General features: G+C 42.2%; 3 protein-coding genes, 8 non-coding genes and 4 pseudogenes across 11 annotated transcripts; 8 read left to right on the forward strand and 7 right to left on the reverse strand.

Moving 5' to 3' along the window:
• Positions 1–3,024: 3,024 nt before the first annotated feature.
• On the reverse strand, positions 3,025–3,106 carry trnal-aag (transfer RNA leucine (anticodon AAG)). The gene has a single exon. It is a non-coding gene; the product is annotated as a tRNA-Leu (tRNA).
• Positions 3,107–21,396: 18,290 nt separating this feature from the next.
• LOC148811884 (5S ribosomal RNA) lies at positions 21,397–21,515 on the forward strand (annotated as a pseudogene).
• Positions 21,516–22,052: 537 nt separating this feature from the next.
• On the forward strand, positions 22,053–22,171 carry LOC148811885 (5S ribosomal RNA; annotated as a pseudogene).
• Positions 22,172–22,708: 537 nt separating this feature from the next.
• On the forward strand, positions 22,709–22,827 carry LOC148811886 (5S ribosomal RNA; annotated as a pseudogene).
• A 7,219-nt stretch (positions 22,828–30,046) lies between these two features.
• LOC148811887 (5S ribosomal RNA) lies at positions 30,047–30,165 on the forward strand (annotated as a pseudogene).
• Positions 30,166–53,038: 22,873 nt separating this feature from the next.
• LOC148811888 (uncharacterized) lies at positions 53,039–60,435 on the forward strand. Its single transcript, XM_088908700.1, has 2 exons — positions 53,039–53,426; positions 58,181–60,435. Exons 1-2 carry the CDS (start codon positions 53,039–53,041, stop codon positions 60,433–60,435), a joined length of 2,643 nt encoding a protein of 880 aa, XP_088764826.1.
• Positions 60,436–66,604: 6,169 nt separating this feature from the next.
• Positions 66,605–67,443, reverse strand: LOC148811889 (zona pellucida sperm-binding protein 3-like). The gene is made up of 4 exons (XM_088908697.1): positions 67,330–67,443; positions 67,031–67,131; positions 66,880–66,953; positions 66,605–66,720 (listed from the first exon to the last, which is right to left on the reverse strand). The coding sequence occupies exons 1-4, from the start codon at positions 67,441–67,443 to the stop codon at positions 66,605–66,607; spliced, it is 405 nt and encodes a 134-aa protein (XP_088764823.1).
• Positions 67,444–73,419: 5,976 nt separating this feature from the next.
• On the reverse strand, positions 73,420–73,502 carry trnal-uaa (transfer RNA leucine (anticodon UAA)). The gene has a single exon. It is a non-coding gene; the product is annotated as a tRNA-Leu (tRNA).
• Positions 73,503–78,206: 4,704 nt separating this feature from the next.
• Positions 78,207–78,280, reverse strand: trnat-agu (transfer RNA threonine (anticodon AGU)). Its single transcript has one exon. It is a non-coding gene; the product is annotated as a tRNA-Thr (tRNA).
• Positions 78,281–79,535: 1,255 nt separating this feature from the next.
• Positions 79,536–79,607, reverse strand: trnaw-cca (transfer RNA tryptophan (anticodon CCA)). The gene has a single exon. It is a non-coding gene; the product is annotated as a tRNA-Trp (tRNA).
• Positions 79,608–117,522: 37,915 nt separating this feature from the next.
• On the reverse strand, positions 117,523–117,594 carry trnat-cgu (transfer RNA threonine (anticodon CGU)). The gene has a single exon. It is a non-coding gene; the product is annotated as a tRNA-Thr (tRNA).
• Positions 117,595–118,391: 797 nt separating this feature from the next.
• On the forward strand, positions 118,392–118,485 carry trnai-uau (transfer RNA isoleucine (anticodon UAU)). Its single transcript has 2 exons — positions 118,392–118,429; positions 118,450–118,485. It is a non-coding gene; the product is annotated as a tRNA-Ile (tRNA).
• A 3,456-nt stretch (positions 118,486–121,941) lies between these two features.
• On the reverse strand, positions 121,942–122,619 carry LOC148811895 (uncharacterized). Its single transcript, XM_088908698.1, has one exon. The coding sequence runs from the start codon at positions 122,617–122,619 to the stop codon at positions 121,942–121,944; it is 678 nt and encodes a 225-aa protein (XP_088764824.1).
• Positions 122,620–133,495: 10,876 nt separating this feature from the next.
• On the forward strand, positions 133,496–133,553 carry LOC148811896 (U7 small nuclear RNA). Its single transcript, XR_016086370.1, has one exon. It is a non-coding gene; the product is annotated as a U7 small nuclear RNA (small nuclear RNA).
• A 7,624-nt stretch (positions 133,554–141,177) lies between these two features.
• trnai-uau (transfer RNA isoleucine (anticodon UAU)) lies at positions 141,178–141,271 on the forward strand. The gene is made up of 2 exons: positions 141,178–141,215; positions 141,236–141,271. It is a non-coding gene; the product is annotated as a tRNA-Ile (tRNA).
• Positions 141,272–144,179: the final 2,908 nt, after the last annotated feature.

Consider the following 144,179-nt stretch of genomic DNA (forward strand, 5'->3'; position numbering starts at 1 on the left):
ATAAATTACCTTACACTCAATTTAAACACAAGCTGTCTTTCTGTATGAACCTCTAAGCTGGTTCATACAGAAAATGTAGAAATGCATTAGCCTGATTATGATTAAAAAACACATAATTAAACATGCGTTGGCGATTTAAATCAGAACACGATTTAAATCAATATAAATGTTTATATTGTAACGCATACTGTCCAGCCTCCATTTCTCTATAAAAATTTACTCTGTTGCACACACACACACAATAGAAGCAGGAACCGCTGTCAGAAGGGAAGATATGTTCAAAATATCGCAAATATCGATCATGTTGCGATATTTTGAAATATAAAAGTCAATTGATTGTCCATAATATCGCTATTCTATTTTTTCGAAGAAATGTTTGTTAACAGAAAAGCCCGGCACCAGCTGAATTCAAACACACAACCTGCCAGTTGGTAGTCACGCACCTAGACCAGTCGGCTACAAGACAGCTCACATGAACAGGCAGGCGAAACAGCCCTACACAGCCCTGTCGCAGCACACGAATACCGTTATTAAATTCTTTAGATACGCGATTCCATATTATATTAGCAGAAAAGCTTAAAACTACCACTTTTTCACACGCTATTTCACATGCTAGTTAAATACTTCGATGCTTAAAATCATTAGGGAGAAATGGAATACCGGTGTGTATTTTTCCTTTAAAGTGCCGATTCCTGGAATCTGACTGGCTGACACCCCTCTGAAGTGGTTCCATAAAATCTGGTATACGGAAAAGAAAGCGTTGATAAATACAAGTGTCTTTTAATACACTCTTTGCTGTGCTCTTGAGGATCCTTGTGATATTTTAAGCTCTAGTTGAATGATAGGTGTCGCATTTTAAATCATTTTCGTAGTTAGAAATTATGAAACGCCCTGTTAAAAGCAAGGAAGTTTTTATGCCCGTTGAAGTAAAACAAAATGCCTGACAAAGTATGACTTGGACAGATTCCAAGTGCTTGTACAAATGTGCTAAAGAAATTATACTTTGAGTATACAGCTTGTCCAAAGTCATCCATTATTAATACTATTAGTAATATCTTCAGTAAAGGCTTTGATGCATAAATATTTCTGATAAAGGTAGGTTGTGTACTTTTGTCCAACTGAGCAATCTTGCTTTCATAAACTATACCAACATTTTAATGACTGATGATTAACATGCTGTAATACACAGTTCAAAATTAAAGGCTCAAATGCTGTACATGAGAGGTTAAGCTCCCCCTGGCGGTTTTACAAGGCGACGCCAGATAGTTAACCACGTGACACCACGTAAACTGCGTCATACCGCGTGAAAATGCGACACGCCCACCGGGGTATGCCGCGAAATACCTCACGCATTTTGAATGGCTGCATCTGTAGACGAAGGAAGCTCTCTTATCTTGGGCTGCTGACTCCTGGATTTAAAGCGCTCTGGGTGCCAGCTAAGTCTCTAACAAGCACACTATAAAGACAGGAATTACACTTTGCTCACGTCACGCATGGAATGGCGAGGCTACTTGTTCCAATATTATCTAGTCACACCTCATATGGTGCCGATTCCTGGTTTTCATTTAAGAAAGAGCACGGCAAACACCGTAAACTGTGCAAAACGTGTGATGAAAGAAGTCTTTTCCCCCCTTTGTCTAAAGCAGAACACAGCGGAGTCATGCCGAGGGTTGTGAGATCAAGATTTCAGCGGAGCACTGTCGTCTACATCTTTAGCTACATGAGTTGGACATCCTCTTGTACACGGAAAGCAGATTGAGATCCTCTGACATGAAAAGTGCCAGATAAAAGCCATTTCTCATCCTTTCTCTTAGTGCTGGAGCTATCGCACGTAAATGAGGCAACTTGCAAGGCGAGCAGGCTCGGTGCACCCCGAACGCAGATGTCTCAGAGCAGTTGAGAGGTGTCCAAGTGGCTGTCAAAGGACGGCACTTTGCTGGCGCCGTGGCTTAGTTGGCTAAAGCGCCTGGCTAGTAAACAGGAGATCCTGGGTCCGATTCCCAGCGGTGCCTTTCTTCCTGTCTTACTGTACAGAATTTATCCTTATGGGCAAATCCCATGCCTTTTAATTCAGGTGAATGCAAGTGTTCGTTTCCTTTCTGGAACAACTTGTTTTGAAAGAAATCTATACAGCTTGCGAAAGATGAAACACAAATCTTGCTTATCAGTGAAGAAGAGGTACTCCCAGCAGGCCAGCTAATACCAGCAGTGTTTTTTTTCACCCTAACCCAGAGAATGGAGAAAAGCGAAGCGCCTGTGGCTCTGTAGTGTAATCAGTTCGCGAGTTCGGCGTTTAGCTGAAAGAGTGGTAAATGCAGCTCTCCCCAGCCCGTCCTTATTCTTTTAAAGAGGATAAAAAATTAACTTCGCCGCCATTACTACCAGCTCTAAAAGACTGCCATGGGCACGGAAAAAAACACACTACAGATGACTTTTCTGGAACCGAAGCAGAGATTCCTTTACGAACCAACTGATAAAGCTCAGCCAGTGAATACTGTTAACAGAATGTGAAAGCACGATCAACTTTGTAACTGCAACCACAGGAAAAACAGCAAGAAGCAGGCTCCATTCCCCATTTAAATCTGTCGTGCGAGGCATGCTTCTTGAACGCATGAAGTAAATCCCACGATCGCTTTTGAACTTGGATAAAGTACTTCCAAAGGAGCGCTATGCGCAAAGATTTAACAAGCTCAACCCCCGCCAACGATTCGGTGTGAAGAAGCAGAACATTCAAGTTTCACAGACAGAAGCGGCACGCCAGCACAGCCAACATTAAAACGGAGGGCACACTACGATTTGCATTGACACAAAAGTGATCTGGGCAGACGTCGTTCCCTGCATAACGCAAAAAGTAGCAAAGCGCTTTTGGGTGGAGAGGACGCAAGAAGGTTTTTGTTTTGTGCCTTGATGTCAAGCTGAGAAAGTATCTTTAAACACTTTGCTTAGTTTCTCGAGAGACTGCCAAAAAGCAGTTCCCTCCCTTTCGTCTGAAGTCAGCTGAAAGGAGGTGGCGACAGAAGCACCTGGCAGCGGTGGGATTCGAACCCACGCCCCCGAAGAGACTGGAGCCTTAATCCAGCGCCTTAGACCGCTCGGCCACGCTACCCGCTGTGCGCTGTCTCTTTGTCTCATTACTTGCTCGGAGGAGGTCGGGTGGGTTTTGCTCTTGTCGCCCGACTTAGTGGCGTTATGACCGTGGAACCGACTGCACCTGCTTTTTCTGAGATGCTTCCCCTCTCATGGCGAGATCTCGACTTCTTTAACACCTCTGGATAAAGATCTTCTGTGGAGCAGGTTTCAGACCTCTGCGTAAAGCACCCTTGATGTCATTTTATTTTTACAGCAGCCGCATCCGGAAAGTTGTGTCTTTTACGTTTTATTTGAACAACAAAACTACATACAATACAAACAAGAACACATATAACGTATCAAGAAAATCATCAGGGGCACATGCTATAATACAATTACACTTTATGAAAAACGATTACACAAGGTAAATAAAGATAAGGTCCGCACAGCTTGTTCTTACATTTCGAAAGAGTCCGTAAATACCCCTTTACGTCTATTTTGAACTGTTCAAACGTAGGACTCTTCCCAGACCATTTCACTTTATACCACATTCCTAAACGAGGATGCATCTCCTGTTTTAGAACTATTTTGGCCGTGTGGCTTATACAACACACCCACAGTATTCTAATGGTGGACTGCAGATCTGTGCTATAGTTCAGTCGAATTCGAAGGATCCAGCAATCGTACTGGATTTGACTGCGATTCTGAAATGTCTCTTGCAAAGGTATTCGGGTTTGCTTGAACCTTTAAAAAAATCTGAAACTACCCAGCTTACAATCTCTGAGGTAGTTGTCACTAAACTCGGACGTGATGTGCCACACATGTGCCGTGTGCCTTTACTTTTGTAAAAAACTGGTATAGGGAAAATTAAAGTCGAAACCCAAAACAGTTATATACTTAAGAGTAAATGCCTCCTAATAGCTAGCAAGCGCTCCTAGTTAGTAAAGTTGTTTGTGTCCCTGCCTGTCACGCGGGAAACTGGGGTTTGATTACCGACGGGGAGACAGCTAGTTTTTTATGATCAGATTCCAATCTTTAATGCTGTGTGTGAGAGTTTACGTAACTTTCCTTTTCTCACATTTTCTGACGACTATTCCGAAGGAGCGCCCTGTCAACTCCTAATACTTTTAAAAAATTCTACCTGCATGTTTGATTATTTTTGTTTTATTTAGAAAAAGTTCAATATTGATCATAACTAAAGAAAATAATGATCAGAAACAAAAACAAAATGTTGAAGATGCGACTCAATCTTGAATCAGAGCTGGGTGACACGGGCTTCTGTTCTGATATGGTTGTACGAGAAACAGGAGAAATCTTTTCTCTCCTATGGAGCATGAGCTGAATCGGGAATGAGACATTTCATGTGTTTGTGCATATGTCAACGCATGACCTACATCGTAAAACTAAAACTAAATTAAAAACTAACATTAGATTTCAGAGACATTCATTTATATACAAACAAGAGATAGACAAAGCAATAATTCTACATTAACTTGTCCTGCACTGATCAGACTAATTGAAATGGTCTGATTCAGAGCCTGTGCAGCTCGTGCTAATACAATATTTTCCTTTGATTTCCTTTGAGGGCGGAGTTGTCTTTAAAATCTGGATTAAATAAAAAGGAGTGACGTCAGTGTAAAACAGCTTTCCTTCTTGGGGAACAACGGTTGTGTTCCATATTTCTAATTATTTTGGTTTCAAGATAGCAATTTAGTATGAAACATAAAAGCCAGCTGGATAAAGCTGTTACACGTCATTTACAATGGTCTTTCAACTAATAGCCCGTGCAGGGATCAAACCCCAGCTGTTGGTACGAGTTGCGTAAGGCTCTGCAACATGCAGATGAGAAACTAACCTCTGCTTCTTCATTATATACACAGTGAGCTATATATGCGGGCTTACTGCCCCCTACGGGCACTGTATTTGATTGCGGTACAAGACTGGCCGTGGAGAAATGAAGTGAAGAGGGTGTGTTCATTAAAAGGCTCATTGCATCCCTGGATGGTCTCAAACCACCACCCTTTTGGTTAACAACCGAGCCACAAAGACTCATGTACAGCTTAACACTTCTCGCTCTCGGTGTAAGTGATACACTCCGTAAAATTTCTGGAGAATCATTTGTTTTTAAAGGAAAATCGCCAACAGTGGCCGAGATCTATTGGAGTTTTTTCATTCTATACTGCAATTTCTGAAGGGTACCCTGTGAAAATACGAATTTTGACGAGAAGGGACGGACATATAAGGTCAGTAGGCTTGGGGAATTGGACCTTATGGTGAAGGCTGCGGGCTCGGCATCAGCAGAACCTGATCAATATCGGTTGACTCCGATATACTTTGACAACTTAACTTCTGGATTTAGAGACATTTACCTTAGTGTCGGTATACTAAGATGTTTTGGTAACGAGGAAGGAGGGACAAAGCAAATTGGCAGAATGTGTGCTATTTTGTTGACTACAAGTCCTCACATGCCGGAGGGTCAATATTAAAAAAAAACGTAACAGTATAATCTCTTGTACTTCACAATTTAATAGTGTCTGTTACATTGTGTCTCACACCTCAGTGTCAGAATTGTGAGACGAGTTTGTAATCAGGAGGGAGGGCCATAGCAATTCAGCAGAAATTGCATTCACCTTTTCCCAATGCATTCTCACATGCCATTTTCTCACATGCCATGCTCAGAGGGTCATATTTTTAAAATGGTATCATAAAATGTCCTGAAGTTCAGGATTTTGACAGTCTGTTATATTGTGTCTCACACCTTGATGTCAGAAATATGAGACGATTTTAAAATCAGGAGGGAGGGCCCTAGCAATATAGCAAACATTGCATTTACCATTTGACAATGTATTCTCTCATGCCATGTTCAGAGGGTCGTATTTAAAAAACGGTACAGTACAATGTCCTGAAGTTCAGGATTTTGATAGTCTTTTCCATTGTCTCTCACACATCTGTGTCAGAATTTTTAGACATTTTTATAACCAGGAGGTAGGTTCGATCACCCTCTGCTCATCCTCAGTTAACCATATAGTCTCATATGCCATGTTCTAAATGTCCCATTTAAAACTGCTATATTAAAATTTCTTGTAAAATGCAAGAGTTTGAGACTTTTTATGATCAGAAGGCAAAGTCGTGGAAAATATGCAGAAAGTGCCAGTGAATTTATGTTTTGCCTTTGTCTTATTTACTCGTGGTATAACATGCCAGTTTGTTTTATTGTGAGTTGTGTTTCTGAAATGTGTTTCATACAAAAATGCAATTTGGACAGTCTCTACTTACATATTCCCCTTTACTGAGGAAATGTACAGTAAGACATCCGGATAAGTATTTTTAAAAATGACTGTAGAGAGCCATCTACAGGCGAAAGACGACATAACATCACAGCAGCAGCATTTAAGATGGAACGAAAAACGCAAAGCAGCAGCTGGCGAATAAGAAGCCAACTTCAGCCTCGTTAATGCAATAGCATTAGGTGAGGTGGAAAAATATTTCTTGCTCTGAATCTTAACATTTTTATAGGAGGTGTTCTAGGACTTCTTGCCTCAGAAAAAAAAAACTGCCAGTACATCAGTTATTTCTACTCCATCAATAGCAGCAGTGTTATCAGTACTGAGCCCTAAATGTAGGTCCTATCATCATATAAAAAGTTGAAAGTATCGACTGCATTCAACTGATAAAATGTATCTTCTATGAGAGTTATATCTTTATCCAAAATACATCGGAAACAAATTTGCACGTTTTTTGGGGGGGATCCTGAAGACTGAGACTCAAAACTTTTTTTTCCTTCTTTCCAGGAGGAAGGATTATTCAGATGCAAACATTGTCCCAAAATCAATGTACTCTCCATTGATATTCAAATCCTCAAATTCTTCATCTGAACGTCGATATTGAAATATGATATCGTACAAATTGTGGTTTTCTTTTTAAAGCAAATTTTGTGCTTTAAATTAAATAAATTGTATTTATTATGAATGTGCCGGAAATTTTTCAGTACTTTAGAGGGTTCTGCCATTTTAGATGTTATGCTGTTCCTGTCTGATTTATCAAATGTGTCATTTAAATCACCAGTCATTTCTATATCAGTCTGAAGGCCTTGCAGTAAAGATTGCAATTCATCCAAAAATGCCAAGTTTCCCACTGGTGATACATACAAGGAAATGAATGTATATTTTCCCCCCAACTCAACAAATTTAAGATCAAATACCTCCCTCATCTGCAGGTGGAGATAATAATGTCAGAATAAATACAGGTTTAAAAGTCAGGAGCATTGATAGTCCTATTTTAAAATGACACTAAAATGCTCACAATATATTAAAAAGCTCTGTAAAATGCAAAAATAATAAAAAAAATATTAAAACAAGGTAAAAAGAAATAATACACAGTTATAAAGCTCAGGAATTATCAATGTGAAGTTACAATGGGTTGATTGTGTTTCATGTGATTTAAAAAATAAAATGTTTGCAAAAAATCCACTTACAATATGCTAAAAATGGCAAGAATACTTAACTTTTTACTACCAGTGACATATTTAGCCAATGTCCGCCTGGAATTTCCTTCCCCTTAAACATTTGTTATATCTCTGCAGCAGAACATAGCAGGAGCCTGGTTCAGGTCTTAAATTGAAGCTAACCCCCTTGGCTTTGAGTGTGAAAAGTCAAATTTCTTATATTTCTTAATGTGTCCACTCAGCAGACAAACATATGAAAAAAAACAAAAAAAACAGCTGGCGAACATTTTTTTTTTGATCTTCAGAGGTCAGATTTTTCAACTATATGCATGTCAAGGGCCTGGGAATGATTTGAAAACCTTGTTCTAGGTGGCTACAAGCTTGGATAAAAATTTGGGACAAATTGATCAATTAGAAAAAATTCTACATCATGTTTTGTGAAGACTGGACCTGGAATGAAATTTCACGCCTATAATAAAAAATCATAAAAATATTGAAAATAATAAGAATAAAAACCATTGCAATTGCTATAAAAACCTTAAGACACTGCTAGAGAGCCTTTACCTGCTGTTATGCAATGAAAAAAAACCTCAGAGTTGCCTTCTGGTGTGAAAAAAAGGAGCACAGATAAGAAACTGATAAAAAACTGATTGATTATCTCTTCTGAGTCAATGATTGACAGCTAAAAATGCAGCCTGAAGCTTCTAGAGGAAGTCTCACCCCCTAAGGGTGGCTGAAAATACAAAGAATGACAGCGGTTTTTACCAATCAAATCGCCTTATTTCTGGCGCTCGTTCTTCAAACATTTACTACGTAATCAGTAACGTTTACTAGTCTCTAGCTCTTGAGATAAACTAGTCTGGGTTATTTTGGATATATATCATGCTCCAGAATAAGGTAAAAACATGGGATATATATATATATGCTGGTTTTTGCTTTTGCGGTTTTGTTGGTAAAAATGTATGATATTGACATGCTGGGCTGGCCAGGTGATCTGGTGTTTTTATTGGGATTCTGCTAGTTCATTAATTTATTGGTTTATTGCATAATAGTGTCATGTCTGTGGAAACAAACTTTATGATTTTGTTGTGGTGATATTTGAGAATACGTGCATGTGAGAAAATTTGTGGAGCGGTTTCAAACAAACGTTGTTTATCTCGCGTTTATCTTAAAAATAAAAAGTGTTATCTGGGGAGACAGGAGTGGTCCTCGGTGACCGCGATCCGGACTAAGTTAACAGGTGTGTAATTTAAAAAAAAAACAAGTTAAAAATAATTGCTAAATGGGTTTAACATTCAGGAATGTAATTGGTCAGATGCTTACGATAAGTGATGCTGGTGTTTCGTGTGATTTAGCGAATTCAAAAAAATATTCATTTTAAAAACGGCAAGAGCTCGTATGAAAAAAAAGTTCGTAAGTATCTTTGTTACAACAGCCGCGCCAGAACTATTCAGATACTGTACATCAGAAAAGTACCTGAACTTGACTGGTTTATATTCAGTTATGTGCATTAGGAACGAAAGGGAGACTTAGATGGATTTTATTAGGGGTTTAGTAATCAGAAAATTTATTTTTACACGTTTATGCCTACGAGCAGAAATAACTTCCTGCTTTCAGCGCTTTTTTTGTTTCTGCTTGTAACCTCGAACAGAGAAACCCAGTACTGACTCACAGAAACACCCCGGAGTTTCTGTGTTTCTGGGATTTAAGAGGGATGTATGCAGCGGTGTTACGAGTCTGGAAGGAGGAGACGCGCATTCCGCACGGGGAGCGTAGAGCAATGAGCCGCACCTGCTGCGCGCTGAGTCCTGTCCTACAGTATATAACCGCTGAGCACGGACACACAGAGTCTCCAGCCAGTTTTGGAGATTTATGATTTCAATGTTTTTTTTCCTTTTGAGCAGAAGCTGGGTTTCTTCCTCTAGTTAAAGTTATTGGAGTTGTGGTTACTGTGCTAGACCGTCGGGAATAGCGCTTTTATTTATTTTTTTTTGTCAAGCAGTCTGCTGTATACTGTACGTGAAATAAAGATAAGAGTGCTTTCTTGATACTTCACAAGAGTATATATAATTCACGAGCTGTATTAAAAAAAATGAACTGGAAGAAAAGCAATAGGGCTGGAGTTTATAGACTGTGATGCAAATACGAGAGTAGGAGAGGAGGGGACTAGTTCAGGAGCACAACCGGCCCTCTCCTGCCCATTCTCCCACCAGGGTCTGTTGTAACCCAGTGTGAAATTCAGCTCCTTGCAGTTCAGCTTTTGATCACTCAGCTGCTTTGCCCTGGGAATATGGGGCAAATAAAGGAGATAGCAACCAGACTAGAGGGAGAGTTTTTATTCCCAAGGGATGACTTGTTTTACAACAGCAGGCAACTTAAAGAAAAAGAAAACCTGTGTTCTGCTGCTCCAGGTTGGTTCCACTGGGAACAAGTGTGGCCAGGAGCTCATGAACAGTAATTAGGGGTTGTTTCCACAAGGGGGGCTGGAGTAAGTTAGATGTCAAGGGCAATAAAACTCATTAGACCTAATTGACCAGTTAAAGTGAGTTGTTCTGCTTTCCGCACAGAAACCAGTGCTCTCTTCTCAATGTGTGGGTGAGTCTGTCAGTGATATAACAGCTAGGCAGGACTGCCACTGTGGTCTATTTCATCACCTGTGACCCCATCTTCCAAAGACAACAGTCCAATCTAGCATAGAGTGTCCCGGACTGCTCCGTCAGTGACAGTGAGAGGTTTATCTTGTCTCTTGTTCTGCCAGAATGTAACAAAAAGTGACCCCTTAATGGAGGAAACTTTAGCTTTTGTAGGTAATTATACCACTTGACAATGTTACAGGTGTTGGGGGGGGGGGAACCCCTAGTGATTCCACAGTCTCACATAGACAATGGCCAGTCTACACAAACCTCCAGTCAACACAGCCCTGACCCCTGTTATGTCACCCAGGTCTACACTGTGAGACAATGATTATTTAGGAAAATTGTAAGGAATGCATTCCAAAGCAGTCAATGGAAGTATGGAATTAAAATAGTCAAGTCTTGTAAAATAGAGTATATTATCTATTTATTATACCTTAACATTGTGACAAAAACAAATTTCAAGTCCATTATGAGCACACACAGCATATTAAAGATGGGTCTCTGCACTGTAAAGGAATCTCAGTAACTTTAGCTAATAAACCTGAAATGTCATTTCTTTTACTGCTTGTTCTTTAAGGTACTAACTCATTGACATTATGTAGATTAAAATAAGACTATTCACAAAGAAAAAGCATTTATCACAAATGTATCATGCCAAATAAACTCTAGTAATCAAGAGGAATTAAGAAAAGGAAACAAAACCATCTTTTGAGGATGCCAGATAGAAATGTAAACACACACTCAAACGTGGGGCCAATCTTACCAGAAATCAATTAACACACCAATGATCTTGGACTGATGTCTGAAAACCAGAGCAAACAGTACAATATTAAGGTACTAAAGCTATTAGTAGAACAGATCTAGCTTCTCAACATAATACTTATGTCTGAACTTCATTGAATAGTGACACTTCAATCTTTCATATTCAATATTTTTCACAAAATCAACAGCTGAGAACAGACCGCCATATACAGTGCCTTGCGAAAGTATTCGGCCCCCTTGAACTTTTCAACCTTTTGCCACATTTCAGGCTTCAAACATAAAGATATAAATTTTTTATTTTATGTGAAGAATCACCAACAAGTGGGACACAATTGTGAAGTGGAACGAAATCTATTGGATTTTTGAAACTTTTTTAACTAAAAAAAAATGAAAAGTGGGGCGTGCAAAATTATTCGGCCCCCTTGCGTTAATACTTTGTAGAGCCACCTTTTGCTGCGATTACAGCTGCAAGTCGCTTGGGGTATGTCTCTATCAGTTTTGCACATCGAGAGACTGAAATTCTTGCCCATTCTTCCTTGCAAAACAGCTCGAGCTCAGTGAGGTTGGATGGAGAGCGTTTGTGAACAGCAGTTTTCAGCTCTTTCCACAGATTCTCGATTGGATTCAGGTCTGGACTTTGACTTGGCCATTCAAACACCTGGATACGTTTATTTGTGAACCATTCCTTTGTAGATTTTGCTGTATGTTTGGGATCATTGTCTTGTTGGAAGATAAATCTCCGTCCCAGTTTCAGGTCTTTTGCAGACTCCAACAGGTTTTCATCCAGAATGGTCCTGTATTTGGCTGCATCCATCTTCCCCTCAATTTTAACCATCTTCCCTGTCCCTGCTGAAGAAAAGCAGGCCCAAACCATGATGCTGCCACCACCATGTTTGACAGTGGGGATGGTGTGTTGAGGGTGATGAGCTGTGTTGCTTTTACGCCAAACATATTGTTTTGCATTGTGGCCAAAAAGTTCGATTTTGGTTTCATCTGACCAGAGCACCTTCTTCCACATGTTTGGGGTGTCTCCCAGGTGGCTTGTGGCAAACTTTAGACGAGACTTTTTATGGATATCTTTGAGAAATGGCTTTCTTCTTGCCACTCTTCCATAAAGGCCAGATTTGTGCAGTGTAAGACTGATTGTTGTCCTATGGACAGACTCTCCCACCTCAGCTGTAGTTCTCTGCAGTTCATCCAGAGTGATCATGGGCCTCTTGGCTGCATCTCTGATCAGTCTTCTCCTTGTCTGAGCTGAAAGTTTAGAGGGACGGCCAGGTCTTGGTAGATTTGCAGTGGTCTGATACTCCTTCCATTTCAAGATGATCGCTTGCACAGTGCTCCTTGGGATGTTTGAAGCTTGGGAAATCTTTTTGTATCCAAATCCGGCTTTAAACTTCTCCACAACAGTATTACGGACCTGCCTGGTGTGTTCCTTGGTCTTCATGATGCTCTCTGCGCTTTCAACAGAACCTTGAGACTATCACAGAGCAGGTGCATTTATACAGAGACTTGATTACACACAGGTGGATTCTATTTATCACCATCAGTCATTTAGGACAACATTGGATCATTCAGAGATCCTCGCTGAACTTCTGGAGTGAGTTTGCTGCACTGAAAGTAAAGGGGCCGAATAATTTTGCACGCCCCACTTTTCATTTTTTTATTAGTTAAAAAAGTTTCAAAAATCCAATAGATTTCGTTCCACTTCACAATTGTGTCCCACTTGTTGGTGATTCTTCACATAAAATAAAAAATTTATATCTTTATGTTTGAAGCCTGAAATGTGGCAAAAGGTTGAAAAGTTCAAGGGGGCCGAATACTTTCGCAAGGCACTGTACCTTTATCCAGTGGTTTTCAGAGCAGAGACATCCGTGTGGGCAAGAGTTCTTTCCCTGAGGTCCACTGCACGTCAGATAGCCACGTTCTGGCTGGGTCGTGTGTACTCCTGGGAACGTCGCCTGTAATGAATATTGGGGACTTTGTACAAATTAATAACGTGAGTATATTAATATGATTTGTGTTGAAGCCAAACATAGACAATCACTGTTAAAACTTGAATTCAACCTCCAGTGTCTGCTTTTGAAATGCTGATCATCACCCGTCTTCTGGCTTCTAGATGCACGTGTTAATGGATATTTCTTGTCTTCTTTTTTTTCCCCCCATATGCTCTTCTCTGTATCATTAAGTACTTCTGGGTCATTTCATGTACCTCGTGGCATCTTGGCTGGTGGTGAATGGCAGGCAGCTGCTCTAAAAATAACATGCCTATTAATATGATGTTGAAGACAAAACCAAAACAATACAACTTTGTTTTGCACTTTAAAATTTATCACAAGCTTGTCATATTTACAGTCATCAACTGATTTAGGCTGCTGTTCCTGTGAAAAATGTCCTTTGTTTAAGAAAGATTCAATTTAAAATCTTTAGGTTTTAAATATAAACCACTGGCAATATGGTAATCACTTTTACAACTTTTAAGAAGTTGCAAGATAGCTCTACAACTATGTTGTCCTTAACCTATTCAGAAACTACCACAAATATTGTAAGAAATTGTTCTCTAGACTCTAGATCTTGTGGGCTCTGTTCTCGATGAATTGGAAAGGTGTCGTTCATGAAGTCCAGTACTCTGTTGATCTCTCTCTTACCAAGAGACTACCCATCTAATGCTGCAGGAAACTCCAGTGCCTGGTCTGGGAATGCTGTGCTATTCAGATTCTGTCAATAAATTTCAATAATGGTTCACCTTTTTGTTTACACTGTGGCATTTCTTTGCAGTAACAATTGAGAGGGATAGTTATCTGCCTTCTATACTCTTCTAAAAATCATGTATCTTTTTAGCAGTCCCATATCCCTTCCTTATATCCTTGCTGATGAGAATGAGAAATGCTATTTTCAAGACATTAACACGAATATAATTTTTACATTAATTCCAAGGTACAAGAAAATGAATATCTTCAAAATATGCACTTTAATATACTTACTTAGTTTCTTTTTTGGAAATGGTCAGTGAACCAACCACTCCAGAGCTTGTCCTTCACCTTGAAATTATTTCCTGGAAATGCTGAAATCACAGAGGAGCTCTTCTCCCCTCAACAATGTCCCTTTTTGTCACAGACAGAATTATGACAGACTGTTCGTTGATTATAAATGACTTTCTTACAGCCCTTACATTGTCTTTTCTCTTTGATGGATTTATCCATCTTCCGATTTGCCTCCTTATCCGGGAGGCAGGCTCAGTGTTTTTCACGAGCATCAATGCACAGTTTTTGTGCAGGTTCATCTGAAAAGAAAAGACATCTCATGTCTCCCTCTGTCATCTGTGAGCTTCAGCAGTTGTCTTTGTGGTGACATTGCCATTGTAATCACACACCACCTCTCCCTTCTGGAAACACTTGGAAGTCACAAACTTCTTCCCCTTCACAGTGTAGTGTGCTCTCACGAGGCACCAGTTCTGTAGGGTTTGGGCATTTACGGGGACAATTATTAATTGTAGCCGTAAATCACAAAATTGATTCTTTTGATGGCTTTAGAATCCAACCATGCGATATAACTCAAACAACGCGCACACACACAGGTACTAATACACGAGGATACATTTATTAATACATAGAATATGCATGTAAACCTAACAGATCTTATCGAGAGGGTTATCAGAATACAAAAGGTATATATTCAGTCAGTTACGAAGAGTTACATATATCAAGAGGACATAAGTTCAGTATATCATTCATTTAGACCGTTTCGTAAATGAACTTGGTTATAACTTCTACATTAGATACTCAAAACAAGTACATAACTCTTAGGAATTAAATTGATATCAACTGGTTGGGATAACAATTGAATTCTCAAGCTGTAATGCATTGAAGTTGAATACTCATCCAATCTCTGGGGATTCAGATCTCCTGCGGGCTCTCTGGCTCCGTGCCAGGCTGTGCTGTGCTGCAGATGATCACTGACCGGCTAGTTAGTGTTGGCTTTAACTAGCAGAGTTTGTGCACAGGAGAAAAGATGAATGTGGGTCCCAGCAAGTCATGAAGCGCTAGTTCTGTATAGTGATTCAGCTGTCCACAGTTCCGACCTGTTCACGAGGCTTGCTGCTGATGCTAACCTCGGGTGAATCCTTTGGTTACTCTCTGTCAACCTCCGCTCTCGACTCTTACAACAGAGGAAAGTTCTGGCACTTGGACACACTGGCCGTTCCGTGGTTGTCCAGGCTCAGGATGGTCAGGAGGCGCGCTGCGAGAATGTCCTGCCCTTGGGAGCCTTCTGCTCCTGGGCCGTCCTGCCCTGGAATTCTCCTTTAGAATTCTCCTTAGAAAAGTCTTTAGAATAGTCTTGGAGCTCTGTGTTGCCTGTTTTTACCTGGAGGAACTTCAGCTCATTCATTGGCTGAAAGTTCCATGGGCATCAGAATCCCACGTGGGTTACTCGGCCCTACCAGTCCCTGATTGGTTGATCAAGGTGAGATATGAGTCACTTACTCCTGACACTTAGGAATGTAGTCCAGATGTCCATCTGGCACTCCCTAGACAGATAGGCGCCAATGGATGACCATTGATCATGATAGCCAGGCTTAGCTAAGTGCATCCCCATATGGGAGCTGTCCCTTATCAAAAGAAAACATCTTTAAATCAGCCTGCATGAATAGCTTCTCTGTGGCTGCACCACAGATTTGAAGAGAGAGATGGGGCCTCATTTGGGAAAGCACAGCAACACTTAATTCTGTCTTATTAATAAGCATTGCCGCTACATATCCCCCCTTTTTGAAGGTCACGAGGTCCTGAGGCGTTGTTGCCTTCAAAACAAAAGAGAGTTAAGTGATGTCCCTTGTCATTAGACCATTAACCTTAAATGTCCACATTACTCCTCGAGAATTCATACCGGAACCAGCATTGGGAACAAACAGGATGAATAAAATCTGGAGTATGTATAAACACGGTAGGAGACAACATCTCAGTCTAGGCATTACACATCAGGAAGTTCACTGTCAATATCTGATACCTCTGTAGGCAGATATTTGGGAAGAAGTAACTTCCTTTCTTTTGACATGCTACCTTTGACTCATTCATGCTACCCGGAGTACATCTTGATGTAAGAGTACAGCATTCAGAGTACACTGTCAGTCATGACCCAGCTACCCGGCAGTAGTGTTACAATAACAACAGTTCCTGTTCCCAGCCCCCCTGATAAACCACGACACCTGTGTTGGGCACCTGCCAGGGTGGGTTGGAGGTTTGTTCCATTAAAGCAAACGAACTACCTGTACCTCTTCAGGGCGTAGCGTTTCTTGGATTTCTATCCAATTCAATAGTGTGGCACCTGAAGGCATCCACGACCTCCAGCTTGGTCTTATGTTGTCTGGTTCCAGACCGTACAGTGTTAAGTTACCATGCTGTACTATGGCCTCCTTGGGAACTTGCAGGAAACTGTTGGTTAGGTAGCTGCATTGTGGTAGCTGTATCATGCCTGTCACAAGTCATAGTGACAGTTAAGTGTGGTGTGCTGACCAGCCATTTACTTCCCACCTGCTCTTCATGGGGTTCATTAACCTCCCTCTGCTCGTTAGTAGCTTTACACCCTTCATTGGTGAATAATTTAGACACAGCCAATGGATAGCTTTGGTAGCCATACCCATCTCAAGATTTGGAACCAAATTCAATCTTGGATTGCCTTCTGGGTGAGCTATGAGCGATGGGGTGGTTAATGTCACATACTCCTCTACTGAGAAGAGTGGAATCAAGTGGGTTGGGAATTGTGCCATGGCTAGACTGGCTACAGTGGCACTGAACTCCCTTAACAGGTCTTGTGTCAACATTCTGGCCTGTTGCACACAAGCATAAACCCACTGTATAACACCGGCAATCATGTCCACTGGTTGGGGGATAAGGTTTAACCCTGTTGCATAGGAAATTGCCTGTAGGGTTTTCCCTAGGCTTTCCAACTTTTGCTGCTGTTGATACAGTCTGTCACTACCCTCTGGCATCTCTGACACCTGCCTTCTTGGGGCAGTCAGGGTGAGAGTGCCAGTAGCAAACAAACCTACCAGAAATAGCAAATGCACAACATTGGGTGGCTGATCCCAGTCATCTCCTTCTGAGTGACTGTTGCCTTTCTAAGCTGGCGCAGCGTGTACATGGTGTCTTTCTCATTATGCCATGTGGCATTTTGGGCACCGACATCCTGGAAATCTGGGGAGATCTGACGCAGCTGCTGATGTTGCTCCTCCATTTCCAGGGCATCTAGTTTTTCGATTTGTTCATGCCTGTGCTCTAGGAACCCTGCAGGGGGCGGTGCAGCGGTGGAGCATGCCTGACCCCCGGCTGAGTGGTCATCTGGAGCACCTGAGTGATCTGGAATTGTTACCCCATTCTCTCTGTTCAGGTCCACCCTGCACACTTCCTGATTGAGGAATCCCTCAATCGGCATGTTTACAGTCGTTCGCTAGGGGCCGGTGTAGGACACCTGCTCGCTCCCCCCTTCCCTCGCTAGGGGTTCAGGGAGCTGCCCCAGCACTGGGATAGCCAGTTCACAGTCTTCGAACTCGCTATCACCCACCAGGCCCATGTCAGTGCAGGCGGGGATTCTGACACCCCACTTTTCCGTGTTCTGCACTGGCAGGCGGGTGGCTTGATAATCCAGCTCCAGTCTGGCTGAACCACTGTTGGTCAGACTCAGACTGACAGACTGAGCTGGTGGCTGTAGGAAAACCGGCTTGGCTTTCATTCCCTGTCCCTTCTGGGGGACTGGGTGTGTTGGAAACCCTGCTGTTGAGGCAGGAAAATCAGGTCGGTCTCACTCACTACCTGGTAGTTGTGAGAAATAATGTTACCTGTCTGCAGGTTCCCTGGGTCACAGCAGAGGGAATCGGCATCTGGGATCATGTGTGTCCACAGCGCAGTAGTCTCAGCGTCCAGCTGGACCTCCTGTCTAACCTGTGAATGTTGCACCAGGGGCACCTGGCGGTGGCCCCGTGACAGCTGCTCAAGCAGATCCTCACTAATATAGGACCTCTCAGGGCTAAGGGTGAGGGCTACATAACCTACCTGCTCTCCTGCCATCTGGATCCCTTCCACCACTGCAGGGTGGTGGTCCTGACCCCTCTTGGGTGCCAGGGTGCACAGGGAAAGCTCCTTTTCATCGCCAGGTGGGGAGATCTGCTCCTCTTTAGGGATGTAAAAGGCGTGTGCTTTACCTGGTGGATCAGGCGGCTGCTTGGAGCACCGCTCCTGTGGCATGGAGGCTGTTGTGACCTCAGCCGGGACATGACTTCCCTGTATATCCGGGGAACAAGAAAATATTTTTATTTCTTGTCCAGAGGGAACAGAAGGAATCTCCACATAGGCTTCTGTGTTCGGTGGGCACTGTGTGAGCACAGTCTGCCTCTTGGCCCCCCTTTCCTTCTGTACAGAAGGCTTAGGAGACTTGACCTGTTTCCACACCTTGCCTTTCTGGTGATCCACCAAAGGTTCATCTCTGAGTCGCATGCCCTTTTCTTTTTCTACCCGTTTGAGTTTGCTGTATGACATCAAACACCTTTCAACCTCAGTGTCAATCAGTGTCTCACTGTGTAAGACATCTCCCATGGCAGCCTTGAGGTAAAAGCTTCCTGCTTTTCCTCTCTGTTTTACTGCCTGCTCTGTGACTTCAGGGGTGGAGTCAGCACTCGCTTGGGAGTGGCTGATCTCATCCAGGCAGGAACCCTTCCGCTCAATCAGATAGACTGAGGGAGGGAGAGGGGGCGGGTCTCCGCCTCCTCCAGTGGAGAGTATCAGCTCATTCACACTTCCGGCAGCCTTGGGGAGCTGTTGTCTCTGTCCTAATAAAACTTGTTCAAGCCTGGCCAGGCGGGCGGCTACTGAATACTTTTGTTCAGCTTTATCTAGCTCTTTCCCTTCCCCAGTGTTCTCATGGCACTTAGGACGCTGGGTGCGGTCCTGTGTGCCTGCTTTGGAACGGGGCTTAGCCAGCTCAGGAGCCTGTGCTCCTTCGAGCAGGGGGGAATTAACCCTGCTGGCTCTGACGGCGAACACAGTCGCTTTAACAGCTTTTTGCTCAGAGTGACTTTGGACATCATACTCCCAGGCTTTCTGCACGAATCTCTTAATATCAGTCATTTTCATGGTCTGTGCATCTGTATGCATTAAGATCATCTTTCTGACTGACGGGTGGAGATTCGCAATGAATAAACCCTTGAAATGTGTGTTCTCTTCGCAACCCTCATCATTTCCCCTGCAAAATAAGTTCGTCTAAGTCTCTCGTACTATTCGCGAGGGGACTCTGCTCTCTCATGCTTAATGTTAAGGGCGGCGGCTATCGCGGCAGTCGTGTCAATAAACGCACTGTATTCTCGGATAAGTGCTTGACACAGCTCTTCAAAGTCATCACAGACTTTCTTCATCTGCCTAGCCATCCACTCATGTACAGCTCTGCTGCTAGTTTTCCTGACCAGAAACACTTTCTCCTGTTCTGTGGCGTTTGGCAGGTACTGCAGGGTATACCTGAGGTCTTGAATATAACTCTCGATATTATTCTCTGACACTGCAGAGTCAAATCTCTCCATCTCCTTCACTTGTCACTAGTCCTTCACTCTCAGAGAATGGAGGTTTATTCTCCTAGCTTCTCCGCTGACGGAGATATGACGGAGATCATGGTCAGACCTGTCGCTGCTAGAGAGAGTGCTTAATAGCGACTCGAATTCAGACCTTTTAGCAACCATCGTTAAACTTAAAGAGTATTACTTTTAAGTACGAAATCACAGTTCTACCACAGAAAACCACAAGATCAAGTATGCAATCAACCCAGTAGATCGCAAAAGATCACAAAACAATCAAGCACTGCTTAAAGAGCAAGGGGAACTTTTTTCCTTTCGGCTTTCAGCACACTGTATTGTCGAGTATGAAACCCGTGGTGTTTTATATTGAATTATTCCGCTTGGTTGACTCATTTCAGTCTTACCATAGCCCGTCCAGGGACGCCAATAAATGTAGTGTGCTCTCTGAAGGCACCAGCTCTGTAGGGTTTGGGCATGTACGGGGACATTTATTAATTGTAGCCGTAAATCACAAAATGATTGTTTTGATGGCCTTAGAATCCAACCATGCAATATAACTCAAACAACACACACACACGGGTACTAATACACGAGGATACATTAATTAATACATAAAATATGCATATAAACCTAACAGATCTTAACGAGAGGGTTATCAGAATACAAAAGGTATATATACAATCAGTTACAAAATGTTACATATATCAGGAGAACATACGTTCAGTATATCATTCATTTAGACCGTTTCATAAAGTGAACTTGGTTACAACTTCTACATTAGATTCTGAAAACAAGTACATAACTCTTAGGAATAAAATTGATATCAACTGGTTGGGATAACAATTGAATTCTCAAGCTGTAATGCATTGAAGTTGAATACTCATCCAGTCTCTGGGGATTCAGATCTCCTGCGGGCTCTCTGGCTCCGTGCCAGGCTGTGCTGTGCTGCAGATGCTCACTGACCGGCTAGTTAGTGTTGGCTTTAACTGGCAAAGTTTGTGCACAGGAGAAAAGATGACTGTGGGTCCCAGCAAGTCAGGAAGAGGACCAGTTCATTCCTGATGAAGCGCTAGTTCTGAATAGTGATTCAGCTGTCCACAGTTCCGACCTGTTCACAAGGCTTGCTGCTGGTGCTTACCTCAAGTGGATCCTCTGGTTACTTTCTGGCAAGCTCCGCTCTAGACTCTTAGAACAAAGGAAAGTTCTGGCACTCGGACACAGTGGTTGTCCGGGCTGAGTCTTAGGATGGTCAGGAGGCGCGCTGCGAGAATGTCCTGCCCTTGGGAGCCTTTTGCTCCTGGGCCGTCCTGCCCTGGAATTCTCCTTTGAATTCCCTTTAGTAAAGTCCAGGAAATAGTCTCTCAGGCCCTCTGTGTTGCCTGTTTTTACCTGGAGGAACTTCAGCTCGTTCATTGGCTGAAAGTTCCATGGGCATCAGAGTCCCACGTGGGTTACTCGGCCCTACCAGTCCCTGATTGGTTGATCAAGGTGAGATGTGAGTCACTTACTCCTGACACTTAGGAATGCAGTCCAGATGTCCATCTGGCACACCCTAGACAGATAGGCGCCAATGGATGACCATTGATCATGATAGCTAGGCTTAGCTAAGTGCATCCCCATTTGGGAGCTGCCCCTTATCAAAAGAAAACATCTTTAAATCATCTGCATGAATACTTTCTCTGTGGCTGCACCACAGAGATGAACAGAGAGATGGGGCCTCATTTGAAAAAGCACAGCAACACTTAATTCTGTCTTATTAACAACCATTGCCGCTACAAGTGAAAGGCTGAAGTGAAATAGAGCGGGGACGAAGGCAGTGAAGAGAGAGAACGTGGGAAGAAGAGAAAAACGCAAGGGAAAAAAAGCAGCGTCGTAAAAGAGGTGACGGAGCTGTCCTCTCTATAAGAAGGGTGCCAGCGAACCTTGTTTTTGCTTATGGCCACACCCCCTTGAGCACGCCTGATCTTATCTGATCTCGGAAGCTAAACAGGGATGGGCCTGGTTAGTACTTGGATGGGAGACCGCCTGGGAATACCAGGTGCTGTAAGCTTTTAAGCGCAAGAGGCGCCCTATCCCCGCTCGCTCGCTCATTCCCCTGTTCACACGTGCAGTGCGGCTTTTCCGTCTGTTTATTTGTCAGCTTTGGCGAGACACGGGTGCTTGTGTATTGGCGTGAGCGTTTTTTATTCTGATTATGAACAGTTTTACAAGTCCGCAAAGGATCGAGGAAAGGTTTATCGCCAGCTGAAAAGAGACACAGCGCTTCGGCTGTGGAGACTTGTTCGGCTGGCGTTCGGGGAGTCGCGTTTTTCAGAATTGTATTGAGATCGTTTTCCACAGAGCTCAGATGTCAAAGCACAGCAGCAGCTCTCCACAGCGATCCTCTATAGCGCCCTTTCTCTCGCAGCTCCGTCCTCATTGGAAGGAAGCAAGAGTGAAAGGCCGAAGTGAAACAGAGCGGGGACGAAGGCAGTGAAGAGAGAGAACGTGCGAAGAAGAGAAAAACGCAAGGGAAAAAAAGCAGTGTCGTAAAAGAGGTGACGGAGCTGTCCTCTCTATAAGAAGGGTGCCAGCGATCCTTACTCTCGCTTATGGCCACACCCCCTTGAGCACACCTGATCTCGTCTGATCTCGGAAGCTAAACAGGGATGGGCCTGGTTAGTATTTGGATGGGAGGCTGCCTGGGAATACCAGGTGCTGTAAGCTTTTAAGTGCAGGAGGCGCCCTATCCCCGCTCGCTCGCTCATTCCCCTGTTCACACGTGCAGTGCGGCTTGTCCGTCTGTTTATTTGTCAGCTTTGGCGAGACACGGGTGCTTGTGTATTAGCGTGAGCGTTTTTTATTCTGATCATGAACAGTTTTTCAAGTCCGCAAAGGATCGAGGAAAGGTTTATCGCCAGCTGAAAAGAGACACAGCGCTTCGGCTGTGGAGACTTGTTCGGCTGGCGTTCGGGGAGTCGCGTTTTTCAGAATTGTATTGAGATCGTTTTCCACAGAGCTCAGATGTCAAAGCACAGCAGCAGCTCTCCACAGCGATCCTCTATAGCGCCCTTTCTCCCGCAGCTCTGTCCTCATTGGAAGGAAGCAAGAGTGAAAGGCTAAAGTGAAATAGAGCGGGGACGAAGGCAGTGAAGAGAGAGAACGTGGGAAGAAGAGAAAAACGCAAGGGAAAAAAAGCAGCGTCGTAAAAGAGGTGACGGAGCTGTCCTCTCTATAAGAAGGGTGCCAGCGAGCCTTGCTCTCGCTTATGGCCACACCCCCTTGAGCACGCCTGATCTCATCTGATCTCGGAAGCTAAACAGGTATGGGCCTGGTTAGTACTTGGAGGGGAGACCGCCTGGGAATTTCAGCTGCTGTAAGCTTTTAAGCGCAGGAGGCGCCCTATCCCCGCTCGCTCGCTCATTCCCCTGTTCACACGTGCAGTGCGGCTTGTCCGTCTGTTTATTTGTCAGCTACAGATGCAGCCATTCAAAGTGCGCGTTACAGACACGTACCGCAGGTGGCGTCGCTCAGTGCGACGCAAGATGACGCGTGGCACCGCAGTACGTGATTGGTTGACCAACAGGGGCACTCGTGGTCCGTTGGTCTGTCGTAGAAAGACTTACAGTAAACGTCTTTGCTGTGCCCGTTGTAGATATTGAATTTTACCACTGAAGGGAAATCTTAGTAGCTGAGCATAAAAAGAATAGGAGCATACTGCAACGGGTGTGAAGTCCATAAACGATATTAATTTTGGAACTTAAACATACAGTATATGGCTGGTCTCGGTACTTTAAAGAAAACATACACACCAGTATTCCATTTCTCCCTAAACATTTTAAGCATCGAAGTCTTTAACTAACGCGATACCGTAGTCAACAAGCATACTTTTAGAATTTGATTAAAAGGGAATATAATATGGAATCGCGTATCTCAAGAAATTAATAACGATATAATTATATTCATGTTGCAAAAGAACTGCAACGGACATAAAAACTCCCTTGCTTTTAACAGAGCGTTCCATAATTTCTAACTACGAAAATGCCAGGTGAAAGGATTTGTAAACATATTTTGTTAAAGCGAGTCAGTTTTTTCCGCAACACATAAAAGACATTTTTCCAAGAAAGTTTAGCCTTTGTCACTAATGAAACCACTAAATAAAGACATAAATATAGAAATCTTAAGATTTGTTTTATTTAATGTTGGTAGCAGGATGAACTGTCAGAGTGTATATTTTGTCGCAGAGTTGCTGCAAGATGTTAACAGTGAAAAAGGTATTTAGAAATGAGTTATTTCAAGATGAAAATTTTCAGAATAATTGCAAATCTAGCAGGATAGAGAAAGCACAGAAAACTGGCAGTTAGATTGATCAGATTAGTATGAAAAGTCATTTAGCAAAGGGAATGAGAAGAGTGACAAACTAGTATACTTTAGATTTTTTTAAATCTGATCATGTTTCCCTATAACAATAATAAAAAACTTTATTTGATATATCACCATTAAAGGTGGCATCTCAAAGCAATACAGTAGATGTAAAAACAGATAAAAGGACCACAGATTACAAAGTAAATGCATGTAAGAAAGACAAGCAGTTAGAGGTGCTACCAAAATTAGAAAATGAAGCAGATACAGACACTAAGTCTTCTGAAAAGAAAGGTTCTGAGGTTAGATTTTAACTGGCCCTGGTGTGTGTGTGTTTGTGTCTGTCTGTCCTGTGATGGACTGGCGCTATGTCCAGGGTGTATTCTGCCTTGTGTCCGTCGCTTACTGGGATAGGCTCCAAATCCTCTGTACTGGATAAAGAGATTAGAAATGGATGGAAGTAAAGGCACTGTGTGGATGGAACTATACACAGTGTTAGAAACCCACTATGAAATGGCAGCATCTCACTGAGAATAAAACATTTTATAGTGCTGGCTTAAGGGAACAGCCTTTCCACCTCTCTTGCACATCAGTATCCATACCTAGTTATTTAAACAAATTGCCTCTAATTATAAACATCTTAATATGCTGGCTCTGTGGATCCGCATCAGCTATGTTTGCCCATTCCTTCAATTCATGTGCATCCAACACAGAGTTCAACGCTAGCAACTACACAAAATCTAAAATATGAGCTCTACTTGCCACTTACAATACCAACAGTACCAGCTAACTTTAGTAGTGACATTTTCATGGATCTTTTTAACAATAAAATTTACAACATCAGACTTCAGACACAATTAAACAGGCCTCAAAAAAGTCTGGTACAAACATTTTCAGCATGGAATAAACCTTTACTTTAATGGTATAAACCTTAAATGGATTCATATTCTCAATAAGATTTGGTGCTCAGTAACATGACTTAGAAAATGACAGAAGACATACGTATCATGCTTATCCTTCTATTTTTCATAATCGTAAACTCCTTAAGGCAGTTACATTTTCTCTGTTCTGACCTGGAGTTACAGAGAAATTTAAATTCTAATAAGAGATTTGTAATGAGGAAAGTCATACCAATCACTCATACCAGGATTTGCAATTACAATACAAATACTTTCTTTCTGTATGTGTTTATTTTGCAGTTTGAGTCTATGGCATTCCTTTGGGGGTCTATACTCCAAGGCATGACTTTTTTATGGGAACATGACATTTTTTTAAAGTCTTTTAATGCAAGCTTCATATAAACCCTTAGCAGTGGTTACTGTCTGGAGCAGGTACTTGAATGGCACAGATTAATTGAAATGATTCAATTTCTTTTGAAAATATTTGGGATAATACATATTCCAGAAATCACAGCCGTTGAATTATCCAGAAATTAATTTCTCTCAGGGTGTATTTAACCCCTCATGGATGGCATTGTATGAAATGAGTTTGTAGTTCCCCATTTGCCTCTATTATGAGATGCTGTGGACACTATTTTATACATTTTAGGAGTGTCCATAGGAAGGTATGTTCTAGAAAGAGTGAACTTCTGTTTTGCCATTATTTTTAATAGGGGCATTACATGTTTACACTTGGTGCTCCTACTAGAGGAGAGGATATGATTAATCTAGGCTTATCACAGAAACTGAAACACATCTGGTTGGTGAGTCTACTGTGGGTAAAATGTTACTGGTACCGCATGTTGTAAAGCTCGGTATTTTCTCTCTTGGCCTGACTTTTTTTAATGTCTGAGTGTTAGAATCCATGTTGTTGCTGGTAAGGGAATGGTAGGTGCTGTGATTGACACAGTCAAAGCCTTGTACAGAGATACCATTGTAGCTGTTTGACAGTATTTTAGATGCCCTTAGTTAAAAGCATGGGAGGAAGTACTGCCAAGGGAAGGGGGGGGAGTAAGGATTTTTTCTTTGAGTTTGTGAGGTTATTTTTTGTTATATTGTGTTTCAGAAAGCAAGAAAATAAAATCTACTGTATGATAAAAAGAGAAAGAGCTGGAGTAGATCCTCAGATCAGTTTGCTACCAGCAATCAAACAAAAAAAATGGAAAGAATTGTCTCCTCCTGATTGGAACCTTTCTTACTGTCTTATTATAATTTATCAGGCTACCTTTTAATTTCCACTGAGAGAAGGAAGTCACTTGTCATGCAGCTATTTTATTCTTCATTGCACAATATGCTCTAAGTTAGCAAATGAAACATGAACACTTATTGAAATGAATCAAGAATACGATTAACATGAATGTATAAACATCCAAACTATACTTTATCACATTAAATTATTGGGTTAGCTTTTTATTGAGCCAAAATGTTATAAATGTGTGAACGTCTGTAAAATGGAAATATTTATATTTTTCTCTTTTCTGTTACCTGCCTGACAGCATTTTGTATCCCATTCTGTATATTACTGGAAAATATTAGACCCAACCTAAAGAATTCATGGGGGTAGTGGGACACAGTACTGCAAAGAGTCTCCTAAAGGGACAGAGCTATTAGTACTTATGTGTTTGAGTCTGGAGAATATAGTAAACTCTAAACATTAAGGGAATGCATGGAATCGGAAAATATAAATTGCATAGTACACAAGACTTAACTGGTTTTATTCTAGGAAAGCAGACAAGACTGAGTCATGGGACTCAGAGGATCCAAGGCTAGACTGAGTATAATAGGCTTCGGGCTTCTATTGTGACATCTACTGTAAATTACAGAAATGTTAAAAGTAAACAAAATAAAGTAACTAAAATGTGGTCTGAAATCACCCCTTTAGACACCCCTTTTACTTCACTGGTGTCAGATATGAAAGGCAATAGTCTCCCGTTCTGTCTGCTGTGTGTTGCAGCAGAGGGACTCCCTGCAGCTGAAAGGGGCAGAGTAACTTGCATGCCCTCTAGTACAGTTTACACATGCACGACTTTAAAAGCTAGCAAGACAGGTTTCGATTCATATTAGCTGGCGAGCCTTGTTAAAAAAACCAATGATAATGTAACATGCCACTGTTCATGAACAAAGTTATACTGAGATTTCCTAAGATACGCGATTAAAAAATAAATAAATAAAAATTTGAATCTCCTGCGGAACACATTCCATAAGAATCAGCGGTTTTACAGTATATATCGCCTTTAAAGGTGGCTTCTCAAAACGCTTTACGGGATAAAAACAACCAGAACAGCAGCAACAACAATATTGTATTTCGTTGCACTTTGAAAACCAAGTAATAACTTAACTATACAGTACGTGCAAACGTTTCATATGTTGCTGTCGTGAATGCCTACGTACCCATAAGTATCTTATTTGCCTTGAGTCTGTCTACAGTATCTCTGTCCCACTACCCCCCTCTCTCCCTCAATTCAATTCAATTCAAGGTGTTTTATTTGCATGACAGATGGGTACAATTCTTGTTGGGAATGTATACTTTGATATTTACACCCGGCGCGGCACCGAGGGAGCGTCTGCATTTATAACTTGGTTTTTAAAATTAGTCAAGCAGTATGAAGCATCTCCTTTTACTTTTAAGTCCCTTAAATACATTGAGCACAGCTTTCTCACCATCCTTACACAAAGCAGAAACTGTCCGATGACTCACAGTACAAGTGGAAGGATTACAGATTTTAATCGTCTTTAATTTTGTCTTTAATTTTGCCTGTGGAGTGTATCTTATTAAGCTCTAAATTGCATTTTGAGCGCGGTTTTTGACTTTTTTTTAATTGCATTTTGGGCGCGGACAGCACATACAAGGGTTAATGAACTGCGCCAAGAAATTTAAAATAGTATTCTTTAGGTGTGAGGGTAGGAGTGGACCGCAGCAGGCATAATCAGCAAACCAGGAAAACAAAGAACAGGACAGGTGAGATGTGTATCCAGAAAGCGAGTGATCAGAAAAAGGAAATGGAAAACGCAGAAAAAGGAAATGCTTTACAGGATAAAAACAATAACAACAGTAGTGGCTGGGCAAACGATTTTTTTTATCAAAATACAAATTGAGATACTGTACTGTATAATGATGTGCATGAACAAAGGTATACTGCAATTTTCCTTAGATACGCGATTAATGCTTCGTAGGAGGAGGCGGTCTTTTCCTCTTGTCTAACAGTCTGTCCACAAACAAAACATTCCTGTTAGACAAGAGGAATTGGAAAAAAAACAATTTTGTCAATGAAAACCGGTGTGTGTGTCTCTCCCTGCTGGATGTCCCTCTCACAAACTGCTGAATGAATAAAATAATTTTATTGAAAACGCGTTTGCGATTGTCTGGTATTTAATTTGGTCCCTTTTAACTGTTTTTCGATCTACTGTATTGCTTTGAGATGCCACTTTTAAAGGCGATATGTAAAATAAAGTTTTTTATTATTGTTATAGAGAAACATGATCAGATTTTCCCTGGTTCAGAAAAAAGATCTAAAGTGCTACACATAACTTTCTTAATTCGATGTATTTAAAGCAGTGAACTAATGTAGGTGTCACATAACATTCAGAAATACAATCACGTATTTGACAAATAAAAACGATTATAATCTAATCCTTCCACGTTTGTTCCCAAAATCCCAAGAAATATAAATCTTGATGGGTAGAAAGCTATGCTGAAAGTTTATTAAGATACTTAGAAGACAAAGATACTGTATCAATTTATGTTGCATTAGCCTGATTATGATTAAAATATATAAAACACATATAATTAAACACGCGTTTGCGATTTAAATCAGAACACGATTTAAATCAATATAAATGTTTATATTGTAACGCATACTGTCCAGCCTCCATTTCTCTATAAAAATTTACTCTGTTGCACACACACACACAATAGAAGCAGGAACCGCTGTCAGAAGGGAAGATATGTTCAAAATATCGCAAATATCGATCATGTTGCGATATTTTGAAATATAAAAGTCAATTGATTGTCCATAATATCGCTATTCTATTTTTTCGAAGAAATGTTTGTTAAATGAAAAGTCCAGCACCAGCTGGATTCAAACACACAACCTGCCAGCTGGTAGTCACGCACCTAGACCAGTCGGCTACAAGACAGCTCGCATGGACAGGCAGGCGAAACAGCCCTACACAGCCCTGTCGCAGCACACGAATACCGTTATTAAATTCTTTAGATACGCGATTCCATATTATATTAGCAGAAAAGCTTAAAACTACCACTTTTTCACACGCTATTTCACATGCTAGTTAAATACTTCGATGCTTAAAATCGTTAGGGAGAAATGGAATACCGGTGTGTATTTTTCCTTTAAAGTGCCGATTCCTGGAATCTGACTGGCTGACACCCCTCTGAAGTGGTTCCATAAAATCTGGTATACGGAAAAGAAAGCGTTGATAAATACAAGTGTCTTTTAATACACTCTTTGCTGTGCTCTTGAGGATCCTTGTGATATTTTAAGCTCTAGTTGAATGATAGGTGTCGCATTTTAAATCATTTTCGTAGTTAGAAATTATGAAACGCCCTGTTAAAAGCAAGGAAGTTTTTATGCCCGTTGAAGTAAAACAAAATGCCTGACAAAGTATGGCTTGGACAGATTCCAAGTGCTTGTACAAATGTGCTAAAGAAATTATACTTTGAGTATACAGCTTGTCCAAAGTCATCCATTATTAATACTATTAGTAATATCTTCAGTAAAGGCTTTGATGCATAAATATTTCTGATAAAGGTAGGTTGTGTACTTTTGTCCAACTGAGCAATCTTGCTTTCATAAAATATACCAACATTTTAATGACTGATGATTAACATGCTGTAATACACAGCTCAAATGCTGTACATGAGAGGTTAAGCTCCCCCTGGCGGTTTTACAAGGCGACGCCGGATAGTTAACCACGTGACACCACGTTAACTGCGTCATACCGCGTGATACTGCGACACGCCCACCGGGGTATGCCGCGAAATACCTCACCCATTTTGAATGGCTGCATCTGTATAGCGAGACACGGGAGCTTGTGTATTAGCGTGAGTGTTTTTTATTCTGATCATGAACAGTTTTACAAGTCTGCATAGATCCTCTATAGCGCCCTTTCTCCCGCAGCTCCGTCCTCATTGGAAGGAAGCAAGAGTGAAAGGCTGAAGTGAAAAAGAGCGGGGACGAAGGCAGTGAAGAGAGAGAACGTGGGAAGAAGAGAAAAACGCAAGGGAAAAAAAGCAGCGTCGTAAAAGGTCCTCTCTATAAGAAGGGTGCCAGCGAGCTTTGCTCTCGCTTATGGCCACACCCCCTTGAGCACACCTGATCTCGTCTGATCTCTGAAGCTAAACAGGGATGGGCTTGGTTAGTACTTGGATGGGAGACCGCCTGGGAATACCGGGTGCTGTAAGCTCTTAAGCGCAAGAGGTGCCCTATCCCCGCTCGCTCGCTCATTCCCCTGTTCACACGTGCAGTGCGGCTTTTCCGTCTGTTTATTTGTCAGCTTTGGTGAGACACAGGTGCTTGTGTATTAGCATGAGCGTTTTTTATTCTGATCATGAACAGTTTTACAAGTCCGCAAAGGATCGAGGAAAGGTTTATCGCCAGCCATTTATTCTTATCATGAACCTTATATACTGTATCTCTACATCCCATAACCTTTAACGGCAGGTGCCTGGGTGTGGACATGTTGTGATGTAATATTTATTTTAAAAGTAAACATTTTAGTAAAGTCTGTTATATTGTTAAAATCTATAAGCGTTATAAAGATCAATTTTTGCTCGTGCTTATAAGTTATCGCTGCTAAATGTCTTATTCAATTATTTTAACACTTTTATGACCTATCCACTAAAATATAAAGACCCGCCCTACAATGCTCTTCTCAAAAGATAAAATAAGTTTTACATTTTTTGATTCAATGTAATTTCTTTTCTAGAGAAACACACATCATTTGAGGCTTGGGTTGCATGTTAATATTTTTAAGGTTTAAAGACTTTACGTTCACGGTACGTGGAAAATCATTTCAAACTTTTGAAAAGTTGTTGAGAATTTGTCATTGAAATAAGCTTACATATTTTAATTCAACGTGATTACCTTTCACTCTCGATAAAACACGTGTGATTTTGGGGCGGGGGGATATGGTGGGGAGTTCTAAAACATCACAACCATTTGAAAAATGTCTTGAGCATGGTTACAAATTTGGAGTTTATGCTTAAATTAGCCGACTTGCCAGTTTTGAAGTGTGACACCTGAGCTGTGAGGCCCCGATATTGACTGCTGCGAAGATGGCTTCTTTGAGTAGTGAATCATCGGATTCCTCTGCTATGCAAACTGAAGAAGTAGGTTGCTAAAATATTTTTTCTGATAGTGGAATTGTTGTTTCAATCTGCGTTTAGCGTATTTCGTTTTCAACACTTTGTCTTCTTTTTAGCAAAAGCTGACCCAGTACTCAGTGGTGTGTGACAGTGGCTGTCATGTGAACTCTGATGGTGATTCAGGTGTTGGGGGTCCGTCAACGACTGATGAAGAGTTGCTACAAATGGTAAATATTAAACCACAGCAAGTTCGAAGCAAACAAAGAACTCTAACACAAAAGAGGCATTACAATTTAAATATTTTAGGTAAAAAGCATGCCTATTTATTTTGTTAAGCCTTCCTTTTCTTTTTTCCTTTAATAGAATAACGAAGAGGTCGACGCATCAATCTTCAAACTACCATCAAGCTTGAATGTTTCGTGTCTGTTCATGTGTGTTCGCCAAAATGTGATTAATGATGATGTTCAACCTAGTTTAGCTAACGATGGCTCTAATGAGCCCGATGCTATGGATCAGATTTTAAAGTCGGTGGTATGTTGCACCTTCAACCATTGTTTAAAGGGGGTTGTGGTTGATGAATGTGCGGCCTGTTTGATTAATCATCCAGGTCAACGGGGTCACACATGCCTGGTTGTCGGGTGCGCGGATGGGTACTGTGGTGTCTCCGGGGGAAAGTTTATGTAAATGAAAGTAGTACTCACACCACACTTTTCTTTCCTGAGTTTCGTGGCTTTTCTTCCTCCAACTATCTTCCAAATACAGTCCGTAATCCGTTCCCTTAATCCTGATCCGATCCGAGTTCCAAAAGTCCGTAATAAAGCCAATCCGCGATGTATCCTTATCCAGTGTCCGTAATCCAAAAACCATAAACCTTTTCTCCTTTCAGTAGTCCGTTATTCTTTAGCCCGATCTTTAACATACACCTCTTTCCTCTCTTTTCCTCCAAACCGCATTCACCTTATCGGCTTCCGCCCTGTTCACTGCCTCCGGGGCACTTATATTTCGGTTCCTGATGCGGCTCAGCTGTGTCTCATTGTTTCTCAGGGTAGACCCTTTCCATGTACCGGTCAGCTGATTCTTTTTGGCAGCCATTTTGCTAAGGTCCATATCTAGTATTTTAAGTAGGTCATTCCGAAAATACCTGTTATGAATGACCCTTCCCCTGGTCATGTTACAGTACAAAGATGTGTTGTTTGCCGCATTAGAAATTTTTAAGTGTCTCAGTTTAGCCCGAATTTTATCGGCTGTTCTGTACATCGCCAGTGGCCTGGGTGCCTATACTTTTACAGATGATACTGAGCGGAGTATAAAGCACTTGCTGAGAAAAATAATTGACGACCGCTCGCCATATGAGTATGTACGCTCCTTACTTGTAAAGGTAGATGGAAAAATACTACACGTGACTTTTGGTGCGTTGCAAAACTTGTATTTTATTTTATACTTATTTATACTTATTTATACTTATTTTTACAGAAAAGAAAAAAGATCTCTGTAAAACCAGGGCTGTGAAATACTCGCAATGTGAATAGAGCTTTCACTCTGTTTTACAGACACAGGTGTGCCGTCGTGAGAAGAATGAAAAATTTCGAATGTATATGTAAGAATTCTTACAAAAAGTGCTTTACACTCTTCTTTCTGCAAAGCTTGAAATGAAAATCAATTAACTGAATGCTAATGTCCTTGAATTTGTTAAAGAGATAGATGTGCATGTAAAGAACATGAGTGAAATTACTGCGATTCTGATGTTTTCAGATCAGAAACTGAAGCCTGGCGGATTCAGCGGTGTGTATTCCAAAACTACAACGTATTTTACATAGAACCTGTGGTAACACCGTCCCTCTGATCACTCAGGCTAATTTATTTGCTCTGTTAGGGTCGCCCAGTTCGGTGTTCACGGCTATAGAAATGGCGAGAGAAAGGGCGTTATGAATGCTTTTTCAGATGCTGCTGAGTTTCTGAACAATGTTGGGGCGATAGCTACAACTAATTTTCTGCACCAACATTTAATTGGCGATTGCAAGCAGTAGTCTGTAATGTGTGTGAAAAGTTTAAAAGTGTATACTGGGATGTTTCTGTAATTTAAAACCTACTGATGAAATAAAGTGGTTCACATTTCACATGCTATTTGTCCTGCGAGTTCTTTCTGTGACACTTTACTCAGTCAGTCAGTCAGTCAGTGTGCGTGTGTGCGTGCGTGCATGCGTGCGCTCACATCCCAGAAACTCGCGGCACTCACCAGACTTCCCACACCGCCGATTCCCTAGGGTTATAATAGATTGCATTCAAACCTGCAGCAGACATGATCACCTTCCATCCCTCGTTGCTAATACGCTCTTTCACACACTTATTTATAAATCGAAGGGGATGTGGTGGTGGGCATTTGGACCCTGAGGCCTGGGGCTGCTAGGGGTGGAAGGCGGGACAACAACACTCATTATGACACACCATTGGCTCTCGAGGGGGCGGGACATCCGCCCATAACATTGCACCATTGGCCGATAAGGGGGCAGGACATCTGCCCATGGCGGCCTCCCATTGGCTGAAAAAGGGGGCGTGGTACCTGTCAAAATGTTTGATGAAAGGTGTCGCTTTATTCTACTCCCGGGCCAAAAACAGCCCTCGGATCATCAACTCAATCAGGAACTCCCAGTCTCACAACTGCATTCCCTCGGTGCTTCCCTACCACCCTAACCCAATTTCTATCCCCAGGACCATCATTAACAATGACTACATTTTACAGGACGATCCCTCCATTGGTACTCTTTTTTCCGACCGCCCAATCATCTCTTATCGCTGACCACCACATAAGCTTCTTGTTCACAGCTCCCTCACACTCAGCACCTTCCCCTGCAATAGCACTCGCTGCATCACTGGCAAATACATATCTAACGACATTCAGGGCATCACAGGACAATTCCAGATAACCCTGACAACATCCTGTATCTCATTTACTGTATCTCTTGCAAAAAATGCCCAGCTATCTACATTTGGGAAACCGAAAGGAGACTAGGAGAATGCTTCAGAGAACATATTAGGGCTGGGAAGGTTAAAGATTTCTCCAAGCCCATAGTTTTTCTTTTCACCTCAAATAGCCAGGATCTCTCAATGACTGACTTATTTTAATGTAATCTTCTCTATTCTCTTGCAGGTTTTGACTTCACACCTTTCTTCACCTCTCTCCATTTTGCACTTCCTGTGTGGCCTCTCTGCTGCTCCTGCCTCCTCCCCTCTCCCAGCTTTTGTTCTTCTGTGCTATTTAATCTTTGTAATCTGCCTTGTCTTTCTCACACCTGAAGAAGGCTTCACAGCCGAAACATTGAGTTTTCTCTCTTCTCTTTTCAGTATGGAATAAACCTATTACTTGTTCCTTTGCAGACTACACATGCTGACATAGTTTAGTTCAGGTGGGTAGCTGCTTCAATATACATTTGTAAATGTCAATTTAAAACTGTAAAAATAGTAAGATTGTAACTCCACTTTAAAACGTGGCAAGAAATAGACACATGGGAGGCTACACCCTGGAAAGGACATCAGTCCATCCCAGGGCAAAGATATAAAAAATAAACATATAGGCAGCACATATCAAGCCTTACAAGAAATCATTAACAGCCTCAACACACACCACAGGTCCATTAAACTCAAATACACCAAGCATGGTAGCCTGATAGACTTCCTAGACACCACCACATACAAGGTTTCTTCCTTCAACAACACAGACAAACTGGACATCAAGGTATTTTTCAAAGACACATTCACACGGCTTACTGCACAAGGATAGCTTCCACCCAAAACATACTTTAAAAGGACTGGTAAAATCACAACTCCTACACTTCCACAAAATCTGTACACAACAACAAGACTTTGAGGAAGCCAAATACACACTCTTCCCAGCTTTATGCCAGAGAAGATACACACAAAGTTTCCTCAAAAATGTGGCACAAACATTTCTAAATAGAAAAACTCCAGATGACAGAAAAATACCCCTCAACACATCATATTCTCAACTCAGCATAAAAACCAACCAAAAACCATGATATTAGAAAACACAAACATACTAAGGGAGCACAAAATCATATCTGCACACAGAAAAAAACAAAAACCTTCAGCATTAATTAGTCCAAAGCAAGCTAAAACCTGTACAAAACAGATCATATACACCAAGAGCCAAACATTTCATAACAGAAAACAATGATCCAAAACAAAGAAACTAAAGAAATCTTCCAGTTGCAAAGGGCACTCTCAGAAAACATCAATAACGCCATCTACAGCATCCAGTGCAAAAAGTGCGGGGTGACCTATGTGGGGGGAACGGGTAACTCCATCCGAACCCAGCTGACACAACACAGGTACATCAGGAACCACGGGACTGGAAAGCAACCCCAACTGGACAGAGATAGAAACAAAGAAAAAGGAAAGGGAGTGGATCAAAAGACTTAATACTATCTTTACACAAGACCTGAACATCAGAAAAACCGGGAGGGTTTTAGTCGTTGGAAGGAGAGTGCTCTCCTTGTCCCAGATGGTCCCCTCTCGGATAAAATCTGGGAGAAGGAGCTTTGTTCCCCTCTCCTAACTAGCCAGATCCTACAGGGACTGGAACTCTTCACCATACTAACACGCAACAAACAGAAGAATAACTGAAACCAATCAGCTATGGAAACTCGCACAGCTTGCACAGTCCTACTAGGGAGGAAAACAAAAGACCCTGATTGCCTATTGAGATGTTAATGGTCCATGCATAATCCCCACCAGGGAAAGCAGAAACCCATTCACCAACTGAAACTGCACCTACTCATACAGAAACGTACAGAAGGAACACAGACCATAGGATACAAACTAGCCCCCTAGGAGGAACTACAACACACTGCCCCTTACAAAACAGGATAAAAACAGGCCAGCATGGACACAGTGTTCCAGAACAATGCCTGAAGAAGACCCAGGCAAAAACATAGCGACACACAGAAAGGCAAGATTGTCTTCCTATGGAGCCACAGATTCTACAGAGGTAAAGCTGCCTAACAGTGGAAACCTAACGGTGTCAACGAAGCTTTAGGCATTTAAATGGTAAGTATGGATCAATCCAGAGTTGACAACGCACGCAACCGTACGGTCACCCTCCACACTGCCTACACAACAAACATGTCAAACAGACAGGATACCTTCCAACAAGGAACCAGGATCATCTACAAAATGATCCAAACAGTCCACCATTTACAAAACACAGCAGTTTTATTGGACGGGAGAACCGAGCACCCGCCAGCCTACGACGGAAGACCGAGGAACTCATAAAACCTGCCAAGCCACCCAAACTCACATATTTGAAGCTGGTAAGCAATGCCAAAAATTGGCTTCACACCACACTGCAGATCCTCGAAGAGCAAAATCTGTCATACAACTAGAGGATCTTGAGCTTCCCCACTGGGAGGAAGCTTTCACACTTGCTTCCAACTGATCAAAGAAACATTATGGGAGGAAATTGCAGAACACCACCTTTGGACCCTACAGTACACAAGCTATCAATACTGGGTTAGGGAAGGACACTCGGGCAGACCAAATTATCACAGCAGTTTTTAAATTCTACAACGACTTCTACTGGAAAGACTGCGAACAAGACCAAGTAAGAGTTAAGTTGTTTTATAAAGTCATTAATTTAGAGCAAGGTATAATTCTGATAAAAATACAATAAACAATATGGTGAAGCTATTGGAGAGAAAATTAAGGCTCGGTTAAGAAACTGAAACAGTCTTGACTTGTTCCTTTACACAAAAGTTATTTATTTTCAAAAGAGACCCATGAGGATTCCTCTGGTGTGCAAGACCTGCCTGAAGACATTTGACCAGTTTCCTCTTCACCTAAAGAGGGTGTGTATGAAATGAGCCTCAGCAGAGGAGATCAGCAAGTTCCTTCTCCAGGCCAGGAAGGACTTGTTGAATCACCTGAGGAATGGGCAGGTCGGGGATTGCAAGAGCATAGGGCTCATGTGTGGTGAGAATGTGAGACTGGCGGAATCCATGGACTGTTTTATGTGGAATCCTGAAGACACATCAGCAAGGTAAGATATTTATAATTTATAAGGCTTCTTCTGTTTCATTTCTAACCTTTACCTTTATGTAAGGGTATGTTAAAATGATATACCAGTGGTCCAGATGCCCGGAGCAAGAGGCTGCTGTCCAGGAGGAAGAGATGCCAGAGACTGAAGTGGAAGAGGAAGGGGAAGATGTGAGTTCTGGAGAACTTTCTATTTTTTCCAAATGTATCTTTTGTTTTATACTTGTATTCTAGTTTGTCTTAGAAGTAAAAATGTTTAAATGTGTATTTTGTATTCCTACTGTCCCCCCAGTTCTTAAAAGCCATCAGCAGGCTCTCAGGAAGACGGTGACCCAGGCTGGACTGGACAGAACGCACTCCCTGGATGCTCCTCACCTGGCTGGGTTTAAACAGGACCTTACCAAGGATCTTGGAGTGGCAGATTGCTCTCAGGAGGTATTTATTTTTAAAGGCATTTAAAATTGAGCAGTGATATTTCCATAGCACATGTTTTTACTCCTTAGCTTAAAATTCACCCATGTGAAATCTCAGCCATAAACATAGTGACTCTACATTTGTCAGGTAGAAAATGTTTCCAGATTCCTGTTTTTATGGATCCATCTGCATCTTCCTTAAACTTTGTAAAGGGCCTATCCAAAACAACAATTATTGTAACCAAATGAAGACCACTGGACTGTCTCACCAAATCATTGCTAATTATATTAAGAACATAAACCATTTTCCAGGCTACATCCTAAATGATATCAGTGTGAAAGTAGAGGATCCCAGCCTGGCTAACCTCATCATCAACTTCCAAAGTATCCTAAAGGATATTCAGAAGAAGAACAGTAAGAATGTTGCCAAGAGATTACTAAAAATAGGTCATTTTCATTTTAAAACTTCTTTCAGTTGTACTTTTAATCTGAATACAAAAAAAGTTGATGAGTATTAATTTCTCCCACAGATATAGACAGTTGCAGAGTCCAGAACCAAGTACGAAGGATTGCTGGAAGGTGTTGCAAAGTGTTGCAAAGAGAGATGTGTTGCACAGACTGGGCAAGACATCACCTTGCCTGAGCAGCTTCTTGTACTGTATTACCTGCAGGCCTTTCTCCAGCTGAAGCACCTGTAGCACCCAGGGGTGGTAAAGAACATGACAGTAAGAATACTTTCATACAACAAAAGTAAGAAATTCCATATATGGGATTTTTACAGTTTGGTGTATTCATTTTTATTTTCTCGCTATTACAGGTTGAGGAATGGGTGCAAAGAAAGTGTTGTTTCAACAAGTGGGCACAAAAATGGTCATAATTCCTATTAAAGAGCACAAAACCTCAAACAACAGCTGGCTTGAGTGAAGAAGAGGAACATGCAAGTTGATGGCTACATTGATATACCCATCCACTCAATTCAGGGTTGTGGTAGAACTGGAACCATCCTGGCAAGCAGTGGATGCAAAGTACTGTATCACCCATAATGTGACACCAGTCCATCACAGGACTCACTCACACCATGGCCAATTTTCATAGAAGCCAATTAAAATCCATGTTAATACCGAACAAAAGACCTCCACCTGCATAGCTCCAATCATGTACGGTATTTAAGAAAATCTGGAATGTACCTTAATTGCATTTTATTTGTGTTTTATCAGCCGTTTCATCTTTACTTCACTAAACTGCGCTGTACTGCCCAGGTCAGCAGCTGTGAAAGGAGACGGAGAAGATGGACTGGTCAGCCAATGTATCAACAGTGTCTGAAGTGCTTGAGAAGTGGAAGCCCAACACAGGACTGCCACCAAATGGCATGCAAATTAAAAAGTTGATAAAGTATCAAATCTGGGAAGGCCTGAGCATCACTGACGATCCTGTGAAGGGGAAGAAGTTTGTGACTTCCAGGTGTTTCCAGAAGGGAGAGGTGGTGTGTGATTACAACGGCAAGGTCATCACAAAGACAACTGCTGAAGCTCACAGATGACAGAGGGAGACATGAGATGTCTTTTCTTTTCAGATGAACCTGCACAAAAACTGTGCATTGATGCTCGTGAAAAGCACTGAGCCTGCCTCCCGGATAAGGAGGCAAATCAGAAGATGGATAAATCCATCAAAGAGAAAAGACAATGTAAGGGCTGTAAGAAAGTCATTTATAATCAACGAACAGCCTGTCATAATTCTGTCTGTGACAAAAAGGGACATTGTTGAGGGGAGAAGAGCTCCTCTGTGATTACAGCATTTCCAGGAAATAATTTCAAGGTTGAAGGACAAGCTCTGGAGTGGTTGGTTCACTGACCATTTCCAAAAAAGAAACTAAGTAAGTATATTAAAGTGCATATTTTGAAGATATTCATTTTCTTGTACCTTGGAATTAATGTAAAAATTATATTCGTGTTAATGTCTTGAAAATAGCATTTCTCATTCTCATCAGCAAGGATATAAGGAAGGGATATGGGACTGCTAAAAAGATACATGATTTTCAGAAGAGTATAGAAGGCAGATAACTATCCCACTCAATTGTTACTGCAAAGAAATGCCACAGTGTAAACAAAAAGGTGAACCATTCTTGAAATTTATTGATAGAATCTGAATAGCACGGCATTCCCAAACCAGGCACTGGAGTTTCCAGCAGCGTTAGATGGGTAGTCTCTTGGTAAGAGAGAGATCGACAGAGTACTGGACTTCATGAACGACACCTTTCCAATTCATCGAGAACAGAGCCCACAAGATCTAGAGTCTAGAGAACAATTTCTTACAATATTAGTGGTAGTTTCTGAATAGGTTAAGGACAACATAGTTGTAGAGCTATCTTGCGACTTCTTAAAAGTTGTAAAAGTGATTACCATATTGCCAGTGGTTTATATTTAAAACCTAAAGATTTTAAATTGAATCTTTCTTAAACAAAGGACATTTTTCACAGGAACAGCAGCCTAAATCAGTTGATGACTGTAAATATGACAAGCTTGTGATAAATTGTAAAGTGCAAAACAAAGTTGTATTGTTTTGGTTTTGTCTTCAACATCATATTAATAGGCATGTTATTTTTAGAGCAGCTGCCTGCCATTCACCACCAGCCAAGATGCCACGAGGTACATGAAATGACCCAGAAGTACTTAATGATACAGAGAAGAGCATATGGGGGGGAAAAAAAGAAGACAAGAAATATCCATTAACACGTGCATCTAGAAGCCAGAAGACGGGTGATGATCAGCATTTCAAAAGCAGACACTGGAGGTTGAATTCAAGTTTTAACAGTGATTGTCTATGTTTGGCTTCAACACAAATCATATTAATATGCTCACGTTATTAATTTGCACAAAGTCCCCAATATTCATTACAGGCGACGTTCCCAGGAGTACACACGACCCAGCCAGAACGTGGCTAGCTGACGTGCAGTGGACCTCAGGGAAAGAACTCTTGCCCACACGGATGTCTCTGCTCTGAAAACCACTGGATAAAGTTATAGGGCGGTCTGTTCTCAGCTGTTGATTTTGTGAAAAATATTGAATATGAAAGATTGAAGTGTCACTATTCAATGAAGTTCAGACATAGGTATTATGTTGAGAAGCTAGATCTGTTCTACTAATAGCTTTAGTACCTTAATATTGTACTGTTTGCTCTGGTTTTCAGACATCAGTCCAAGATCATTGGTGTGTTAATTGATTTCTGGTAAGATTGGCCCCACGTTTGAGTGTGTGTTTACATTTCTATCTGGCATCCTCAAAAGATGGTTTTGTTTCCTTTTCTTAATTCCTCTTGATTACTAGAGTTTATTTGGCATGATACATTTGTGATAAATGCTTTTTCTTTGTGAATAGTCTTATTTTAATCTACATAATGTCAATGAGTTAGTACCTTAAAGAACAAGCAGTAAAAGAAATGACATTTCAGGTTTATTAGCTAAAGTTACTGAGATTCCTTTACAGTGCAGAGACCCATCTTTAATATGCTGTGTGTGCTCATAATGGACTTGAAATTTGTTTTTGTCACAATGTACAGATGCAGCCATTCAAAATGCGCGGGCGATACCGCATTATTTTCCGGTATGCTGTACGCAGTCTACCGCAAGTTACCGGTAAATACCGCAAGTTACCGGTAAATACCGCTGGCAAAATAATAGTATCCGGAATTTCCGCAAGGTGGAGCTAATAAAGCTCAACCTCTCATGTTTGAGCTGTAGCCATCAAAGTCTTTAACGAAGATATTACTAATAGTATTAATAATAAATGACCTTGGACAAGCTGTAAACTCAAAGTATTGCCCTGGTCCACATTCTTTTTTTCATTGACCGTCTTTGTAAAAGTAACACCACAGCATTTCGCAATCACGCATTTTTTTCCAATCATGCAAAGTACAGTAATTTTTGAGAATCGATTCACCATGCCTTACACATGCTCATAAAAGAGATTGATTTAGGAACATAAGCATATTACCGTATGCAAACTGTACTGTATACCGTATGTATATGTATATTAAATGTCTTGATTTTGATTCGTGTTTTGATTTAAATCGCAAACCTTACAGCGTACACAGATTTCTAAACTGATCAGGATCGTTATCTTTGTCTTATGCATAATAATGTTCACCGCTCTGTCCAGCAAATTAATAATAAACTTTATTTTATATAGCGTTTTAAACGAATAAGTAATTAGATTGCTCACAAACCTAATCACTTGCTTTTTCTTTTTATTTAGGCTCAGATTTCAACTATAGATCGTATTATTAATAACCATAATAACAACCAACCAACAAAAACAACCATATAAACATAATACCAACCAAAAACATAGATAACGACCACAATACAAAATCAAATATATCAAACCATTATACTCTCGCAAATTCCTCCAATTATCATAATCCCGCCCCTTATGCAAAACCAAACCCTCCTCCCATCCCAGTTTCTCCTCTTTATCATAAACAAAATCCACTTCAATTTTCAACATAAAGCCTTACTGCTTGCTGGGTTTTTGAGGGGGGGTGTCTTTCGCTGGAAATCTCACCTGCTTCTACTTTACGAGTACAACCCCCTCTCTGCAGGAGTGCTGGCTGTGACGAATTAAACCGGTTTCACAAGTATTGTAGGAAGTACAGTGTTAACTGGTAGATGGGCACCTCAATTAAGTCGCTTTAACATGCTAATGCATTGGTGTAACAGTCCGGGAGTGGCAAGCTTCTAATGTCAACTCGACTCGATTGGAAGACAATGAACGTATTTTAGCCCTAAATGAATTAATAGCAAACATGGTTTACATAAAAGACATTTTTCCAAGAAAGTTTATAATAATGCGATCTATAGTTGAAATCTGAGCCTAAATATAAAGGAAAAGCATTTTCAGAGAGCAATCACGCTGTGTTTATGTAGAAAAAGCGATTAGGTTTATGAGCAATCTAATTACCTATTCGCCTAAAACGCTATATAAAATAAAGTTTATTTAGAGATGAGTGATCCGTGTCGCAGTTTAAATAATTTTCGTAGGAGGGCTTGGACAGATTCCAAGTGCATTTTTGCAATTTACGTTGTAATACAGTTTAGAATACAGTTAGTCTAAGCTTTATCAGCTTTATTTATGGGTTGCAATTTAGAAAAAGTCAAAAACCGCACTCAAAATGCAATTTAGAGCTTTCTGGCAAGGGGAGACACCCAAATTATAATGTAACATGCCACTGTTTGTGCATTAACAAAGTTATACTGCAATTTTCCTTAGATACACGATTAAAAAAAATAAATTTTTTGAATCCCCGGCGGAACACACTCCATAAGAATCAGCGCTTTTATACAGTATATCGCCTTTAAACACATATATTTAAACACGAGTTTACGATTTAAATCAAAACGCAATTCAAATCAATATAAATGTTTATTTTGTAACGCATATGTGACTGTTCATTGTTATTAAAAAGACTTAAATTCGATCATGTTGTGATATTTAGAAATATAAATTTGTTTGGTGCGAGTGAGGTTTTATTTAATCTCTGACCAAGGGAAACGTTTCATTTTTTCAAAGAAATGTTTGTTAAAAAATAAAGTGATACACCAATGCATTAGCATGTTAAAGCGACTTAATTGAGGTGCCCATCTACCAGTTAAACATCTACCATGTGTAAACTGTACTAGAGGGCATGCAAGTTACTCTGCCCCTTTCAGCTGCAGGGAGTCCCTCTGCTGCAACACACAGCAGACAGAACGGGAGACTATTGCCTTTCATATCTGACTCCAGTGAAGTAAAAGGGGTGTCTAAAGGGGTGATTTCACACCACATTCTAGTTACTTTATTTTGTTTACTTTTAACATTTTTGTAATTTACAGTAGATGTCACAATAGAAGCCCGAAGCCTATTATACTCAGTCTAGCCTTGGATCCTCTGAGTCCCATGACTCAGTCTTGTCTGCTTTCCTAGAATAAAACCAGTTAAGTCTTGTGTACTATGCAATTTATATTTTCCGATTCCATGCATTCCCTTAATGTTTAGAGTTTACTATATTCTCCAGACTCAAACACATAAGTACTAATAGCTCTGTCCCTTTAGGAGACTCTTTGCAGTACTGTGTCCCACTACCCCCATGAATTCTTTAGGTTGGGTCTAATATTTTCCAGTAATATACAGAATGGATACAAAATGCTGTCAGGCAGGTAACAGAAAAGAGAAAAATATAAATATTTCCATTTTACAGACGTTCACACATTTATAACATTTTGGCTCAATAAAAAGCTAACCCAATAATTAAATGTGATAAAGTATAGTTTGGATGTTTATACATTCATGTTAATCGTATTCTTGATTTATTTCATGTTTCATTTGCTAACTTAGAGCATATTGTGCAATGAAGAATAAAATAGCTGCATGACAAGTGACTTCCTTCTCTCAGTGGAAATTAAAAGGTAGCCTGATAAATTATAATAAGACAGTAAGAAAGGTTCCAATCAGGAGGAGACAATTCTTTCCATTTTTTTGTTTGATTGCTGGTAGCAAACTGATCTGAGGATCTACTCCAGCTCTTTCTCTTTTTATCATACAGTAAATCTTATTTTCTTGCTTTCTGAAACACAATATAACAAAAAATAACCTCACAAACTCAAAGAAAAAATCCTTGCTCCCCCCCCTTCCCTTGGCAGTACTTCCTCCCATGCTTTTAACTAAGGGCATCTAAAATACTGTCAAACAGCTACAATGGTATCTCTGTACAAGGCTTTGACTGTCAATCACAGCACCTACCATTCCCTTACCAGCAACAACATGGATTCTAACACTCAGACATTAAAAAAAGTCAGGCCAAGAGAGAAAATACCGAGCTTTACAACATGCGGTACCAGTAACATTTTACCCACAGTAGACTCACCAACCAGATGTGTTTCAGTTTCTGTGATAAGCCTAGATTAATCATATCCTCTCCTCTAGTAGGAGCACCAAGTGTGAACATGTAACACCCCTATTAAAAATAATGGCAAAACAGAAGTTCACTCTTTCTAGAACATACCTTCCTATGGACACTCCTAAAATGTATAAAATAGTGTCCACAGCATCTCATAATAGAGGCAAATGGGGAACTTCAAACTCATTTCATACAATGCCATCCATGAGGGGTTAAATACACCCTGAGAGAAATTAATTTCTGGATAATTCAACGGCTGTGATTTCTGGAATATGTATTATCCCAAATATTTTCAAAAGAAATTGAATCATTTCAATGAATCTGTGCCATTCAAGTACCTGCTCCAGACAGTAACCACTGCTAAGGGTTTATATGAAGCTTGCATTAAAAGACTTTAAAAAATGTCATGTTCCCATAAAAAAGTCATGCCTTGGAGTATAGACCCCCAAAGGAATGCCATAGACTCAAACTGCAAAATAAACACATACAGAAAGAAAGTATTTGTATTGTGATTGCAAATCCTGGTATGAGTGATTGGTATGACTTTCCTCATTACAAATCTCTTATTAGAATTTAAATTTCTCTGTAACTCCAGGTCAGAACAGAGAAAATGTAACTGCCTTAAGGAGTTTACGATTATGAAAAATAGAAGGATAAGCATGATACGTATGTCTTCTGTCATTTTCTAAGTCATGTTACTGAGCACCAAATCTTATTGAGAATATGAATCCATTTAAGGTTTATACCATTAAAGTAAAGGTTTATTCCATGCTGAAAATGTTTGTACCAGACTTTTTTGAGCCCTGTTTAATTGTGTCTGAGGTCTGATGTTGTAAATTTTATTGTTAAAAAGATCCATGAAAATGTCACTACTAAAGTTAGCTGGTACTGTTGGTATTGTAAGTGGCAAGTAGAGCTCATATTTTAGATTTTGTGTAGTTGCTAGCTTTGAACTGTGTGTTGGATGCACATGAATTGAAGGAATGGGCAAACATAGCTGATGCGGATCCACAGAGCCAGCATATTAAGATGTTTATAATTAGAGGCAATTTGTTTAAATAACTAGGTATGGATACTGATGTGCAAGAGAGGTGGAAAGGCTGTTTCCTTAAGCCAGCCCTATAAAATGTTTTATTCTCAGTGAGATGCTGCCATTTCATAGTGGGTTTCTAACACTGTGTATAGTTCCATCCACACAGTGCCTTTACTTCCATCCATTTCTAATCTCTTTATCCAGTACAGAGGATTTGGAGCCTATCCCAGTAAGCGACGGACACAAGGCAGAATACACCCTGGACATAGCGCCAGTCCATCACAGGACAGACAGACACAAACACACACACACCAGGGCCAGTTTAAATCTAACCTCAGAACCTTTCTTTTCAGAAGACTTAGTGTCTGTATCTGCTTCTTTTTCTAATTTTGGTAGCACCTCTAACTGCTTGTCTTTCTTATATGCATTTACTTTGTAATCTGTGGTCCTTTTATCTGTTTTTACATCTACTGTATTGCTTTGAGATGCCACCTTTAATGGTGATATATCAAATAAAGTTTTTTATTATTGTTATAGGGAAACATGATCAGATTGTCCCTGGTTCAGAAAAAAAGATCTAAAGTATACTAGTTTGTCACTCTTCTCATTCCCTTTGCTAAATGACTTTTCATACTAATCTGATCAATCTAACTGCCAGTTTTCTGTGCTTTCTCTATCCTGCTAGATTTGCAATTATTCTGAAAATTTTCATCTTGAAATAACTCATTTCTAAATACCTTTTTCACTGTTAACATCTTGCAGCAACTCTGCGACAAAATATACACTCTGACAGTTCATCCTGCTACCAACATTAAATAAAACAAATCTTAAGATTTCTATATTTATGTCTTTATTTAGTGGTTTCATTAGTGACAAAGGCTAAACTTTCTTGGAAAAATGTCTTTTATGTGTTGTGGAAAAAACTGACTTGCTTTAACAAAATATGTTTACAAATCCTTTCACCTGGCATTTTCGTAGTTAGAAATTATGGAACGCTCTGTTAAAAGCAAGGGAGTTTTTATGTCCGTTGCAGTTCTTTTGCAACATGAATATAATTATATCGTTATTAATTTCTTGAGATACGCGATTCCATATTATATTCCCTTTTAATCAAATTCTAAAAGTATGCTTGTTGACTCCGGTATCGCGTTAGTTAAAGACTTCGATGCTTAAAATGTTTAGGGAGAAATGGAATACTGGTGTGTATGTTTTCTTTAAAGTACCGAGACCAGCCATATACTGTATGTTTAAGTTCCAAAATTAATATCGTTTATGGACTTCACACGCGTTGCAGTATGCTCCTATTCTTTTTATGCTCAGGCACTAAGATCTCCCTTCTGCTTTGTGTAAGGATGGTATCAAAAGCAATCTTAAGTGGTGAGAAAGCTGTGCTCAATGTATTTAAGGGACTTAAACATAAAAGGAGATGCTTCATATTGCTTGACTAATTTTAAAAACTAAGTTATAAATGCAGACGCTCCCTCGGTGCGCTGCTCTGGTGCTCCGGCTCTTACACAGTGCCTGTCTGCCGTAAGCATTACAATATACATACCCAACACTGCTTGTACCCATCTGTCATGCAAATAAAACACCTTGAATTGAATTGAATTGAGGGGAGAGGGGGGGAATACTAAAGACAATACTGGCTCAATACCAATACGGGCTTTGACGTGCTAATGCATTGGTTTAACAGTCCGGGTGTGGCAGGCTTCCAATGTCAACTCGACTCGATTGGAAGACAATGAACGTATTTTAGCCCTAAATGAATTAATAGCAAACATGGTTTACATAAAATACATTTTTCCAAGAAAGTTTATAATAATACGATCTATAGTTGAAATCTGAGCCTACTTTAAAAATAAAGGAAAAGCATTTTCAGAGAGCAATCACGCTGTGTTTATGTAGAAAAAGCGATTAGGTTTATGAGCAATCTAATTACCTATTCGCTTAAAACGCTATATAAAATAAAGTTTATTTAGAGATGAATGATCAGTGTCGCAGTTTAAATAATGGGAGTCAGGAAACTAACACACAATTAAATTTGCTTGTGGAGTGTATCTTATTAAGCTATAAATTGTATTTTGAGCGCGTTTTTTGACTTTTTTTTAATTGCATTTTCGGCGCGGACAGCACATACAAGGCTTAATGAACTGCGCCAAGAAATTTAAAATAGTATTCTTTAGGTGTGAGGGTAGGAGTGGACCGCAGCAGGCATAATCAGCAAACCAGGAAAACAAAGAACAGGACAGGTGAGATGTGTATCCAGAAAGCGAGTGATCAGAAAAAGGAAATGGAAAACGCAGAAAAAGGAAACGCTTTACAGGATAAAAACAATAACAACAGTAGTGGCTGGGCAAACGATTTTTTTTAATCGAAATACAAATTGAGATACTGTACTGTATAATGATGTGCATGAACAAAGGTCTACTGCAATTTTCCTTAGATACGCGATTAATGCTTCGTAGGAGGAGGCGGTCTTTTCCTCTTGTCTAACAGTCTGTCCACAAACAAAACATTCCTGTTAGACAAGGGGAATTGAAAAAAAACAATTTTGTCAATGAAAACCGGTGTGTGTGTCTCACCCTGCTGGATGTCCCTCCAGCAATTATGTAAATAATTTTATTGAAAACGCGTTTGCGATTGTCTGGTTTTTAATTTGGTCCCTTTTAACTGTTTTTCGATCTACTGTATTGCTTTGAGATGCCACTTTTAAAGGCGATATGTAAAATAAAGTTTTTTATTATTGTTATAGAGAAACATGATCAGATTTTCCCTGGTTCAGAAAAAAGTTCTAAAGTGCTACACATAACTTTCTTAATTCGATGTATTTAAAGCAGTGAACTACTGTAGGTGTCACATAACATTCAGAAATACAATCACGTATTTGACAAATAAAAACGATTATAATCTAATCCTTCCACATTTGATCCCAAAATCCCAAGAAATATAAATCTTGACGGGTAGAAAGCTATGCTGAAAGTTTATTAAGATACTTAGAAGACAAAGATACTGTATCAATTTATGTTGCATTAGCCTGATTATGATTAAAAAACACATATAATTAAACACGCGTTTGCAATTTAAATCAGAACACGATTTAAATCAATATAAATGTTTATATTGTAACGCATACTGTCCAGCCTCCATTTCTCTATAAAAATTTACTCTGTTGCACACACACACACAATAGAAGCAGGAACCACTGTCAGAAGGGAAGATATGTTCAAAATACCGCAAATATCGATCATGTTGCGATATTTTGAAATATAAAAGTCAATTGATTGTCCATAATATCGCTATTCTATTTTTTCGAAGAAATGTTTGTTAAAAGAAAAGTCTAGCACCAGCTGGATTCAAACACACAACCTGCCAGCTGGTAGTCACGCACCTAGACCAGTCGGCTACAAGACAGCTCACATGAACAGGCAGGCGAAACAGCCCTACACAGCCCTGTCGCAGCACACGAATACCGTTATTAAATTCTTTAGATACGCGATTCCATATTATATTAGCAGAAAAGCTTAAAACTACCACTTTTTCACACGCTATTTCACATGCTAGTTAAATACTTCGATGCTTAAAATCGTTAGGGAGAAATGGAATACTGGTGTGTATTTTTTTCTTTAAAGTACCAAGACCAGCTATATACTGTATGTTTATGTTCCAAAATTAATATCGTTTATGGCCTTCACACGCGTTACAGTATGCTCCTATTCTTTTTATGCTCAGCTACTAAGATTTCCCTTCAGTGGTGAAATTCAATATCTACAACGGGCACAGCAAAGACGTTTACTGTACTGTAAGTCTTTCTACGACAGACCAACGGACCACGAGTGCCCCTGTTGGTCAACCAATCACGTACTGCGGTGCTACGCGTCATCTTGCGTCACACTGAGCGACGCCACCTGCGGTACGTGTCTGTAACGCGCACTTTGAATGGCTGCATCTGTACATCTCCACATGGGGGAAAGGGACAGTAAAATAGTAAGGAAAATACAAGAGAAGAAACTGAAATATATGCACTCACAGTAAAGTAGGAAGAAGTGGTCAGACAAGCAAAACAGCTTTGCAGATAATGTGAAGCAGCATTGTTTTGTGTCAATCAGCTCACAGATTTTGCTTCATGTGCCTTAAGCTGTGCAATTTGTATGGTTGTTGAATGAGATTGGTTTCTTCACAAGCCTGGTCAATTGCCATTTGAGAGCTTCACGATGCACACCTTCATGAAGACTCTCTTTAAAATGATTACACCTTTTATTGTCATGTCACCTCCTTTGCATACAATAGTAGCACCAACACTAAGATAAAGGATAAGAAATGACTTTTACCAAGCGATTGCAGTTTTTTTTACTGAGGATCCTTGTGTGCTGAACTGGCCTCTGGAGAAGTGTAGTGCAGTAAAAGAGAAGGTTTGTGTCACTCAAGACTGTAACAGAGCAATACATACAATACTTTTATGAGAGTAAATATTACTGGTGCATCACAGTTCTTATAATGGTGAAAACAAGAGCACCTTCTCTTGTTCTCTACATTTGTGACTGAAGTATTTAAACTGAAAGAAATACTATTACTATGCAACTCATTAATGCATTTGAGCTCCTCTAAATGTTCTACTCTGATGAAACAATGTATAGAATTAGGTGACAACAATTCATTCAAATGCACAAGATAAATTTTCAGCAACAAAAATGCGCTCGAACATATTTTACAAGAATGAAACCTTACATTCACCTAAATCAACATTCACCCTCTACATTAGCAGAGAACAGTAGGACAGAAGGTTAGTGTCACTGAACACTGCATCAGAGAGGCCGAACACTTCTTCCTCATTATGCAGGCTTACCCACTCATGATGAACTGTCCTCCAGCAATAGTTTGCTGCCATCACTGACTCAGACATGATGTTCATGTACATATTATACTTTAATTGTACCTGGCACTGCATTACAATAATTTGATCAAAACAGCTGATGAACAAACAATAATCAAATATTTATTTCCTTCTTTTAGTAGATAAAGACTTTGTCCAAAAAAGAAGCATTTATTCCTTTGAATAAATGAACCTGAACCACCTCCAAGATTGCCTCTGTCAACGTCAGTGTGGTGTCGTTAGCATACTGATAGATCAGTGAGGCAAGGCAACCCCGCGCAACCGCTCCTTCCTGCAAATCACCAGGCCCAAGGGCTCAGCCACCAAGGAGTAGAGCAGGGCAGACAGAGGGCTGCCCTGCCACACTGAACTGGTCATGGGAAAGAAGATAGGGAGGGAACTGTTCACCCTGACACACCTCACGATCCCCCTGTACATGAGCCACATGTCCTCTCCTTTGCCCTTCATGTCCTCCACAGGAAGACAGATGAAGTGAAATCCATGTGCTGATTGACAACAAAAAAGTCGCTTCAAATTATCCACCAATCTGTTTTATGTGTCTGACCACATCTTTCCTTCCTTCTTCACAGTGAGCACATTTCTTTCAGTGTCTTCTCCTGTCTTTTCATTGCTGTATTACTGTCCCCTTCCCTCATGTGAAGATGGATCCACAGCCGAAACACTGCTTGTTTCACCCTGTTTGTGCAGCGTCAGTCTGTGTGAGGAGAGCGACTCGCACTGCTCTGGTGGTGCAATCGGTCAGCGTCCGGTACTTATACAGCAGTCATGCTGAGATTGTGAGTTCCTGGAGCACCATTGCTTCTGGTTTTAGCGACTGAAACTAACTGTTAAGTTTAGGTCTGTTCATGTTTCTCTTTCCATTCAAGAGAACTGTATTAACACAGGTACATATGTTTCCACAGGCCAATACACTGTAGCTACATCTGATACTGATACTGTTGCTGCTTGTGGGCTGCAGGCTTCTATACCATGTTCAATTGGCCCAAGTGCTTGTAGAAAAAAAGTTCAACCAATTTCTTTTTTTTTCTGCCACTTGAAGATTCTGCTTCTGTATTTTTTGCCAGTCTTTTTTGCATTTGATATAAACAGCTAACACGCATATTCTTTGTTGTATATATAAGGTTCAGTTACAGAAATAGGAGAGCATGCCTTCTTCTTCTTATTATTATTGTTTTGTTTTTGTTTCTGAGAGATCTTGGTACAAAGTATATATAAAACAATTTTACGTTGTACTTCAAAATTCTGGATCATAAAAAATTTCACTTTTCCTTGCTGAAAGTCTAACGCACAAGAGAGAATGGTGATATACATAAATAAATTGGTACCAGATGATAATTTATAGCGGCTTCCTGAACATTTGTCCCACAATAGACACTTTTTGGGGAAAAAAACCTTTGATTTGAGGTTATATCATGTGAACTCTTGCTCTTAAGATGGAAAGAGGTTGCATTTGGTATTGCATGTAATTAGATGGTAATTATTTTATTTGCTCTGTCCTCTTGTTAAGATGTGTCATATCAGGAAAATAAAGTATATGCTCAGTAGAGGGGGTATAATATTTTGTCTGTTAATCAAACATACTCAGCAATTATGGACAACCATTTTTTTGCCAAGGTTGTGAATATTGTAATGCCTCTGAAGTCACATTAAAACTTCCTGTAAAAAAAAAAACACAGAAATACAAGTGGGCACTGATTTGTGTCCAGGATACTCTAATGTAACAAATCCTGCCCCGGAAAGTGCCCCTTCTCCCCTTTTGAGCCACTGCCCACAAAAAGGGAGTCTCTGTTTGGGAGATGTCAAGATGCTGAGCCCCTGCTGTGCTTCAGTGGCGGGTGTAGAGGACACGCTGTTGTACACGGAAAGCACATTGAGCTCCTTGGACATGAAAACTGCCAGATGGCTAAAACTTCTCTCAATAAACAGGAGATCTTGTGTCCAAAATCCTGAGGTGCCTTTCTCCCTGTCTTGAATGTATCATTAAGGACAATCACATAGGGCTTGATTTAGTTTAATGCAATTATGTATTTCCTTTCTTGGAACAACTTGTTTTTCAACAACATTCATGCAATTTGCGAAATATGAAATACAAATCTTGCTTATCGGTGCAGAAGAAATACTGCCAGCTGGACAGAAAATGAAGGAATGTTTTTCTTTAACCAAAAACCTGAATAGAGAGATGTAGAACAAAAATCCACTTTTCGTTGGGGAGGAGGGTTGTGGAGGAGCAAAAAAATAAATCAGTTGCGTTTCACAAAATTCACACTTACGAACGGCGCAAGTCGCAGGTGATACACTCCTCTTCACTAGGTGGCGATAGGAGGTACAGTGTTTATATCCGGCTGAAGAAACTCCTCTTTCTCAGCTCCGATTTTCGATTGTCTTGAAGTCGCCGCCACGCTAACGAATGACGTCATCATACTGCGCAACACAGCATACATTTCACCCACGTGTTGGTGATTGAATCATTTTCTTTAGATAAAGAAGGAAGTTGTTTTTTTAATAACTTCAGTTTCTGAAAACGTAGCGTCTTGTCGGTTGTGTTTATGCTTGAACAGATCACAGCCCTGACAACAGGATCTGTTTAGAATAAAAATAAAGTTGTTCTGTTTAAACTTCGCAAGTCAGCCTTTGTTTCTGACGGACTCTGAAGAAGGATGGCGGAGTGCTTGTTAAATCTGCAAACCCAGCTTGACTCTTTCATGCAGGTTTTGCTCAAATCGATCGTGTATGAAGTGTCAGAAGTTTTCAGAAACAGGATCTCTGATTCTGAGGACGAGTTTCAAGAAAAACTTCTCAGCGTCTCCCAGATCCTGGTGAGACGGGCCGTGTTTAAAATCACGCAGTGTGTGGAGGACAGTGTCGGGAGTGAAATGGCGCAGCAGAAGAAGGTAAACGAGAGGCTGAAGGTGAGATTGCAGCTGTGGGAGAAGGAGTCGGGAGCAGGAGGAGATCAGGGACAGACAGATCATGTTGGAGACACGCTTCCCTGTGAAGTCACTGCAGGAATAAAAGAAGAAATGTACACGAAACTGGAGCTTTCAGGTCAGTGTGGTTTCTTATATGAAGTCTGTGTTTAACACCAGTGTCTATAACTTCCTCACTGGTGAGATTTTTTTAAATAAACTTTATTTTAAAGAAAACATCTCACAAAAGTAAACATTCTCATTATCAGTACGCATTCTAACAAACTATCAAACTGTCATCAAATAAAAAAAACTTTTCTCACTGGTGAGAATATAGTGGAGAGATGCAGAGTGAAGTGGGAAAGACTTGTGTGATGTAACAACCGGATTCTTTACTGGAAACTGAACTGTTTTGTCCGGTTACGGTGCTGAAAACACCTCGTTCACATTCAACAATTGTTTCACTGAATCAATTTGTACTCCAACGTCATTAGGAAACAATATTTATAAATATTGTATTTACGTTGTATTGGTCTAGATTGTTATATGTATACTTATGATTGTGTATATAAACATTATTTAATTGGTTTAAGTATTACCACTACCAGGGTCAGTCTGTATTAACTCCTCTGGAATATTAATCCAGTGTGTCTGTATTAAACTCCCTCTCTCTGTGTAGTGTTAATGCACTGTAGTGTCCAGTCAGTGTGTATGTATTAACACACCTCTCTCTGTGCAGTTTTAAAGTACTGTAATGTGCAGTCAGTGTGTCTCTATTAATCCCCCTCTCTCTCAATGCAGTGTTAATGTACTGTAGTGTCCAGTCAACATGTCTGTATTAACCTCTCTTTCGGTGCAGTGTTAATGTACTGTAGTGTCCAGAAAGTGTCTGTATCAATCTCTCACTCGGTGCAGTGTTAATATCCTGTTGTGTCCAGTCAGTATGTATCTATTAACCCCTCTCTCTCAGTGCAGTGTTAATGTACTGTAGTGTGCAGTCAGTGTGTCTGAATCAACCCCCCTCTCAGTGCAGTGTTAATGTGCTGTAGTGTCCAGTCACTATGTTTGTGTTAAGCCTCTCTCAATGCAGTGTTAATGGGAAGAGCGGTGGCTCTGTGGCTAAGGACCTGCGCCTGTGGCTGGAAGGTTGCCGGTTCAAATCTTGCAACCGGCAGTGGAATCCTATTCCATTGGGGTCCTGAGCAAGGCCCTTAACACCAACTGCTCCAGGGGCATATAATGGCAGACCCTGCACTCTGACCCCATGCTCTCTCAGTGCAGTCTTTATGTCCTGTAGTGTCCAGTCAGTGTCTGTATTAACCTGCCTCTCTCTGTGCAGTTTTAAAGTACTGTAATGTGCAGTCATTGTGTCTCTAATAATCCCTCTCTTTCTCAATGCAGTGTTAATGTACTTGAGTGTCCAGTTAGCATGTCTGTATTAACCTCTCAGTCAGTGCAGTGTTAATATCCTGTAGTGTGCAGTCAGTGTGTCTGTATTAACCCCTTTCTCTGATTGCAGTATTAATGTCCTATAGTGTCCAGTCAGTGTGTCTGCATTAACCCCTCTCTCTCAGTGCAGTGTTAATGTGCTGTAGTGTCCAGTCAGTGTGTCTGCATTAACCCCTCTCTCTCAGTGCAGTGGTAATGTGCTGTAGTATCTATTAACCTCTCTCTCTCAGCACAGTGTTAATGCACTGTAGTGTCCAGTCAGTCAGTGTCTCTGTATTAACCCCTTTTTCTGATTGCAGTGTTAATGTACTGTAGTGTCCAGTCATTGTCTGTATTCACCCCTCTCTCTCAGTGCAGTCTTTATGTCCTGTAGTGTCCAGTCAGTGTCTGTATTAACCTCCCTCTCTCAGTGCAGTTTTAAAGTAGATAGATAATACTTTATTGATCCCATAGGGAAATTGATGTGTTACAGCAGTCCAGTCCAAGACAAGCAAAAACAGACATCAGAACAGTTATAAAACAAAAGACAACAAAATAAATAAAAATAAAAAAATAAATACATAGGTGTGTGCAAAATGTGATGATCATAGTCACTGTAAAACAATAAAATATATGCAAAATGTGCATAGGTTTATACAGACTGATTGTCCAAAAAGTACAATGGAGCAAACATGCTGTCCATAGACGAGCAAATGAAGGGCTAACAGTCCTAGCCTAGAGCCGCGTTATACACCCTGACAGCCGCCGGAAGGAAAGACCTGCGGAAACGTTCCCTTGAACACCGTAGCTCAGTCCAGTCATTGTGTCTGTATGAACCCCTCTCTCAATGTTCATTTACTGTTTTGTCCAGTCAGTGTGTCAGTATTAACTCCCCTCTCTCAGTGAAGTGTTAATATGCTGTAAGTTCCAGTTTGTCCATGTCTGTATAAGCCCTCTGTCTCAGTGTAGTGTTAATGTACTGGAGTGTCCAGTCAATTTGTCTGTATTCACCTCTGTCTCTCAGTACAGTGTTAATGCACTGTAGTGTCCAATCAGTGTGTCTGTATTAACCCGTCTCTCTCTGTGCAGTTTTAAAGAACTGTAATGTGCAGTCAGTGTGTCTCTATTAATCCCTATCTTTCTCAATGCAGTGTTAATGTAGTGTAGTGTCCAGTCAGCTTGTCTCTCTTTCAGTGCAATGTTAATGTACTGTAGTGTCCAGAAAGTGTCTGTATTAACCCTCTCTCAGTGCAGTGTTTATGTGCTATAGTGTCCAGTCAGTGTGTCTGTATTCACCCCTCTCTCTCAGTGCAGTGTTGATGTACTGTAGTGTGCAGTGAGTGTGTCTGTATTAGCCCCCCTCTCTTTCAGTGTAGGGCCAGGAGCCTTGCGTGGATTGGTCTTTTTAAAAACTTTACACACATCCGCTCTGGATATGATCAGTGGGTTTCTGTCTTGGTTTTCTGGAATCTTCCTGAGTGGATCTGCGTTACTGACCTCAAACTGAGCATAGAATGAATTTAGCTCATCAGGAAGAGAGGCAGACTGTTGTGCGACATAGCTGGATTGTGTTTTGTAGTCTGTAATGGTGCGTATACCACTCCACATGGTCTGTGTGTTGCAGCCGTGATAATATGACTCTAATTTTACTCTGTAGTTGTATTTAGCTATTTTGATAGCTTTCCTGAGGTTGTATCTGGATTTCTTGTATTTATCCGTATCGCCAGAATTAAAAGCAGCTGTCCTAGCTTTCAGTTTGGCGCGTATCTCGCCATTGACCCACGGTTTCTGATTTGGATATGTGCGAACAGTAATCCTGGGAACCACATCTTCAATAAATTTACTGATGTAGCCAGTAACATAGTCCGTATACAGATTGATATTATTTTCGGCAGGTTCGCGGAAGATCTGCCAGTCAGTGGTAGCAAAACAGTGATTAGTATAAAATCCGAGTCATCCGACCAATGTTGAATGGTTCTTAACACTGGCCTCTCCTGCACTTTCAGTGCAGTGTTAATGTACTGTAGTGTCCAGTCAATATGCATCTATTAACCTCTCTCTCTCAGTGCAGTGTTAATGTACTGTTATGTCCAGTCATTGTATGTATTTACCCCTCTCTGTCAGTGCAGTGTTAATATATTATTTCCAGTTTGTCCGTGTCTGTATAAAGCCCTCTCACTCAGTGTAGTGTTAATGTACTGTAGTGTCCAGTCAATGTGTCTGTATTAACCCCTCTCTCTCTGTGCAGTGTTAATGTAAATGTAATGTAATAGTGATATTATTACAGTAGACTTACTTTTTACACGGTAGTTAGGTTTCTGACAAAGCTAAATCAGAACACCCCCTTATACCCACTTATTCTGCTATGCTATGTCTAAACAACCCAAATTGATTGTGAGTGTACTAGTATGTGTGTGTGTAGTTTAAAGCTTTTAAGATCACATGGCCTCAGCTATCACTACTATGCTGATGATACTCAAATCTACATAAATACCAAACCTGACGCTGATGTGGCTGTCTCTATTCTATTTATTTGCATCTCCGATTATAAAAACTTGGATGACTCAAAATTTCCTTCATTTAACTGTGACAAGACTGAAGTCATGCTTAGTGGCACCACCCATCAATTTTGTAAAACCAATGCTGTAACTCTATCTGTAGATTGTCTTGTACTTGAGCTTCAGTCTATATTGAAAAACTTGGGGGATCATATTTGATGTTCGACCCACATGTGCAGCATGTTGTCAAAACATCTTTCATTCACCTTAGAAATATTGCTCGACTACGGCCTGTGTTATCACTAACTTAGGTTGAAAAGTTTTGTTTTCGACTAGTTTAACGCTCTACTCTCTTGGGTTTCTAAATCCAAAATTTGTCAGGCAGAACCTTGATCAGGTCTAGTACAAGTGTTCACATTACTCCTTTCCTGGAGTCCTTGCACTGGCTTCCTGCCAGGTTTCGTGTCAACTTAACAATCCTCCTGCTCACCTATAAGGCTCTCCATGGCTTGGCACCTCAGTACCTGTCTGGGTTATCGCCCTACTCCCCACCTCCCAACCTTTGCTCTTCTAATTGTGTTCTCCTATCTGTCCCCCAGTCCGTCTACAATCAATGTGTGACAGGGCCTTCTCCTCTTATGCCCCCAAGCTCTGGAACTCTCTCCAAGGATATCAGAGAGTCACCTTCTCTAAAGTCCTTAAAATCCAGACTCAAAACCTTCTTCTTTAGAAGACCCTTCATTGAACTGTTCTTTACCCCCCTGCTCCTACTGTACTTAGTACCACCATCTACTGTCTCCTCTAACTGTGTATTCGCATTCTGCTTATATTGTGTATTTTTTGTTGTTGTCATTCTGTAAAGTGCTTTGTGAAGCCACCTTTAAAGGCACTACTAAAATAAAGTTTATTATTATTATTATTATTATTATTATTATAAAGATCTTGTTTTCTTGTCCTGTGTTTACAGGCTTAGAGGCCAGTGCTCTCTCTGACGCTGGGGAAAGGGCTCTTCTTGAACAGCAGCACAATGAGGATGAGTGGAGCTCCAGTATGATGCAGGAGACAGAGCTCACTGCTGCAGAAGAGAAAGAGAAATTCAGTGAGCAGCACACAGAGAGCAGACAGATTGTCGAGGACATGGACTCTGTGCCTATGATGAAGACAGAGCCTGAGAGTGAGACACCTGGGCTCTTAGTATGTGATGATTTTACAGAGAAGATTAATAATCTGGACACAAACAATATTACACAAGGTTGTAATGAACTGGGCTGGGTCTCTGTACAAGAGCACAAAGAAGAACTGGGTGAGTTTAATCTTATAGAGCAGGACACGGAGCCCCAGTTGATTGACCCTGCAGAGCAGCAGACTGATGTACCTTGTGAAGAGAACAGTACTGAGTCACAGCACCCAGAGGAGAGTCAGGACAGGGATGAGCAACAGCAGCTCCTACAGGGCTTGATAATTAGGCATTGTTCTGTTCAAGTGGAGAGACTGTCATTGCAGAGTCTAAAACAATCATATGATCCCTTAGTATCTGATGACTTTACACACAGGTTTAATAATCTGGTTACTGAGAAAATTGTTGAAAGTTTTAATGAACTGAAGACTATGTCTGTTCTTGGGCAAAGAGAGGAGCAACTGAATGAACTGGAAGGTTTTAGTCTCAGAGAGCTGGAGAAGGAGCCCCAGATGATTCACACTGCTGAGCAGCACACTGAGGGACACAGTGGAGAAAACAAATCTCAGTTTCAGCACACAGAGCAAGACCATTCCATGGAGCATTTGCAGAATAAGAGACCCCAGCACGATCAGAGGATGAGGAAGAATCACTCAAGGCCTTGCTCAGACGGAGTGGACAAACTGCCATTATGGCACAGAGAGGAGCAGCCTTTCTGTCAGTCTAGCATTTCACAACCCTATCAGCACCTTCACACAGGAGAGAGACCATTCACCTGCAGTCAGTGTGGAAAGAGTTTTAGTCTGAAAAGCCACTTAAAATCACACCAGTGCATTCACACAGGAGAGAGACAGTTCACCTGCAGTCAGTGTGGAAAGAGTTTTAATCTGAAAAGCAGTTTACAATCACACCAGCGCATTCACACAGGAGATAGACCATTCAGCTGCAGTCAGTGTGGGAAGAGTTTTAGTCAGTTAGGTAACTTAATAACCCACCAGCGCATTCACACAGGAGAGAGACCATTCACCTGCAGTCAGTGTGGAAAGAGTTTTAGTCTGAAAAGCCACTTACAATCACACCAGCGCATTCACACAGGAGAGAGACCATTCAGCTGCAGTCAGTGTGGGAAGAGTTTTAGTCAGTCACATGCCTTAAAATCCCACCAGCACATTCACACAGGAGAGAGACCATTCTGCTGCAGTCAGTGTGGGAAGAGTTTTAGTCGGTCATGTAACTTAATAACCCACCAGCGCATTCACACAGGAGAGAGACTGTTCACCTGCAGTCAGTGTGGAAAGAGTTTTAGTCTGATAAGCCACTTAAAATCACACCAGCGCATTCACACAGGAGAGAGACAGTTCACCTGCAGTCAATGTGGAAAGAGTTTTAGTCTGAAAAGCCGCTTACAATCACACCAGCGCATTCACACAGGAGATAGACCATTCAGCTGCAGTCAGTGTGGGAAGAGTTTTAGTCGGTTAGGTAACTTAATAACCCACCAGCGCATTCACACAGGAGAGAGACCATTCACCTGCAGTCAGTGTGGAAAGAGTTTTAGTCTGAAAAGCCACTTACAATCGCACCATCGCATTCATACAGGAGAGAGACCATTCAGATGCAGTCAGTGTGGGAAGAGTTTTAGTCAATCACATGCCTTAAAATCCCACCAGCACATTCACACAGGAGAGAGACCATTCTGCTGCAGTCAGTGTGGGAAGAGTTTTAGTCGGTCAAGTAACTTAATTACCCACCAGCGCGTTCACACAGGAGAGAGACCATTCCGCTGCAATCAGTGTGAGAAGAGTTTTAGTCATTCAGGTTCCTTAATAACCCACCAGCGCATTCACACAGGAGAGAGACCATTCAGCTGCAATCAGTGTGAGAAGAGTTTTAGTCATTCAGGTTCCTTAATAAGCCACCAGCGCATTCACACAGGAGAGAGACCATTCAGCTGCAATCAGTGTGAGAAGAGTTTTAGTCATTCAGGTTCCTTAATAAGCCACCAGCGCATTCACACAGGAGAGAGACCATTCAGCTACAGTTAGTGTGTAAAAAAGAGTTTTATCCAGTCAGGTGACTTAAAAACACACCAATTTAGTCACCAGGTCAGTCACCAGTCAAGTCAACTAAAATGTCTTTTAGTTCAAGTAGGTAGATGCGTCAGCATGTGACATCCAAAGAAGGCTCCACAGCCGAAACATTTATTTTCTTCTCTTTTGAGAATGGAACAAACCTTTACTTGTTCCCAAAATGTCTATTGGTCATAGTCACTTTGTAGTCACCCGCTTTTGAGTTTGTCTGGTCAGTTAAAGTTTGACTATACTCTTATTTACAGTTGACTAAAACAGAAATAGTTCTTGTCACGGAGTTTAATTTATGTGGATAAGAGATAATTAGATACTGAATTAGAAAGAATTAGATACTGTGAATCTCTTTTAATAAGAAAATCTATTTTGGCAGCGTTGGTAATAATTCCATATTTTTATTCTTTTTTTTCAATGCAACTATTTTTTAAACAAGACAGGACAAGCAATATTTACAGTGCCTTCAGAAAGTATTCACACCCCATTGTTTATTTCTTGTTCTGCTGTGTTGCAAAGTCAAATTAAATCATATTTAAATGTTTTTTTTTCCACTCCTGTAGAAGCAATTCTCTATAATGTTAAAATGAAATTAAGTATTATAATTCTGAAGACATCTATTAAAAATAAAAATGGAAAATTACTTAATTGATAAGTATTCACTCCCTTTGTTTTAACAATCTAATTTGGGTCAATTATCTTGAGAGATCACATTAAATACGTTAACAAGGTACACCTGTGTTCATTTCAAATTCACCGGTGTTCAATTGCTTGATTGCACAATAAATAGGCCAACATTAAGTCATGCTTTGAGTTTGCTAGAAGCCATGTGACAAAACCAGAAGCCCTTTGGAAAACAAGTTTGTGATCTGATGAGAATTAAAGTTGAGCTTTTTGACCTGAAAGCAAAGTGCTATGTTTGTATCCAGCTGGCGCCATGACTTTTCTTTTAACAAACATTTCTTAAAAAAATAAAACAGCAATATTATGGACAATTAATTGACTTTTTATATTTCTGAATATCACAACATTTTCGAATCTAAGTCATTTTTTAATAACAATGAATAGTCACCTTCTTTCCTTCTGACAATGGTTCCTGCTTCTGCTTCCTGCTTCTATCATGTTGGGATCCCTTTAGATCTCCCTTCAGATTTAAAAGGTTATTAATAATATCTTCGGTGTCGCATCTTCACGGTGTAGCTGATCTTTTGCTGCCCACGCATACTTACACAAGCTCCCTGGGTAGACTATCACAAAGCTTTAGAGAACTTAACATTTCTATTATCAACAAACTGTAAATACGACGTTTACATGGGTGTTATTAATTTTTCACTTGAGTTTATGGAGGATTGTAAGCTGTCACTGAGAGCAGACCCCCCCTCTTAGGCTGTGCAAATGATTTTTAGATTTTTATAAAGAAATGGCGGCTGTATGTGTTACAATATAAACATTTACTGTCAAACTTTAAATCAACAATTGATTTAAAGACGATCTGTCAAAGTGCAATGAAATACAATGTTGTTGTTGTTGTTTTTGTCCCGTAAACCGCTTTGAGAAGCCACCTTTAAAGGCACTATATAAAGGCGCCTTTTTTTCAGCATGGAATAAACCTATTACTTGATTCTTATGTAAGCACAGTTCCGCCAGGGATTAAAAAAAAAAACATGGAATTGCGTATCTAAGGAAATAACAGTATAACTATATTAATGCACAAACAGTAGCATGTTACATTATTAATTTGGGTGTCTCCTCTTGCCAGAAGCGCTAAATTGCATTTTGAGTGCGGTTTTTGACTTTTTTTAAATTACAACCCATAAATAAAGCTGATACTTTTTAGACTTTTAATTATTTTAAACTGTATTACAGCAGCACAATACAACGTAAATCACTACCTTTGTCTTCTGCATAATAATGTTTACCTCTCTGTCCAGCAAATTAACAACAGTAATAATAATTAACTTTATTGGACGAATTATTTTCCAGTTGCACAAAGCAAGTGTTGAGAATCTCCGATTCACCATGCTACCAATGGTTTCCCGGAGATTGCAAGGCAAGGCACTTTTGCCTCTGGACCCATCGAAATTTACTGATGTGGTCCACCCCCAGTAAATTTCAAAAGTCACCAGATTTCGAAACACGAGGGTGGCATAGCGGTCGGCTCTCGCTTTCCCATCTATACCGATGTACTGCAAGTACAACCCCCCCTCCTTCTCTTGAGTGATGGGCAACAGTTGGATATCTGTGTAAACGGTGCTTCCTGAGGGGGATAAATAGTTAAGTCTAGCCAAAAGAGAAAACATCTACTTTATTTAAACTCTAGCGAAAGTATTAATGGTTTTTAATTACCATACTTTTATGGTACATGACTTTGCTAAAATGTATTTAAAAATAAAAACGATTACAAACGCCAGCAGAGAGAGAGAGACACACAGTTTTTCATTGTCAAAAAGTAATTGTTTTTTACTTTGTCAGCACCCAGACAAACGCAAACGCATTTTTAATAAAATGCTTTTATTCATTCTTAATCTGACTCACTGTAACTCACATTCCCGAATTCCCCCCGCACCGCTCAACAATCCTAGGAAGAACACGAAACAGCCTGTTAATAAAATTGTTGCAATTTTGTTCGGTCACTTCTTCCTCCCAAAACTTGTAGATCGCAGTGATAAGTTCTTGCTTTGTGCTGGGTTTAGCAGTTTTCCGAACATAGTCTTTCAGCAAATGCCATACCATCTCTATCGGATTTAAATCTGGGGATTCGGCTGGATTTTTCACCCAGTTCACTCCTTCTGCTATAAGCCTCGCCCTTGCTGCTGTGTGTTTTGGATCGTTATCTTGAAAGAGACGCTGCCTTGATCCAAAGTGCTCCCTGATATATAGAGCAGCATGTTGTGTGACCACGACTTTCTCGAAGAATTCATGATCCATAACTCCTTCGAAAATAAGAAGTGGTCCTGGGCCTCTTCTAGATATACCCCCCCAGACTTGAACCTTCAGTGGACGTTTGGGCTTTGGCTAGTCCACATATCTCCCCTTTTTACAAAATTACATGGTTGAAAACTGTTCTAGAGCCACTGTTGTTTCATCAGTGAAAAGTACATCATGAAATGCCTCTCCCTGTTCAATCCATTGGAGCACTTGTTTGAGTCTTTCCTCTTTGTTTTTTACCCTTATCATGGGGCATTTTTTGTTTTTTTTTGTATCTCCATCCAAGCCTTCTGCGCACTCTTGTTATTGATGTCGGACTCACGCTCGCACCGAGGTCAGCCCATAGCCGTCTTTGAACTTGCAACGCCGATAGCTCATCATTTTCATCCGTCAGTCTGTCGATGGCTCGCACAATAGGACTTGAAAAAAAAGAGATCAACAGTTAGTTATAAAAATAATGTGCGTAGTTGTATTTACATGCAAGAAAAGTATTTTTAGAAAGTTATTTACCTCGGTTTAGAGGTTTAGATTCTCTTTGCCTCCTCTCCCCTTTATAATGTCGTCTCACTGTGCTTTCACAAACGAAGATGTCCATCGAAGCCAAATACTGTACAATGTCCTGTGTTGACTTCCCGTTTCTTTTCATCTTCATTATTTGGTGTGAGAGAGTCTTCGTGATTTTGGCCATTGTCCGTCTCCTTACCAAAGCGATACAGTGGTGCAGCTTGAATTCTGTACCTATATACTGTATGGTATGGTACAGATAAAACTTACACCATACCGATGAGCTAATACCAGGGAAAGACACTCCTATTTTATTTAAAACACAATACGCCAGGAAATGTGTCTGATGCATTAGCAAGTTAAAACAACTGCGTCGAAAACCTGGGCGTAACAGCTGTTCCTTTTTCTGATCACTCGCTCTCTGGATACACGTCTCACCTGTCCTGTTCTTTGTTTTCCTAATTTGCTTATTATGCCTGCTGCGATCCACTCCTACCCTCACACCTAAAGAAGACTATTTTAAATTTCTTGGCGGGGTTCATTGTGCAATTAACCCTTGTATGCGCTGTCTTTAAGATGATATCACATAAAGGTGATATGTAAAATAATGTTTTTTTATTATTGTTATAGAGAAACATGATCAGATTTTCCCCGGTTCAGAAAAAAAGATCTAAAGTATACTAGTTTGTCACTAGTCAACTTTTAATACAGTCTTTGCTGTGCTCTTGAGGATCCTTGTGATATTTCGAGCTCTGGTTGGATGATAAGTGTCGCAGTTTAAATAATTTTCGTAGTTGGAAATTATGAAACGCTCTGTTAAAAGCAAGGGAGTTTTTGTGTCCTTTACAGTAAAAGAAAATGCCTGACAGAGTAGGGCTTGGACAGATTCCAAGTGCATTTTTGCAATTTACGTTGCATTGTGCTGCTGTAATACAGTTTAAAATAATTAAAAGTCTAAACAGTATCAGCTTTATTTATGGGTTGTAATTTTAAAAAAGTCAAAAACTGCACTCAAAATGCAATTTAGAGGTTTCTGGCAAGAGGAGACACCCAAATTAATGTAACATGCCACCGTTTGTGCATGAATAAGGTTATACTGCTATTTCCTTAGATACGCGATTCCATCTTTTTTTTTTTTTAAATCCCCGGCGGAACCGGGCATCCGTAAGAATCAAGTAATAGGTTTATTCCATGCTAAAAAAAAAGAAGAAAGAAAACACATTCCATAAGAATTAGTGCTTTTATATAGCGCCTTTAAAGGTGGCTTCTCAAAACGCTTTACAGGATAAAAACAACAATAACAACAACAACAATATTGTATTTCATTGCACTTTGACAGATCGTCCTTAAATCAATTATTGATTTAAAGTTTGACAGTAACCCTAACACTAACCCTATTTTATTTTTTCAAAGAAATGTTTCTTAAAGAGAAAGTCACAGTTCTAGCTGGATTCGAACACCCTATGTGAGATGTATAAGTCAGGAACCTAGCCCACAGCGCCACTGGCAAGATCACATAAGAAGTGTTGAAAAAGCCCTAGAGAAACAGTATCGGCAGACATTGTACAGCGTATACTATTCTTGTGTTGTAGTACATGAATATAATTATATCGTTATTAATTTATTTATATACGCGATTCAATATTATATTCCCTTTTAATCAAATTTTAATAGTATGCTTGTTGACTCCGGTAGCACGTTAGTTAAAGACTTCGATGCTTAAAATGTTTAGGGAGAAATGGAATACTGGTGTGTATTTTTTCTTTAAAGTACCGAGACCAGCTATATACTGTATGTTTATATTCCAAAATTAATATAGTTTATGGCCTTCACACGCGTTACAGTATGCTCCTATTCTTTTTATGCTCAGCTATTAAGATTTCCCTTTATTGGTAAAATTCCATATAAATATTCAATACTTAAACGGGCACAGTAAAAACATTAAATATACATATACATACTGTATACAGTACAGTTTGCATACAGTAATATGTTTATGTTCCTAAATCAATCTCTTTTCTGAGCATGTGAAAGGTATGGTGAATCGGAGATTCTCAAAGATTACTGTACTTTGCATGATTGGAAACAAATGTGTGATTGCGAAATGCTGTGGTGTTACTTTTACAAAGATGGTCAATGAAAAAAAGAATGTGGACCAGGGCAATACTTTGAGTTTACAGCTTGTCCAAGGTCATTCATTATTAATACTATTAGTAATATCTTCGTTAAAGACTTTGATGGCGAAAGCTCAAACATGAGAGGTTGAGCTTTATTAGCTCCACCTTGCGGAAATTCCGGATACTATTATTTTGCTTAAGGTACCACGTGGTATTATGAGGTACTATACGAGAATTTATGGTAACTCGCGGTAGGCTGCGTCAAGTTAATCTGTCTGTTAATCAGTTTTATTTTGTTCTCTAGACCACTGGTCCCTCAGGTTAGCTGGAGGAGGTGCCTGCTCTGGGAGTGTTGAGGTATATCACAATGGCTCTTGGGGTACAGTCTGTGATTACTCCTGTGACCTGCAGGATGCCCAGGTAGGCTCCAGACTCCCACTACCCTCTGAATAAGGAAGTGGCTCCTGTCAATTGAGAAAGCATTTAATCTCAAAAACACCTTAAATATGAGACCAACAGCAAAAGCTTTGTTTTTAACATGCTGTTGTATTGTTCCTGAAGCCCAAATAATTGCAGCAAGTCAGTCATGTTCCCCTCTGAGGGTCTCCCTCCTCATCCTCAGTCCAGTCAGCTTCCACACCCAGAGGACCCTCTACTGCTGCCACAGCCACCCGACTGCTGGTCACCAGGCTCCTGGTACCTGTGGACAAGCAGCACCCAGCAGTGAGGGATCTGCTTCAGCTGGAGACCCACAGTGATGCTGCTCATCTAAACAGCCACTTTGCCCAGGAAGGGATCATTTCTCATAGTTCTCTGTTGGGCAGAGATGTATCAACAAGGGATAGAGAAACAGACCCACCTTCATTCCGTCTGCCAGCACACCTGGACTCACAGCAGACACAGACCTCATGGTCACCATACAGCTCCTCCCACCTGGAGGGGAAGAGGACAGGTGAGGCTTCCACCTGGCATTTCCCAGAGCATCCTCAGCAGGCTCTTTGCAGAAGTACCTCTTAGCCTCCCTGTTGTAGGTGCAGGACTTAGTCCCTGGTGTTGCTTTAGCAGGAGCCACAGCCATGACACAGTGCATGTACAGCTCAGTCACTTCATGCTGCAAGAGGGAAGGTCACAGCATAAAGGGATCAAGGCCAATAGAGGGACAGAGAAGGACCTTCTGCCATCAGTGAAGTCAAGCTGGCAGCTCTAGGCACTACAGCTGCCACAGTCTGGTTCACATCTAGATCATGGATGTGAAAGCAGACCATGGATCAGCAGAGCAAGAAGGCTGAGCAGCCTTTGAGAGCAGTACCTTCCTGGACAGCTTCTTCTGGAAGAGGAAGGCATCAATTGTGAAGCGGAGCACATCCTTCTGCTTGGAGGGGACAAACCTGGACAGGCAGCCATCTGCCTTGCTGTCCACCATGCACCTGGGGACAAGGACAAGGATGAACCCCTGCAGGCTCTTGGGGCTCCTGCCCACCTCCCCTCCCAGAAGGGGCCGTACCCCAAGTTGTCGATTACAGGGAAACGGGGCTGGGAGTGCCGGTCTGGTTTCTCTGTCGCGTAACACGAGTGGATGTACAGCCTCTGCTCTGCTGTGGCAAAGTAGGCAGTGGCCTGGAAGTACATGGGCTGACCCAGGAAGTACTCATCCTTAGGAGAGAGCCAGACCCAGCGGGCTGGAGAGAGCGGCAGCATTACACCTGCACACAGCGCCCCCTGCAGGCAGGAGGAGCCACTCGCTCAAGGAGCTTACAGTTGGTGGTGAGCAGGACAAAGCTGTGCTTGTTCTTCAGGTCCTTGAAGAAGGTCCTTCTCCTAGCCCACGTGGGGACATAGCCAACCTTGTAGGAGTAGTGGAACCTGCAGGACAGAGGGGATGAGGGGCTTCTGGAGACTTTCCCAGCGGCTTCTCAGCAGCAGAGCCCTGCCTACCTGTTGTAGGAGCACTTGACCGGCACAGAGAAGGGAATGAAACGATGCACAGGCGCACTGGAGGAGGGCGGGGCATAGCGGAGAGTGTTGGAGTACACCAGGCGGCCCTGGACAACCTGCAGGGTCACAGAGGAAGGGATATTCCCAGGAAAGGCAACCCCGACACTAGCCCTACAGCTCACATCGCTACACTGGCTGTAGACGAAGACCTGCTTACCGATCGCTTGGTGCCGCACTCGTGAAGCCCGTAGATGAAGTAGAAGTAACGGCGTGTGGTTCGGCTGACACTGCAGTTGCCCATGGTCACCTCCAATGGCCGACAGCTGAAGCCGAACAGGAGCCGACTGACCCTCACGTACATCCTGCTGGAGTCGCACCACACGGCCACTCCTCGGGTGCCCCTGATGGCCGGGCGAGCCGGCTTCTGCCCTCGCTGGGGAGGAAACAGGACGCTCTTGATATAGGCGGGTAAGGGCCGGCTGCGGGCTTCATCTTCTATTTGTCGAAGTAGGGCGAGTACGGGTCTCTGGACACGGGAAGGCGGCGGAAGACGGGAGCCAAGGAATGCGAGTCATTCTCGCTTGCAGACAGGTCTTCGGAGGGCGCATCTGCCAGGCTCAAGTCCTCCGACTGGGCTGCGTCTTCGAGAGCCGGGAAGTCGGCCTGGAGCGCTAATTCCCGAGAGTCCCAGCCAGCTGGCCCGGCGGAGATCAGTGCGGGGAGCCTGGCTCCTGCGCACAGGCACAACACAAAAAGAAACGAGCACATCGCCAAATTGATGTCCCGCTAAACTGCTACAGGAGTAAGACAAGTAAACCACCAAACTGTGTTGAAGCAAGAGAGCATAAAGTGTGAACGCGGTGACTAGGTTTTTATACTAGCAGGACTATGCTACCACACACATGGTCATACTACCGCTCAATCAACACAATCAATTACACACAGAGACCCGGATTGTTCTCAGCGTCTAATTAGAACCAGTTCCAGTCTGAGGCGGGACTCCGTGAAGCCTCCTGAACACTTTCCCGTGTGTATCTGACCTCAGCGGAGGAGTTCCACGCAATTTAGACAGAATTAAATCACCCACACGTGTAAAATTTGCTCAGATTAATTTATTGTTCAGTTAGTTTCTAATTTCCGAGGACAGTGTGTTAAACTCGCTGTCAGACAGAGTACGGAACATGCGACACGTCCGTCCACACTTTCCTTTATCGAGGGGGCTGTTCTATCAACATGTACCGCAATGAAAATAATTTTACTATTTTTCATGTGTAATTGCATGTCATATTAAAATGTGTAATACAAGCATTTCTTTGCTTCCCAGTAAAGAAATACTGATCAGCTTTTGACATGATCTGATAATAATTTGTCTGATTTTCCAGAGATTGCTTTTGCTTCGCAGCACTGAGAACCAATGGAAGCCCGTTTCCGTCTGGGAGTCATAAAAAATGCACTATGGTATCTCAGAATTGTGACTTAGAATCTCAGAATTGCGACCTAAAAACTCAGAATTTTGACTTTATATCTCACATTTGCGACTTCGAAATAGCCCATATTTCATTGTCTGTCCTTTTGTTATTGTAACGGATTCTTGTGCCCTCGCCACTCCCACCATACTTCGTGCCTCACTGTATTGGCTCGAACCCAGGCCTTGCTAGCTGAGCTAAAGAAGTGTTTTTTTTTAAGTAAAAAAGGACATACAATGGAAATATGTAAAAAGTATAAGTTTCAGATTTTATAATTGTGAATTCCTCTGGATGTGAAGTGTCTATTTCTGTATCTTATTTCATATTCTGTCTCCGTTTTTGTATTTCTGGTGTTTCAATATTTTTTTTAAAAAAAGCCCACCGTCCACTATTCCATCCTGGTACTATGGAAGCCTCACTGGCGGAAATGGGATTCTATAAAAATTAGTGTAATTAATTTGATTTTTATCAGGGCACTGTACAAGACAAGTCTTCAGGCTTATAGATCCTATGATCTTGTACGATTCATCAATATAGTGTAATGGAACAGCCGACATACAATTTGTAGTTCAGGTGGGTAGCTGCGTCAGCATACGTAGGCTGCAAAGGAACAAGTAAAGGACTATTCCATGGTGAAAAGAGAAGAAAAGAATCACAACGTTTTGGCTGTGGAGCCTTCTTCAGGTGTGAGAAAGATAGGGCAGTAAGCAAAGATAATTGTCTTTTTATCTTTGCTTACTGCAGTTTATCTTTGATGACAACATCAAAGACGTTAAGGAATTCTTACGGCTAACAGCTCCACGTCAACTTCCTTTTGTAACTAACCTCATCAGATCCCTCAACTCCCAACTCTTCCAGTTTCTAACTTCAGAGAAGGATAAAAAACTCAATCATCCTCTACAGAGAAAACCATCAACACCCTTATCACCTCCACCAATCCTAACCTTGTTGTTACTGTACCCTCTGACCTTTCCCTTTCACCCCTTTGCATCCTCAGCTAACATATTTTAATATTACAACAAAATTACAATAGATTGTACAGTACTTATGTTTACATTAAGGTAAATATGTCAAAATATCAAAATCCAACTGCACAGTGCAACGTAATAATGCTTGTCAAGTTCTCAAACAAATCTGCATTGTATTTTAAAAATATTTCAGCAGAGGATGTGACGGGAGTACAAATGACGATTCGACGATCATTTTTCTTGGGTGAATATGATTTTCTGGGGAGTTGCGATATTGGGCATTATTGGACATTTCCCGGTGATTCGCATTTTCTGCAAATATAAAAATGGTTAAGGTTTCGCTGACTAATCCAATCGACTTTTGCGGAGACAATAGAAATCCATCACTGCATGGGCTTCAACCACCAACCTTTCTGTTAACAGCCAAACAAGCTATCCAAATTCGCTACAGAGACTGATGGGAGTTTTTTCTCCAATCACAAGAAAAAAAATTGCTTGCGTTTTTCTTGCCAGCCGGCAATATTTCTTCTGCACTGATAACCAAGAATTGAATTTCATTTTTTGCAAGCTGTGTGAATTTCTTGAAAACCAAGTTTTCCAGAAAGGAAATGAACACATGCATTAAACGACATTAAGCCCTTTGTGATTGCCCGAAACGGTATGTTCTGTACTACAAGTTTAGTAGACAGGCGCTTTAACCAACTAAGCCATGGTGGCAGTAAAACACTCCCCATTACAGCCACTTAGACACACCACTCTGAGACATCTGCATTCAGTAAGGGCTGAGAGCTCTCAGAGCAAATTGCCTCCTTTACATAGCAGCCCCGACTCTGAGAAACGAAGAGAAATGGCTTTTATCTGGCATTTTTCATGTCCAATGTGTTTGACATATCCCAAGGGTGACAGTCTTTTGCGACACTATTTCTTTGTTTTTCTTCTTTCTGTACACTTTGATAAAAAAACGAGAAATCGTGCAAGGTAAAAATGTTTTTGTTTTTTAATGTAGAAAACGTGCACCATAAAATGTTGTGTTGAGAAGAAATGATTTAACATGATACGTGACCTAATATACTGGAGCAAATGCTCACCCAGCAAGGTCTGGAGAAGTTGGAGAGTCTGGTGGATGTGATAATTTCACGGTGTTTTTGAAGAAAACAGTATTTCTTTGAATTCTAAATCAATCAAAACTTCAGTGCAACACATAAACCCTTTGTCTGATTTAAAGAGATTATATTTTAAAACTCATAAAAATTTAGAAAACACGTTTCTTACTTTGAAATTTTAGACGGGGCGGTGTATTAATAGTAGCAACGCCGAGCTCGCTATGGTGAAATTCAGGTTATTTGACATACCAGCGGTTTAATAACGCGTCTGATTTCGGATCATAAGATTGTAGGTTCGACTTCTACCTGGTTTGGGTAAATTTTATTCAAGCTCATCAGTAATAGATGTCTATTATGTAATGAACTGCACCTGAAAGCAAACGTTGGGTCTGTTTCCTTTTCTTTCCAGCATGAAACAGCAGATCATTACAAAAAGCACCAGCTAATGTCCAATAGCGTTAACCATTTCAAATTATATTTACAGGCTTTGGACACTTCGGACTTTTTTAATAAAACACAAATGTCCTGAAACTCCATAACTTTCAGGTTTGTTTGAACCTGTAATACAAATTGAGATCTGAAACTTCCAGGATTTCATTCTCTGGTGTAGCTGTCTCTAAAGTCGGACGTGATGTTTAGCAGATGTGAACTGTGCCTTTTCTCTTGTGTTCAAGGGTATTCGCTGTGGGAGCTCCTCATTGCGTGTCCTGTACTGCTCTATTTTGTTTAGATTATCTATGTGGTGTACAGATAGAACTCAACTACATGGTGTGAATTTCGTGTTCAGGACCAGCAGAACCTGAAAAACTAATAACTGACCCCGACGTGATTTGAACACGCATCCTTCCAATCGGGAGGCGGACACGCTACCGTTGCGCCACATGGTCATAGTTATTACCTAATTTGAATTCCCTAAAGGAGAAAAATCAGCGTCTCAAACACACAAAAAAAATTATCCTGTGAGGAGCGCCGCTCTTCTGACGAGAGCATTTTATTCCCAGACCACATTTTATTCTTCCTGCTCAGCTCTTGTGCAGGTTTTCTTCTCGAAAACAGATCCAGGAACACTGTTTTTTTTTTTAATTAAGTACCCCATGGTGCAACGGTAGCACGTCTGACTCTAAATCCCGAAGTTAATTTTCAAAGTATATCGGAGTCAACTGATACTGATCAGGTTCTGCTGCTGAACCTGCAGCCTTCACCATTCAGTCCAATTCCCCAAGCCTGCTGACCTTCCCGTCAAAAGTCGCATTTTCACAGGGTACCCTTCAGAAATCGCAGTATAGAATGAAAAAACTCCAGTAGATCTCGGCCGCTGTTGGTGATTTTCCTTTAAAAACAAAAGAATCTCTGGAAATTTTACCACTTTCACCGAGACCGAGACGTGTACATGAGTCCACATGGGAGGGGCAGCAAGCTCGCATATATAGCTCACTGTGTATATAATGAAGAAGTGGAGGTTAGTTTCTCATCTGCACGTTGCAGAGCCTTACGCAACTCGTCCGGTACTGAACCGGGAGGACTGACTGAATTGAAGAAATTCAGAAGCAGACTAAGCAGAACACTGGATCAAATTAGAATATTACCCTTTATAGTGGGAATAAAACTGTCACGACATAATGAATTTACGCATCAGTTGCTTCGAATATCATTGTAATATTTAATTTGCTTTCCTGTCACACCACTTTTATTAATTATGAAGTTTATCAATACACGTTTATTTAAAACAATTTCATTTATTATTAATACAGTTTCATTCCGTCTTTATTAGAAGCTGTATCACAGATAATGCATGTAAAGCCTTCAGTATGCGATTGTGAGTTCAGTTATCCCAGGGAGTGAAGAGAACTGAAATTAAGTAAAATGACATTTAAATAGAGTGTAAATCTTCAAAGTTATCTCTCACTTCAAAATATTTACAAGGCTCTACCAGGAGTGGGGTTTGAACACACGTGGACATTTGTCCATTGGATCTTAAGTCCAACACCTTAACCACTCGGCCATCCTAGTCAACAGCACCTTTACCTCCGTTGTTTAACATTTCAATATGATTCAACTATTTTAAAAAGTAAACCAGGGCCCTGTCACAGAAACGTACCCCGTTCTGCCGTGCAACAAACAGGGGTACTTAGCACTGTACTAAAGAGGAGCTGTGTTTACTGTCAGCAGACATTTCCTCATTTCGAAAGACGTTTTCGCCTTCTCTCAGCTTTTTAAAGACGGTCATAAACAATCAAGAAGTAATTAATTTCAGTTTGAAGTCTGTTTCTTTTGTCTCCGCTTTTGATGAAGAAAAGCCGTGCGTGGGAGATCCCCTCTCTGAAGAAGTTTGCCGTCACCCTGCAAGAGAGAAGATCCATCATTCACCGAGGCAACCACTGAGACAATTAACATTAAACACGTGAAATGCGAGATGCTTTCTACTTAGGGATTTTATCCCAGTGGGCATTGATTCGTCGAATATACGTATATTTACGGCGAAAATACGGCTATACGTATATATACGTCGCCTCGACGTATAATCAACGTCGAATTGCAACCGTAAAATCGACGACATGAATAAACACATATATAACGTCGAAAACACATCTAACACAGTGCCTGAGGCTTTTTACTGTATGTATCGTGTGTGCCGCAACTAGGAGTATACGGCACTCTGCACAGTGTACGAAGTAAATTATTTTCGCAGTAATTAATTTACACGTGTATAATAAATATAGTAAATATAATAAATTAATTACTGCGAAAAAAAGCCTCAGGCACTGTGTTAGATGTGTTTTCGACGTTATATATGCTTTTATTCATGTCGTCGATTTTACGGTTGCAAGTCGACGTTGATTATACGTCGAGGCGACGTATATATACGTATAGCCGTATTTTCGCCGTAAATATACGTATATTCGACGAATCAATGCCCACAGCTTGGCATACAAGGGTTTTGCTGAGGGGGTCTTGCCACCTGCCCGAAAAAAAACAGTAAAATGTTTGAGTGCCTATAGAGTTTCTATTTTTATTTTCTTGACAAAAGTTGATACCATTTCCTGGACACCCCATCCCCCATCAGTGCGCGGTGCCCGGGGAAAAATCTGTAGGGGGGCGTCTGAAATTCTGAGGGGGGGTGATATTTTGGTTGAAACGGAGCTGTACGGTGCAGCTACCCAAATGAAATCTCGCAACTATGCCATTGATTAGTGCTTCATGATAGAAGATAACGACTAGCAATCTGGTATTTGCGATGAAGTTCAGTTTCACATTTTTCGTCACTCTCACGGTTTGTATTGCCTGGAGCGAAAAGTACCATAAGCGTTCATTTTTGCAGCTACATCGATGTTCTGAATCGTTAAGAAAAAAATGTTGTAAAACCAACAGAAAGCACAGACTGCTATAACTAGTCCTAGTTATATAACGATTTTAAGTATAATGATAAACTACTGCAAGGAATCGGTTCACCTGAGCAAACAGGATCGTAATGTTGACACTCAATAACGACACTGATATGTGCAGTTCCTGGACGGATAGCCCTCCTGCCCATCAAACAGACTGAGTGACTGTTCGTGTCATTTAGTGTTGTCTGACCATTGACAAAGTACAACTATTTTTTTAGGGCGCAAATTAAGTTAGGTAAATCTTTTTGCCCAAAACTGAAAGGGCGACATTCCCCCCTCCCCCCGTGATGCCAGGCCTGTCCCCATCCTATTCCATAATGTCATTATATATAATACCATACAACAGTGACTGATCCTTACTAACTGCATGCGTTAAAATTGCACATCAGCTCATAGCAGGGGGCACATAGCCGCGATGTATTATCAATGTTAAATTTCAACCATAATATCGACAACATTAATAAACGCATACGTTGAGAAAATATCGAACCCAGCATATTTTCCGGTTATATACCACAATGCATTGCTAGTATTCGTTGGTCACCATTTTGGACACGTTTTTCAAACGTAGAAGTATATCCGCAAATATCTCAGCAATCCTCTTTTGACGAGTAAGTATGAACAATAATGATACTATCTGAATACATACCGATCTTTCTTAATATTATTTTGATTAAAATAGTACGTGAATAAGCAAAAAAAATGGCACATAAAATAGTGTGAATGGGGAAGATGACACAAAATCGTTTTGCCGTTTCTCTTATTCTTATTCTATGTTGTACTTTCAAACTTTGGGTACTCTTTAATTAGGACAGACTTTATTGCTCAACTGCTATGATGCAAGCCAAATTTTATACATTTATTTCAGCTTTGAGCTTAGTAAACCGTTCATTTTTTAGATTATACTAAAGAAGATATTAATCATCATTTATTTGGGAAGTAATATTATATAATTTTCTCCTAGCTGCGGTGCTGAAGTCCCACCCTACATCAACAGAAAAAGAAATAAAGGAGCACGCAATGTGTTACTTGAAGAATGCATATGCAAGGAAGGGGGGAAGGAGATCTGGACACTGAAAATAATAGGTTTTTGGTTCTAACTGTTAGGACAATTAGACAGGGTTTGCAAATAGTGGACAAAAATCGTCTTAACTTCCATTGTAATATTTTTTTTTCTTGGAAATATAGAAGTTGTACATTTTAAAATGTATATTTGAATCAAAATGTGGTTTTGAGTTAGTGTGTTAATGTAATTAGTTTTGTGTTTGTCATTACTATACTGTATATTGCCATGTTACCAGAATTAGCTGAAGTTTAAGACTAGTTGTGTTTTTTATGATTATTGCCCATATGTTGATTGTTGATTGATTGTATACAATGTATAATTTGAAATACATATGTTTCAGGTGTGAATGTGTATTTTCAGAATAAATTTCTAAACCTAATCATTGGCTTGGTTTACTTGTTTCTACACCTATAAAATCTATCTTTGATGTATAATAGACCTCTACCCATTTACGTATAATAGACCTCTACCCATATACGTATAATAGACCTCTAACCATATACGTATAATATACCTCTAAAGTTATACGTATAATAGACCTCTAACCATATACGTATAATAGACCTCTAAAGTTATACGTATAATAGACCTCTAACCATATACGTATAATAGTCCTCTAAAGTTATCCGTATAATAGACCTCTAAAGTTATCCGGAACTCCAACCATATATGTATAATAGTCCTCTAAATTTATCCGTATAATAGAACTCCAACCATTTATGTATAATGAACGTCTAAACATAGACGTATAATTGACGTATAACTTTAAACGTATATTAGAATTTCATTCTAGACGAATTGTAGACCACATTTAGACGTCTAAGGTATGCGTTTAATAGACGTATATTATACGTCTTTTGCCCACTGGGATAGTTTCTACTTTGTCAGAAGTGGGATTTAAATAAAGGTCTCCAGGAAAAGCTGCAACCTAAACGCAACGCCTTAGACCACCAACCATCCAACCTGTGTCTCTTATATGGAATTATATTTTATTTCTTTCTACTTGTTGAAAAGAAAAAAAGTGAAATCATGTAAAGAGGGAAATGTGTTTTTTTCATGGGGAAAAACTAGTACGAGCAAATGTAAAGTTTAGAGCAGCGTTCAATAAAAACGATCAGAAACCGAAAGCGCTTCTTATGCGTATCAGTATATTCCGATACCGGTGGTTCTGCAGAAGAAATAAGAATAGCTGGACTTCAAGCACTGTGTTGCCATTACGGCTACTCTGGCTGCAGCTGTTTTAAGATCTACTCAGCGGGCACAGAAAGTTGTAGGAGGTCCACCACCACCGTTATTGTAGGATAACAGCCACAGACACGAGAAGATATACTATTCCGAACAAATGTCTTAAAAAATCACGTTGAAAATGGTGACAATACGTTTTTTGTTTCTTTCAGGTAACCTTACTTTTGCCTGTAAAGTTCACATTATTTTCTGTAGCCGCAAATCCCCAATATTTCTGCTGTCTCCCGAGAAACACAAGCGTGGAGTCAAATCATATTAAATAACAAAACACATCTATTAATTTAACACCCAGATGTGACAGAACACATGTAAGACTTACACACAGCCTTTAATATGCGATAGTGAATTTGCAGGTATCCTGGGGAGGGAAGAGAACTGATATTAAGGAAATACATATTTAAAGGGGATGTAAGTCTTAAATGTGTTTTGTCACATCTGGGTGTTAACTGAATAGTTTTTTAGCATTATTTATTGTGTTTTAACTCTATACTTGTGTTTCTCAGGAGACAGCAGAAATATTGATGTTTACATTTATATTCACATTCCCGGTGATATTGACTTAGGTACTCAACTATTTACTTGTAGTTTGACTCATGTCAAAAGTTGAAAATCTCTGCAAACATCAAGATGGCTAAGGATGTGGAAAGAAACTCAATCACATTTAGAGAAGGTAATGTTTAGATCGGATTAAGTCGAAGTGTGTCTCTGGGTGCGTTTGATCTACCAACGTTGTGTTTAACTGAAGGACACCCTGACTGAGTGTGCCATAGAAACTGACACACGTCGTATTTTTTCTACATTCACAGATTTTTGGCTAAAGTAAAAAAATCGTTGTCATTTTCTTACCAGCTGGCAGTAATTCTTTTGCACTGATAAGAAAGATGAGCATTTTATCTTCCGCAATGTGTGGATTTCTTGAAAAACAAGTCGTGCCAAAAACGAAATGAACATTTCATTTAAACATAATGCAGAAGAATATTGTCTGTAACAATAAACGGTGCGCGAAAACAGGAAGAAAGGCACCGCTGGGATTTGAACCCAGGATCTCCTGTTTACTAGACAGGCGCTTTAACCAACTAAGCCACAACGCCGGCAGAATTCGCCTCTTTTACTTCCACTTGGACACACCGCTCTGAGACACCTGCGTTCAGTAAGTGCTGAGTCGGCTGGCTGAGCACGTTGCCTCCTTTACATTCAATAGGATCCCCGACACTAAGAGAAAGGTACAGAAATGGCTTTTATCGGGCACTTTTCATGTCCAATGCGCTTGACATCTCCCACGGGCGACAGAGTTCATTTACGACACTTTTCCTTTCTTTCTTCTTTCTGTACTCTTTGGTGAAAAAAAACGAGCAATCATGTAAGGGACAATGTATTTTTTCATAGAGAAAACGTGCACCAGGAAATGTTGTGTTTAGAAGACGTGAGTTAACATGAAAAGTGACCTAATTTACCGGAGCAAATGCTCGCCTAGCAAGATCTGCTTTACTACAAGAGAGATGTAGAGTGAAAGACACGATCATTTCACGCCGTTGTGGAACAAAACGCTTTTTTCTTGGAATTCTAAATCAATTAGAAATTCAGAGCGACACATAAAGGCTTTGTCTGCATAAAAGTGTTGATTTTTAAAAACTGACAAAAATGTAGAAAACACGTTTCTCACGTAGAAATTTAAGATGGGGGTGGGGTATTACTAGTAGCGACGCTGAACTCACCATGGTGCAATTCATTTACATGACGGGCTAGTGGTTTAATGGATAACGCGTCTGATTTCGGTTTATAAGATTGTCGATTCGACTTCTACCGGGGTTGTGTGATTTAAATCAGGCTCCTCAGAAGTAGATGTCCGTTATGTAAATGAACCGCACCTGAAAGCAAATGTTGGGTCTGGGTTCCTTTCTTTCCTGCATGAAATAGCAAATCGTTACAAAAAAAAACACCAACTAATGTCCAATAGTCCAATAGTTAGTCATTTAAGTAAACATGAATATACTGTAAGGTCTTGGTACATGGCAAATTATAATTACAGGCTTCAGACACTTTTTCATACAAAAGTGACCAAACACTCCCTAACTTTCAGGTTTGCTTGAACCTGTAACAAAGAGGAGGTCTGAAACTTCCATTCTCTGACGTTACTGTCTCTAAAGCCGGACGTGATGTTTCGCGGATGTGCAGTGTGCCTTTTCTCTTGCCGTGTTCAAGATGATTCGCTGTATAAGCTCCTGACGGGGTGTTCTGTACTGCGCTGTTACTTCGTTCACATTACCTATGCGCTGTACAGATGAAACCCGACTGCGTGGTGTAATTTCCGGGTTCGGCACCAGCAGCACCTGCAAACTCATCAGCTGACCTCGACGTGATTTGAACACGCAACCTTCTGATCTGGAGTCAGACGCGCTACCGTTGCGTCACGAGGTCACGCGCCTCAAGTGCTTTTAATTCCCCCAAAGAGAACAATCAGCGTCCCTGCAAAAGTTTTTTTTCATTCTCTCCTGTGAGGAGCGCCGCTCTTCCAACGAGGGTCTCTTCTTCCCAGACCACAGATTATTCTTTCCGCCCGGCTCTCTCACAGAGAGCAGACACACCGTCTCCACTGATGTGTTTACTACATCTATAGGTCTGACCCCCTACAGCCCCGATATTCCTGGACAGGATATTTACCACCAGCCTCGTGAACTTCTCATCTTGACCTCTCCCAGGAGGAGCACAATTAACACAGAATCCTCTCTCCATTTAGCAAATAACACAAAACACTGTTTACCTGTCAAGACAGAAAACCAGGCTGCTCCAGGTGAGGCTTGAACTCACAACCTCGGTATGATTCCACTGCTCATGTCATTTGACATGGCCTGAACCAGGAAAGAGATTGGAAATCGAGAAGTTATGGCGTTGTTTTAAAACTTGCCTACTCTTTCAATTTTTCGGTCAAATCTTTTATCTGGGAGTACTTTCAATTGATGTTAATCCTTGTCCCGATGCACGATTCTGGGCCATGGTGCATCTTGAATAATGTTCTTATAGGCTTCAGTTTGGAAAAGTGCGCTCTTCAGAAGCTACCGAAACCGCTAATGGTTACATAACACTTAATGCAAAAGGAACGTTCGGGTTTGAAAAAGAATATTACTTGCTATGAATACAAACACTGTTACAGGAGGCGTGTTAGGGCTATTTTAGCTTAGATCATCAATTCATCTGACATTTCTTCTCCATCTATATCAACAGCGTAATCGCTACTGAGCGCTAAAGGCAGGTCCTGGCAATACAATCTTCTTTAGAAAACATTTTTAAAACTATTTCCACTACCATACGTAAAGTAAAAGATACCGATTGCACGCAACTAATAAAATCTTATTTCCAGGGACGTTGTAGCTAGATGCAAATTACAATCGAAACTGTATCAGCTTTAAAATTTTCTTTTGGATCCACAGGACGATCAGCACGAGACTCAAAATATGCCTGTGTTTGAGTGTACAGCATAGATTGTACAGCATTTATGTTTATATTTAGGTTAAAATGAAGGTAAATATATCAAAATATCAACATCCAACTTCACAGTGCTAACGTAACAATGCTTGTCAAGTTCTCAAACAAATCCGCGTTGTATTTCTAAACTATTTTAGCAGAGGACGCAACAGGAGTATAAATGATATCTCCCGCCAGCCCTTCAAAGATACTTTTCCATGGGTGAATATGGTTGTCTGGGGAGTTGCGGTGTTGATCACTATTGGACTTCCCCGGTCTCAAGTGTTGTTGTTGGACACGGGCAAAAGACTCGCATTTTCGGCAATTATAAAGAGGGTTAAGGTTTCGGCTTTAGCGGAGCCAGTGTTTACATTGACAATACTAGGAAGACCGTCTCTGGGTGGGCTCGAACCACCAACTTTTCAGTTAACAGCCGAACGCGCTCGTCGATTGCGCCACAGAGACTGACGAGAGAAGCTTTTCTCCATTCGCACCTTTCCGGTCAAAAAATAAACATTGCTTGCATTTTCTTGCCAGTCGGCAATATTCCTTCTGCTCTGATAGCCAAGAATTAAATTTCATTTTTCACAAGCTGTATGAATTTCTTGAAAAACAAGTTGTTGCAGAAAGGAAATGCATTCATGCATTAAACTAAATCAAGCCCTATGCGGTTGTCCAAAATGGTACTTTATGCACAAAAAGACAGGAAGAAAGGCACAGCTGGGATGTGGAGCCAGGATCTCCAGTTAACGAGACAGGTACTTAAAACAACTAAGCTACGGCGCCAGCAGAATTCTCCTCTTTTACAGCCGCTTGGACACACCGCTCTGAGCCATCTGCGTTCAGTAAGCACTGAGTCTGCTGGCTGAGCAAGCTGCCTCCTTTACACGCAACAGGAGCCCCGACTGTAAGAGAAACGAAGAGAAATGGCTTTTATTGGGCACTTTTCATGTCCAATGCGCTTGACATCTCCCAAGGGCGGCAGAGTTCATTTACGACACTTTTCCTTTCTTTCTTCTTTCTGCACTCTTTGATGAAACAAAACGAGAAATCATGTAAGGGAAAATGACTTTTTTTCATGGAGAAAACATGCACCAGGAAATGTTGTGTTTAGAAGACGTGAGTTAACATGAAAAGTGACCTAATTTACCGGAGCAAATGCTCACCTAGCAAGATCTGCTTTACTACAAGAGAGAAGTAGAGTGAAAGACGTGATCATTTCACGCCGTTGTGGAACAAAACGCTTTTTTCTTGGAATTCTAAATCAATTAGAAATTCAGAGCGACACATAAAGGCTTGTCTATGTAGTGTGCTCTCTGAAGGCACCAGTTCTGTAGGGTTTGAGCATTTACTGGGACAATTATTAATTGTAGCAGTAAATCACAAAATTGATTCTTTTGATGGCTTTAGAATCCAATATAACTCAAACAACGCACACACACAGGTACTAATACACGAGGATACATTTATTAATACATAGAATATGGATATAAACCTAACAGATCTTATCGAGAGGGTTATCAGAATACAAAAGGTATATATTCAGTCAGTTACGAAGAGTTACATATATCAAGAGGACATACGTTCAGTATATCATTCATTTAGACCGTTTCGTAAATGAACTTGGTTATAACTTCTACATTAGATACTCAAAACAAGTACATAACTCTTAGGAATTAAATTGATATCAACTGGTTGGGATAGCAATTGAATTCTCGAGCTGTAATGCATTGAAGTTGAATACTCATCCAATCTCTGGGGATTCAGATCTCCTGCGGGCACAAAGAAACAGTTGCAGGTTGTTGCTGTCCAATCCGCGCTCTCTGGCTCCATGCCAGGCTGTGCTGTGCGGCTTGCGACGGTGCGCTGCTGATGCTCACTGACCGGCTAGTTAGTGTTGGCTTTAACTAGCAGAGTTTGTGCACAGGAGAAAAGATGACTGTGGGTCCCAGCAAGTCAGGAAGAGGACCGGTTCATTCCTGATGAAGCGCTAGTTCTGAATAGTGATTCAGCTGTCCACAGTTCCGACCTGTTCACGAGGCTTGCTGCTGATGCTAACCTCGGGTGGATCCTCTGGTTACTCTCTGGCAACCTCCGCTCTAGACTCTTAGAACAAAGCAAAGTTCTGGCACTCGGACACACTGGCCATTCCATGGTTGTCCGGGCTGAGTCTCAGGATGGTCAGGAGGCGCGCTGCGAGAATGTCCTGCCCTTGAGAGCCTTCTGCTCCTGGGCTGTCCTGCCCTGGAATTCTCCTTTGAATTCCCTTTAGAAAAGTCCACAGAATTCTCTCAGGCCCTCTGTGTTGCCTGTTTTTACCTGGAGGAACTTCAGCTCGTTCATTGGCTGAAAGTTCCATGGGCATCAGAGTCCCACGTGGGTTACTCGGCCCTACCAGTCCCTGATTGGTTGATCAAGGTGAGATATGAGTCATTTACTCCTGACACCTAGGAATGCAGTCCAGATGTCCATCTGGCACTCCCTAGACAGATAGGTGCCAATGGATGACCATTGATCATGATAGCCAGGCTTACCTAAGTGCATCCCCCTTTGGGAGCTGTCCCTTATCAAAAGAAAACATCTTTAAATCAGCCTGCATGAATAGTTTCTCTGTGGCTGCACCACAGAGATGAACAGAGAGTTGGGGCCTCATTTGGGAAAGACCCGCAACACTTTATTCTGTCTTATTAAGAAGCATTGCCGCTACATCTGCTTAAAAGTGATGATTTTTTAAAACTGACAAAAATGTAGAAAACACGTTTCTCACTCAGAAATTTAAGATGGGGGTGGGGTATTACTAGTAGCGGCGCTGAACTCTCCATGGTGCAATTCATTTACGTGACCGGCTAGTGGTTTAATGGATAACGTGTCTGATTTCGGTTTATAAGATTGTCGATTCGACTTCTACCGGGGTTGTGTGATTTAAATCAGGCTCCTCAGAAATAGATGTCTGTTATGTAAATGAACCGCACCTGAAAGCAAACGTTGGGTCTGGGTTCCTTTCTTTCCTGCATGAAATAGCAAATCGTTACAAAAAAAAACACCAACTAATGTCCAATAGCGTTAGTCATTTAAGTAAACATGAATATACTGTAAGGTCTTGGTACATGGGAGTGGATTTCAACCACAATTAAAAAAGGGCAAATTATAATTAAAGGCTTCAGACACTTTTTCATTCAAAAGTGACCAAACATTCCCTAACTTTCAGGTTTGCTTGAACTTGTAATAAAAGAGAGGTCTGAAACTTCCATTCTCTGATGTTACTGTCTCTAAAGTCGGACGTGATGTTTCGCGGATGTGCAGTGTGCCTTTTCTCTTGTGGTGTTCAAGATGATTCGCAGCATAAGCTCCTGACTACGTGTTCTGTACTGCTCTTTTATTTCGTTCAGATTACCTATGTGGTGTACAGATAAAACTTCACCACATGGTGTAATTTCTGGGTTCGGCACCAGCAGAACCTGCAATCACATCAGCTGACCTTGACGTGATTTGAACACACAGCCTTCTAATCTGGCGTCAGACACACCACCGTTGCACCACGAGGTCACCCGTGATGAATGATCACCCGTGATGAATGATTTCTCTTTTTCTCCAAAGAGAAAAATCAGCATCCCTGAAAAAGATTTTGTTTTAATTTTCTCCTGTGAGGAGCGCTGCTCTTCCGAAGAGGGGTCTCTTCTTCCCAGACCACGGATTATTCTTCCTGTCCAGCTCTCCCACAGAGATAAGACACACCATCTCCACTAATGTCTTCACTACATCTATAGATCTGATCGCCTACAACCCCGATATTCCTGAACAGGATATTTACCACCAGCCTCATGAACTTCTCATCTTTACCTCTCCCAGGAGGAGCACAATTAATCCAGAATCCTCTTTAGCAAATAACACAAACCACTATTTACCTTTTAAGACAGAAAACCAGGCTGTTCCAGGCGAGGCTTAAACTCACAACCTCGGCATGACTCCAATGATTATGTCATTTTACATGGCCTGAACCAGGAAGAAGATTGGAAGTCAAGACGTTATGGTGTTGTTTTATTACTTTCCTACTCTTTTAATATTCAGGTTAAATCTTTTATTTGGGAGTACTTTCAATTGATATAAATCCTAGTCCCAATGAACGATTCTGGGCCATGGTGCATCTTGAATAATGTTCTTATAGGTTTCAGTTTGGAAAACAACTCAGTAGCAGACTATGCAGAACAAGCAAACACATTAGAACTGTTGTGAATGCAGTGGAAATAATTTAGTCTCTAAATAACGAGCTTATGCACCACTTGCCTGAAAATTGTTATATTTAACTAAAATTGCTTTCCAGACACCACAATTATTCACAATAATTTTATCAATACATGCCTTCATGAAAAGTGTAATTTATTAATAATTAACTTTAATGTCCATCTTTATTAGGAGATGTATTACATGTACAGCCTTTAATATGCGATAGTGAATTTTCAGGTATCCTGGGGAGGGAAGAAAACTGAAATGAAGGAAATACATATTTAAAGGGGGTGTTTGTCTTAAATGTGTTCTGTCATATCTGGGTGTTTGAATAGATTTGTTGTATTATTTATTGTGATTTCACTTTATACTTGTGTTTCTCAGGAGAAAGTAGTTACATTGGGGATTTGAGGGTATAGAAAATACATTGTGCTGTATGGGTAAATATAAGGATATGTTAAAAAAAAAGTATTGGTACCTTTGTGAACGTCATTTTTAGATATCTGTTGATCATTCAGCGACCTAGGCTTCCCTCTGGACTCTGCACTGAGTTGAAAGCTACGGGAGCTCCTCACTGCTTGTCCTGTAATGTTACCTGTGCTCTCGTCTACATTATCTACATGCAGCACAGCGCCAAGAACACCATAAACTTTGTAATGGAAAGTGCTTAAGAGCATGAAAAATATTGAACATTTTAAACATTCATAGAACAACTTGAAAAACGGAGGGAAAAAAGACCATCTATTTCATAGGTTCACAGTAGTTGCAAGAAAATCAGTCACCTGACTAGGGACCCAGAGATGAAAAGTTCGATATTCTACTGACTGGGCTATTCCCGTCTACACAGTTTCTCTCTGAAACAACGTTTTTCAAGAAATTTGCAAAATTTGAAATACAATACTTGCTTAAAAGTGCAGATTATTTTTTACCCAAAACTGCAAATGGAGAAAACCGACTCATTGGAGTCTCTGTGGTACAATTGCTTAGTGCGGTCAGGTCGGGACACAAATGATAGTAAGGTGATGGTTCAAGCGCATCCAGGCTCGCCTTTCTCACTGTTCCAATGTGAACATCATCTATGAAAAAAATGGCATAAAATGTTTAACAGATTATTGACCTTATTGATACCGACGTCTTACCACTTGGCCACCACACCTGCAGTGCCGCTTACTTTCCCATCAAGGCTAGCACGTTTTTTAAAATACAAAAAAGTTAAATCTTTGAGCACAAATTGCCATGGTAGGAGGAATAAAACAAATATGACTGTTCAAATTAATTCTATTGAAACTGATTTAATCACGCAGAATCTACAACAACAAAACCATGATTCTTAACAAGGAGATACTGGGCAGCAGTGGGATTCCAGCTCACGCCCTCGAAGAGACGGAGCTTTAATCCAGCTCCTTAGAGCGCTCGGCCGGGTTACCCTTGATAGCAGCTTTTCAGCACTTGTAGTCTGACTTTGTGGTGTTATTCTGCATGGAAGAGACTGCACCTCCTGAGATGCTTTCTCTCATTTGGTGAAATATTCACTTCTTTGGCCCTCTGAATATAGTTCTTCTGTTAAGCAGGCTTCAGACTCTGCTTATAGCGCCCGTGTAGAGATTTTATTTTTACAGGAAGACGCATTCCGAAACGTATCTCTGTAGTTTTAGAAAAGCTTTGAACAGTGGATTTTATACAACGCACAAACAGTATTCTAATTTCACACGGCAGATCTGTGCAGCAATCCTACTCGATTTGGCTGTGATTCTGAAATACTTCTAGCAAACATATTCAGGTTTCCTTGAACCTTTAATAAAAAAAAATACTTTGCGATGTTCCGCAGATGTGCAGTGTGCCTTTTCTCTTGTCGTATTCAAGAGTACTCACTGCGGGAGCTCCTCACTGCGTGTCCTTTACTCGACTATGATTTCTTTTAATTTATCTACGTGGAGTGTGGTGAGAAGATCACCTTGAACATTTTCGGTTTGTGAAAGGAAACACTAAAGAAAATGCAGGTGATGAACATTTAAAATAACCACAGTACAGCTAGAAGAGGGAAAGATAAACGACGATTTAGAAGGACATTCACAATAGATTGAAGAAAAGCACAACCGCCCAAACAAGGACTTGAACCCTGGACCCTCAGATTAAAAGTCTGATGCGCTACTAACTGAGCTATCCGGGCTCTAGAAGAAAGAAAACACTGCCGGGATACTCGCAAGTCCCATGTTTCTTCTTGTGCCGAAGCGCAGTCATACCTGACCCGTCTGGAATGACCACTGACAGACTTTATCCAGAAGTGACGGCACCACTCCCAGTAGAATGAGAGAGAAATACAGAACGACACGAGGAGGCAAGGGGCTCCCACAATTCATCTTTCCTCACATTACTGAATTTTTCACTAAGAATTTGACCTTTTCACATTCAGATTTTTTCACATTTAATAAGATCTTTTAATCAACAACATTTAAGAAAGAAAACAAATGGAACATTTTTTGGAACAATAATAAAAAAAAACTTTCAATGTCTTGGTTCTATAAGTGTGCACACCCTTTATAAAGGGGGTAGCAACTGTGCTGAAATTTAACCAGTCACATTCCAGATCATGTACAAAGGTTATTTGCCTTTGCCAGACATCAATTGTATTGGTTCTTATTAGTCCTATTTAATATCAGCTGATCACATATAACTTACCAATCTCGGAGAATGTACGTTCAAACTGCAGAGCTGAACCTGAAGAGAAATCCGACCGCTGATTGTCACCAAAGAATGTTGTTACAAATTATCTGCGGAGTTGTTTTACGTATCCGGCCACCTCTTTCCTTCCTACTTTGCAGTGAGCGCAATTCTTTTAGTTTCTTCTCTAGTATTTTCCTTGCTATTTTACTGTCCCTTTCCCCCATGTGGAGATGGATCCACAACCGAAACCCTGTTTGCAGCCTGTGTTTCTGCAGCGTCAGTCTGTATGAGGAGAGGGTGTTAAACAGCTCCAGTGGCGCAGTCGGTCAGTGCGCGGTGCTTATACAGCAATGCACAGCAGAGTCATGCTGAGGTTGTGAGTTTGAGCCTCAACTGGAGCAGTGTGACCTGTGCATTTAGCTACTTGTTAAGGATTCGGCCAGTAAAACCGAAACCAAGTAATGAACCCACTTGCAGGAGCCGATAGAGACAAGTCGTGCTCCAAATACCGTAGACGAAGGAGAGAGCCGAGAGTCCAGGGGAAGCCAGAGATCCAAACTGAGAGAGAGCAACTGAAGCCGAGCCGTAATCCAAAAAACGTAGTAAGAGGGGAGAAACCAAAGTCGGAACCTGAACAGTACGAAGAGGTAGAAGGCGTAGCGCAACTAAGTAGCTCGAAAGGAAAACCAATACTGAGCGAGGAGGTAGGGAAAGACTAGTGCTTAAATACAAGAAGAGACGGAGGTGTTACCAGGTGATTATTTCTTCACATAACCCTTGCAGAAAAAGAAAAATTAGGACCTCATCCTCCCAGTGAGTCTCTGCTGCTGCTACTCTAAAGTCTATGGCATAATCCTGTGCAGACCTGCGGCCCTGGCGGATAGATGAGAGGCGGTAGGTGGAGTCTTGTCCAGCTGAGGAACGACAAAAAACCCCCTTAAATTTCTCTAAAAAGAGATCATAGTCCTTTACCTCAGGAGCCCTGCGATCTAGTAGGGCAGTTGCCCAATCCAGAGCACAGCCAGTTAACAGAGAAACTACGAAGGCAATCTTGTCTTGAGGAGAAAAAAAAGTTTCCGGATGGAGCCTGAAAACCAGCGCACACTGTGCTAATAAGCCCCGACATCTCGTAGGGTTGCCGTCAAACCTGTCAGGTGGTGTAAGTGGAAAAGGTCAAGGAGCGGGTGTAGAAGCTGGCGGGGGCGGAGCCGAAGCGGCAGCTCCAGCATTACTTTCACTATTACTGGTAGGCGGCATTGCCGACAGGTGCTGAAGTCTGTTGGACGGAAGCCTGTAACTGGAGTAAAGCTTGCCAGTGCTGATCCAAAACTGAGCAAAATTCCTCTTGCTCCGCTGGGTCCATGTTAAGTGGCTCAGTATTCTGTTAAGGATTCGGCCAGTGAAACCGAAACCAACTAATGAACCCACTTGCAGGAGCCGATAGAGACAAGTCGTGATCCAAATGGAAGTCGAGAAACCAAAGTCGGAACCAGAACAGTACGAAGAGGTAGAAGGCGTGGCGCAACTAAGTAGCTCGAAAGGAAAACCAATACTGAGCGAGGAGGTAGGGAAAGACTAGTGCTTAAATACAAGATGAGACATAGGTGTGGTGGTGAAAGCGTACACCGATAGGTAGACTAATGAACTAAGACTACGCCTTCTTCTGCCTCTTTCGTTGCCGGGAGGCAGGGATCATAAGACAGGGCTGCACAGCTGTGACGCTGGCTGTGATCTGCTCCTGCTGCACCTACTGCCTCTCCCACCGACCAGGTCAGAGCACCTCTCGATCAGACCGGAGTACTGTGCCCACGTTCTGAAATAGATATTGTTCTTCATTCTTAAGGGAAAGAACTATACAGTACTGCCAGGCTGGAGGAACTGAGTCTCTTTAGTCTGAAGGGAGTGTCCCACACTCCTGTCCCTGTAGGACACTCCCCAGAGCTCAGTCAGTGCACTGAAAGCAGGCTTCTCATCATGATGCTTCTTCATTTCTGTCCCTCCATCTGTCCTTGTGGCCGCCACCGAAGAGCCGCGGGAAACAGGCGGAGCAAAAGGGACGGGAACAGTCTCAACGATGACCCGGTAACCACACGCAAATAAAACAACCGCCGATATTTGGCCTGGCCAGGCCAGCAGTGAAATCCGAGACATACTGTAGGAGTCTGTAAGACAGTTTCACTCAAGATACACTTCCTTATGTAGAGTAAACTCACAGTATACAGACACACTAAAGACCACACACACACACAGACACACACACTGAGACTCAGCTGGAGTCAGATGAGCTGTTGACAAACAAACTTTCTCTCAGACACCCCTCCAGCTTCCTGTATACCAGCACCCACAGTCGTCTTGCAGTTTACAGACAGAGCCAAGCAAAATGAGACTCCGCACAGACACAGCAAGACTCAGCTTGAGTGAGGCTGGAGTCAGATGAGCTGTTAATAAACTTGCTTTCATTTCAAAACACCTTCTTATGGACCAGCACACATACTAAACTCACATTATGCACACCTGGTAATCTAACAGTTTGCACACGGAACTAAGACCCGAGATTACACACAGACACACACACACACATACAGAGGATAGCACACTGTTATTCTACGCAGAGCTTGTCTTCTTTGTCAGTATGCAGACAGAGCAAAGACCACAGACTCCACACACACACACAGATACAAAGGATAACTAACTGTTATTCTACGCAGAGCTTGTCTTCTTTGTCAGTATGCAGACAGAACAAGACAGCAGATTCCACTCACACACACTGACCCACAACTTCAGCTCCGACCAGAGCACAAGCTCAGACACGTGGGAGGAAACCGCGACTCATTCTGGCTCAGCAAAGACAAGCTCTGCGTAGAATAAGCCTGGGCGTGTTATCCTCTGTGAGTGTTTGAGTGTGTGTGTGTGTAATCTTGTGTCCTTGCTCCGCGTGCAAACTGTTAGATTACTATGTGTGCTGGTCCATAAGTAAGTGTATCTGCTGTGTCTGTACACAGTGAGATTCCTGTGGGTGCTGGTATACAGGAAGGTGGAGGGTTATCTGAGAAAAAGTATGTTTCTCAACAGCTCATCTGACTCCAGCCTCACTCAAGCTGAGTCTCTCTGTGTGTGTGTGTTGAATCTCTGGTCTTTAGTGTGCCTTTACACTGAGAGTTTACTCTATGTGCTGCTACATCAGAAGGTGTTTTGAAATTAAAGCAAGTTTATTAACAGCTCGTCTGACTCCAGCCTCACTCAAGCTGAGTCTCGCTGTGTCTGTGTGGAGTCTCATTTTGCTTGGCTCTGTCTGTACACTGCAAGACGACTGTGGGTGCTGGTATACAGGAAGCTGGAGGGGTATCTGAGTGAAAATGAGTTTGTTGACAGCTCATCTGATTCCAGCATCACTCAAGCTGAGTCTCAGTGTGTGTGTGTGTAATCTCGGGTCTTTGCTCCGCGTGCAAACTGTTAGATTACTATGTGTGCTGGTCCATAAGTAAGTGTATCTGAGAGAAAATGAGTTTGTCAACAGCTCATCTGACTCCAGCCTCACTCAAGCTGAAGTGTGTTGAATCTCTGGTCTTTAGTGTGTCTGTACACTGAGAGTTTACTCTATGTGCTGGTCCATAAGTGTGTTTTTAAATGAAAGTTGATTAACAGCTCATCTGACTCCAGCTGAGTCTCAGTGTGTCTGTGTGTGGAACCTCAGCTGTCCTTGCTCTGTGTGCGTACTGTGAGTTTCCTGGAGGCATGTACAAGAATAGACAAGATCAAGAGCTCTTGAGCTGAGCTCAGCACACCTCTGTGTGTGTGTGTGTCTGTCTCTCTGCGAGCAGTGCTCTACTCCTCCATTTACCTCAGCTCCCACCCCCAGCAGAGACTGCCCAGCAGCAGAGCAGAGGCCACCACCTATCCCCCGACAGCGCACCTTTGCTGACGGCGACAGACCCAGGGATCTGCGCTTGGCTTGCCTGCCCCGGGGGTAAGAGGTGAGCCGCAGACCGGGTGACCCACAACCTCTCAAAATAAAAAAAAATACAGCAGCAGCAGCTGCACGAAAACAAATAAAGTTATCTGATCTACATGGGAAAGTAACTCACAAAAAACAGCTAGTAAAGCATCACTAGCTCCTTCTGAAGTGCTGTCTCATTGAAAACCAATAAAGTCATGCGCTGGTTCAGGGTAGACGTTTCATGCTTTATAAAGTCAGAGATAGTGCAGAGTGGTAAAAACTCAACTTTATTTCAGGATTTATAAACTAAGTTCACGTGTCACAGGACAACTGTCGACAGGAAGGGGAGTTTTGCATGTCAGATTATGCTCTTAATTTTTTTTCCCATTTCTGGAGCAAAATAATCCTGCAGGCACCTATGTGTCTGGCTTCTGGTGCCTGGAAAAGTAAGCGTGGACATAAGCGTGGGGACGTTTTCCGGGAGTGCGAAGCCACGTGTGGACAGCCAATGTGAAAATGTAGTCCTGAGGGGCGTTTCCCCAATTGGCAGGAACTACAACTCCAATAGTGCACTGCCCCCCACACTGTCCTGATTCAGGGTGTAGTTCCATTGCAAGTGCTGAGCTGCATTGCAAGAGCTGCAGATACACATCGCTCAGCCATTGGAGAGGGTTCAGGCCAGGCACAAGCTACACTCCACATTTTCCAGCCTCATTCTGTAAAAAGCTCTCGGATACCAGAATTCATTCTCCTCCCACAGTGACAATCAGAGTGCTGATGGTGTTTCCCTGAAGGTTCCTCACTGTGTAGCTCCCCTGATCAGCTGGAGTGAGGGAGTGCAGTGTCAGAGAGCTGTTCTGCACTGACACTGTCTCTGTATTGGGGGACACAGCTGGCTGTGCTGTTCTGGACAGAACACACTGAGTTCCAGTATCCACCTCCTGCAGGATCAAACAGCACCTCCACTGGCTCTCCAGTGCAGTGAGCAGTGGGACAGACAGAGAGGCTCCAGGCTTCAGGGTGAGAATAACTCTGTGAGCTGAAAGTCAATCAGGACAGATGATATAAGAACACACTCGGTCGAGAATATAGAGCCCTCTAGTGACCCTACTGTAGACCTGCTCACCTCCCACAGTGATGATCACAGTGCTGATAGTGTATCCCTGAAGGTCCCTCACTGTGTAGTTGCCCTGATCAGCTGGAGTGAGGGAGAGCACTGTCAGAGAGCCGTCCCGCACTGACACTCTGTCTCTGTACTGGGGGACACAGCTGGCTGTGCTGTTCTGGACAGAACACACTGAGGTCCAGCTTCCACCTCCTGCAGGATCAAACAGCACCTCCACTGGCTCTCCAGTGAACAGAGGGGGAGACAGAGAGGCTCCAGGCTGCAGGGTGACAGTGTCTCTGTGAGCTGAAAGACAATCAGGACAGAGGATGATATAAGAACACACTCTGTCAAGAATATAGAGCCCTCTAGTGACCCTACTGTAGACCTGCTCACCACCCACAGTGACGATCACAGTGCTGATACTGCTTCCCTTAAGGCCCCTCACTGTGTAGTTGCCCTGATCAGCTGGAGTGAGGGAGCGGAGTATCAGAGAGCTGTTCTGCACTGACACTCACTGTTCGTACCTGGGGCCAGGGAGCCCTGCGCTGCTCAGTAAGACTATGTGAGACTGGACAGATCCTGCAGGATCAAACAGCACCTCCACTGGACCAGAGAGGCACCAGGCTGCAGGCTGTGGACTTCTGAGTGAGCTGAAAAGGGACAGGTAGAAACATGTTGAATATTTAGTTTTACAACAATACCTTGAGTTTGGACTGCGATCAGCTTCATTTTGTATTTCAGCTGTGAAAATGCAATTTCAAAAATGCACGCCCCAGTCATGTTAGGTTCAAGTTACAGTTGCATCACAACTCAATACATTTGCAATTCACTTCAAATGTTGTTTTTGTTTGATCCAGTCTGTCCTCACCTAAAGGCGATACTTACTTTTAACACCTTTTATTTCTTCTGGGAGGTTAACTGGCTTCTGAGATAATTGTTCCTGGTGTTTGTGTTGTGTATGCCTTGCAATGGAGTGGACAATGGACTTATTACATTATAATTAATAATAATTGCTTACACTTATATAGTGCTTTTCTGGACACTCCACTCAAAGCGCTTTGCAGGACATGGGGACTCCCCTCCACCACCACCAATGTGCAGCATCCACCTGGATGATGCGACGGCAGCCATAGTGCACCAGAACGCTCCCCACACACCAGCTATCAGTGGGGAGGAGAGCAGAGTGAAGCCAATTCATAAATGGGGGTTATTAGGAGGCCATGATTGGTAAGGGCAATGGGAAATTTGGCCAGGACACTGGGGTAAAACCCCTACTCTTTTCGAGAAACACCTTGGGATTTTTAATGACCACAGAGAGTCAGGACCTCGGTTTTACATCTCATCCGAAGGACGGCACCTGTTTACAGTCCAGTGTACCCATCACTATACTGGGGCATTAGGACCCACACAGACCGCAGGGTGAGCACCCCCTGCTGGCCCCACTAACACCTCTTCCAGCAGCCACCTTAGTTCTTATTGTCAAGAAGGAAAGAATATTAGGAACATGAAAAGGCTGAATGTCTTAAATGCATTTTTTATACTGAAACGCACATTCGCATAGAGACGTCCTCAAGCGCCTTGTTCACAATTATGGGCTCCAACAGGAACAAAAAACGCCAGCCTGACAACTCGAGCATTCAAACCAAGAACCCAACACGTACTCATGTTGGCAGCCTGTGCAGAAAAGCATAAAGAACCACAAGCCTTCTCTACTGGGAGGAAAAACACACACTCCCTCTCTCACACTCCTGATTTCCTTAAATAGCTCATTCTTCATCTCTGGCTCCTACATACAGTATAGCAGCGCTCAGTCTGCTTTGAATAAGCCATAAATACAAGATTTGTTTAATCTGTTCCTCTTGTCTAGGCCTAGAGTTGCTTTTCATAAAAGAGCTGTTTGTATAAATAGCTAGGGTTACAGCTGAAGACACCAGCTTCATCCCCCAGTGTGTAACGCGCATTATACCTCGGGAGCAAGAGAAGAGGGCCAGGCCGTGCCTTTTCATAGATTTTTCTTCTGAAAAGTCGGGTTCTCGGAGGCAGATTTAGCCCCTCATGCATTGTAGAGAGATAGACAGGCCCGCGCGCACACAGTTAGAGCTGCACCCTCACACAGAGTCAGACCCGCACAGAGACGTCCTCTTGTTTAAACAAATACACAAACCTGACGGTGCTCACAATGATCCAGACACACACACACACACACACACACACACACACACACACACACACACACACACGACATCAGCAGTCACTCTCGCACACTGGACCCCAGCTCATTCCTCACCTCCAGCTCCTGCAAACCGCTTCGAACAAACTGCATTAAGAAAATTAGGTTGCGTTCCGGTAGCAGGCCATCCTGGGCACCAGTGTGAGTTACACACTCATTTGTAAAAGCCCTTCCGCATCGTTGGGCATGCTTCACAGTGCTGGACCTGGGGTGTGGGTGCTGTCTGTGTGGAGTTTGCATGTTCTCTCCCTGGTCTATGGGGGTTTCCTCCAGGTGCTCCAGTTTCCACCCACAGTCCAGGGACAGGCTGCCACTTTCACTGGGCAGTGCACCGTCACCGTGGCAGCATGGTGGGTCGGATCTGATTTCAGTCTTTATTTCCTTTTTTAGAGATCCTGTAACCAGTACCTCTTCACTGCCACGACGGACAGGGAAGCACGTCATCACTGGACATCCTCTTACCTCCTGTGGCAAAGGGCAGCTGATGAAGCTTTGTGCTCGCTGGATCATGGCAATCGCCACTCCACCCTGATCCTGGCTCAGCACAGGGCACCTGGGTTCACTCCCTTCAGACTAAAGAGACTCAGTTTCTTCAATCTGTCAGTGTGAGACACTCCCTTCAGACTAAAGAGACTCAGTTCCTCCGGCCTGTCAGTGTGAGACACTCCCTTCAGACTAAAGAGACTCAGTTCCTCCAGCCTGTCAGTGTGGGACACCCCCTTCAGACTAAAGAGACTCAGTTCCTCCAGCCTGTCAGCGTGGTACACTCCCTTCAGACTAAAGAGACTCAGTTCCTTCAGACTAAAGAGTTCTTTCAGCCTGTCAGTGTACCTTTGGTGGACGGGGTGCCAGGCCGTCAAAGGGTACTAACCACTGTACCAGAACCGTGCCACCGTCTGACTTCTAAACAGTGTAAACTAATTTTCTGAAATAATCGGCTGAAGCTTTGTTGCGCCACCTTCTTTGTTGACAGTGTTTTGTCTTTGTCGTATTGGTTTTGCTGGACCCTAACCGTAAGAAAACACATTTACCCCCCCCAGTGGATAGAAATCGAAACCTCGGCCAGCAGATGAAATTGATTTGCCAGGGACTTAAATTAAAATGATCCCAAAGTAAAGCAGGGAGACTGATTTGCCTAGGCACCTGGCACAGGGTGGGGGGAGTCCGATTTGAATATTGTCCTTGCAGAGAACCAATTAGATTGGGCCTAGCTAAGCCTGAATGGTTTCCATGGGGACCGCAGCTAGGTGATCCGAGGAGAGACCGAGGGCTGTACAGGCCTGGAAACAGTCCGTGTCTACCCAGCGTCCCGGGCGGGTCGGAGACATCCCCCGCTTCCAGAGGGGAGAAGAACGGTGAGTGGTGACTAAACTAGAGGGGAAAAAAAATGTCGGGGAGCAACGCAAATCGACAAAGAATTATTGAAGTGCAAAGTTTCAGAAACACTGTGTAAGAATGAGTGACCTGTTAGGAAATCCCGATGTTATTGTTTCAGGGTGTGGAGGGAGCTTTTAACGGTTATAGGGAAATTTCAGGACATTTTAAAGATTGTAAATGTCCAAACCTGCGAGAAATGTAAGCCTTGTTCATTTGAGAGTCTGGGAACGTTTTAGTGGGTAGGGTACCCAGCGTACCGACAGGGCTCAAAAAGAGTGTTTATTTCACTGTAGCCCGCAGTGCGACCTGTTTTGAAGAGGGAGTGGTCAGTTGCTTTATTTGAGTAATTGGCGACTCCAAAGCCAGGCTCTGCCTTAAGTGAAAGTGTACCGGTCAAGCGATGTTGACCCAGGGAGAACCTGATGAGAAAGATGAGAAATGATCAGCTTCTCCTTTATTTACATGACAACACCTTGCTTTAAGTCACTGCTTATCCAGTGAAAACAAAATCAGTGTCTCTGTGGCTCAGGCTCTGCGCCTGGGGCTGGAAGGGTTTGTCTGTTCAAGTCCCGCAGCCGGCAGAGGTATCCTACTCATTTGGGCCCCTGAGCAAGGCCCTGAACCCCAGCTGCTCCAGGGGTGCCTTATAAATGGCCGACCCTGCTCTCTGACCCCCAGCTTCTCTCTCCCTGTCTGTGTGTTTCATGGAGAGCAAACTGGGGTCTGCGAAAAGAAAAATTCCTAATGCAAAAAACTGAAGATGGCCAATAAAAGTGATCTGATCTTATCATTTCAGGGCCACAGGACCGATTCTGGCAAGCAAAGGGCACTAGGCAGGCTACATCCTGGACAGGACTCTATCACAGGTCTTGGTAAATTGATCACGTATTATGTCTTTATTATGTCTGTCCAGCAAAGCCAAGTTCCAATCTGGGCCACTAAGGCCCGGAAGCTGATTGGAAACTACATCTAAATGAAAATCGGAGAAATCTGAAAGGAGCTCTTAAGTGTTTCTCTGATTGCAGCTCGCCGACCCGCAGTGATGGCTAAGAAGGCATGCCTCACCTTGATCGTCTCAGTTAGTGTGTCCTTTTTTCATTTGTGTTTACTAACCCCGAACCTCTGTTTGGATGGATGATGTTGCATTACTGCACAGTATTCAAGTTCAAGTTCATTGTCATTATACTCATATACAGGTATATGGTATAACAAAAAGTTATTAAGCTAGCTCTCAGATGATAAGTAATACAAAAAAACAACAATACAATTGTATAATAAAAGAAAGACAGAGACAACAGGCAGTGTGCAAAAACAATAACAGGCAATGTGCAAAACAACAAAAGGTAACAGGTAATGTGCAAAACAACATCAGATGTGCAAAAACATGCATCAACAGAATGAAATAAAAGGATAGAAATGATGGGGAGTGAGCTTTTTGACATGTAAGGTAGAGGTAGATTTCAATGTGTGTTTGAGTTTTTGGTAAGAAAGAAGGCACTGTGAGGTTCAGATCATAGGTGAGAGGTGAGGTGAGAGTGAGAGAGGCTGGGAGTTTAATAGTTTGATAGTGCGGAGGTAAAAACTGTCTCTGAGTCTGGTAGCCCGGGCCCGAATGCTCCGGTACCGTTTTCCAGATGGTAGAGGGTCATACAGTTTGTAGCTGGGGTGTGTGGGGTCTTTGATGATGCTTAGAGCATTCTTCAAGCACCGTCTGTCATAAATGTCCTGGATAGATGGGAGGGCAACCCCAGTATGTGAACAGAACTGTGTCACCAGCTCTCTGTAACTATCTGAAACACAACGACGGTTACTTATTGACAGATACTTTATTGATCCCCTGAGGGGAAATTGCAGTACGACAGCAGCACTGTCAACACAGCGACAGTGTAACGAAATGATACAACAATACAACAACACAATCCAATCAGTACAGTCAGTGAGAAGTGCACTAAGAAGAGTCGCTCACAGTCCAAAATATACAAAGAGCAAGCCAGAACAGTACACAAAAAAGTTGTATTGCACAATGTAAATATATTGCAAAAGTCCCTGGCATGTATTGCACAAAAAACAATTGTAAATGGGGAAAAAACCTGATGGAAGCAGAGAGTTTACTGTTTAGTCCAAAACCAGGTCAGAGTCAGTGCTGCCCCATCCCAGACACACAGTGGATGAGTGGTACAGTCTGGTGGCAGAAGGCACGAATGACCTCCTGTAGCGCCCCCTGTCGCACTGTGGTTGGATCAGCCTGTTGCTGAACGTGCTCTTCATTCTCACAAGTGTGTCATAGAGGGGAGATGGGAGATGTCCATGATGGCCTGTAATTATTTTCCTGGAGCACCTTTTTGGAGTTCTCCAGTAAAGAGGCAAAGAAATATGTGTGCAGCTTCATTCAAATACACCGTTTGCTCCTGGCTACTTGTTTATTTTATTTAGAATTGGAAAATGTAAATTAACTAGGTAAGGCGTTTAAACATCTTTGAACCTCGGTGTTATCTAAACCATCTTCTTCGTTTCTGTTTTGAGTTTGCGTTTCTTTGTTGCCTTTTCTTCACCCAAGGGCGGGGTGGATAATCCATTTTTGGGGGGGCTGAGCTCGTGTGTAGCTTAATAAAAGTGTGAAGATGCCCAGGCCAAAGGCGAGGAGAGCTTGGGAACCCCCCGAAACCCAGCGCTGGAAAAGTTGTCCGTCTCCACTAGGTATAGAACGACACGCTCTTCACACGTCATTCACAGGCGTCACGTTACTCGGGCAACGGAGGTACGCTTATCCTCAGTGGGCAAGTTGATGTACATGCTTTCAGTAAAGCTGGAAAAGATACTCAGACAAGTTTATTTATCAGCTGCATATATTAACAAAGTTATTTTAGATGGACTTGCAGAACTATATCTCTAAGCATTTAAGTGCCAATGTTAGATTCAAGGCGTTTGATATCATGTTATACTGTGCAAGTTGTAATATGGAAGTTGAATATTTACATTTGATCTGTTAGTAAAACTTTCGCATTCACAAACCAAAATGGTCCATTGATACCCCCTCCCTTAACGCTTATAAGGTGGAAATGCAATATTACTTAAACTGCATTATGAAAATTAAAAATAACAAGGTTAAAAAAAAACAATAGGTGTATGTAAAACTGATTAATAATAACCTCCAGCTGCGTATTGCTTCGTGTGCGTGTTTTTTTTTCGTTCACATATTTTTTTGATACCTTTCCTCCCTTTGTTTGTATTTGATGTTGAACTAAATTTTGAAAAGAAAAACTCGCTGCCTCATTTTTCCGGGTTTTCATGGGTTTATGACAGAACGCCTGAGCGTCTCATGGGTCGCTTGGAGGTGTTGTGTTACAATGCGTAAAAAAAGCTTGGAGACACCCAGATGTGCCTGAACGCATCTAACAGTCACGTCTCATTTACTTATATCTGCATGTGCCTTAGTTTCAGTTCCCTTCCTCTCTACAAAATGCTTACCTTAATACAGGTCTCAGAAGGGGGGCGCAGGTGTCAGTACTGGGAGTCTGGGTTTAATTCCATACTAGGGGTGCTTGCTGTCTGTGGGGAGTTTGTATGTGATGGACTGGCATCCTGTCCAGGGTGTGTGAGTGTGTGTGTGTGCCCTGTGATGGACTAGTGTCCTGTCCAGGGTGTGTGAGTGTGTGTGTGTCCTGTGATGAACTGGTGTCCTGTCCAGGGTGTGTGAGTGTGTGTGTGTCCTGTGATGGTGTACCCCGCCCTGTGCCCGTTGCATGCCGGGAGAGGCTCTGGCTCCCCCGCGAGACGATTTGTTTTTCCCCAGAATGGAAATATTCCTATTAGTTCATGTTTAGTCAAAGGCGGTGACCGGGGGAGGAAAACCACCACAAAAAGGCGCTGTCCACCGCTGTTTGTCGTAGGGAGAGCGAGCTGTGTGAACGTACAATCTTTGAGTTATTTAGCGCTGTGCTGCAGTCAGATTTAAAGGACGTGAACGAATGTCTCTCGTGTGTTGGTTATTGAACTCTGGAGTATGAGAAATCGAATTATTTTCTGCTCAAGCAGTGATCATACGCGTTTTTAGCACGACAGGCGTGTGTCGGCTGTTACCCTCAAGCCCTTGGGAATTCGTGTAAAGTCAGGGACTTTACGTAAACGAAAATGAAAACCCTAGTTTTAAGGAAAACTGACAACTAGGTAAAACGTTTCAATGATACGTTTCTCGTAATTAGGCGATACCACATGAAATATTTTTCCCCTATTGGCCGTAATGAGCGTCTGTAATTTCCAATTATACTAATTATACTAAGTAATAAAGATAAATTAGGAAGGGACAGCCCCTTTTTTGAGGAGTCAGAAATTTCCACGTGCATAGAGACTCCACAGGATCGAAATCACACTTTCATAACCCCAACAGTGCCTGAACACTTCTTGGAACAGGCTTCTTTCTCCCGTACAAAGTGTCGTGGTATCATACAAAAAGGCGACACAATCGTCAGAACGTATAGTGACGTCTCGGCGTCACACGGTTTCAAGCATGCGAATCTGTCGACCCGACAGCAAGAAAACGTCGCTCGGTTCTGATTCTGAAAACATCCCGGTCGGTTTGTTCGCGACCGTGTTGTGAGAGCCACGTAACGTTAGTTCCCGAATTGATAACTTCTGTCAGGATCTGTTAAAAAACAACAACAAGGTATTCTGCCTTTAAAATAAAACACACACGGGTCTGACTACCATTGAATTCCTCGCCATTCAGGTTAGCGGCGAAGAGACGTCAGTTGTTTATTCCGCCGTTTGTCGTAGAAGGCGTTTGTGCGTTTTTTAAATGAATCTTGTTGTTAATTATTCCTAAAAAAAGATGGAAACACTCTGGTAAGACAGGTGATTTGATACCACAGTAACACACAGTCACTTTCGTGTGCTGTTTCCAGGCGTATATTATATTAAAAGCCATCTCGGAACCCAGAGAAGTTGTTTTGTTTTGTTTTTTGACAAATTTTATTTTTTAAGCTTTTTAAGCAAGCGAATGCAGGCGAATGCAGGAATGCAGGGCACCCACGACAGTGCGAGCATAAATTCCAAATCATTGAATAATTGTTGTTTCGGCGTGACCGCAAGGCAGTTGACAAGGTCTGGAGAATTAACACAACAATTACAGTACAAACATAACATTGGATATTTGCAGATATTACGTCAAACATTGTGAGACAGGTTCACAATCCGATCAGGTACTGGACTGCATCTCTCCCAGTAAGATTGGCAGCTGTTGTGATTCTGGCAGGAATGGGAATTATGGGATTAGATTTGTTATTTTGGGGAAGAATGTTGGTCCGATCCCAGAGTATTTCTGTCAGTGCATCAGAAGGTGTATCTCTGTCTCTGCTTTTCCCCGCTGGCAGTGGGAGCACAGCCTCTACTCTCTTGACAGCCAGGTCTGCCTGTGTCCAGCTTGTCTGTCCAGGCTGTGGTCACTGAGCCTGACCTCTCTGGACAGCCGGGTCTGCCTGTGTCCAGGCTGTGGGCACTGAGCCTGTCCTCTCTGGACAGCCAGGTCTGCCTGTGTCCAGTTTCTATGTCCAGACTATGATCCAGATCCAAACAGACTTAGAAACTGAACAGAAATACAGTGTGTGATCTCCAGTCACAGATCTGGTTGTCTTTTCCTGGTCAAATGCTCAGCTAGTGTGTATTGTCCGTTTAGCGTGTCCTGTGCTGTAATTTGGTTGTAGTGCTGTAATCTGCCTGTCAGGACGGCAGCGTGTTCGATTTAGGTGTCATCACCCGAAGACGGACCCGCAGCCAAAACGTTGTGTTTCTTTTCTCGTCCGCGTGAAATAAACTTTTACTCGTTATTGTGGTTTTTGTACACAGCAGCCACTGGGTAGATGAACTGAGGTAGAGTAACAAATGCGTCTCTTTCTACTGTTTCCTCACTACGAACGTCGGTGCCCGTTCAGGCAGTGCCTGAGTATAGTGCCGTGCTCAAGCTGTGTTACGCCCTGGGGCTATGAACCGGCAACCCCCCAGACATCTAGACACCCCCACACTCGGCGCAGCTGCCGCTGTGAGTGAAACACACCACCCAGTGCCTCCCCGGCTATGATCGCATCTGTCCCCTTATTGAAGAGCGGAGTCCCAGACTTCTGCTTGCGGGGTCGGGCCGCAAGGTGGTGCTGTGATCAGCCTAACTGCTGCTGGGGTGCCTGGCCTGGCCGGGGTGGGGTGGGGTTCCGCTCCTGGGGAAGGGGGGTGTTTGCTGTCTGTGTGGAGTTTGCATGTTCTCCCAGACAGACAAGATGCGGCTCTCGGATGAATTCTCACTCGTTTTCCTCCTTCGTTTATCCAGTACGGGGTCGCAGGGGTAGCGGGGGAACCCCACATATAGCGCGGCACCCAGGTAATTCACCTCTAACCCTGCGCCCGTGTCCCGGAGTACGGTATCCTGAACACAGCCGTTTTGAGGAGAACCCAAGATGCTGGTATCCTTCTACACCCCGTGAATTTGTGTTGTTTTGTGCCGTTTTGCATTCACGCTGTAAAGCTACAGGCGCACGGATGGGAGTAGATATATATAAAAAAACTCTGGTCGGCGCGCAAAGCGAGGAGACGCGGAAGCCGTGAGCGAGCGAAGCCTGTGCCGGGGTGCCGGTGGATCTGACGCCCCCCCGCAGGTTGAAGAGTTGAGTTACAGGAACTAGGAGAGGGGGGGTGATTAAATACGGAAGCGCATTGTTGCCATCAAGGAAGACGAGTTACCAGCTAAGGGCGAGAGAGCAGTGATCACTTGAGTGTGTGAACAACCTGTTGCACTGCGCACTGAGAAGCTACCGAGAGCTCATCTGGAACTGAGGGCTCAGGGCTGCAGAATGAGGCCAGGCCCACTCTCCACTGTGTGTGTGTGCTCAAACCGCGGCGTGACAGTCTGTATGGGGTGCGAACAGCCTTTTCACCCCCGGGGAGCCCCCAGCCGTCTCCGTTTACAAGAAAGAGTGGGACCAGGAGCCGCCCTCCAGAGCTGAAAGCTGGAGAGCCCGGGAATGTGAGTATTGTGCGACAGCACAGGGCTCTCGTGTGGTGGTGGTGGTCACTTAGGTACGGCGAGAACGTCTGGTCGTTACGAGAAATACATACTAGTCATCTGCGATCTCTTTATGAGAAAGTGCACACTAGGCATCTGCGATCTCTTTATTTATGAGAAAGTGCACACTAGTGTAGCGGCAATGCTTGTAATAAGACAGAGTTAAGCGTTGGTATGCTCCTAAAGGAGGCCCCATCTCACCCTCCATCTCTGTGGTGCAACCACAGAGAAAGAATTCATGCAAGTTGATTTAAGATGTTTTTCTTTTGATAAGAAGCAAGCTCCCAGACGGGGATGCCATTAGCTAAGCCTGGCTATCATGATCAATGGTCATCCACTGGCGCCTATCAGTCTAGGGAGTGCCGAATGGACATCTGGACTGCATTTCTAAGTGTCAAGAGTAAGTGACTTATATCTCACCTTGACCAACCAATCAGGGACTGGTAATACCACGTGGGTCTCCAATGCCCGCCAAACTCTCAACCAATCAGCACACATCTGGGTCTTGATCAAAAAGGGAGCGCAAGCTCAGTTCTGGGCTCTCCTTGGCCATTTTCGCGCATCCTCAGAGACAATCACGTGACAACTGCTGTTGTCTGCAAAAGGACTTGGACTTTGTTCTAAGCGCGAGGCCGAGGATCCCGTACGTACTCAGAATTCTACCAACGTGAATGCTCCGCTTGATCAACGGCAGCCTACAGTTGGACCCTCGTCGACAACCTGAATAGCTTATTCAGAAGCAGCGCTGGACCGGGAACGAACCAGTTTCTTCCCAGGCAAAAGAGTGACTTGTGAGGACTCGCGGTCACACTCTGTGCATAGAGACTTTCTATTAGCCAGCCGGACTGCTGGTAGATCCCCTCGGAGCAACGACTGCCCTGCGCGCCGCAGTCAGATTCCTCCGCCCGTCCTACTCCGAGCTGCACCTCGACTGGTTGGCCGGTAGCCAGAGGACGCCGACACAACGCCCATTGGACAACCGCTGCAACAGAGGCTGCAACAGAGCCTGTCAGCTGGTTTGGTGTTCGTGCCGGGAAATTCCAAATCCAAACACAGTGGATAAGTAAACCCCATGTTCTACATTGCGTCTCGAGAATTTAATTGTACCTCAACACAAGTTGTTATCAATTTAATTCATGAGTAATGTATTTACTTCCGAGTTTAGAGTAACAGTGGGTAATAACACTGATTAGCGATTTGGTAACCGAACTATATATATTGACATATATTCTCTGTTGTGTATCTCTTTGTGTTTGCATCTCTTCGAGATTATATACCTTGTATATTGATAACCCTCACAGTAAGGTCTGCCGCTCGTATCCAGGCAGACTAGTATATGTTTGGTGCACAGTTTATATTAATAAATGTATCTCGTGTATTGAACCCGTGTGTGTGCGTTGTTAGTTGTTCTGACGATTGATTTTCTAAAAGCCCCAACGAACAACCTCGTGGTTACTGCTACAATTGATAATTGTCTCAGTAAACCCATCAAACCACTACACTAGGCATCTGCGATCTCTTTATGAGAAAGTGCACACTAGGCATCTGCGATCTCTTTATTTATGAGAAAGTGCACACAAGGCATCTGCGATCTCTTTATGAGAAAGTGCACACTAGTCATCTGCAATCTCTTAATATAACACATGGATTGTTTTTCCCTCCTTATCAGAGCAATGCGCTTGTGCAACCACGGGAAAAGGAAATTTGCCCTCTTATCTTGTCATTAGGCGATAGGAATTCTCCCGTATTTTGTGTGATCAGGCGATCGCGCCCTCTGTCACACCATACCTGTGATGTCGCTACGGGCGGGCTTGTAGCTCGAAGCCGTGGGGTTGATTGCACGTATAACTGTTCATCACGGAACACCACCATCACTTGCCTTGATCTCTAAATCCGGTCCTCCTGCTGGTAACGCTTCTGTTCACGTTGACTAAAATAAATAAATAAATCGCAAGGTGTCATTATGGCTAAACCCCGAGTGAAAGCCAATCCGGACACATTCTGCAGCGCTGGACACGGTCATGAAACCGGAGGGCACCTCCCCAAGCCCAAGCTCTCGGCCGCTTCTCGACGCGTTCAGCGCGCACAACAGAGCAGGACCGACGCTGACGTCAGCATTGCTACCTCGTCATTAAGAAATAACGGAGGGGAGCAATTTCTTTTTCTTTTCTTCTTGGGTGGCAGCAATGCGCTGCCGTCATGGCGCGGCGGGAGGGACTGAACAGCGGGACGAGAAGGATATTGGAGACAAACTCGGGGAGGGGAATCGCCGGCGTGAAACTGGGGGAAGACCGTTCAGGAGGGGGGCACCCTGATCGGCGGAAGGGAGACGGAGCTGGAGAGCGGCGCGTAGAAGTACCAGGATCTGGGACTCGGGGCGGAGCGGTGGCTCTGTGGCTCAGGATCTGCGCCTGTGGCTGGTTTCCGGTTCGTATGCCGCAGCCGGCAGAGGAATCATACTCCGTTGGGCCCCTGAGCAAGGCCCTGAACCCCAACTGCTCCGGGGGCGCTGTATACATGGCTGACCCTGCGCTCTGACCCCCATCTCCTCTCTCCCTGTCTGTGTGTCTCATGGAGAGCAAGCTGGGGTCTGCGAAAAGACGAATTCCTACTACAAGGAATTGTATAGGGCTAATAAAGTGAACTGATCTTATCTGCGCCAGATGACACGGGGAATAGCACTGGGATCTCCCGCTCCACAGCCATGAGGAGCGTGTGAGAGCGCAGTGTCTGCTCGGCGGTGTGCAGCTGATCGGGAGGGGCCGGCGGGCTCGCAGCGGGGAGCAGCAGCGTGGGGGGTGTAGTCACGTTTTCGTCAGCTGTGAAATGTGGGCAGGGGCGGCTGCTCTTCTCTGGGAACAGCTGAAAGAGCAGGCAGCCTGGTTGGTCCCGTGTGGTCCCATCTGGCCCGTTTGGTAGCGGGTAGCGAGTAGTGAGTAGTGAGTAGCGGGTGGGGGGTGGGGGGTCTCAAGAGGAGCCGGGGTATCAGCTTCTACGGCTTGGCTGGGCAACTTGTTCCCCACTCCCACATCTCTTTGTGTAAAGAGGTGCAATTTCCCCCCCACCCCCCACCCCGTGTCCTGACTGGGGGAGCTCATCGGCTGTGTCTTTTACTCCCTTCTGACTAAAGAGACTCAGTTCCTCGAGCCTGTCACTGTGGGACACCCCCTTCAGACTAAAGAGACTCAGTTCCTCCAGCCTGTCAGTGTGGGACACCCCCTTCAGACTAAAGAGACTCAGTTCCTCCAGCCTGTCAGTGTGGGACAGCCTCTTCAGCTCTGGCAGTAATATATATATATAGTATAAGTATATACAGTATAATCCATACAGTATAAAGACATCTCATTGCCAGCAACTACTGCTGCATTGTTGTGCATTTGATAAAAATCAACTTTGATTTGATACTGTAGTGTGATTCCACTGTCCTCTACATCACAAAGGGGAAACCCACAGTTTTTCGATCCCGAGGATCAAATGCCAACATTCAGAAAAGATGAAAAAACATTAATCCTTTACAGATGCGCCGGAACCTCAGCCTCCCATAACTGTGGGGTGACCAGCTCCCTATCATCATGTTGACATGGGTCCCCCGAGATCCTGGTCCCTTCTTAACCAGACAGCTACACCCTATGGTACACCCCCCTCACCTGCTCTGTCCTCTCATCTCCTCTCTGTCTGTCTTCCCCCCCGTCCCACGCCTGATGAAGACTCCCCAGCCGAAACGTTGCGTTGTCTTCTTCCTTCCTTCGCTCGCTCCTAGGCTCCCCGAGACGCCTGCCAGGGATCTTTGCTGGCGGCACCCCAAAATCACAGGGGAGGTGGTGGTCAGGGGGTTGCTAGACAGCAGGGGGGCAGCCAGCTGATCAAACCCCCGTTTTGATCCCCTGTGTTCGGGGGGAGTCCTGGACAGGACACAAGTCCATCACAGGACACACACACACACACCCAGGACAGGACAACAGTCCATCACAGGACACACACACTCACACACCCTGGACAGGACACCAGTCCATCACAAGACACACACACTCACATTCACACACCCTGAACAGGACACCAGTCCATCACAGGACACACACACTCACATTCACACTCCCTGAACAGGACACCAGTCCATCACAGGACACACACACACACCCTGGACAGGACACCAGTCCATCACAGGACACACACACCAGTCCCAGTTTTTCTGGTAGCCAGTTCACCCACCAGCATGTCTTTGAACTGGGGAAGGAAACCAGAGCTCCTGGAGGAAACTCCCGCAGTATAATACACACTGATCTGCTCCAGTCTCACCCCAGTGTGTGATACAGTAAAATACACACTGATCTGCTCCAGACTCTTACCCCAGTGTGTGATAAAGTATAATACACACTGATCTGCTCCAGACTCACCCCAGTGTGTGATACAGTATAATACACACTGATCTGCTCCAGACTCTTACCCCAGTGTGTGATACAGTATAATACACACTGATCTGCTCCAGACTCACCCCAGTGTGTGATACAGTATAATACACACCGATCTGCTCCAGTCTCACCCCAGCGTGTGATACTGTATAATACACACCGATCTGCTCCAGACTCACCCCAGCGTGTGATACAGTATAATACACACCGATCTGCTCCAGACTCACCCCAGCGTGTGATACAGTATAATACACACTGATCTGCTCCAGACTCACCCCAGTGTGTGATACAGTATAATACACACCGATCTGCTCCAGTCTCACCCCAGCGTGTGATACAGTATAATACACACCGATCTGCTCCAGACTCACCCCAGCGTGTGATACAGTATAATACACACCGATCTGCTCCAGACTCACCCCAGCGTGTGATACAGTATAATACACACTGATCTGCTCCAGTCTCACCCCAGTGTGTGATACAGTATAATACACACTGATCTGCTCCAGACTCACCCCAGTGTGTGATTCAGTATAATACACACTGATCTGCTCCAGACTCTTACCCCAGGTCAGTGTGACGCTGTAGTTGGAGCTGTGATGAGTGACAGTACACTTGTATAACTCGATCTCACTCTCTCTGATCTCCACACTCTTCCTCAGCTGATAGGTGGCGTCTCCGTTGGGTCTGAGCCCACTGGACCACACGTCCTCTCCCTCGGTCTCTCCAGCCCTGGACAGACTGACCTCTATGACTCCAGGACTGAAGCCAGTGACCAGACAGGACAGAGAACAGCTCTGTGTGTCTCCCCGACGCTTGGAAGAGACAAACACTTGAGGAGAGACTGAGAGGGAGACCGGAAGCAATGTTAACACATTGAGGATTAGTGTGGACACTGTGCAAGGTGAGGCGACATTGCTCCACAGACAACATCTTGTGTGGCTCCTTTCTGTAAACCTTTACAACCACAACATGTCATTATTAGACAATTATACAAACCAAACACATTTTCTCTTTGTCTGTTCCTCAGGCTGGGACAGGAGGTCACACACTGTATTATTATTATTATTATTATTATTATTATTATTATTATTATTATTATTATTACTGAGAGACAGGCTCACTGTTCCTCAGGCTGGGACAGGAGATCACACACTGGATTATTATTATTGAGAGACAGGCTCACTGTCTGTTCCTCAGGGTGGGACAGGAGGTCACACACTGCATTATTATTATTGAGAGACAGGCTCACTGTTCCTCAGCCTGGGACAGGAGATCACACACTGTATTATTATTATTGAGAGACAGGCTCACTGTCTGTTCCTCAGGCTGGGACAGGAGATCACACACTGTATTATTATTATTGAGAGACAGGCTCACTGTCTGTTCCTCAGGCTGGGACAGGAGATCACACTAGTACTGGAGTACTACAGACACGTCCTGTTCACACAGGATCGCACAGGATTCACATTCACACAGACACAGACACAGACACACACTCACACACGAGCCAGTTTCCCATAAGCCAATTTACCCACCAGGGAGGAAACCCACACAAACATGAGGTGAACATGCAAACTCCACACAGACAGCACCCCAGAAACTGCACTGTGCCACCCCCTCCTCTGCACATGGGGGATGTTTTTACAAAACTCCTTGTGCAGAGCTTCTAGGGGCATTTGTCTCCTATTGTATCTGATATCTCTCTGTCTCACCTGTGTGGTTCTTGTCTATTTCTCTGAACTCCAGGAATCTCTTCAGTGTTTCCATACAGTCAATCTCTAGGAAGGCTCTGATATACTGGTTTTTAACTCTGTTCTGGTTCCAGTCCCTCTGACTGTCCTCTGCCTCCAGGGAACTTGCTCTCCAGGCCATGTTGTCCACCTCAAAGGACAGGAAGTCTTGTCCATTGAAGCCATACTGATCAAACAGAGACACACTCCCATCATCCTCCAGTCTACAGCCTCGCCACCTCTGGAGCACATCTGGAGAGAGAGACCGAGGACACTGACACACACACACAGAGACAGAGGACAGAGGACAGTGCGGAGGACTGACTGACCTTTCCCCATGTTGCTCCTCTTCCTCAGGATTCCCTGCAGCCTCTCCCTGTTCTCCATCTCCTCGTGCTCGTAGTCGATGTCTCTGAGGCCAGCAGCTCCGCTGGGCCAGTGGCGGGTGTGAGTCTCTCTTTGGGAGGTGCTGTCCCAGTGAGAGACCGTCTGCTGGTCCAGCACCCTGGAGATCAGGAGCTGGGATAGGAGCCCCGCCTCCGACACTGCCGTGGAGGTGTAGACCAGCGAGTGGGAGGCCGAGGCGCTCTCTGTGTGCCTGGGAGTGAAAGGAGAAAGCTGTATTGCAGAAAGAGACCACCAGCGCCCAGATTCCTGCTGTTACTGAAAATCAGATCCGGCCGGGTTCGAGTGCAGCTCCAGGGTGGGAGCTGGGAGAATTCCAGGTGGCTACTGGGACGTTCAGGATTCATCCCTCCGCTCCCAGTTACTGAAGCTGCTGCTCAGGAAGATCTTAAATCCCTGCTGTGGGTGGTGGAGACTCTCCGCTAATGACATCCAGCCATCGAACAGCGCTCTCCAGTACAGGGTCATAGTGGAGCTGGAGCCTATCCCAGCATACAACAGGCACAAGGCCAGATACACCCTGAACAGGACACCAGTCCATCACAGGACACACACACACACACCCTGGACAGGACACCAGTCCATCAAGGACACACACACACACACACACACACACCCTGGACAGGAGACTAGTTCATCATAGGACACACACACTCACACACCCTGGACAGGACACCAGTCCATCACAGGACACACACACTCACACACCCTGGACAGGACACCAGTCCATCACAGGACACACACACTCACACACCCTGGACCCAGAAGGTTCCCCATCAGAGCTGCTCCAGTGTCGACACTCACCTTCTCCGACAGACGGTATCAGGAAGACTCCCAACACGATGAAGAAACTCCACATTGGAGAAATGGGCTGAGAAACAAACAAACAAAAAACAATATTGAGCTGGATTAGAATGTAATATGACCCTGATTATCATATAATCTGAATTGGATCTGGATGTAAACTGAATGGGATTAGAATGTAATCTAAACTGTCTTGGGTTTCATCCAAAGTGAATTAAGATACACCGTGAACTGGGTGAGGATGATGTACCGTATGGACTACAAACTGACATCAGGATGTAATTTGATGTGGAACAGGTTTAATATCCAACGCCTGACTGAACATTTTGTTTAGAGGGGAGCCCCCGTCCAGCCAGGGGGTCTCAGTAGGAGTCACACACAGAAACACACAGACCCTGGACAGGACACCAGTCTTTCACAGGACACACACACACAACCTGGACAGGACACCAGTCTTTCACAGGACACACACACACAACCTGGACAGGACACTAGTCCATCACAGGACACACACACACCCTGGACAGGACACTAGTCCATCACAGGACACACACACACACAGACCCTGGACAGGACAATAGTCCATCACAGGACACACACACACAACCTGGACAGGATACTAGTCCATCACAGGACACACACACACACACCCTGGAAAGGACACCTGTCCATCACAGGACACACACACACACACTCACACCCTAGACAGGACACCAGTCCATCACAGGACACACACACACACACGGGTGTTTTCCTTAAAATGAAACGAAAAATGACATTTCAGTCCCATCAACTTCTGAGAAACAGACGGAAGAGCTACTGTATGATTGATTCCTATGAAACCAAACCTCTTTCTCAGAAGAGATGGTAAAGTTTTAATAATTCCTGTAGCTCAACAGTCAACCAGCCAGCAAACAAATTCACTGCAGTGAAATTACGACTGTTACTTCAATTCAATACATTTGTATATAGCGCCTTTCACAACAAAGTTGCCCCAAGGCGCTTAACAATGCAATTGACGATACTTTTTTATTTCGCGAAGATGGAAGACCGTTTGGCCCACTAGTTACGATTCCCTGCTGCTCTCGGTGGCCTGTTACACGATCCCAGGTGCGAGTTTCACGTACAACCGCATGAGTGTCGCCCCATCTTTACTAAAACGAGTCAGCTATCGTGTGGATAAACTTCAATCTGCTCTAATGATTTATAACGATGTGATGTCATGCAGTTACATGATGCCCTCCGTCCTGTTACGCAGGTAACGTAAATCCTGAACTGCTGTTTGCAGTAGTGCGCCAATAAACCTATCGCCTTCTTGGGCGTCGAGATAAAATCGACATTTAGCCCGTGAAAGTCTGCATTTTGTACTGTCAGAAACCGCACTGCACCTTCACATGGACTCGCGTTTCACAGTGAACGTGTCTTTTATAGCTGTGAGACTCCAGTCCACCTGACCGCAGCCATGTGCTCCTCCTGTCCGGAGAACAACTTCTTTCCACGCACAAACCTCGAGCCCTTTCCACGTCAAATAAGATGAAAAAATCCACGCGGAATCTTTTTCTTTGCCAACTCGCTGCTTTAGGTGTCTCACAGACTGAGAGCGAAAATAGCAGATACTGACGAGACCTAACGACGCTTTTCGATCATCAGTTAGGAACACACTGGTATGTTATTTTTTCCGCATCCTCTTCAATTCAAATTGAAAGAGCCCGACGGCTGAATTTCGCTGCTGTCAAGCAAGTTACAGACCATTTGCACTTATTCACAGTAAAAAAAAACACCCTTACACCCTGACGGCATGTCTGTTTGGGGAAGAGAGACACAGCTTCTGAAATCACTGCCAGTGTCCATCTGTTGCGTCCACAAGTGCAGAAACCACTGAAAGATCATCAGTGACCGTTCCCACCAGCTGCTAATTGTCGAAGATGCAGCAAATCTAAACCGTCCCACCCGAGGCTATTAGTTCTCTTATCGCCCCGATACATGTCTGCTTTGATTGGTGAAGGACGATCACCGCTTTGAAGAACCGTTGTAAAATAGTAGAGATTGCATCATCTTGCGTGGGTGTGTGCAGATGGTGAGATGCGTGTCGTGAAATCACCTTTTAATTTGATCGAAAAAATCAGTCGGGATCGGTCATTTCGGGGAATTCGGTCTTCTCCGTGACGTGGCGTTTTATGGCGTTTCGTACTGTAACGCCCTCGCCTGGTGGTGAGGAGGAAGCGCCCCTAGGCGCTCGTAGTACCGCTGGGCATGCTGGGAGTGGTAGCCGGGGAGAGTCTGAGGGTCAGCACGATGACCAGCGGCTGACCCTACCTGTGTAAATAATGTCCTAGTAATGCCCTGTGTAGTCTTGTAAAAGTATAGTGTGTTGTTAGGTAATTACCACCCTAAATATGTGTACGTGTTCCGTCAGTCTCCTCATGTGTGTGTATATTCTGTGTTTGGTTTTGTGTGGTTGTAACGAATAAAGCTAATGCTTGTTTCTTAATCGCGTCTCCACTCGTCCTTCGTTCTGAAAAGAACCTGCAAATGCTACAATATCTACAACACACGTGAAGAGTGAATCTGAATTAATCAGAATGCCTCGCTGCACCAGAATTGTTATTTACGTATTTTAAAAATACATCTGGTGCATCTGAAGACAGAATAAAACCCAGAACTGTAAAAGGACGACAGACCATTAAACTGCAAAGGAACAAGTAATAGATTTATTCCATGCTGAAAAAATAATTGCAGAATAATTTTAGTTTCGGTGGTCTTTCTGATGTATGAGTTTGGAAAACCGTCTTTGAGAACACAACATTCAGTGCTCGGTACCATCGAGGTGTAAGAGGGTCAAGGATGAGTGGGAAACTTTGTTAATAAGGAGATGGACACCGCCCAACATGGGGCTCAACCCCACGACCCTGAGCTTAAGAGTCTCATGCTCTACTGACTGAGCTAGCCAGGCAACGGTGTTCTCAAAGACGGTTTTCCAAACTCATACATCAGAAAGACCACCGAAATTAAAATTATTCTGCAGCTAGGATCACACATTCTCCCTTCCCTTAACGACAGACTACTGTTCTTTTAAATTTTCTCCATTCATTGGAAGTTTCATTTCACACCTCTCTGCACCCATTCTGACTTTAAACCTCTTGTTTGGCCTCTCTTTCTGTCCCCTGCTCCCGCCTCTCACTCCTCCTCCCTCCCAACCTTTGTTCTCCCGCTACTTTACCTTTGCCTACTGCCCTGTCTCTCTCACACCTGAAGAAGGCTCCACGGCCGAAACGTTGTGTTCTCTTTCTTCTTTTTTTTCAGCATGGAATAAACCTATTACTTGTTCCTTTGCAGCCTACGCATGCTGAAGCAGCTACCCACCTGAACTAAGACCATTAAACTGTCTGGTGATATTGCTGCACGGGGCGCAAGATCACAATAGAACACGTTATTGTAAAAAATGTTAACATTCGTGAATTAGTATTTTTTTTAATTATACCAAATGTCCGTTAAATAATGAATGATGTTTTTCAGACCATAAACACTATTATATGAAAAAAAAAACATTTACTATATATCCATTTAACTTGCTTTTTTAAAAAAAACATTACAATACGGTAGATAAAAATTGTTGTTCAGCGCTCTTGTATTAAATATACTCTACCAGCCTTTTAAGTCATGTGTCAGAAATAAAGTGTATAAAATTCGCTAAATCAAACAAAACATAAACGCTACGAAAAAGAAAAAAATGTGTTTATCCTGCAATTTTATCTCATTGAGACGTTTTTTTTCTCTGTGGCACTAACGGGCTAACGGTTAGGATTCCTGGTTTCCTGATTACATAGAAATGTGTCCCTCTTGCCTTACGATGTCCAAATGATCAGTTCAGTGTAGAAAAGAGCAACGTAAAACCCCGTCAGGCGTGCGAAACGTATAAATGAAAGAGATCGCTTTATTTCTGCCCGCTTTCTCACTGAAGCCCTTTGGTGTGTTAATAGAAGGTTATAACCACTACACTGCGCGATGTGGGGAGGGGTGACTTGCAAGCAGAGTTGACCTTTGAGAAAGGAATCGTCTCGGGAATATATTTCCACATTTTAAAGAGATTTTCTCCATTTCTGTGGCCTGATTTCCACTATTGCTAGAGAGCTGTAGAATCTGGAATCACCTATCCAGCTCTGGGAACAGTGTGTAGGTGACAGGTTTGTGACTTTCTCATGAGCACGGTATATGAATCCATCAGATTAAAGAGACTGTGAGCATTTGAATAAAATTAACAATAGTCTCTCCCAGCTCGCCGCGATGGTATAGTGGTCAGTACTTTGTGCTGTGACCGCAATACCTGCGCTTTGAATCCGGGTGACAGCAGCCCAAAACAAGAGAGTTTCCTTCGTCTATGTTATTTCAGTGAAGGGGGGCATGTGTGTACAGCGAACGATCATCGAGTTGATGTGTTGCCCCATATAAGCAATGTGAACCAACACTGCTTTACAAAGGAGCACGGTCTGATCTTATAGTTGATAATCTGGAGACCAGACCGACCTCTTCTCTGACGAGAAGAAAATGACAGGAGCCGCAGTATTTAATATAAATAAGAGATTTCAATTTTCTGTGGCACAACTAGTACCAAACACTTAATCTCGGGGTTGTGAATTCGAGCTCCACGCTGGTAAGAAATCATATAGGTTATGATAAATTTACTTTTTTTAAATAAAAAGTAATATTATAAAACTTTCCCGATACCAGTTTGCAGGTGACATGTTCTTTATAAAAATAATCTTTAGTGTGGGATCAATAACCGCGCCAGAACAAATATCGGAAAGAAATCGCCTGTCACTAAGGAATTTAAGTGAAGTAGAGACATAATCAGAAAACCTACATACAGGAAATGTTAGTTACTTTGTATGTGCTTTAGCGTTTTCTTTTATATACCGAAAAAAAAGTTCAAGGCGTTCTAGTCGCTGTACTCCTCGTACTGTAGATAATCTCAACGAAATCACAATACAGTACAGGACACGCAGTGAGGAGCTCACGCAACGAATAGTCTTGAACATGCCAAGCGTAAAGGCACACTGCACATCTGCGAAACATCTCATCCTAGTTTAGTTACAGTGAGATTATAGTCTGGAAGCTAGGAAGTCTCAGATCACTTTTTTATTAAAGGTTCAAGCAAACCCAAATACCTTTGCAAGAGACATTTCAGAATCCCAGTCAAATCCAGTACGATTGCTGGATCCCTCGAATTCGGCTATATCACAGATCTGCAGTCCACGATTAGAATACTTTAGGTCCGTTGTGTAAGACATACCGCCCAGAGCATTTCTAAGACAGGAAATACATTTTCGTTACGAAATGAGATATACTGTGCGTAGAGTGAAATGGTCTGGTACGAGTCCTAAGTTTGAATAGTTCAAAATAGACGAAAAGGGGTAATTACAGAGTCTTTCGAAATGTAAGAACATTAAAGTTGTGCGGACCTTATCTTGATTTACCTAGTTTAATCGTTTTCAGAAAGTGTAATTGTACTATTTTATGTACCCCTGACGATTCTACTGATGTTATAAGTGCTCTTGTTTACATTGAATCTATTTTGTTGTTCAAATAAAAAGTAAAAAAAAAACTTTCTGGATGCGGCTGCTGTAAAAATAAAATGACATCAAAGGCGTTGTACGTAGAGTTCTGAAGCCTGCTCCACAGAAGAACAAGCTGAGATGAAAAGTTCAATATTCTACTGACAGGGCTATTCCCGTCAACTCAGTTTCTTTCTGAAACAACGTTTTTCAAGAAAAACTTACACTTTGCAAAATTTGAAATAAAATACTTGCTTAAAAGTGCAGATTATTTTTTTCCCAAAAACTGTAAAAGGAGAAAACCGACCCGTTGGAGTCTCTGTCGTACCATTGCTCAGTGCGGTCAGGTCGGGACTAAAATGATAGTAAGGTGCTGGTTCAAGCACATCTAGGCACGCCTTTCTCACTGTTCCATCGTGAACATCATCTAGAGAAAAAGTGGCATGTAATGTTTAATACATTATTGACCTTATTAATAATTTGAGGGAATACAAATGCTTTGCATGTATCGAATTACAGCACGTAACAACTGACTACCTGAGTCGATATCACCGGGCAATTTCCAATAACGACCAACATCAGAAACTTCAAGAAAAATAAGATTCCATATCTTGGAATGTAGGGCGGGAGAATTCATTTATACTCCTGTTGCATCTTGAGCTAAACTTTTTTTTAAAATATGACGCAGATTTGCTCAAGATACTTGTAATCGCCTTAAAGAGAGTTTTCATGAAAACGTACATCGGCTAACTCTCCACTGTTCACTGACAGAACTTTTGAAGAAACTGTTCTTATATAAGCAACATACAAATTACACATCTTAATGAACATGAGCCCGTTTCCGCCAGGGAGCAAAAAAAAAAACGCGCTATGGTATCTCATTGTATGTCCTTTTTTACTTAAAAAAGGTCCTCTTTAGCTCAGCTGACAAGACCTGGGTTCGAGCCAATGCAGTGAGGCACGAACTAGGGTGGGAGCGGCGAGGGCACAAGCCCTAGAACCCGAATCCGTTACAATAACAAAAGGACAGACAATGAAATATGGGCTATTTCGAAGTCGCAAATGTGAGATATAAAGTCGCAATTCTGAGTTGCTAAGTCGGAATTCTGAGATACCATAGCGCGTTTTTTTTTACTCCCTGGCGGAAACGGGCTTCCATAGAAATCCGGGTTGTGAAGAACAACTGTCACTACACACGATTGAGTTCTTGAGGCTGGCACCTAAGACCACTCAGCCATCCTGACAAGCAGTAGAGGATGCCCGTTGCTTTGTCAAAGGATTATTAACTACTACTGACAGTTCTTTTCTTATTATTACAGAAATTTCTACATTGCAAGACAATTGACGATTTAGATAAAGGTAAGTCGTGGTAAGCAAACCAGGCACGGACGGGGTTTGAACCCGCGCTCTTCAGTTTACGAGACCGACGCCTTACCACTTGGCCACCGCGCCCACAGTTTAATTTTCTTTCCCATCAAGGCTAATACATTTTGAAAAAAAAAATATTTGTGCACAAATTGCAATGGCAGGAGGAGTAAAACAAATATGATTATGATGTACAGTAATTGTTCACTTAGTGAAATACTCACTTTTTTGGCCCACTGAATATAGTTCTTCTGTGGAGCTGGCTTCAGACTCTGCTTATAGCGCCCGTCAAATAAAATAGATATTTTATTTTTACAGGAAGACGCATTCCGAAATGTATCTCTGCAGTTTTAGAAAAGTTTTGAATGGCATATTTTATACAACGCACAAACCGTATTCTAATTGCAGACTGCAGATCTGTGCAGCAATCGTACTACATTTCACTGTGATTCTGAAATACGTCTAGCAAACATATTCAGGTTTCCTTGAACTTTTAATAAAAAACGACTTCGCTTTCAATCTCTGATGTCACTGTAAACTCGGACGTGATGTTCCGCAGATGTGCAGTGTGCCTTCTTGTCTTATTCAAGTTTACTGGATTTTTGAAACGAAAATACAAACTGGACAGTTTTAGACACATGAAGACTCATAAATGTCACTACAAATGACAAATTTGTAGTGTAAATCCGCCGGGCTGATTTACGTGTCTGACCAGCTCTCTCCCCCCTCTTTTGCAGTGAGCACTATTTTTTCATTTTCTTCCCTTGTAGTTTCCTCGCTCTTTTACTGTCCCTTTCTCCCACGGAGAGACGGAAAACATGCCGAAATCGTTTTCACCCTGTGTTTGTGCAACGTCAGTGTGTGAAGGGAAGGCAATCTACGCGGCTCCAGTGGCGCAATCGGTCAGCGCTCGGTACTTATACAGCAGTGCACAGCGGAGTCATGCCAAGGTTGTGAGTTCAAGCCTCACCTGGAGCACTGTGGCCTGTCTTTAGCTACTGAAAGCAACTGTCCACTTTAGTTACTGCTACGCATAGGTCGTCCTTAACACCTTATCTAACGGGTTAGGTATTTGCTGGAGATCCGGTCTTAATTAACATCAAAGGAACAGGTAAAGGTTTATTCCACGTCACACCCGAAGAAGGGTCCACGTTGTGTTTCCTTCTCTTTTCAGCATGGAATAAACCTATACTTTTTCCTTTGCAGCTGATGCAGGTCACTACTTAATTTCCCATCAGCTGTGGACCCCCTGCTGATCTCTACACAGATAGATGAGAGATATCTTCTTAGACGAGAGGTCTACTGGGACTAAGGGACCACGATGGGGTACCGAAGACTTGAAAAAGCTCTCGCATTAGATTCTGTTTTTGTTGTTTCCCAGATTTGTTTTTAATGTTATTTTTGTTTTGAAGTTGTTCCGTTAAGTATTTTTTTATTTTATTTTCTGTAGTCGTTAGACTACTACAGTGATTTACCGAGGTTCCCGGAAGGCTTCTTGCATTGTGGTTGTTGTGTTTTTGGGTTACAAGTATTTTTTTTTCTATTGATAGGACCCCACGCATTACTGTGGGACTAGTTAACTTAAGTTCTTACATTGTACCTGAAATTACCACATAAACTACTACTCTGTTTTTGCTTTTTTTTTAATAAAGGCACAAATGATGTTTTTTTTTTCTTGTGGCTGATTGGCAATGTCCCTACAACGGGTCATTGCTACGAACCTGGCTGCTGAAATTTGTCAGCAGCTCTGTACTAAACCTGTTCTCAATTGCAACAAACCTAAAATAACATCTGCTGCCCATTAGATCTTACTGATGTAGGAGACTAACTTAAACCACCTCTTCACAGGGTTTAAGTAACTCAGTAGTGGAACAGTCGATCGCTTTTGAACTGTTCTGAATGTAGTGGAAATAATATGGTCACAAAGTAACGAACATACAGTATTCACCACTCGCTTAAAATATTTAGCTAAAATTGTTTTCTAGACACCACAACTATTCACAATGAATTTGATCAGTACATGTCTTTATTAATAAAAGTGTAATTTATTAATAACTAAGATTAATGTAAACCTTTATTAGTAGCTGTATTACCGGTTAATCTGATGAGAATTCAGAACACGAGTCTCTCGCTCAGTAAACACGCTTTATCGTTTACTGAGCTTTCGATGAACGTCTAAGTGAAAGACAAATTCACTATTTTCACTTTTTGTTTAAAGAACACTTTTATCACATGTTCTGCACTCCCGATGGTGTTTAACGGTGCTCTTTTCTACACGCCTGATTTGAGGATCCCCAGCTAAAATATTTTTTACTTATCAGGCTGGATTTGAGCGTCTTTACAGAGAGCTGATTTGGAAGCCTCACATATGCAAATGGTGACACTTTATCTTCGCTCCACATAAGAAACTCATAAATCTTTGAATGCTTTCCTCTTCACCTGCAGCACTAGCATTTGTCTACAGTTTGTGGCATCTTTTCAACACAATATATTTCACCATGGACTGAAAGATCAAATGGTTTTGGCAAAAGATAAGGAGATCTCCTGGCCTGTAAGGGATCAAACCCACAACCGTGGAGTTATTAGAACGACAATCGATCCAACTGAGCTACCTGACCACATACATGTGAGGCTCTCTGTGCAGCATAAAATTTAATTTAGAGAATTATTTTTCCCTCTGAATTTAAACCCTCACAATTATGTGTACTGGCTTTCTGGAAGTGGTGGATATGATGAAAAAGAGATCAGCCTCTGTGATGCAATATCAAGTGACACTGATCTTCTGTTATACCGTTCCCTGCTGCATTTTAACCTACTGGGGAAATACTGGTATCCATGCATGTAAGGTTTCCTCCTTGTCAAATTATTTTCAAGCACATTTTTGTTGTTGAAAATAAACCTTGTGGATTTACATGTTGTGTCCCTCTTCTGTTAGTATCACCCAAATTGATACATTGTGCTCTGGCGATTCTTCAGATCATACCATTTTGTACAATACTGTATCAGTATTGTAGAACTCATATCATTAAAGAAAATAAGGCTTTTCTTGTATATTTTATTATAATTGTATTTATATGTGGAAATATGTTATTTTAATATCGACATGTAAATTTGAAAAAGTGCTGCAGTTTCCTCCCACAGTCCAAAAACATTGTGATATCATTTTAGGAAGTGAATTTCATGATCATAAGTTTTCTAATGTCATTTTGTCACACCTGTCAAAGTGTGAATTGTTTGAACTTTCATCTTTCCTGTCATGTGAACCCAGATGCCTTTGTAACAATCTGTAGTTAATATTTCTGCAGTTTTAAGTGAGGTAGGATGCTGTATATTTCGACGAGCCGTCCCTTCTTGCAGGACGAGGACCCTTAATTTCTCTTGATTTTTAGGGAAATGTAAATAACAGTCAGGATGTCTCATGTTGTGCCTGGATTTGTCCACAGTGGCTTTTCTCCTTTGTGTGGTCCAATGTATACATATTGATAACAAACATTTAAGTTTCCCTTTCCATTGGGGTTGATATTTTCATTGTGAGTTGCCAAGACCTCCTTCATTTTTAATTGATAGTTTTAATATAATAAATTAGACATTACAAGCACATAAAATGGTTCTAAAAAGTTTCTTGCAAAAAAACGTCAATAAAATTCATAAAAAATTGTTCCCATCAAAAGTGTTACATTCAGAATTTACATCAAGGAATGGTTTCATTTCTTATTTCTGAAACATCAAATTGTAGAAAGAAGAAAGAAATGGGATGTTCAAGCCTCCCTTTTGTAAAACACAAGCTGCAGATACAGACATTGAGGAGAGTGTGGAGTGTAGTGGACTCAGGTCACAGTGTCAGTGTGGATCCCATCCCTGAACAACCTCACCCACACTGAGTCCCCTGTCTGTAGTCCCCTTTACCTGAAGTGGGGTCTCCCTCAATGTCCCCTGCATCTCTGTATCCAGAGGGCGTCTCATCAGAGAGGAGTCTCCCTGTGAACAGATGAGCAGGTCAGTAATGGCTCTGACACAGATTGGCCTGTCAGATACCTCTTCTCTCCCAGTCAGTATTTATTTGCTGGTGTGAAATTAGGTTGAAACTAATCTCTAATGACAAAGGTTAGTCCAGGTTGGTACAGGGTGTACTCCTGCATCTTATTTATAATAACTCACCTGACAGCGTCTGGACTCTGGGGCACACTCTTTTTCCAAAACTCTCCTCCTCTCCATCTTCTCCTTCAATTGTTGCTTCTCCAAAACTCTCCTCCTTTCCTCTTCCTTCTTCATCTGTTTCTTTACCTCCTTTTCACAAACTCTCCTCCTCTCCTTCTCCTCTTTTGCTTGTTTCTTCTCCTGCTTCTCCAACAGTTTCCTCCTCTCCTTCTTCTCCTTTGCTTGTTGCCTCTCCTCCTCTTCCCAAAATCTCCTTCTCTCCTTTTCCTCCTTTGCTCATTTCTTATTCTCCTCCATCAGCTGATTCCTCCTCTCCTCCTCCTGAGCTCGCCTCCATTCCTCCTTTTCCTTCTGCCTCCTCTCCTCCTCCTGCTGCAGGGGTTTCTCCAGCCCCCAAACGTAGGCCTTCCACCTCTTCTGCTCCTTCTTCTCCCATCTCACCTCCTGCTTCTGCTGCTCCCTCCTGTTCTCCTCCGCCTCCTGGGCACATCTCCGCTCCTCCTTGTTCATGGTCCTCCTAATTGCATCTGTTGCCTTGGTGCATCTCCTCTCCTGCTTCTCCTCAGTCTTCCTCCTCTGCTCCTCCTCCTTCTTCCGTCTCCTCTTCTCCTTCTCCAGCATCTGCCTCCTGTCCTCTCCCTCCTTCTCCCATCTTCTCTCCTGTTTCTCAAACACCTTCCTCCTCTTCTCCTCCACCTTCATCCTCTCCTCCTCCAGCTTCCTCCTCTCCTTCTCCTCCTGCACCTCCTGTCTCCGATCCATCAACCACCCTTCCTGCTTCTGCCTCCTCTCCTCATCCCGCTCCTGGGTGTTCAGGGACCGGTGCCTCCCGACCCGGACACTCCTGACTTTCTCCACTGGTGCCGTTGTCCTCTTGCCCCCTTGCGACTCTTTCCATCTCTTCAGCTCTGTAGTGTTGCTCTTATCCTCATCGACCCCGGAACAGCACAGCATCTTGGAAAGGAATGGGAGGAGCTGACCTGCTTTGAGAGAGAGGAGTTAATATAGACATACTGACTGGACACTCCAGTACATTAACACTGCACTGAGAGAGAGGGGTTAATATAGACACACTGACTGGACACTCCAGTACATTAACACTGCACCGAGAGAGAGAGGAGTTAATACAGACACACTGACTGGACACTACAGTAAAGGTTCACTCATCACCTCTCCTAGAATCACAGGAGCTACAGGGTCCTCTAGGTGTCTCAGCACCTGTGTTCTGACTTTCAGCAACTCTGGAGGCCTGTCTTCAGGACTTGGACCTTCCTGACTCTCCTGATTCCTCTGCCTCTTCTTCCTCTTTTTCTTAGTCTCCTACACCTCAGTCTTCTCCTGGGAGGTGATGGGAGGGAGGTGAGGGAGGGGTCTGGGGACAGGTAGCTGGCTGGGTAGTGACCTGGGGCGGGTCAGTGTCAGGATTGGAAGAGGTGGACATGTTGTCCTCTTCATCTTTTTCAGGGCTGACTTGGAAAGCACGCCTCTTTGCACCTGGACACTGAAGGCAGACACAGGTCTTTGCTGCTGGGGTCAGTTCTTGACTTCTTATTCTTAATATACCCTCAATATATGCATTGTGACTGTAATAAGATCCTGTACAGGTGAGTCTGTACAGTGTGTCCAATAAGAATCTGTACAGTTGACTCTACTCAAGGACAGAGGTTCGGTTCGCTTCTCACCTGTCTCAGAAGCTCAGGAGCTCTGACGCTCCTTAGAGGAGGGAACTCATCTGGGAGTTGATGGGGGCAGCATGGCGCAGTCACCAGGGGTTTCTCTGATTTCAGCGGGGTCACAGGTGATCGAAGCGGGAGGGCCCAGGGGCGCCAAGATCCAGGAGAGAGAGGGATGGACAGCTTGGTTTTTTCAACAGCCTCACCCACCTGGATCATGCATCTCCTGGGCTGTGGAGACTGAAGACACACAGAAGACCTTTCTGTTCCTGCTGAGGCCTGCAACAGGTCAGACTGTCTAAGACAACTACAAAGAGAAAAAATAAACCTGCTATTCACAGACCTCAGCTACAGGGATTCCCAGGTACTTCCGCAGGATGAGGTTGACGTTGACGTTGACGTTGGCTGCAGACTGGCGAAGCACTTGTCCACCTCAGAGAAGTCACACCTGACTTTCGTGTTTTCAAAGTAGGACTTCAGTGTCTCCTTCGCCTCCTCGTAGTCATCCTGCTTCTTGATTCTTGTGCCCTGGAAGGGAAAATCATAGGAAAATATGAAGAGAGATTCAGGCAAGATGTCCTGACAATGTCTGCTGCCGTCAAACCAAACCTCCATTATCAGAGCTCCCATTGTGTAGCCTGTTGTCTTCACTGTTTTAATTTTGGGATTTGGTATAATTTCTTATAATATCCTCCGTGAAACTTCACTAACTCAGTACCAACTCCTGTACCAGAGAGAGAGAACAAAGACAGTGAATCATCATCATCATACCTCCACAGTGCCAGACAGGAGATGCAACTTAGGGGTGGAACTGTGGTATTTCTAAAGCCAAAAGAGAAGGGGGGGGGGGGGGTCACCACAATGTTGATAGAGCCAATAGAGAGAGAGAGAGACACCCCACTGTTAATAGAGCCAATAGAGAGAGGGGAAGTCTCCCCACTGTTAATAGAGCCAATAGAGAGAGGGGGAGTAACCCCACGTTGCCATCGATGACCAAGAGTCTCACCGCCCACTCTGTGATGCCCCCTAGTGTTGATCTGTAAGCGGTCTGTCTTTCAGCCACCCACTTGAAATAGAGTCCCAGCCCAGCTCCTGTCTCTCTCCGCTTGGATCTGGGAGATTTCCAGGTTGAGTGGGGTGACGCAGGTATCTTGGAAAGCTGAGGGGGTCAGGAGAATCGCCCCAGCCCCTGTACCGCCCTGATACCACAGTGTGAGCTGGACAAGGGGGAGGGGTTTCAGGGACTCACCAATCCCACATATGCTGCCTCCGATCCAAACTTGGCCAGGACCTCATCGTACAACTCCAGGCAGTCCAGCTGGATGGAAGACATCGCATTCTGATCCCAGGTCTGTACCCAGCTCTCCTCAACCTAGAGCAGCCCCTCCAGTTCGACCCGCAGGCCCTCCCTGAGCCACCACAGGGCAGCCAGGGTCTTACCTACACTCTAACCTACAGTTACACTATAACTAACACTTACACAAATGCTGCTAATATTACAACAGTAACACTGCAATTAAGGCTTATAGTTTCATTATTACTAACAATAACACAAACTTAGTAGTACACTAATAATACCAATAATAACAGTAATGCTATCAAAAGAACTAACATGACAATGAGTGTTAATATTCTGACACTAACACTATGATTATCACTAATATTAACATGAATACTAGCATTAAAACTAAAATTAAAAGTAGCTCTATCATCACTTATTCTCACAAGAATACTAGTATTCAGTAGTGCTATCATCATTAATACTCACATAGACACACAGACACTACACATACAGACACACACCCACACACATCACACACACACTCACACATATCCACACACTCACAGACACCACATACGCTAATAGTGATAAAAACACAGCACTCACAGATTTCTGTTCATTGGTCTGGACTCTAGAAAGTTCTAAAGTGCTCTAGAAATTCGCAAGCGACTCTGGACCTCAACACCTGTTGATGGGTCACTTCTGTCAGACACAGCATTGGAGCCCAAGCCCACCTACACACACATTTACACACACACTGACAGATATACACCCACAAACTCACACATATTATGACACACTGACAGAGACACAACCACACACTCACACACATTCACACACTGACAACCACACACTCACACACATTCATACAGAAACTACACACACTCACAGATACACACTCACAGACACACATTCACAGACACACACATAGACACAACACACACTCACAGGCACCACACACATTTATACACACAATCAGACACTCACACACATACTCGCACACATTCAGAGATACACACAATAGACACTACTAATACTTACAGACACACACCCACACACTGATAGACACCACATACTTGCAGACACACACCCACACACTAACAGACACACACGTACACAATGACAGACATATCACACTGACAGACACACATTCACACACTGACAAACACCACACACTCACAAACACCACAAACTCACAGACACACTCTACATACACTCATAACCACAAATACACATAACTGTATACACATACATAACTAACACTAACACAAATACCACTAATATTACAACACTAACACTATCACTACGACTAACACTATCAATATCCCTAACAGTGATACAAACTACTACTACACTACTAATACTAATAATAACAGTAATGTTATCACTAAAACTAACATGACCACTAGTGTAAATAATCTAACAGTAAATCTATAATTTGCACTAATATTAACATGAATACTAGCATTAAAACTAAAATTAAAAGACTTACACTATCATTATGACTAACACTGACACAAACTACTTATAATAACAGTAATGCTATCACTAAAACTAACACTACTGCTACTGTTAATACTGTAACAGTAACACTATAATTAAATCTAATATTAACATTAATATGACCATTAAAACTAAAACTATCAGTAGTGCTATCATCATTCTCACATGAATACTAGCATTAATATTAAAACTACCAGTTGTACTCTCACTAATATTAACATAAATACACTAGCATTAGTATGAGTTGCTGTCTGTGACATCACACCACTCTTTATGACCTAGCCAGACACAGTGACGTGCCGCGTGTCGCCATGGTTACCATACTTATGATTTGTAAACAAATGGAAAATGCATTTAAACTGTTACTTACACAAATTTATTAACTTTGAATATATTTTTCTAGCTCTCAGATACAATTCCTAAATAATAATTTGAATAAATATTTCTTTAATTTCGGATTGAACATTATTAACACAAAATGCACTATGTTAATTAATCGATATTGACTCTTTTCTAGATTTTAAAATGGGTCAAGAACGGGAAAAGAATCAGTGCTCACTAATCAGTGAAGTTAATCGATTTTTCTACTGTTCTTTAGTTGAATTAATTGCTTGTCGATAGATAAGTGATCAATAACTCTCCTCCGTGCGCTCTTCGCTTCTTCCGTGGTCTCGCTCTCTGATCCCGGCGCTATGGCTGGTGTCTGTGACGTCACAGCGCTCTTTCTGACAGAGCAGAGTGCGTCTCCGCTGGAGGAGACTCCTGTCCGGAGCCTGGGGGGCTTTTTTTATAGATATAACATCTCCCCCCCAAAAAACACAGGCTGTTAAGAGAAGCGATTCATAACAGCAGGAGGAGAAGAATGACATACTGAGGAATGAAATTCATTAAACAGAAAAAAAATGTTTACTTCACAGACTAATGCGTTATAAAGCATACTCCTGTGGAGCAGAAGAGAAAGAGCACAGGTCTCTATAATAAGCGCTTTTAAGCGTTTTACACGAATCTCCACAGAATAGAAGCCAGGAGGATCAGACTCCTGATCCTGGAGGTTGAAGAGCATCTCTTGGTTTTATTTCCACTCGAGCTCTCAGTTCCTCAGCTTGATTATTTAACTAACTGTATACAGTGGTGTGAAAAAGTGTTTGCCCCCTTCCTGATTTCTTATTTTTTTGCATGTTTGTCACACTGTAATGTTTCAGATCATCAAACAAATTGAAATATTAGACAAAGATAATACAAGTAAACACAAAATGCAGTTTTTAAATGAAGGTTTTTATTATTAAGGGAAAAAAAAATCCAAACCTACATGGCCCTGTGTGAAAAAGTGATTGCCCCCCCCCCCGTTAAAACATAAATCAACTGTGGTTTATCACATCTTTGGAATGCTGAGTTCAATTTCTCTAGCCACACCCAGGCCTGATTACTGCCACACCTGCTCTCAATCAAGAAATCACTTAAATAGGACCTGCCTGACAAAGTGAAGTAGACCAAAAGATCCTCAAAAGCTAGACATCATGCTGCAATCCAAACAAATTCAGGAACAAATGAGAAACAGAGTAATTGAGATTTATCAGTCTGGAAAAGGTTATAAAGCCATTTCTAAAGCTTTGGGACTCCAGAGAACCACAGTGAGAGCCATTATCCACAAATGGTGAAAACATGGAACAGTGGTGAACCTTCCCAGGAGTGGCCGGCCGACCAAAATTACCCCAAGAGCGCAGCGACGACTCATCCAAGAGGTTACAAAAAACCCCACAACAACATCCAAAGAACTACAGGCATCACTTGCCTCAGTTAAGGTCAGTGTTCATGACTCCACCATAAGAAAGAGACTGGGCAAAAATGGCCTGCATGGCAGAGTTCCAAGACGAAAACCACTGCTGAGCAAAAAGAACATAAAGGCTCGTCTCAGTTTTGCCAGAAAACATCTTGATGATCCCCAAGACTTTTGGGAAAATACTCTGTTGACTGATGAGACAAAAGTTGAACTTTTTGGAAGGTGTGTCCCATTACATCTGGCGTAAAAGTAACACAGCATTTCAGAAAAGGAACATCATACCAACAGTAAAATATGGTGGTGGTAGTGTGATGGTCTGGGGCTGTTTTGCTGCTTCAGGACCTGGAAGACTTGCTGTGGTAAATGGAACCATGAATTCTGCTGTCTACCAAAAAATCCTGAAGGAGAATGCCCGGCCATCTGTTCATGACCTCAAGCTGAAGCGCACTTGGGTTCTGCAGCAGGACAATGATCCAAAACACACCAGCAAGTCCACCTCTGAATGGCTTAAGAAAAACAAAATAAAGACTTTGGAGGGGCCTAGTCAAAGTCCTGACCTGAATCCGATTGAGATGTTGTGGCATGACCTTAAAAAAGCGGTTAAGACTCAAAAACCCTCCAATGTGGCTGAATTACAACAATTCTGCAAAGATGAGTGGGCCAAAATTCCTCCACAGCGCTGTAAAAGACTCATTGCCAGTTATCGCAAACGCTTGATTGCAGTTGTTGCTTCTAAGGGTGGCCCAACCAGTTATTAGGTTTAGGGGGCAATCACTTTTTCACACAGGGCCATGTAGGTTTGGATTTTTTTTTTCCCTTAATAATAAAAACCTTCATTTAAAAACTGCATTTTGTGTTTACTTGTGTTATCTTTGTCTAATATTTCAATTTGTTTGATGATCTGAAACATTTCAGTGTGACAAACATGCAAAAAAATAAGAAATCAGGAAGGGGGCAAACACTTTTTCACACCACTGTAACTGTTATCAGACTCTCTTTAACTTTATATTTATAAGACTCCCCATGAGAGACGTGTGGTAGATGCTGAATTCCAGGGCTGGTGTGGAATCACACACAGACAGGTCTTCTGTGTGATCTGAGTCCCACTGCTCAGAGCTACAGACTGGTCAACTAGTCACTATTGTAGACACGACCATCAGTCTGCTGCTGCTGATAATCATATTATACTTATAAGAGTGGCAATACTGCTGTTCATTAAATAAGTAAAAATAATAATAAGAGATAATCACATATTGCTCAATTGTCAGTCAAACACTTCTGACAGATGCTTGGAGGCTGACTTACAGTAAAAATAATGAATCACTACAGTAATACTGAAGGGCTGGAGGTCCTGGAAAGGGTTAATAGAAGCTTCTTGCTTCTGACCTGGAACAGAGCCCACAGCTGCCAGATCAGTGACCCCTGAGCCCAGTTCACAGAGAGGGGAACCAGCCACAGCCTCACAGTACAGCCTGGCTTCCTGTGCTGGAGGAGCTCAGAAGAGCACAAACCACAGACTCACTGCAGAGTCTGACCTGCAGCTCCAGTGAAGCTCTGTCTTATATCACCGCTTTTAGGCTGTGTAAACAAGGAAAGATTTTTAAAAGAAATCATCATATCATTGCTTTTTCAGACTGACTCTTGCACTTATGCTCCTGCTGCTGCAGTTATCATGGTGAGGCTGTAACACAGGAGCTCTGCTATATTGAACAGGAAAGTTTAAATACAGCATAACTACTAATACTACTACAGCTATTACTACAACTACTCCTGCCACTGATACTACTGCTACCTACTATTACTATTTATACCTACTACTAATATTTTACTGCTCCTCCTACTGCTACTGCTACTACTACCGATAAGAATAAGGAGGATGAGCTGAGCTGTGTCCTCACTCTGTTCAGACTGGGGGTGTATCAGTGTATAAGTATTAGTTCAGCTCCACTGTGCTGTTAGAGAGTCTCAGTCTCTTTCTCACAGTCAGCTCCACTCAGAGAGACTGGGGCCACAGCTGAAGGGGCTGGAACATCTGTGTGGACTGGAGCTGCACAGGGACAGACTCAGAGTCTGAGGGACTCAACTGGAAGAGCTGCTGTCCACCAGGCTCAGTACAGAGGGGACAGTCACTGCTGGGCTTTTCTTTCTTTTTCATTTAAATTATTTGGCTCTGTTCACATCCACAGGACACCCAGTTCTTAGTCAGTCCACCTTGTTTCTGTATTCCTGGGCTGACCTGAGTGACCTCACTGCCACAGTGGAAGAAACAGTGATGTGGCTCTGATATATATGGAGAAGACTGAAAGGGCCCTGTCTGATTTGTTTTATTTGTTATTGGTTTTATTTCTACCCGGCACTCAGTTCCACAGCTGGACCGATGATTTATTTAAATGTGTTACTCTTACCAGACTCAGAATCATGGCTCTGGAGCCTTCTTTGGGTGTAATACAGAATAAACCTTTACTTGTTTCTTTTCATGTTAACTGAGACCTGATCTCCAGAAAATCGTCAGTTGCTTTCAGTAGCTAAATACACAGGCCACACTGCTCCAGCTGAGGCTCAAACTCACAACCTCAGCATGACTCTGCGGTACACTGCTGTATAATGGAGGACAGGCTGAGGGAGAGCAATGTGAGAGAAATGTGGAATGGCATGAGGAAGATCTCCGGATACAAGTTGTCCGGCGGCCAACAGAGTGAGGGAGGCCTGGAGAGGGCCAATGAGCTGAATCTTTTCTTCAACAGTTTCGATACAGGGTCCACTGTCCATTCACCTCACAGGCCTTCACCCCAGACACCCTCTTCATGTCCTCAGTCACCCCATCATGTGATCCCTCCTACTCCTACTCCATCTTCCCCTGCCCTCCTCGGCCTATCCATCACAGCTGACCAGGTCAGAAGGGAGTTGAGGAGACTCCATGCAGGGAAGGCAGCGGGTCCTGACGGTGTCAGCTCCAGGGTGCTAAAGATCTGTGCGGACCAACTGGGTTCTGTGCTGCAGTACATCTTCAACCTCAGCCTGAGATTAGAAAAGGTTCCGATGCTCTGGAAGACATCTTGCCTGGTGCCAGTACCCAAAAAGGGGCACCCTAAAGTCTTGAATGACTACAGACCAGTGGCACTTACATCATACCTAATGAAAACTCTGGAAAGGCTTGTACTGGACCACCTCAGAACCCTGGTGCGTACAGCACTGGACCCCCTGCAGTTCGCCTATCGGTCACACCTGGGAGTGGAGGATGCAGTCATCTATCTGCTACACAGAGCTAACTCTCACCTGGAGAAGACGGGGAGCATTGTGAGAGTTGTGTTCTTTGACTGCTTCAGTGCCTTTAACACCATCCATCCACCTTTACTGAGAGATAAGCTAAGGGCGGCGCAGGTGGACACTCCCCTGCTGTCCTGGATTATAGACTATCTGACCTGCAGGCCACAGTATATACGGCTACAGAGCTGTGTGTCCGAACAGATTGTTAACAGTACTGGGGCTCCACAGGGGACTGTCCTTGCTCCATTCCTGTTCACCTTTTACACCTCTGACTTCAGGTACAACTCTGAGACATGTCATCTGCAGAAGTTTTCGGATGACTCTGCAATTGTGGGGTGTATTAGAGAGGGGAGGGAGGAGGAATATAGGGGCTTGATTACCAATTTTGTGGAGTGGTGTCATCTTAACCATCTCCAGATTAACACCAGCAAGACCAAAGAAATGATTTTTGACTTTCGAAGGAATAAGTCTCCACTGAACCCTGTTTCCATCCAGGTTGAGGACATAGAGGGCGTACATTCCTACAAGTACTTAGGGGTACACCTGGATGATAAGCTGGAGTGGTCTGGTAACACTGATGCCCTGTACAAGAAAGGTCAGAACCAACTCTATTTTCTTAGGAGACTCAGGTCCTTTGGTGTGTGTGGAACACTGCTACACATTTTTTATGAATCAGTGGTGGCGGCGGCCATCTTCTACGCTGTGGTGTGCTGGGGCAGCAGCATCATGACAAAAGATGCAAATAGGCTCAATAAACTCATCAAGAAGGCTGGCACTGTGCTGGGGATGAGCCTTGACCCCATGGTGGTGGTGGCTGAGAGGAGAATGCTGAACAAGCGCACAGCCATCATGAACAACACCTCTCATCCGCTTCATGGGACTGTTACTGGGCAGCGGAGCACATTTAGCAATAGACTGCTCCAGCTACGGTGTTCAAGGGAACGTTTACGCAGGTCTTTCCTCCCGGCGGCTGTCAGGGTGTATAATGCTGCCCTAGGCTAGGACTGTTAGCCCTTCATTTGCTCCTCTATGGACAGCATGTTTACTCCATTGTACTTTTTGGACAATCAGTCTGTATAAACCTATGCACATTTTGCACATATTTTATTGTTTTTACAGCGACTATGATCAGCACATTTTGCACACACCTATGTATTTATTTATTTTTATTTATTTTGTTTGTCTTTTGTTTTATAACTATTCTGATGTCTGTTTTGCTTGTCTTGGGCTGGACTGCTGTAACACATCAATTTCCCTATGGGATTAATAAAGTATTATCTATCTATCTAGTCAAAGTCCTGACCTGAATCCGATTGAGATGTTGTGACATGACCTTAAAAAAGGGGTTAAGGCTCGAAAACCCTCCAATGGTGCTGAATTACAACAATTCTGCAAAGATGAGTGGGCCAAAATTCCTCCACAACGCTGTAAAAGACTCATTGCCAGTTATCACAAACGCTTGATTGCAGTTGTTGCTGCTAAGGGTGGCCCAACCAGTTATTAGGTTTAGGGGGGAATCACTTTTTCACACAGGGCCATGTAGGTTTGGATTTTTGTTTTCCCTTAATAATAAAAACCTTCATTTAAAAACTGCATTTTGTGTTTACTTGTGTTATCTTTGTCTAATATTTCAATTTGTTTGATGATCTGAAACATTTCAGTGTGACAAACATGCAAAAAAATAAGAAATCAGGAAGGGGGCAAATACTTTTTCACACCACTGTATTTATTACAGTTTCCTATTTTGTGAATATTTGTATTTGTTTGTGAAATTAAAATGAAGTTCTTAAAAATAAAAAAAATAAATAAATGGAAGGTTTTCTGAAGTCAGAAAGCCAATTTATTTGGTGGAAAAACAGATTGGTGAAGCTCCTCCTCTTCCTTACCTTAGAAGGAGAATTACAAGGTCATCTCCAGAGCTACAATCTAACAGTTGCAGTCACAATCCAATGTATTTGTTTACATTTTTTGTTTCTGGAGTAGCTGTCATATTAATTATGCTAATATGTAACCTAACTCCAGCATGAATAACTAGAAGAGGAGATCAGCTCCATTCCAGACCACGGGAGACTTGTGATTGGCTGGGCCAGATCTCTCATTTGCATATTGGATTTGGAAATATAACACTAAACCCTCTTCTTACATGGATTTAATGTACACCCAAGAGTCACCTACTGTGTATTGCCACTTCAGTTTTTTATGAGTAGTTGGGATTACCAGTTGACAGGTTTTATTTGTTGAATTTTAAACCGTCTTGTATTATCACCCTGACTGCCTGTACTCAAAGTTTGGTAAGGTACATGTGTTTTCATTTCCTTTACCAAGTGGAATTTTTGCTCTTTTAGTATTTGTCTCGAAGGCTTTCTGAAGTCAGGAAGCCCATTTTTGGTGAAAAAAGATATTGCACTTGGATATCATGATAAAGCTGTATTCCATACAATCTAGTAGTTATGGTTCCTGGTGTTTGACTGTGATTCCCTGGGTTCAACCTTAGGTGTGGGAACATGTCTTTTTCGCCTTCTCGTTTTCAATTGATCAGCACAGTATAGAAAATAGACCCATAAAGCAACGTCAGCAATGAAAAATGTGAGAAAAGTGATCACTTGTTTTAGCTTGCTTTCAAAAAGAAACCCTTTGATGTGTTAAGAGAATGTGATAACCACTACACTGCGCAAGGTGGGAATGAGTGACTTGCAGAGAGTGTTGAACTTTGAGAAAAGGACTTTTCTAAGGAATATATTTCCACTTTCTGAAGAGGAGATTTTCTCCATTTCTGTAGTCTGACTTCCTCTATGCTAGAGAGCTATAGAATGTGGAGTCACCTATCCAGTTCTGGGAACAGTGTAGGTAACAGGTTTGTTACTGCCTGATGAGCACAGTAAATTAATACAGCAGAATAAAGACACTGTGAGTATTTGAAGAGAATTAACAATCTTTTACGTCTTGACACGTTCAATGCTGCTGTCATTTCTGTAATATTGTGATTATCACGTTCATCACACATGCGCAAGATCCCCTGTTTGAAATCAAGCAGAAACAGGTGTCTTTTTATCCTTTCACATTTTGCACTTCTGCCAGTGTTTTATGGATCTTGTTTTGTCTTATTGCAAGAACTCGCATTTCCTGTGTCATTCATGATCACGTCAAACAGCCAGCAGATCATGTCACCTTTCAGATAGTCATTCTTCTGCTTCCTAAATTTCCAAGAGACAGGTCATTTCAGCAGAACTGACAAACTCGGCAAAGCAACCTGATAAGACCAGGTCCTAGAAGTCACTACTCAGTCAGTCACTGCTGCCGAAATGCAAGCCCTTCCTCCAGCCTGAAGAAGTTGATCCTACATTACTCATGAGGAAGATGTATCTACCAGACCTCAGAGAGCTGAGCCGGATCACTTCCCTTCTGAATGACGTTGCAGTAACACTCTACCACTCCTCTTCATGCATTCATGCTGGAACTTTAGGAGGCTACTGCAGACAGCAGAGGTTGGATCATACACGGAGTTTGAAATAGCTCAGCTGAGAAAGCCTTAGACTGACGCTCTAAAGGTCCCTGGTTCAATCTGGGGTTTTGGCATTTTATTTCATTGCGCCATTTGTTCCTCTCTACCATGCCCTGTATCCAAAGTCACACTTCCCTTTCTCAGCCCGAATCCCAAACTAGAGTCTTTGTGTCCTTGAGTCCCTCTTTTACCGACGCTGATGAAGTACAGAAATAACTTAACATGTTTTGCACTCCTTATGGTGTTTTATGGTGGGACCTGTATTTCTCTTAGTGACAGCCCATTTGTTTTCAATATATTTCTGGTGCACTTATTACATCAGTCTCCCCTGGTGGCCTGTTTTCATATCCCACTTCTGACAATGACTTTTCTTATGTCACTTTGATGGGAGTACAATTGGAAAAAAAAAACTAAAATGTGTGTAGTTGTTTCCAAATCAAGCCCGTCTTCCATTTTATACAGTATTTCACAGGAGTGAATCAATTCCTTGTTTAATTTTGCAAATGACCCTGTTGTCAAAAAAACAAAATTCCCATGTAGCCAAGGGGTTGCTGAAAAGCAGCTTCACTTTGATGTTTTGTGTTGTTATAACAAATTCATCTCATTTAAAAAAAAATGATTTCTGTAGGAAGAAAGGTGTCTCACACTACAGTTTAAATTGTAAACAGGTTGTAGAAAAAGCTCCTTAGCTCCCTGTCAGGAATCAAACCCCACTCTCCTGTATGATAGGGAGGGATTCTCACCATGGTTAAATTGCAACTGTAATATCAACAACATTAATAAATGCATATATAATTGAAATTGAAAACATATCTAACACAGCATCTTTTCTGGTTATATACCACAATGCATTGCTGATATTCGTTGTTTGCCATTTTGGTTAAATACGTTTTTCTGAGCAATCCTCTTTTGATGAGTAAGTATAAATAATAATAATACTATTTGAATACATACAGGTCTTACTTAATATTATTTTGATTAAAAATAGTATGTTAATAAGCAATAAATGGCACATAAAAATAGTGTGAAGGTGCAGAGCATACAAAATCAACTACAAATGTGGAAATTTAACATTTTTAGGATTATAAATTCCATGTAGCACATTAGCAACACTACAGTTATGCTAATGTAACAATAGTGTAAGAAAATCCTGACCTAATTCCTTTCAAATGCTGATACAAAATGTGAATGATTTCAGAGTTTCGGGTATTGGGTCTCCTGATAGAGATCAGAGGATGAACTGAGTTGTGTGGGAAAGTGTACAGAACAGGTGGACTCCCAATTCCACATCAAGAGGCTGAGCACAATGGAAGAGTTCTGTACACACAAGCGAGTCCTTGACATTATGGACAATCAAAACTTACTTGTATGATATTATATTCTCTCTGTAGTGTGGAAAATATCCACTACTAGTATTCCAGTTTACAGATAGGTCATTATATGACAGCTTACATCTGATTAATAGGATCCATCTCTGGCATACTTTCTTATTTTTAGTTTATAATGTATAATCTTGCTGATCTTTTAATGCCAAAATAAAGTGTTTTACAAAAAGCTCCATGTTCTAAAAAGTTACTACAACTTTTGAACTTTGAAATATGGTCACTTTGTATTCTAGGACTGAGCAAAGACTGCAGAAAAGTGCAGTTAATGTTTGAAAATGTGTAATGGGTATGTCTGATTGGTTGATTAGTGAAGATCTAGTAGCAGTTGATGATTAGCCATATGTTGATTACAATATTGTATATAATGTACTATAATTTGAACTAGATATTTTTCAGGTGTGAATGATTGTATATTTACAGAATAAATTTCTAAACCAAATCATTGGCTTGATTTACTTGTTTCTGTGCCTATAAAACTTTTAAAACTAAAACTAAAACTAAAATCTTTGATGTATAATAGATCTCTATCCATATGTGTATAATAGTCCTCTACAGTTAATTGTATAATAGAACTATATATTGTATAATAGAACTCCAACCATATATGTATAATAGTCTGCTAAATTGATCCGTACATAAGAACTCCAACCATTTATGTATAATGAACATATAATCATAGATGTATAATTGACGTATAACAACATAAGTATATTAGAATTTCATTCTAGACAAATTACGGACCCCATTTATAATTCTAAGGTATGCATTTAATAGACTTATATTCTACATCTTTTGCCCACTGGGGAGACACTTCAACAGGTAACACCCCGTGCGAAACATCATGAGCATCTGTAAAATCTCTCTACCTGCCCGTTCTTCACAAAGACGTGACGAGGGTCTAAAGGGACATTTTTGAGCCGTAGAAACATTTTATTATTCCGTACTTTCCTGTGCAGTCAGGCCAGTTCCACTTCTACTGCGCCCGACAACGGAGGTCGTTTTGAAAACACGAGAGTAAAGGGACACTGCACGTCTGCAGAACATCACGTACGAGTTTAAGGACAGTAACATCAGAGATTGGAAGCTATGGAGTTTCAGGTCTGTTTTTTATTATAGGTTCAAGAACGTCTGAATACCTTTGCAAGAAGTATTTCAGAATCCCAGTCAAATCCAGTACGAATGCATCTTTTGGAATACGTCTTCCTGTAAAAATAAAATGACTTCAAGGGCGCTATAAGCACAGGTTTGAAAGCCTGCTCCACAGAAGAACTATATCCAGAGGTGCCAAAGTCGAGATTTCACCACGTGAGAGAAAGCATCTCAGAAAATGAAGTTGCAGTCGCTTCCACGTGTCATAACACCACTAGGTCAGACCACAAGAGCTGAAGAGCCGCTATCGAGAGTAACGCGGCCGAGCGCTCTAAGGAGCTGGATTAAAGCTCCAGTCTCTTCGGGGGCATCTGTTGGAATCACACCGCTGCCGCGTATCTCCTTGTTAAGAATCCCTTTTTTGTTGTTGTTGCTGCCTCCAGGCGATGTAAAAAAGATTCAGAAACAAATAATTTGAACAACATTAGTCGCCTGTTTGCTTGAAGGCGCGGTGGCTAAGTGGTAAGGTGTCGGTTTCGTAAATTGAAGTTCGTGGGTTCAAACCCCACCTGTTTCATTTGTCACCACTTTCCTTGAGTTTCAGTGTCTTTAAAAAACACGCAAAGTAGGAGTCTCTATAGTAAAAGAATGTAACTGTCGCCAGTGATAAGTGTTCTTGCATATCCTGCCTTGTTCTTTAGTCGACAAAGCCTGTCTCTCTTCACACCCATCTTCCGAATGATCGTCTCAGCATTGGGAAGGAACGGGCATTTGGTACAGCCCCCCCACTCCATGGTCTGATCACAAACAGATCGGGTGAGCTGTCAGTCTAGGTTGGAAGTAACGTCCGAAAGCACTAAAAATCTGACTTAGGAACGAGAAGACCGTGTTTTTTTAAAACGAATAAACGATAAAATTATATAACTAGTGGGACAAAACATTGTCTGCCTGCAAGACTATGTCATGCTAAACGCCACAAATTGTGTTCGTCCAGTCGTGTCAATCGTCCTAAAGTTACGGAAAATCGGATGCAACTGGTGCATTCGGCGTACATTTCTTCAGGATAGTCGCGTGGTTTAGAACAGCAGATTCATAGATTCGTGTCTTTTAAGCTTTGTGTTCCGCTCTCCAGATAGAGGCGAGGGTTCAAATCCCACTCCCGACAGTCAGGCGTTTTACCCTGTCTTTACACTGTTTCAGTCTTGTGCTCGCTGACAATCACAATACGAGGAAAACGGAGAAACTGCTTAGCAACAACATAATGGACAGAAAAAAGCTTCGTGAACACGTGAATGTGATTAACAGCAGTAACGTATGCATTCAAATGTTGAAGTCCGAATTATAAAAACAGCAGAAGAAAGGTGCAATTTGTGAGAATTCTCGGGTTTCTATGCTGCTTGGACTTCTTTCAAGCCTACGAAGTGACCCCCGTTTCATTTTCATTTTCAAACTTCAGAACCGAATAACAAAATGGCAAATACCGTTTCCACGATGTATTCAGCGACGCGAATGAAATATTTTAGTGCTGTCTCAAATGCGAGGAATTTCAGAAAAACCTGGAAAAGCAATGCCTGCAATAAATGACATAAATTTAAAGCGTGTAGTCAGCATGAACAGAACAACGCAATGCTCTGTAAAAACGATCTGAAGCCGCAATTACTCTTTTATCCGGGCAGTTCATTCCGATACGATGTTTCTGCAGAATAAATGAAATGCCGAACTCCAAACATGTTGTTGCCATTATTGTTACTCCTGTTGCTGTAGTTTTAAACTTTAATCAGTGGGTATGTAATGTTGTATAGGGGCTGGACTACTTTGTTCCGTCCAAATTCCATTATGTGAATTTATGCTTTTTTAATATAAGCATTTACAATACAACGCGTGCTCAAAAACCGTTACTTGGTAGCTTAAGAAGCGGCAGTGTTTTGACAAAGTGTGGTATTCGAACAGTAAATGCTGAAGTGTTTAATACTTGCTTGTGAGCGAATCTCCCTCGATTTAGACAAACTCTTGTTAGGCCGATGATTTCAGATCAAAATCTGAATCAAGTGGAAAGAAAGCTGAATTACGCAAAAGTCATAAGGCACTGGGTATCACTGTTACGCCATCGGACCATGCTAGGAGGATTGGAGAGATCAAGTTGACACAGAGGGACCCAACGTGGGGGCTGAACCCACAGTTCTGAGATTAAGAGATTCAGGCTCTATCGACTGCGCATATATAACTCTTGTGCTACAGCAGTAATGTTTCTGGGTGTGGATGAACATGACATAATAGGCTGACAGCAGGAACACGTGGCCCACACGCAGTGACAGTATCGCTATCACATTTGTCTGCAGTATATTGTTTTGGGAGCAGCAACAACTTTCCTGCAGAGATGGGAGTGCCTTTAATACAGCTCTTTCAATCGGACAGAGTAATAGGAACCGACCTCAAGTTTCGGCTGTGGATCCATCTGCACATGGGGGAAGAGACAGTAAAATAGCGACGAAGAAACAGAAAGAATTGTGCTCGCTGCAAAGTAGGAAAGAAAGAGGTGTTAGGACACGTAAAACAGCTTGGCGATAATTTGCAGCGACAGTTTTATGTTATTTAGTACACAGATTTCTCTTCATGTTCCTTAAGATGTGTAATTTGTATGGTGGTTGTATGAGAACAGTTTATTCTAAAGTCCTGTCAATTAACAGTGGAGAGCTACCTGGTGCACGTCTTCAAGAAGACTCTCTTTAAGGCGATTACAAGTTTCTCGAACAAATCTGTGTCATATTTTTAAAATAATTTAGCTAATGAGCAACGAGAGTATCAATGAATTCTCCCACCCTCCATTCGAAGATAAAACTCCTTGTGCGAGTCGAAGTTTCCTTGAAGCTACAGATGTTCGTCATTATTGGACATCCCCGGTGATATTGACTAAGGAGCTCAATTCTTACGTGCTGTAGTTCAACGTGCGCAAAACACTCATATCCCCTGCAAATATCGGCAAGGTCAACGATATTCTCAACAATTTGTGCCATTGCAATTCGTGCAATTCGTGCCATACTTTTTCGCAATGTATTCTGACAAGCCAAGATCAGAGGGTCATATTTGAAAAATGGTGCATTAAAATGTCTTGTACTTCAGGATTTTGATAGTCTATTACATTGTCTCTCACACCTCGGTGTCAGAATTGTGAGACGTTTTTATAATCAGGGGGGAGGGCCGTAGCAATAAGCAGAAAGCACAATCACCTTTTTCCCAGTGCAAGTCCATGTTATGGTGAGTTTTTAAAATTGGTTTGCGATTCTCTAAAATATATTCCATACAAAAATATAATTTGGACAGTCGCTATTTATTTGGATATTCCCTTTCACTGAGGATGTCTACAGTATTCCAGCCGAATTAGTACTGATCGAAGAGAGCCATCTACAGGCGAAAGGCGACATAACATCACAGCAGCAGCATTTAAGGCGGAACGAAAAACGCGAATAAGAAGCCAACTTCAGCCTTGTAGCAGACCCTGGGAGGCACGCTCAAAATAATCATCTTTCCCAGTACTTCAGAGTCATATTTAGAGCGCTTTACTGCAATTTTATGTGATTGATAGGAGATGTGAAGCCATCAAGCCAGTACTGCCATTTCTCATGCTTTCTCTCAGTGTCGGAGCTGCAATTGCGTGTAAAGGAGGCGACTTGAAAATAAAACGTGTAATCACCTTACAGAGGGTCTTCACGACGGGGTGCGTCAGCTAGTTCTCCATTATTGTCAATTTACTGGACTTCTGAAGAAACCTAGCTACAACGAAAATACAAACTGCACAGTTTAAGGCACATGAAGAGAAATCAGTGTGCTGATTGACTCAAAAAATGTCGCTACAAATAATCTGCCAGGCTGATTTACTTGTTCGACCACCTCCCTCCGTCCCCCTTTGCTGTTAGCACAATTCTTTCAGTTTCTTTTCTTGTATTTTCCTTGCTATTTTAGTGTTCCCCATGTGGAGATGGATCCACAACCGAAACGGTTTTCACCCTGTGTTTCTGCAGCGTCAGTTTACAGCTCCAGTGGCGCAATCGGTCAGCGCGCGGTACTTATACAGCAGTGCATAGCGGAGTTATGCCGAGGTTGTGAGTTCAAGCCTCACTTGGAGCAGTGTTTTCAACTACTGAAAGCAACTGTCGAGATTAAATACTCTTAGGTATTTGATGGAGATAAACTAACATCAAATGAACAAGTAAAGGTTTATTTTGAGTCACAATCAAAGAAGGCTCCACAGCTGAAACATTGTGTTTCCTTCTCTTTTCAGCATGGAATAAACCTTGACTTTTTCTTTGAAGCCCATGCATGCTGACGCAGCTCCCTACTTAAATTACCATCAGCTGTGTACCTCCAACTGACCTGTACACAAATATATGAGAGAGGTCTACTGAGACGAGAGGAGCACTGAAGACTTGAAAAAGCTCTCGCATTAGATTCTGTGTTTTTGTTGTTCCCCAGATTTGTTTTTAATGTTCTTTTTCTTTTGAAGGTGTTGCGTTTGGTTTTTTTTTTTCATAGTTGTTAGACTACTACAGGGATTTACCTAGGTTCCTGGAAGACTTCTCGTTTTGTGTTTGTTGTGTTTTCGGGTTACAACAATTTTTTTTTCTATTGATGGGACCCCACGCATTACTATGGCAGTAGTTAACTTTAGTTCTTACATTGTACAGTACCTGAAATTACCACATAAACTACTACTCTGTTTCCCTTTTTTTAAAAGGCACAAGTGAAGTTTGTTTTTCCTTGCTGCTGATTGGTAGCTACAATGGGTTAATTGCAATAAACTTATATACAATAAACTCCGCTGAAATTTGTCAGCAGCTCTGTACTAAACCTGTTCTCGATTGCAACAAACCTAAAATAACAGCTGCTGCCCATTAGATGTTACTGCATTAGGAGTCTAGCTTAAACCACCTCTTCATACTGTACACACCCGTCTCACTTTATCTCCACTGCCGGTCTTGTACCGCAATCAAATACAGAGCCCGTAGTAGGCAGTAAGCTCGCATATATAGCTCACTGTATATATAATGAAGAGGCAGAGGTTAGTTTCTCATCTGCGCGTTACAGAGCCTTACGCAACTCGTACTGTACCAACAGCTGGGGTTTGATCCCTGCACGGGCTATTAGTTGAAAGGCCATTGTAAATGACGTGTAAGAGATTTATAGATAGATACTTTATTGATCCCGTGAGGGAAATTAATAAAGCTTATCCAGCTGGCTTTTATGTTTCACACTAAATTGCGATCTTGAAACCAAAATAATTAGAAATATGGAACACAACCGTTGTTCCCCAAGAAGGAAAGCTGTTTAACACTGACGTCACTCCTTTTTATTTAACCCAGATTGTGAAGACAACTCTGCCCTATCAAAGGAAAATGTTGCACAAAAGTTGGAAAGCACACTCTGAATCCATCTGTACTGTATATTTGATTTCCGCGATCCGTTCAATGCTGCTTGGTGCTTCGCAAGCAAGTCATTTCAGGGAAGAAACTCAGTTTAGAGAACTACTGGTGCATTTTCACTCATTGAATTTGATCTTTGTACTCTCTTTTCATTCTCAGCTATAATATTTCAAAATTACAGTTCAGATTTGTTGGAAAACTTCACAGGCATTATTAAGTTAGGACTGTACAATTGTATTTTAATATCTTGGTATATTTACCTTCATTTTAATATGGATGTAACCATAAATGTTCTTAAGCATGTTGTACTTTTGTAGTACTTTCTAAAACATTTTAACTGAGGACGACTATTATACCTTGTGATACATGCAAGACATCTGTAAACGAAGATGTAATTACAGTCAAATTGGCAATTAACAGAAAACCACAATTTGTATAAGAAACATATAAATTTGATTGCTTCCATAGTATTTTGGATTTTCTTACGAAGATCTCACGAAGTATTGCCAGGATCTATATTTAGCGTTCGGTAGCGATAACACTGCTGATATTGATTGAGTAGAAATCTATGATGTATTGACAACTTTATCTGAAGCGAGAAGTCCTAGAACGCTGCCTATGAAGTGTTAGGATTCATACCAAGATATACTTTTTGTTTTAAACCCAAAATGCTGCTATTGCATTACACATTATATGAACATTACCAGTTTTGGTAGCTTCTCTGCGCGATTTTTCGAAACTGAAACTAATTACAAAATTACTTAAGATCAACCATGACAAAAAATTATAAATCAGGACTAATATTAATATCAACTGATGTTACTACAGAAAAAAAGATTTAACTGAAATATTAATAAGACTATGCAAGCCTAAAAAGTAGAACAATTCAATTTATATAACTTTTTTTTTGAGAAATGGGCTCACACACCGGAAGACACTAACGTTTCTCTTCGTTAGAGTATGTGAATAACAGTTTAACCCAAAATGTTTGGAGTCCAGAGGGAGGACTCGCTCGCTGAATGATCTCTCAAGAAATCCCCGGTAAGATTCAACAGGTGTTTTCTTCAACAGCCACTAAAAGTCTGATGACCTTCTCTGGATTTCCTGAATATGACGTCAAATTAGTTCAAATCATTTGGTAGTTAACAGAATGAAATGCTTTGGAGGTACATTTAAAACAGCAGAGCAACACTGTAGCACTTCGTGTGTGACTGAATTTAAATGTGTAAACCTGGCTCTCTATGAACACGAGCAAAGAGTTCTCACTCAACAGAAGATTGCGATGTGAGCACAATAATATAAAGCACTTGGTGATGCCAGCGATTGATCTCGGGACTTCATACACAAAAAGCATGCACTCTACCACTGAGCTACATCCCCTATGGCACAGATGGTGGAACTGACTTAAAGATGTGCATATGTTCACTGACCACAATCCACCCTTCATGAAGAATGCCTGCAGTTTCCCACTTTCGCGTTTCTTCTACTACAAAGTAAATCAATGGGAATGAAGAAATAAGGAAGGGAAAATAATCGCATTGAAGCTTCCAGAGACTGGGCAAAATGAATAATTTATTTTTATATCCAGTCACATGGGCGACTGGTTGATTCTTCAA

Source organism: Atractosteus spatula (assembly GCF_055471065.1).
Source record: "Atractosteus spatula isolate fAtrSpa1 chromosome 10 unlocalized genomic scaffold, fAtrSpa1.hap1 SUPER_10_unloc_6, whole genome shotgun sequence".
Classification (NCBI taxonomy): Eukaryota; Metazoa; Chordata; class Actinopteri; order Semionotiformes; family Lepisosteidae; genus Atractosteus; species Atractosteus spatula.

Bases quoted from the DNA above. Each gene is read 5' to 3' on its own strand.
- LOC148811888 (XM_088908700.1), top strand. From the start codon at position 53,039: ATGGCGGAGTGCTTGTTAAATCTGCAAACCCAGCTTGACTCTTTCATG. The intron at 53,427-58,180 runs GTCAGTGTGGTT...CTGTGTTTACAG, and splicing joins CACGAAACTGGAGCTTTCAG to GCTTAGAGGCCAGTGCTCTC.
- LOC148811889 (XM_088908697.1), bottom strand. From the start codon at position 67,443: ATGGTGGACAGCAAGGCAGATGGCTGCCTGTCCAGGTTTGTCCCCTCC. The intron at 67,132-67,329 runs GTACTGCTCTCA...TCCCTCTTGCAG, and splicing joins AGAAGAAGCTGTCCAGGAAG to CATGAAGTGACTGAGCTGTA. The intron at 66,721-66,879 runs GTGGGTCTGTTT...GCTTGTCCACAG, and splicing joins TGCTGGCAGACGGAATGAAG to GTACCAGGAGCCTGGTGACC.
- LOC148811895 (XM_088908698.1), bottom strand. From the start codon at position 122,619: ATGCTGTGCTGTTCCGGGGTCGATGAGGATAAGAGCAACACTACAGAG.